The 138,535-nt window shown below is 48.6% G+C and overlaps 8 protein-coding genes and 1 long non-coding RNA gene across 19 annotated transcripts in view; 3 read left to right on the forward strand and 6 right to left on the reverse strand.

The window, feature by feature from the left end:
* Positions 1 to 1,089: 1,089 nt before the first annotated feature.
* On the reverse strand, positions 1,090 to 5,425 carry Castor1 (cytosolic arginine sensor for mTORC1 subunit 1). Of its 2 annotated transcripts, XM_076938216.1 has the most exons (10): positions 5,405 to 5,425; positions 5,113 to 5,263; positions 4,528 to 4,598; positions 3,193 to 3,377; positions 2,978 to 3,110; positions 2,671 to 2,794; positions 2,195 to 2,308; positions 1,947 to 2,029; positions 1,735 to 1,829; positions 1,363 to 1,591 (listed from the first exon to the last, which is right to left on the reverse strand). In XM_076938216.1, exons 2-10 carry the CDS (start codon positions 5,223 to 5,225, stop codon positions 1,514 to 1,516), a joined length of 996 nt encoding a protein of 331 aa, XP_076794331.1. In that variant the 5' UTR covers positions 5,226 to 5,263; positions 5,405 to 5,425; the 3' UTR covers positions 1,363 to 1,513. The 2 variants fall into 2 exon arrangements, with proteins under 2 accessions (XP_034364869.1, XP_076794331.1); XM_034508978.2 differs by lacking the exon at positions 5,405 to 5,425 and having other exon boundaries at positions 1,090 to 1,591; positions 5,113 to 5,355.
* Positions 5,426 to 8,120: 2,695 nt separating this feature from the next.
* Tbc1d10a (TBC1 domain family member 10A) lies at positions 8,121 to 36,576 on the reverse strand. The gene is made up of 9 exons (XM_034508977.1): positions 36,291 to 36,576; positions 17,714 to 17,813; positions 13,630 to 13,737; positions 11,399 to 11,505; positions 10,748 to 10,862; positions 10,601 to 10,666; positions 9,898 to 10,087; positions 9,664 to 9,818; positions 8,121 to 8,926 (listed from the first exon to the last, which is right to left on the reverse strand). Exons 1-9 carry the CDS (start codon positions 36,497 to 36,499, stop codon positions 8,474 to 8,476), a joined length of 1,503 nt encoding a protein of 500 aa, XP_034364868.1. The 5' UTR covers positions 36,500 to 36,576; the 3' UTR covers positions 8,121 to 8,473.
* Positions 36,577 to 42,511: 5,935 nt separating this feature from the next.
* On the reverse strand, positions 42,512 to 63,453 carry Sf3a1 (splicing factor 3a subunit 1). The gene is made up of 16 exons (XM_034508849.2): positions 63,225 to 63,453; positions 62,595 to 62,716; positions 57,108 to 57,315; positions 55,715 to 55,972; positions 52,236 to 52,310; positions 50,246 to 50,396; positions 49,241 to 49,428; positions 48,264 to 48,381; positions 47,813 to 47,998; positions 46,993 to 47,114; positions 46,653 to 46,898; positions 45,907 to 46,114; positions 45,330 to 45,484; positions 44,273 to 44,374; positions 44,092 to 44,163; positions 42,512 to 43,087 (listed from the first exon to the last, which is right to left on the reverse strand). The coding sequence occupies exons 1-16, from the start codon at positions 63,285 to 63,287 to the stop codon at positions 42,986 to 42,988; spliced, it is 2,376 nt and encodes a 791-aa protein (XP_034364740.1). The 5' UTR covers positions 63,288 to 63,453; the 3' UTR covers positions 42,512 to 42,985.
* Positions 63,454 to 63,465: 12 nt separating this feature from the next.
* On the forward strand, positions 63,466 to 82,302 carry Ccdc157 (coiled-coil domain containing 157). 4 transcript variants are annotated; one of them, XM_034508850.1, is made up of 12 exons: positions 63,466 to 63,612; positions 70,141 to 70,288; positions 71,301 to 71,559; positions 73,192 to 73,363; positions 74,279 to 74,924; positions 75,588 to 75,665; positions 76,004 to 76,194; positions 76,700 to 76,876; positions 77,006 to 77,174; positions 78,810 to 78,949; positions 79,346 to 79,434; positions 79,526 to 82,302. In XM_034508850.1, exons 3-12 carry the CDS (start codon positions 71,312 to 71,314, stop codon positions 79,770 to 79,772), a joined length of 2,157 nt encoding a protein of 718 aa, XP_034364741.1. In that variant the 5' UTR covers positions 63,466 to 63,612; positions 70,141 to 70,288; positions 71,301 to 71,311; the 3' UTR covers positions 79,773 to 82,302. The 4 variants fall into 4 exon arrangements, with proteins under 4 accessions (XP_034364741.1, XP_034364742.1, XP_034364743.1 ...); XM_034508851.2 differs by having other exon boundaries at positions 63,476 to 63,612; positions 71,378 to 71,559; positions 79,526 to 79,920; XM_034508852.2 differs by lacking the exon at positions 63,466 to 63,612 and having other exon boundaries at positions 70,155 to 70,288; positions 74,279 to 74,456; positions 79,526 to 79,920.
* Positions 82,249 to 88,322, reverse strand: Rnf215 (ring finger protein 215). 5 transcript variants are annotated; one of them, XM_034508855.2, is made up of 9 exons: positions 87,930 to 88,316; positions 87,545 to 87,688; positions 86,906 to 86,977; positions 86,742 to 86,827; positions 86,166 to 86,322; positions 83,576 to 83,695; positions 83,358 to 83,501; positions 83,038 to 83,140; positions 82,249 to 82,951 (listed from the first exon to the last, which is right to left on the reverse strand). In XM_034508855.2, the coding sequence occupies exons 1-9, from the start codon at positions 88,218 to 88,220 to the stop codon at positions 82,929 to 82,931; spliced, it is 1,140 nt and encodes a 379-aa protein (XP_034364746.1). In that variant the 5' UTR covers positions 88,221 to 88,316; the 3' UTR covers positions 82,249 to 82,928. The 5 variants fall into 5 exon arrangements, with proteins under 5 accessions (XP_034364746.1, XP_076794333.1, XP_076794335.1 ...); XM_076938218.1 differs by lacking the exon at positions 83,038 to 83,140 and having other exon boundaries at positions 82,699 to 82,951; positions 87,930 to 88,318; XM_034508854.2 differs by having other exon boundaries at positions 82,854 to 83,140; positions 87,930 to 88,322.
* Positions 88,323 to 101,409: 13,087 nt separating this feature from the next.
* On the forward strand, positions 101,410 to 121,823 carry Sec14l2 (SEC14 like lipid binding 2). 2 transcript variants are annotated; one of them, XM_034509184.2, is made up of 12 exons: positions 101,410 to 101,571; positions 103,642 to 103,717; positions 108,363 to 108,406; positions 108,802 to 108,861; positions 109,104 to 109,292; positions 110,926 to 111,021; positions 111,138 to 111,198; positions 111,564 to 111,647; positions 114,936 to 115,042; positions 115,121 to 115,260; positions 115,375 to 115,544; positions 120,350 to 121,823. In XM_034509184.2, the coding sequence occupies exons 1-12, from the start codon at positions 101,518 to 101,520 to the stop codon at positions 120,478 to 120,480; spliced, it is 1,212 nt and encodes a 403-aa protein (XP_034365075.1). In that variant the 5' UTR covers positions 101,410 to 101,517; the 3' UTR covers positions 120,481 to 121,823. The 2 variants fall into 2 exon arrangements, with proteins under 2 accessions (XP_034365075.1, XP_076794336.1); XM_076938221.1 differs by lacking the exon at positions 103,642 to 103,717 and having other exon boundaries at positions 101,420 to 101,571.
* Positions 107,512 to 113,511, reverse strand: LOC143443065 (uncharacterized). The gene is made up of 2 exons (XR_013111777.1): positions 112,589 to 113,511; positions 107,512 to 109,872 (listed from the first exon to the last, which is right to left on the reverse strand). It is a non-coding gene; the product is annotated as an uncharacterized LOC143443065 (long non-coding RNA).
* A 1,617-nt stretch (positions 121,824 to 123,440) lies between the features above and the next one.
* Mtfp1 (mitochondrial fission process 1) lies at positions 123,441 to 127,197 on the forward strand. The gene is made up of 4 exons (XM_034508787.2): positions 123,441 to 123,630; positions 124,321 to 124,448; positions 124,801 to 125,033; positions 126,362 to 127,197. Exons 1-4 carry the CDS (start codon positions 123,564 to 123,566, stop codon positions 126,432 to 126,434), a joined length of 501 nt encoding a protein of 166 aa, XP_034364678.1. The 5' UTR covers positions 123,441 to 123,563; the 3' UTR covers positions 126,435 to 127,197.
* An 8,842-nt stretch (positions 127,198 to 136,039) lies between these two features.
* The window catches only part of Sec14l3 (SEC14 like lipid binding 3), a 13,630-nt gene continuing 11,134 nt past the window's right edge, over positions 136,040 to 138,535 (reverse strand). For both annotated transcript variants that reach the window (XM_034508806.2, XM_076938222.1), the window contains one exon: positions 136,040 to 138,535. This exon is cut by the window's right edge and continues 29 nt beyond it. In XM_034508806.2, coding sequence (XP_034364697.1) covers positions 138,443 to 138,535 — 93 coding nt within the window. In that variant the 3' untranslated portion in view covers positions 136,040 to 138,442.

Here is a 138,535-nt window from a genome sequence, read left to right on the forward strand (position 1 = left end):
CCTCCCCTATAGAGGCAGGCACTGAGGTCAGACTTGCGGCAGACAAGCTCATCTCCCGTTCCTGCCTCCTTCCCCGGGCAGCCCTGAAGGGCCTGGCCCACTCCCAGTGCAGGCTGCCCACCCTCAAGCCTGAGCTTATGCTAGTCCCCATTACAGGAGAGAGGACTTCTCCATCCTACTCCTAACCACAGACAAACTCCAAAGAAATGGACTTTGTTCTTCCTCCCAGGGTCCCAGAAGGAATTGATTCCTGCACACGGGGAAACTGAGGCTGAAGAAAAGGACCGAGCCAAGGCCTCTCACCTCTCACTCACCATGCCGGGCTGTGCTCTAGGCTCATCTGATCTGCAACCTGAGGCTGTAGCCTTGGGGGTCCCCAGAGCCAGGCAGGCATACTGCCAGAAGCCTGTCTGTGTGGTGGCTTTTCTAGGGAGTCGCTATGACCTGGGTACACAGAAGTCACACCCTTCTTCCCGTCCTGAACATGGGTGGGTCTGAACTGAAGGTACCTGATAACCTCCCAGGGCATGTGTGGGGCCCTGGCCCCTGCAATGGAGCTCTGGTCTTACTGAGTAGGAGGCCCCATGACAGAAAAATCCAGGCCCAGATGTGCCCAGGCATATATCAGTAGAGGACAAGGAGGGTTCCAGGGTCCCGAACTGACCACATAGCCATGCACCTCAGCAGCAAAAGCCTGGCCACCATCCCAAGTGTCATAAACTTCCCTACAAGAGGGACATAAGAATTCAAGCAAGGCCCATAGGAATGCAGACAGTAACCTTGGAGAAAGGTGCTTTGAGACCTCCTGGATAGGTTCTCCAGTCTCCAGCCAGGTAAGAACAGGGGAATTTCTTCCATTGTCCAGAATGCTCTAGGTCATTCTGTAAGTAACTAAGAACTGAGAGAGCTCCACTTCAGAGACGAGCAGCCTTGGGTGGGAACCACATGACTTAGTCACAAATGTGCTGGAGGCTCCGGTTCCTCATTTGTCACATACATACATACTGCTTGAAAAGAAAAGGAGCGGGGACAAGTCTGGGAGAGCCCGAGACCTGACACTGGCTGTCACTCAGAACCAGAGAGCACAGCTCCGCAAGTCTTTTATTTATTTAAACAGTCAGGAAAATAAAAGTGAGATGTGATTCTTCCTTTGGAGCCCCGAGAAGGAAGCGCACCATTGGAACTCAGACGGCCAAGAAGGCAACCCAGGCTGGAGGTCAGAACCTGGCCCAGGGGACTGGAGCCTTAGCCAGGTGAGAGGCAGCTCGAACCGCAGGCAGGCACTGCGCATCACTGAGGTCACATAGAGAGTGTTGGGTTGGGGGTCTAAGCCCCAAGCACCGAGGTGTCTTCCATGGGCAGATATGTCCATGAGTTCCAGCTCCATGACGCTTACATATAGACAGCAGAACCCTTGGCGAGATCAGGGGCTCATTCTGAAGCTTCAGGATATAGCTCAGAAAAGTCTCTGAAAGCCCCGGGGGGTAAGGGAATGCTGGGAGTCTGGTGTTCCCTAGGGATCTTTGGAAGCCAGGCCTTCTTGCCTTCGCTGGAGAATATCAATGACACAGCCGATCTCGCCTTCAGGAACCTGGAGGGAATGCATAGCATGAAACACCATGGTGACTCTGGCCAGGGATGCCCAGCTCCCTAAACCAGCTGTGATGTCGCCCTTCCCCCACCACTGGGACCTCAATGTGCTTGCTGGAACCTCCACCCCAGCCCCGTCCTCACCAGTGCATGGTCAAAGTTGAAAGTGCTGATGTAATATGCAGAGATGTCAACAGCCGCCAGGGGACCCGCTATCTGGGCCACAATCCCGCATTCATCTGAGGGTTGGAGACACAGGGGGCTTACCTTAGATGCTGGGAAGACCTGAAGAGTTGTCCTTCTCCCCCTTCTACCCCCTCCCCTCCTCTCCCCTCCAGGGAGTGAGTGGTCCTCACCGAAGCCTAGGGGCTGTCCCCCGATGCGCACCATCCTCCATAGCTCCCCAGAAGAACTGGTCAGCAGGAGGTCACTGGGGAACCTGAGCAAGCAGGTGGGTGATGGGAAGGGCACCCCACGCACCCCTATTTGCCCTGATCCCTAGGGCATGTCCTGCTACCCTCAGAACCCAGCACCCCTCCTCCACCTTCCCTGAGGCTGGCTGAGGGTCTATGGTCTATGGATAATTAAGGAAGGAGTTACATACTTTTTCTGGGTCTCTGCATCCATGACAATGGAGATGTAACCCTCAATGAGGGAGAAAGCGAAGAACGGAATGGAAGTTGACTCAGAATCACCTGAGGCTGCCTCTTTGGGGACACTGAAGAGGGATGACAGGGTTAGGGGCTCTGTCAGGCACATGGCCCTCTCCACTTCCTAACAAGCAGACCACGAAGGAGAGGCTGGAAGGCCCTTGAATCTCTACTTCATTGTGAGAGACCCCTGATTTCCTGAGGGATGAGCCCTAACTACCAGAGACAGTTAGGGCTCTGCTTGTGCAGAAGGCTGGATGGGGCATCTATGGCTGGGAAGTAGTTCTGCTGACACCTCTGGCTGAGAACTAACTGTCTGTCAGGAACCTTAAGGCACTGAGCAGGACACAGAACGACAGAAGGGATGAGACAAAGGTCAGAGGGCAGGAAACACTAGTGGGAGGCAGAGATGAAGTGCATGCATGGCCACCTGTGTGAGTAGAAAAGGACATCAATGAGGGTGGTGGCGACAGCCGGCAGTGTCTCAGGGTCCAGTGTGAGGACACAAAAGCGGTTCTGCGGGCTCTGAATGGGATGCACGGTGGGACTGGGCCCTGCTCAGGATACAGACAACAAAGTGAAAAGGTTATCTTGAACTGGGGCGACCCCTGGTGGCAGGACAGGGCAGGGCTACTCCATCTCATATATTGAGAGTGTTTTGCACCCTTTTAAAAGAGGAGCCCCCCCCTGTAGGAAGAGGTCCCATTTAAATCTGGGTGTTGGCGGGCAGACCTCACCATGCTGGGTTTGGGGAAAGCCATTGCTGGAATCGTCCTCAGTAACAGGCACAGGCTCCCCGCCTACTTCGCGGTAGATTTGGAACTCCTGGGCCAGTGTGTGGATCACCACAGACAGGTCCTGCTCCCGTACCTGGGTCGAGGCAAATGACACATATTAATGTAACACCAGGCATCTCTGCTTATGCCCTGCATCAGCACCTGCCCCAACCCACCAGGATGAAGTCTGTCTGGTATGTGGACAACATCAGAACAGACACATGATGCTCAGCCAGCGGGGCAATCACAGACCGGGCGATCTTGGTTACTCCGGCAGCCTGCACCACCGAGCCGCTGTGAGATACGTTCATCACCAGCCACGTGGCCTCGGCCACTTGCAGGAACTCGGATGGGGGTAGCTCTGTGGGCAGGAGGTACATGTCTGGTTAGTCAGCTCCTCTCTGCTTCTCAGTTTCTCTGTCTAAACCTTGTCCAGTTCTGAGGTAGATCATCGGATCTGTTTCCTGACAGACTTGCAGCTCGAGGCTGTTCCCTGTCATTTCTGCCTCAGTGTGCGTCATGCAGGCGTTCTCAGTGAGCACAGCTGCTCCAAACCCAGAGCCACATTCAAGGCCCAGATTTCTTTCACTATTTTGCTGTGTGATCTGGGACGAGTGTGTTTTGAGGGGGTGGGGGTTGATTGTTTGTTTGCTTTGAGACAGAGTCTTACAATGTAGATTAAGCTGGGATTTAACTCAAACGGAACCTATCGCTACAACCTTCTATGTGCTGAGATAACAAACACTGTTTAACACAGTCTCAGTTTCCTATCTGCAAAATGGACAGTCCTCAGGACTTTTTGGCTTAATCGGCTTCAAAGCACCACCAGAGGGCGCCTGGTGATCAGCTGATGGGCAAGCTCTCTTGCAGACAGGAGATTTCCCTACAGAACAGGGAATCTAAGTCCTTTGGGAGGGAGGCTCAGCCAAACTCTAGGTGGCTAGCTTGAGACTCCAGGCCTTAGAGGATGGGCCAAGCAGGCAGAAATGGGAGCCAGAAGTCAGTTCCCGGGTCTCAGTTCTGAACAGGGACAAGGGCCAGGATAGCTGTTGTTCGGCCAGACACAGCCAGGAGGCCCCAGGACCCTGCTCTGGGCTTGCTGCCTGCTCCTGCATTCCTTCCCTAACCCTCAGACTCCTAGACTTCCCAGGCCAGTAAGGGAGGAGTTGGCTTTCACTGGGGAGACAAGCCTAAGAAGAAATAATGTCCAGGGGTAAAACAGCTGCAGGAGCCCCCTAATTCTCCCCTAAAACTGTGAGACACCACCACCACCACCTATGCTGGCCTGGGACTCATATCCAGCTCCTTGTGGACTTTAACTTTATAAAACTCTCACAAATACTGTTAAACTGTCACGACTACATCCTACACAAGAGAGAACAGTACTTAAGTGAGTGATTGGATATTTGAACCCAGACCTGTATTCCTTTGAGGTCTAAGCTCTCTGGGAAGCTGGATCCCTAAACCTAGTACGAATACAGGTTAGAGGCGAGCAAGGAGCTAGTTCCCACCTTTAAAGCCCTCCTCATCCACCATGAGTGTGTAGTCTTCCGGAGTCTCAGTCAGGCTGAAGAACTTGCACCTAGTAGGGAGGGAAGGAGTGGGAAGACTTTCAGCCTAGAGTGAATGGGATGGAGACAGCAAATGAACTTTGTTTCAGCAGCACCAAGGGACCCCCGCCAGGAGCCTTCCGGACCGCACTCAGGACTCAATTTCTTCCCTGGATCAATGAGTCTAGGTCCCATATTTGGGATCTCTCCTCCATTCCACACCCTAGAGGTGTCGAGCTTTGGGCTCCCCTGGACAACTCTCAAACTTAACGTGAGGCGTCTGGGAAGGGGCTACCGCCTGGTAGGAACACATGCCCCCACCACACTGCCCACTCCAGGCAGTTTGCACCTTGACAAGCCCGAGGAGGGGGGCCCTTCGGGCCGGATAGGCGGCGTCCCAGAAAGGGTAGGCCCAGGCCGGATGGTGGCCAGAGTGGCCAGCGTCCCCACCCGGTACCAGCTTCTTCGCAGGGACTCTAGTCCTCCGCCCCTGGCCCAGAGGAGCCTCCACCCGCCCGACTTGCGCTCGCGAACCCAGGTGCGCACCGGCTGCGACGGGGCAGGAAGAGCAGCTTGATGAGCGGGTGGGTGTAGAGCCAGAGGCCGGGACGGGCGAGGCTCAGTACTCGCACCCGGTGCTCTAGGATGTGAAGTTCCATCGCAGATCCCGCAGCCCCGGCCTCGCCGCCAGCTAGACCTAGGCAGGAGGCAATGCGGTGACTCCCGGCTTAAAGAAGCACCGCCCGCTACGGGCCCGCCCAGCCAGGGATCCACTCTTTGGAGGCCACGCCCCACAGCCACTGTGAAGTGGCCACGCCTCCTCCTGAGCCCTGCCTACCCGGCGCTGCGGGCTGCCTTCGAACTCTGCCAAAGCCAGCTCCACTCTTCTAACCTCAGCCTGAGGAACACGGCCTGCCCTCACCCATCTGTGGCCTCCAGGACACGCCCCGGACGCGCCCTTTCCGCTGGACACCCGCTGTGTTGGGGTTGGGAACGTGCTGGGAGCTCCGGGTCCCCTGTCTATCCTCCTTGGCTCGCACGTGGGCTTTATGGTTAAAGCCTTTTAAGTTTAAGATTCGGAGCCTGGCGGTGGTAGTGCGTATCTTTAATCCCAACTAGGGAGGCAGAGGCAGGCGGATCTCTGTGAGTTCGAGACCAGCCTGGTCTATAGAGTGAGTTTCAGGACGCCAGAACTACACAGAAATACCCTGTCTGGACACCCGCCCCCACCCCACAAAAAAAAAAAAAAAAAGGCGCAGGAGGGCTCGAAGCTGGGCTGGAGCTATGTTGGGGCCGGAGCAGTCCACAAAACACCTGAGTGGAGAGATTAGGCTGGAGACACGTGGTACAGCTGGGTGAAGCCTTATCTTCCTTTTAATCCCGGGGACTAGGGGGTGGGGTGGGCAGGGACTGCAGAGCTGACAAGGCTGGTAGGGACTAAATGATGTGTTTATGAAAAGATAAAAGAGAGGGAGGCTATATTCTATGGAGGTGTAGTCAGGTATGGGGGAAGGGGGTGCCTCATCAGGCCCTTGCTGAGGCATCCCTTCCCCCTGAGGGCCGAGCCACGCGATGACAGTATAGTGTAGTTTATTCAGGGCATGGGGAGGGGAGTTAAGAGGGTAGTAGAGGCAGAGAAAGGCAGAGAGAGGGAGGAGAGGAGAAGCCGGAAGAAAGGCAGAGAGAGGAGGAGGGGAGTAGATGCCGGCCATGAGCATGGGGAGAGGGGGAGGGGGGAGGGGGGAGGGAAGCAAGAGCAAGAGAAAGCAAGAGAGCGAGGAGGGGGCAAGCAGCCCCTTTTACAGTGGGTCAGGCCTACCTGGCTGTTGCCAGGTAACTGTGGGGCTGAGCTTAGACAGAACGCTAACACTATAGATCCCTAAGAATGGGCTGCCCAAGGTTAGTATTGATAATGCTGCATCCCTACCTTGTAGTTGTTTCGACCCGCTCAAACCTGGTCTGTGTGGCCCAGATTTTAGTCAACCAACTTCCGAAGTAGAATTCGCCCCACTAAGGGGAGGCACAGAAAAAGGGTCCTCCTCGTCTGTCTGAGCAGCATACTGTAGACTCTGAATCTTATTCCAGGGAAACAACCTGCAAGTATCTGAGGTGAGAATGCCCAGGGCCCAGACACTGAGGGGGCAGGCCATAGTATTTGAGGTTCTCTGGGTATTCAAGAGACTTGAGCCCTGTTGAAGTTTTCTTAAAGCGTGTCATCATTAGCAGAACTCAACTGGCCTGAGCACATCTACCTTAGCTACAGCTCCAAGAAGGCCCCCAAGCACTGGCAGACACCCCAGGTATGATCAAGTGTCTAAAAGTTTAAGAAAACCCCAAGGCTGAGCAGGAATGAGCAAGCACAGGTTGATTTCATGGCAGGACAGGGCATGCTCCGAAGAGCCCTTGTTTGGCCCAGGCGCTCAGCTTCAGGTTGGAGGCTTTGAACAAGGTAGTTTAAAGTAGGCCCTGGGTGTGATCAAGACCCAGCAGGCCCATGCAGGACTTCATGCTCTGGACCCTGCATCACAGGCAGACGGAAGCTGGGCTCAGTCCTGTTCCTGGCTTTGCTAGCTCCAGATGACTCTCATGGAACAGTGTGCAGCTGCCACATCCTGGCCTGTCCCCTGGAGAACTGAGGGGGTGGGGGGGTGCTTTTCAAAGGCGGAGTTCATCTCAACTAGGCAAGTGTGGACAGACTGGGCAACCATAGGGGTGAGAGGCAGGCGGCAGAGAGTGAGCAAGCTGTCCAGAGCCTCTGATAACCATTTGCCTCGCCGGCCTCAGTATCTTCAACTGTACCAGAACAACGTTCTAGGCCCAGGCAATGCTGGGAAGCTCCCTGTGAGTCTGTCTCTCCCTCCCTGTACCCTGCTATGGTCTGGCCCAGCTTGGTCTCAGGCCAGGAACAACCACTATTGTTTGACTAGAAAAGCTGCTTCCTCAGCAGAAGGGGGGGCCTCTCCCAGGGACACCCTGTTCTCGTCACTGCATTATCAGGTTGTCACTGAGCACCTGCCTGCCCCTCCATGGTGGTCTGCTCACTTGGGTGAGGGGCTTGGGGTGCAAATGTGGCTTTTGGAGAAGGGCATGGAACTCCTCTTATGTCAGGCACCAGCCCAGCCTGGCATGTGGACCAAGTAAGCAAACGGAAAGTAGCATTTTATCAAGGAGGCCAACTTATCCACTCACCCGTCTGCCTCTGGCGGAGGCCTGTGCCAGGCCTGTGTCTCCCTATTCCCTGCTATGGTCAGCATCTAGGTCTGGCCTTGGAAGAGGAACAGCTTTAGACTACCTCTTCAGGATCCCAGTAAAGAACCAGGGACCAAGGCCTTAGGGACTATTTCCTGCTCTGCCCCAGTGGTGGGCTTCAGCCCTGGATTGACTCATTTGCATCAGAAGGTAGACATGGAAGAAAGACAGGTTGAGAGAGAAGAGCCAGGAACAGCAGCTGGCTCTGGACTTTGTCTCCTGTATGTGTTTCAGAGGGGCTCCTGCTGAGCTGGGGGTCCAGGATGGAGGCTGATATCCCTTTGGGTCCCTAGCTACACACCAGCTCTATACACAAGCCTGTTTATTTCCGTACAAAACCATATTTCTATTTTACACAAAGAGTACCCCACCGCTTCCCCGCATGTCAGCACCCTATCCTTGAGGAACATCCCCCAGAAGGATGGGGCTGAGACCCAACCCCTTCGGCCGTAGCTTCTGCCTGTGCTGGCCGGACCAGCTCAACTCAAGAGAAATAAATAAGGAGGCTCAGGCAGAATCTGGACTGGACCAGCCAGATTCTATCCCAGCCCAATGGCCAAGCAGTTGGCTCCTCAGGTGCAGAGGACCGGGAGTGTTGTCAGTCTTTGAACCGTGTAAGATGTGAGAAGACCCCACCTGGAGGCCTGAGCTCCTGGGGTTACAAGTAGGTGTCCTCACTCTCCTGGGAGGTCAGGCTCTCCTGGGAATGGTGGTAGGCTAAGTTCTGAGGAGTGGAGTCCTGGGGGACTGGGTCCTTTGGGGGCACATCCTGAGGAGGACATGCATCTCCTGAAGCAGTTACCACTGTGGCTTGACTGAGGCCTGGGGACTTGTCCAGTTGCCCACTGGTCTTTGTCCGCTTCTGCTCCTTCTGGACCTGCTTGTGTGGCTTAGCCTTGGAGCTGAGGAGGGTTGCATCTGGGGGTAGGCGGATGGATGGTGAAGGTTGCAGGGCAGGTCGGGGACCAGGCTCTGCATCCAGGATGGCCTTGGCACCATGCATCCTGGGCGGAGAGCGGCACTCCAGCTCACCACGGGTCTCTTGCCAGCGCCGCAGCTGGATGAGGTGCTCCCGCTCAATCTGGCGCTCTGTCACAGGCAACTCTATCACCTTCGGGGCAACAAGGAACATGTGAGCACCAAAAGAATGGCCTTTCCTGCCCACCAGCACCCCTTAACTGTCTGCTAAAGACTGATTCCAGGGAGGATATAATTGTGGTCTGAGTGCCAAACGTGACAGCCACAGTCTCAGGACAGACAGCTACCTACAACCACACACCCTCTCTCCTTATGTCTAGGACAGAAGGAAGGGCAGGCTGACATGGGCAACCCCACTCTCAGCCAGTATATCACCTGATGACTAGGGCAACCTGGCTCCAATACCAGCCCTATCACTTTTCAGCTGGTGACAAAGGGAAGTCACTTTGAAATTTTGCCTTTATAAGCCTCCACTTCCTCAAGTGTAAAATGGGGTCAGTGCTGGAAGTGGGTACAGATGACCTTGTATGTCTGCCCCTGCAATGTGCACTTGCATGAGCCTGGCCATGGTACCCCCCAGAAGCTGGCCATGTATCTCTCTCTTCATTTGTAGCCTCTGAAAACTAAGTATCCAAAAAGAAAAATGAGGGGGCTGTAGATCACAGCTCTTCTCTATTCCCAAAGTGGAGTGGACTAGCTGAGGAAGACACTGCAAAGTGCCTCTGTGCCCGACCCTCTTCGTCTAGCAAAAGGATGAGGTCCCTCCACCCTGACCAACCAACCCTTGGGGCAGGGCAATATAAGGCTTCTTCCAAAGTCAACTGCCAGCTCCCCTTCCCTCCCTAACAAGTGGGAGACGTGGGTCCACACCTCCTGAACCAGGAAGGCTTCCTGCATGATCTTGGGGCTGAGGCTCCGCAGCTGCTCGATGGTTTCATACTGGCCCTGGCAGGCTTTGAGCTTCTCTGGGGAGCCTAGGGCATGCTTCAGCAATACCAGTCCCACACGGAAGATGATCTTGACTCCTGTATGGGGGCAGGTGATGAGTCCAAGGAGGCTCTTGGGCTTCTTTTGCACCCCCCACAATCCAGCATGGTCTGGTACCTTCACAGAAGAACATGTCCCAAACTCGCAGCACAGAGCTCCAGGGAAGCGTGCGGGCAAAAGCACACATGAACCACTCTGTCATGTACAGCAGGGGGTCGATCTTCTGGCGGCTAAGGTGCTTGTGAGCCACAGGGGACACCTTCTGTAGCAGTGAGAAGAGGATCTCGCCATCCAGCTGGATTGCCTCCTGAAGAGACATCAAGGCCACAGAGCCATGACCATAGCCCCCTATGAGATCCTAGTACTGGGTCAACATTGAGTGACTCATCAGTAGCTATTGCCTATAGAGAACTGAAGACAGATGAACAGACCAGACACAGATGGTCCCTCAGGAAGAGTGAAACGAGTTCTTGGACATAGAATGGGGAACGGGACAATTGGGCTGAGTGTCCCCGCATACCGCAGGAATAACAACTACTGACTGTCAAGGTCAAGGAAAGCTCTAAGCATGAGGTGAAGGCTGAGGGAAAGGCATTCTGGGGGACAGAATGGAGCTTCAAACAAGCTCTTAAGCCTATGCCAGAGTTAAGGAGGGATGGAGAAGGAGCCCTGAGACACAGACAGAGGTGAGCGTGGAACTGGTACCTGAGTGACCTCGGTCAGGGACTTTAGCCTGAAGTGGCTATGAGTGAAGTGAGAGGCCTTGGCGCAGCCACAGAAGGCACGAGCCTGGAGCATCTCAGGCTATGGAGGAACTCACCAGTTTCTCGCTGTAGTAGCCAGGCAGGTACTTTTCACAGACTTGTACCAGACACCAGAAGGCTTGCTGTGGATGAAAGAGACATGAGCCCTTGAGGCTGGGACCAGGTCCCAATGCCCACCCAACTGGCCGCCCAGGTCCCAGTACCTCAGCAGGCATGTGCATGAGCAGCACGGCAGCAATGGGTGCCTGGGCCTGGCAGTAGCCCTCCTCAGGGCGGTACAGCGTGTAGGCCTTCAGCACACGGAACAGGTCCTGCTGGCTATGAAGAGGACAAGCAGGATAGGAAGGCAGGAGTTGACTACTGCCCATCACCTCCTTTGTACTCCAATGAACATCTACAGACCTGCCTCAGAACCTGCCCTTCCCAGAAAAGGATGTGCTTGTGGTCACCAATGGGTCAGTCTCCGACCTGTGACCCAATGACAGGATTCAAACAGAAAGCAAGAACCAGGGCTGGATGCCAGATAGACACAGACTGAGGAGGGGCTAGAGAGTGCCACCCTGCTGGGTCTGTCTATCCTTGCCCAATACATCACTTTGCTCCTGTCCCTGTCTACCAACCTCATTTACCCCTTTTCCTACATCAAGAAGGCCTGACCAGGAAAATTCTAACAATCTAGAGAATCATGCAAGCAGCCGCAAGAGTCAAAAGTGGGTCAGCATACCACTGGAGCACAGAAGGTAAAGGGTAACGGTAGAGTTTTGGGCACACGCAGCCAAGCTCACTGTGCCTTTCCTGACAGCCGAAGAGACAGCTTAGAGCCACCTTCCAGCCCACATACTTAGCCTACTTACCCATGGCCTCCTCGGGACACAAACATCTCATGGAAGGGGAACTGCCGGTGCAGGTCACGCTCAATCACATCTAGCCACTTGGGGTCCCCAGGAGACATGTCCAGCTCCTGAAAGTAAGGGCATAATGTCAGGAAGCAGTGAAGAGTACCCTTGGTAGGAGATAACTGTCTCAGGGGTCAGATTAGACACCAATGGCATCCAATCTCATCACAGAACCAGGCCTTCCTGAAGACAGGTAAGAAAGCCCACAAGAGGCAAGAATGGCAGAGCTGTGGGAAGCCTGAGGGGCTCCTAGTTCCTGGAAGAGTCTCAGGAGCAAGCATCAACCCCAGCTGTGGCCAGAGTCACAGGAGTCAGGATTCAGTTTATCTAGGGATAATGTCTTTTCCTTCAGACAGAAGGCTTCTTCTCAACAAGAGCTACAGGTGTCATCACTGCTTGGAGTCAGATGCAGAACTGGGTATGCAACACATATGGGACTTGCTGGTCTCTTCTCTACCCTAAAACAGATCCTGTCATCATATCCTGTTCAGAGACAAGAGAACTAAAGGGTTAAATGAAAGTCTTTTACCCAAGGCCTCCTGACTAGAAAAATGGTGGAGCAAGGACTTGAGAGCAGATGTGAATCAGAGCCACCGAGCCCAGCTGCTCTGCTGCCTGCATCCTGTGTTGCAGGTGTCACCTGTTCAGGAAGGGAGTGTGACATCTGTCAGGCGTTAAGTGCTTGTCTAGGTACTAGGGTTTATAGGTACCAGACATCTCAGGGGTGGCAAGTTCCTCTCTGGACACTATTCTACACACATACAAAGCTCTGTGCTTCTGTCATGGCGGTGGTGGCACAAGCCTTTAATCCCAGAACTTAGAAAACAGGGTCTCTGAGTTCAAGGTCAACCTGGACTACAGAGTGAGTTCCAGGACAGCCTCTACACAGAGAAACCCTGTCTCGGAAAATAAAAAACAAACAACCCCCCCCCCCCCCCCAAAAAAAAAAACCCAACCACTCCTCCCACACAAAACAAAGTTCTGTGTTTCCTTGTGCTGAGGATACATTCCTTGACAGTACCCCCAGTAGGCCAGCCACTCATAGCCTTCACTCTCACGTCTGAGCCCTCCGGACTCTGGGTGGAGCCCCCATCCCTGAACTGCCAACTCTGACCAGGATGAAGTCCGTTGGAATACGAGAGACAGAGCTACTAGGAGGAAGATTCTAGAGTCAAGAAGTTGCTCTTGTGGGACCTGACCTTGGTGTTGTGTGGAAACATCCAATCACCCTGATTCACAGTTATCTCTAGCCAAGTGTTGCCACCCACCCAGGCTCTCTCCCCAGGCCCAAGTGCTGCCAACAAATAGCTTGAGCCTCTCCAGGTCAGCAGTGTAAACTCAGACTGCCCTGCTCTGCTCCTGCACAGTCTTCACAGAGAACAGGTTATTCACTGAAGTACGAAGAATATCAACAATGCCCTGGTGGCTGGCAGCTCGATCTCATTCCCTAACATGAGTCTCAACAGCCTGGGAGAAGCCCTGATGCCTGGGGCCAAGTCTGGCAGGTAAACTGGGACAACCCCAGGGAAGCCAACTGCTTTCATGGTATCCTCCAGGGGAATAGGCTTAGCAGTTCAGCTTAGTGAATTGAAGAATACTGTACCATGCTAGCCATGGGGAGGTAGATAGGGATCTGGATACAGAAGACATGGTCTCTTACCACTGATTAACTGGCTTCTGACCTCCAAGTAGCCATGAAGACCACCTAGTAGATAATGTCTAGTTAGGCTTAGAGGCAGGAGACAGAGTACAAGATGGGGGCCAAGAAATGTGAAGGCTTTTGTGGTCCTATCATGCAGCCCAACTAATGGCTACAGCACACATTCAACCAGGAAAGTGGTTGAGGGTCACTTCCTGATGACCAAGAGCTGTGTAGAAATGCACTGTGCTAACATGAAAGCAAACCTGACTAACGGTTGAGAGAAAGGGCTAGAATACGGTGGCAGAGCCGTAATGAAGTCTATCCTACGGGGGCCTGCTAAGGGTAGAGACTTCGGTGAACAACAGCTTCCAGGAGCATGGTCCAGACTGGGACAATGTAGTTCTTGAGCAGTCAGGCCTATGAGTAGAGATCCTGTCAACTGACCATCTTACTGAGGTCTAGGATACTACACAGGGGATCCACTGCCAGGGGAAGATGCTCAATCCAGAGATACAACAGGCAGGTGAAGAAATGAAGGAAAACTCACGTCAAATTTTCCAGGGTTCTGCTGAAGTTTCACCTTGCCTCCTGACAGGTACTGCCAAGCCCGTCCCCGCAGAGAAGGTGGAATGCCCTTCTGGCATCGAAGACGAATCTGAAAGTCAAAAGAACAGCTGTACCCATGCACCCACCCTGGCAACTCCTCTGCACAGGCCTGGTGGGCCTTCGGTGGGCCTTCAGTGAGCCTACCCACAAAAGCACAAAGGGAAGAACTGAGAGCTTTCTGCCCTGCATGGCAGAGCCCATGGAGGGGATGGGGACTGCAATTAGACATGCTGCCACCAGGTGATGGCAGAGTGCATATTCTCTAATGACAATGCAGGTATTCCTAAGGTAGGCCACAGAATTCTGGACCCCAGAACTATAGCCAACCCTTAGTATGCATGGGAGATGGGTTCTGGGATCCTTGCAGACACCAAACTTTCCTCAAATCCCTCATACAAAGAAGCCAGGTATGATGGTGTATGCTGTCAGATTTCAAAGATACCAGGACAGATGGCTAACTGTGATGCTATTAGCCATCAAAGCAAATGCAGGCCCCAGGCTCAGTCAGTGCCTATGGCTCCCTCAGCTCTTCTCATCACACTTCGTACCTTAAACTTCTCCAACCCAAGGGCTTTGCTGCTTCCCTTCCCCCAGCTTATCTTCCCTATAGAACCTACCACTCCACCACAAATTCTGTTGCTCCTCTGCTCTGCTTTTCCTCCCTGGTCCCCTCTCTTGCCCCCCCCCCCCCCCTTCTCTTTCCCTCTCGCTCCTACCGCCTTCGTTGTCCAGTTCAGTCTGTTGGCCATGTTCAATCTCCTTCCTTCTCTCCCCACTCTGTACTGTTCCAGACGCTCCTGGCTATACTGTCCCTTGTATCAACAATAAAAACCTTCTCCTCAGCCATACCTTGGAGTGGCCACACATTATTATTTACATGCCTTGAATCCTAACACTCAGGAGGCAAATAGAGGCTAGGCTGGAACTTGCTGTGTAGTATAGGCTGGCCTTGAACTCACAGAGATCCACAGAGTACAGGCATGTGCCATCATGGGCAGCCTACTACCGTGTCTTTTAAGAAGTCACAAAACTGTTTAAGGGAACAGAGATATTAAAGAGGCAGAGAGAGGAGAGGAGAGGAAAGGGGTACAGGTGGGAATATGCTCAATGTACAATCTATACTTCTATGAAAACTTGAAAAAATAAAAAAATAAAGAACAGAACATTTTCCTCAGAATACTCATCACACAATCCGAAACCCTACCACTTCCACTGTGCCACACAGGCTGGAGATGCAGCTCTGGGTACTTCCTACCTCACTGGTCCCCAGAGCCTGATCAGGGGAAGGAGTGGGCTTCTCCTGGGAGTGATCCTAAAGCAAGTTCTCAGGGCAGCAGCCTGGCCTGAGATCAAAGAGACAGTACTTGTGGCATGAGAGCAGCTGGTGTAGGTTTGAATCCCACACTGACCTTGAGTCGGCCACTTCTCACCTGCGTTAGGATCTGAATGACAGTGCATATTCCTCTTGAATGTGTAATGAAGCTTGAAGTGTGGGGCTTTTTCTCCACATCATCCCAGGAAGATACTTGGCACAGAAAGGCCAAGGGCTTCAGCTGCTACCTAACTTCTCCTCAACTGGAAAGCCCCTCAAATAGTCCCACTTGAAGAGGGGCACAAAGGACCTTCCTGATAACCAACATAGGCAAGAGAGAACTTTCCAGAGCTTGGGAAGGAGACAGGCAGCAGGCTGTAGAATGCAGTCAGTATGGAAGAGCAGCTGGCTATTCACAAGAGCCAAGTTGGGCTTCTGACTGCTTGAAAACAGGGAGAGAAGAGACCAGAAGAGACCAGCACCAGACACTGAGGACAAATTCCTATTGCTGTAAAACAAAGGTCATCTTAAGGAAGCCACTTTGGGCAGGCTTTGACAGTGGGACATAGGACAGCCCAGAGGCGCAGGTCCTACAACATCTTACACTTGGGCAAGGTGAGAATAACATCCTTCTAGCCCATTACACATGTGTGCTGCAGGACAGTCATGGAGCACATTTAGCCTGCTCTGATACCCTCATAGATGCCAGAGCCAGGGCAGAGGATGGAGAGTCAAGAGGACAGCTAGCCTTTCTTAGACTCCTAGTCTTTTGCACAAAGGTGCTAGAGATGGTTATCAGCTGGCCTTAGGGAGGACAGGCAGAATGAGTTAGGATAACACATGAGGAAGTGCTGCCAGAATATTCCAAAAATTATCCTATAGCAAACTTAAGGAGGCCACTGGTGACAGCTAAGTGAAGCCACACCTTTGCCTGCTGAAGTCTGGGAAGGCAGATCCCTGATTCCCTGCAGGCCCTCATTTCTGTCCTGAGAACAATTGGGAGGTGGAAGAAGACACCCTCCTAACCAGGACTATGGATAAGTCCAGGAGAAATGTTGGGTCTGAGCCTACTTCCCAAAGCAGTTATTATCCTTCCTGTGTCATGACTTCCTGTACTGGAAGAAGCTATATTTCCAAAGCCAAGCAGGAGTTAGCAGGGGAGAGCCAATGTGGCTACAGCTGAGGCGGCAGCCTTGGTCTGGGTCTCCAAGTACAGTGAATTAAAACATGTCTTTGAAAGGCCTCTAGGCAAAGGCCGCCCTTGGCCTCTACCCACAGTCAAAGGGAAAAGGAAGGCTGCTGAATGCTCTATGGCAGGCACTCCCCACAGCTACAAGAGACGCAGAGCCAGCTACAGCCCAGGGTAAGAATGGGAGGAAAGACAAGGCAGGCAAGACCCCAAAGTTAACCAGGGAATGACTGGAGAATAAGTGTCCTAAAAATACTGATTTTGCCAGGTATGGTGGTGCATGACTATACTCTTAGCACTAGGGAGGCAGACAAATTACAGTGAGTTGGAAACCAGCCTGATCTACAGAGCAACATACACACACACACACACACACACACACACACACACACACGTAAGAAGGCACTCCGTGGGGAGAAAAGAGAGAGAGAATGGAGAAAGAAGAGAGAGGAGAGAAAGAGAGGGGGAGATTCTCTCCTTACCCATGCTAAGCACATATTCTATAACTAAACTTCACCCGGAATCCTACACAGAACAGCAAGAAAGAGCTCAAGCCTGGGTGAACTTCTCCCCCTTGGCAGTCTGTGAAGCACTTCCTGTTACCACTTGTAAGAATCCTCATAAAAGGTTTATTACTCCCCCTAGACTAATGCCTCTGTGTCTGAAAAGGGGAAGACATCTCATCCTAAGTTACATAGCTCACAAGTGAAGACTGTGTGAGATGAGCCACACTCACTCCAGACTTTCAGCCCTAGGCAGAACCAGATGGGGTAATGGGCTAACTTTGTTGACTATAATATGCAGAGACTGTGGCCATGAGTGGCCAGGCAGGGATTAAGTGCCACAAAGGGCCCCCAAGAACACCCACAAAGCTTCAGATTGGTGGGTGAGTGTGGGGTTCCCATAGGATGAGCAAGCCAGTACCTAAGAACATTCGAACTAGACAGGGAATGGGTATTCTCACTTTTATAAAACTACTTGTAAATTGTAGGATTGTTTTTCTTTCTTTCCACTCTGCCCAGGAGACAAGTAGAAAATCACCAACTTGTCTAGGTGGTGAAGAAGGCCCTTCCTGTGGTGGTCAATAGTGTAGACACTAAAGTTAACTGTCTGCCTTCAAATCTTAGGCCACTGGTAAAGCAAGAGTGTCACTAGAACCCACTTCATTGGATTGTTAACCAGATTACTGTAGTCGAGATATGAACCGTCTCACATATTAGCTGCACTAACATTAGGAGGCTCTTCAGCTCTTCTGGAAGGGGTAAAGCAAAGTTACCTATGAGGGCTGTTAGTTTAACTCTAGGACAAAGTTCTATGTGGCTCTTCTCTGAAGTCATGTGCCAGGTACAAACCTTCCTAGAGTCATCCTAGAGTCAGCTTCTGCTGCTCACTTGACCAATGGCAGACCCCTTCAGCAGCCTGACAGTTGGAGAAGCCCCTAGATTGCTGCAGTGAAATTCATCCCATTCCTTCTCCTCCTAGTCTGTTAACTGCCAGCCTCAGGCCCAAGGCCAGGCCTCTTACCTTTTTGTGCTTCTTGGCCATCCATTTGTCCCAGTTGTTGAGCATGTCCAGCCACTTGGACTCCCTTTGCCTCAGCACCTCCAGGGGAACTTCCTCCAGCCTATGGATCAGAAGGCGGGGCATCAGATGTGTCAAGAGAAGCAAAGACCTTCCCTGGCTTTGGCCCCAGCCACCAACCTGGCCAGCCCTACAGCCCAATGCCTGTGTCTGTATACCTCCTTCAAGTCTGCAGACTCACAGTGCCCTACTGCAAATGAGCAGTGTGCCACAAAAGTCACAGGCCAGATACAACAGGGGCAAGGCTGAGTGTGTGCCTCTGCACTAAAGTCAAGCATTCCTGTCTTGGTCCTGCCTTAGTAAATAAGCCTCTTCCAGGGGGCCAGCACACTAGGCGTAAAGCTGGATGCAAAAACTAGTTAAACAAATACAGAAATAACACGCTCCCTTCTTCACCTGAGCCAAGCTGGTTACTCAGACTTTCCCCAATTACACCCTTGCTCTTTCCCATCGCTCAACCTCTCTACTCAGGCCAATTCCTTGGCTGGAATGCTCCCCGAGTCGTCTCCACATGCTAAAGTCATACAGACACTTCAAAGTCCCTTCAAATGTCACCTTCTGACTGAGCAGCTGTGTCACTCTGAACAGGCTAAGAAGACTCTCGTTCCCTTGTGGAATTGACATTTGATGGGTACCGAGACTCAGCCCAGGCTGATCAGCACCAATGAAGGCAGAGGTGGGCTGGGAGGAATCCCTGTCTTCAGTAGAGAGCACAATCACCTCACTCCTCAGTGAAGCTTCCGAAGGGAGTACCTGAGGATCCCCAAGTTCACACAACTCTCAAAGGCAGAGAAGAGAAGGTGACGGACATGCAGGCATTCTACATATGCTTTCTTATCCGGCCTACAGAGTGATGGCAAAGCAGACAGCCATACAACACAAATGTGCATGTGCAGCTCTCACACACAGTTTCCTTAAATGTATTTTAAACTATTAGATTATTAAATTCTTTCATTTGTTTATTTCTTTGTTGTGCTTTTGTGAATTTGTTTGTTTTGTTTCTTCAAGTAAGAAAGTACTTGGTCTGGTGAGATGTAGCTCAGTGGTAGAGTACTTGTCTAAATTGCCAGGCTGTGTTCAATTCTCAGTACCACCAGAAAAAAGAAAGAAAAGTAGTATTTTGTAAACTGGACATAATGTCAGCTCTTTGGAGGTAGAGGCAGGAGTTTAAGGATAGCCTGGGAAAGATGACATCCTGTAAAATAAATAAATAAATAAATAAATAAATAAATAAATAAATAATATGAAATAGGCTGGAAAGATAGTTCAGTGGTTGTTAAGAGCACCAGTTGCTCTTCCAGAGGACCAGGGTTCAATTCCTAGCACCCACATGGCAGCTCATAACTGTGTGTAGTTCCAGTTCCAGGGGATCAGACACCTCATATAGACATGCATGCAGGTAAAACACCAATGCACATAAAATAAAAAATAAGTAAATCATTACAAAAAAATTAAAATACTTGACAGTATTAAGAAGGGATGGTATGAAAGAGCAAGGAGTAAAAAGTAAAGTGAGTAAGTAGAACAAATTAAATTTTAAAAAAGGAAAGGATTGATTATACGTGACAGACTCAGAGAAAGGCTCAGAGAGGCGAGAATCCCACTTGGAGTCAAACAAAATCAGTAAGGAACCTGGGACTCAATTCCAAGCCAGATCCTATATAGCCTAAAGATGACATCCAGCCCAATATGACTTTCCTGAAAGGGACACAGAGCGGGAGGCACTTGAGGCAGCTCCAGGGAGCTCTCAGGAACAGGAATGGTGGAGCTGGGCCTGGCCCAGGGTTGGAGTTTCTGATTCTCTCTGCCGGAAGGAAACATGTCGCTGTGACTGTTACTGGTTGCAAGAACAGAGGGAGGGGCCCTGGCAGAGCTGAGGCCTCCAGGACACAAAGAGGCAAATCCTCTTGTTTAGTGCACTTTATCTGGGGAACTGAGCCTGAACTCAGCCTTGGAATAGAACAGTTGAGAAGGAACTTGCCCTGGATAATAAACTGCCCCTCAACACAAGGACACAAGTCACTGTGCTCCAAGCTGCTATCTCTCACCATCGAGAGGCAGAACCAAGGCACAAAGACACTTTATTTCTTTCTCTGTTTGATATAAAAAAGCAGTGCTCAATCCTCGAGGTCAAGTAATTTACAAAAGGATATAAGTGTCCAGGCAACCCCCAAATACCCAAGAAGTAGAGATCAAAGGACCCTACACCCCCAGCCATGATGACATATATACCAAAACTGTATTCACTTATACAACAAGTCAAGGATGAGCCTTCTAGTTAACTAGCAGAGGGTAGGGTGCCCACATGAGTCAACAGGAAGTTTTAGCAGTTCTGAAGGTGATACCATCTGATTGAGCCCTTTGTGCAGATAACAAACTAAAGCTCAGTGAAGATGAGCCTTACAGCTGAAATTGCTAGCTGCCAAAGACTCCTCCTCACATGATTAAATCCCAGCCTGTATGACACCTCAACCTTGGGGTCTGGTTTCGTTGGTAAAATATGACTGTTGGCCTCAGAGATACTTATTCTTTCAAGTGCAATCAGAGAGGAACATGCTGAGAGTTCTTTCAACTGATGCCAGCTGATAGCTTTGGCAGTTTCAAAGCCCAGTGTCAAACATCAAACCAGAATTCAAATGGGGTAGAAAACAAAGGGTTATGTTTCCTAGATTCTAAGACAGCACTGATTCTAGGCTTTACCAACAATGAGGCAGGATCTCAGAAAGCCAAACAACTGCTATTCTCTCAATGTGTATATTAATCAGAAGATATGTTTTAGATTTAAAATCTTAAACTGGGAAATTTTTGAGGAAAAACACTAATTTAAATAAATGGCTTCTCTTCCAACAGAAGAACTTAGTCTGGATGTTGGCAGGGCAGAAACAGACACAGTCCCTAGCACTCGGGACATTCTCTAACTATAAGTTATCTAACTATAAGGTATCTCTTAGATAGAAGGTTAAAGGGCCCTTCAGTAGACTTAGTCAGGATCCCTGAAAGTATCTGTTCTGGATGAAGGAATTCTACAACAAGGAAGTGTTGTGGAGACTAGAGAGATAGCTCAGCAGTTTAGAGCACTGGTTGCTCTTCCAGAAAACCTATGTTTGGTTCCCAGCATCCACATGACAGCTACCAGCTGTTTACAATTCCAGTTCTAGAGGATCCGATGGTCTCTTCTGGCCTCCATGGGCACTGGTGCATAGACATACATGGAGGCAAAACACCCATACACAGTAAATAAAAATAAAATCTAAACCCAAGACAAAACCAAGACAAACCAACAGCAAAGCCACCAAGTCACCCTCTCCCCCTTCCTTGCTGTGTTTTTGTTTTTTATCGGTGGACAGGCTACACTGTGAACTGATTCTGAAGGGATGCCAAGTAAGAGCTGTGTGGTGAAGCTGGGAGGATGGGAGCTCTTCAAACAGCATGTTGGTGTGAAGCCCTAGGTGGCTTTCCCCTGGTAGTACGGAATATACTACCCGAGACAGGAGCACACTCACTTTCCAGAAACCCCTCTTTCCTGAGGTGTCCAGAGGGGAGCTTCTCTTTATCCAAAGAGCCTACTAAAAATCTTTAGGGCCAGCCCTTATTGAAACAGCACCAGGGCTAGTACTTTACCTCAGGGGCCGCCAGCACTGAACAGCTTTTACTGCTAAACATTCTTTCCTATGCTTGGACAAAAAATTTCTGTTATCTTCTCCCTGTAATTTCAACACTGCCTTCTGGTGCTACACAATGCTTAGGCCCTCTTATACCAGGTGTACACATGCTTATCTCCTGTCACCCATCCACCCTAGTCTGGAGTGTGCTTTCTTTTCTCTGCTCTCAGCCACAGCAGTCTTTCAAGGTCTTCTATACTATCAAAACCACAATAATAGCCGGACGGTGGTGGTACACGCCTTTAATCCCAGCACTTGGGAGGCAGAGGCAGGCGGATTTCTGAGTTCGAGGCCAGCCTGGTCTAGAGAGTGAGTTCCAGGACAGCCAGGGCTACAGAGAAACCCTGTCTAAAAAAAACAAAAAAAAAAAAAAAAAAAAAGAAAGAAAAGAAAAAAAAAACCAAAACAAACACCCAATAATAGCAATATCAACAGCAGTAGTCAGCATTTATACACCACTTACCAGTTAGCTAATTTTCTTTCTCTTACACATGTGTATCACATGTACATTTCCTTAATAACCCTCAGGACAATATTATTATCCCCATTAGTAAAGTTAAGAATGGTGCAGAAGAGCATAGCTGTAAGAAGCAAGCTGAGACTACACCCAGGGCTGTCTGACTCCATGGTCATATTCTTGACCTTATGCTACAGTCCTAGCCCTCAAGAAGCTAAACTCACGGAATCCTCACAGCGTCCCCATCTGTATACCCGAATGCCATTTATTGTCCTCCAACTTTCAGACCTTCACCCTGACCTAGAACACTGTTTTTCAAACATTGAACTGAGACCTATAGTAAGATCCACATTTTATATATACTTTGTATACATACAAATTACTGAAATGTTTTTTTGAAATGAATTGTCCTTAAATGTATAAATATGAACTCTGATTTTTCAAATCAATTTCATATAGGTTTTTTTAAATTAGATAAGGTAGGCATAGTGGCATACATTCCAGCAGTTGAGAGGCTGAACAGGAGGAATGCCATGAATGAGGCTAGCCTGGACTACCCACTGAGACTCATGCAAACAAAAAAGCTAATTATAGGACAGTGAGATAGTTCAGTGGGTGAAGGTACTTGCCTCCAAACTTGACAACCAGAGTTCAATCCCTGAGGTCTACATGTCAGGCTCCTCTAAATGTTCCTTTGACCTCTAAACACATGTACACACAGAGAGACTAAATAAGTATAAAGAAGAAAATTTAAAGTTACGCGTAATTCTTTGAAACTGATTGATTCCGATACTAAGCATGAATGGATGAAGACATAAATCTGAATGAGTGTTCACTACACTACGGGCTTGTTCATACTGATTAGCACTATCCATCCTGACTCAATCAGTCTTGAGCTTCAGGACGGACTCTATTCATGGCTTTCTCTATGATTCCATTACTTTCATGTGTATTATACTCAGGCATACAAGGCACTTCTACCTATAGTAATTTTCTTTGTCTTTCTAATGCCCAATGAAAAGGAGTGCTCATAGATTAACTGTAATCTCCATTTGCTCAATAAAGAGTGTTGACTAGATCAGAGAGGTTCAGGCAAAGTCGAGCTAGAAACTAAGTGGCTGAACCAGAGCTTCTCTCTGCCACATAACTCAAGCATTGTCTCTTCCTCCCTGCAGGAGTCTGTGGGGAAACTAGACCTTTTTCTAGATGTTGTTGCATGCCTTTAACTGGGTCCTAGCCCATAGAGAGTCTAACTCCCATCCTGTGTTCTCACAGCTGTAGTGAATAGTCTGCCTGTGTGTCACACAGCTCAGCAAGGCCAATAGGATGGACAGGCACTGCTGGCACGCCCATCTGCAGTTGGAGATGGTATGCCTAGGCAATGTGCTGTTTGTCACTAACTCTACCTCCTGAGGAGGGAGCTCAGAGAAGACAAAGGTGGTAACTGACAGGTTACCACATGCCAGGCTCCTAGACTACCAGAGCTGTGCTGAGCCATTCTGTGGCCCAAAGTGGCAGGGACACTTCATGCACTATCAACAATCTTTCCCAAAATTCAGAAGCTAGAAGCTTCCAAAAGCTCAGAGGGACAAGCCCAGTTCCTAAGGTTCCTGAAAGTTTCTCTTCCCTGCCTTTTTAGACTTCTACTCTCAACACCTTGACTTGGCAAACTCAGTAAGGATACTGCACATGCCCAGGACCCTTTCATCCTTTGTGGACGATATCCTTGGTCCCCCTCCTACAAGCTTCACTCAGTGAACCTGAAGCAAGCACTCTTCCTAAAGTCACAGACCACAGGACTGATGCTTTTCATCTCACTTGCCAGGGATACTAAATGGAACATGGAAGAAAATAAAGAGTGAGAACCCACCCCCACCCCGAGACCAGTTGACTAGGAATGCACTTTGGTTCCTCCATTAGCTGGAAACCATGAGCTGGTGCTTTCCCCCAACCTGCTGACTTCTGGGTTTAAACCCTGGGCCTTGTGTATGATGTAAAAAAGCACTCCTCATCACCGAGGTGCGTCCCCAACTCTACTTCATCTTTAGTGCAACCACAATACCCACTGTGTATTACACAGGACTACAAAGAGGAGAAAACACATACTGTGGACAGTCAGAAATGGCAGCTAGTTCACAACTTATATCACACTCATTTCCTCAAGGTCACTCTCATTTTACCTGGGAAGTCACAGAGGTCCAAGAGATGATGTCATTTACTTACTCTATGACACATAAAGTATAATTCCTAGCTTCTATCACTTCTTTTCACAGCTGTGTGAAGCAGAGACAGGCCTCTCCCCTCTCTAAGCTTCCAGTTTCCCATCTGTAACACGGTGGCTATGTTGCCTGCCCTGGGAGCAACTGTAAAGATGACATGTTGCAAGAATGACCGTGTAGTGACTTGGCCAAGCCACTACAGGGCAAACACTTCCCTAGGAAAGCAGTTCTTATTACCTCTATTCAGCATGGTTTAGTAATCTGCCCATATTAGATATCCTGGAAGTGGAGGCTGCCACTCAAGACACTGACCTGTCTATAGATATAAAGTGTCCATACATAACACAAACTCTGTCCTTCCCCCTACTCTTCTCTAAAGTTGAGAAAGACAGAAAGAAGTATATGACAACAGCTTTCACAGCTGGATAAAGACAAAGTCACCAGAGGAGGTCCAACCAAAGTGTGGAATATTAGGAATATGCAGAGAAAGTATGGTTAATCATTGAGTCCAGAGACAGTGAAGAAAGGGGAATTGGGAAGATAAATGAGGATAAAGACACTGGCCTGCTCTATACATTGGGTAACAACTTCTAGAATTCATTACTGTAAAAGATAGTCAGTAATGCACATCTGTAAAAGTACACATACTTTTACAGTTAGTTTCTAAGAAAGGAAACTAGAATATGGGAGAAGGTAGGTTAGAATATGCAAATGGATGCTAGTCAGGCTGAATAGACCACACAGTTAAGAATACCCTCTCCAACCAGGCGGTAGTGGCAAGGGACTTTTATCTCAGCACTCAGGAGACAGAGGCAGGTAGATCTATGTGAGTTCAAGGCCAGACTAGACTACAGAGCTAGTTCTAGGGTCTATACAGAGAAACCCTGTCTCTAAAAACAAACAAACAAACAAACAAACAAACAAGAAACCTTTCCAGACAGTTGGAGAGGTCTGGTGCCCAGAGGGTAAGTGACTTGCCCAAGGACATGCTGTGAGTGGTAGGGAATGGGTGATGTCTGTAGTAATCAGTGCTGGCCACTCTGCCTTGGAGCTGTCAGTGGCTGCTGTGTGAGAGAGTCTGGCTTGCTTCACTCTCCCTAGCTCCCAGTGGAGGCAAATTCTGGGCCTGCCTCTCTTTCCCATGAGGCATTTACTGGCTCTGCTCCTTCTGGCTCTGGGTCAGTGAACAATGGTAAACAGGTTCTCTCCACCCTTCACTGGCCTTGGCATCCTGGGCTTCTGCCCAGCACTCCATTCTGCTCAGCTCCACCCTGTTGTCTTGCAGACTCCAAAAATCAAGGAATCCCTCTTCTTCTGGTCACTGAACTGAGAAAGGATGCAGATAGCAGAATCCCCCAGGGCAGCTCTCCTTGACAACTATAAGAAGTTGTGGAGACTTTTCTTAGCAGAAGATATCATTTCCCTAAACCTAACTCTAACCAGGCAGAGTGGTGCTTGAAATTTTCTGCCTGTAACTGGCTGGATACCTGGGTCACAATCTCCCTTGTAGATGCCCAGAGTCCACTCTGATCTATATGAGACTCTCCAAGCCGTCCTTACCAAACTGTTAACCCTTACTGATAGATCTCACCTAACTGTCCTGACTCACTGTGTCCACAGGTCCCTCCTTGCTGGAACTTCTTCATGGCTCCCTACTGTCCCCCCTCTCTCCAAAAGAAATTATAGGCCCTGGCTCTCTAACCCCCCTGTCCCTTTCATTCCTGGTTTTACTTCTAGGTGTCCCCTCCCTGAGCCACTCCTCTCAGCCTCCCTCCATTTTCTACTGGCTCCCCATTCACCACTGAAAACCTCATGCAAAACTGCCTTTCATCTGTCCATAGCCTCTAACTGCTTCAGGGACAGCACAATCAACCCAGTGCATTCTATAAACAGATCTCCACAGCCTTACTATAAAGATTAATAAAATACAGCCCCTGCCCTTGAGAAAGCCAAAGTTTCAGAGAGGTAGCTGGGTGGATAAATAATTCACAGGCACACATCAAGCGCTAGCACAGAGCTTGTGAAAGGTTCGAGGAATCTGCAAGAAATCCTCAGGGTAGAGATGAAGATGTTTGGGGAGCTGACTTTTAAACTGGGGTTTGAAGGCTGACAGGAAGTGGCTAGGCTGAGATAGGTGGAAAGAACATAGCAGGCAAAAGGCCCAGTATGTGCAAGTGCAAGTTATAGGAAGGGCATGGCTTGTGTGAAGAATGTGAGCAGTCCAGCAGAGCAGGTCCGGCCTCCCCACCTGACCTCTGCTCTGCTGAGGCAGCATTCCTTGAGGAGGTATGCTCCTCCAGAGCCCCAGCAGGCCATTCTTAGCAGTGTCTCAGGTTAAGAACATTTCCTAGTACCTGCTTGGCACCTGGTCAACACACAGTAACTGATTTGTGTTGTGACCTCAGGCCTGAGTTCTCAGCAGCAAGCTGGGAAGATTGATCTCTGCTTGAGACCAGACAGATAACACAGTAGGAACTGAACGCTCCCTCTGCAGCCTAACAGCAGCTCTACTTTGTGCAGGCTGAGCTCAGATCTGCTTCAAGTGGCCTTTTACAACATTACAGCTCTCCTATTCAATTAACTGAATGTCCGAGATAACGCTTCCCAGGCACTTGCTAAGCACCAGCCACTGCTCAGCATCCAATTGATATCATTTCATTTAACCCTGGTAACAAAGCCCATGAGAGTCATTCTCCAATTACTAACCCCGCTTGGCAGATGAGAAAACTCAGATTTTCAGCAATCTGAATTTCATAATTGCTGCCTAAGGTTTATGGCAAGCAAGCCCTGGCAGGTGAGGCTAGAACCTCTGCTCTTCTCTGACTATGCCACCCAACTTCAGCACTCAGTGTTGTCTAATCAGCTGGATGCACACAAGCTTCGATCCTAGGAAACTAGAGAGTTCAATCAACTCCAACCCACAAGCAGTGTGACACTTTGCAAGTCACTTTAGCAATCTGGGATTTGGCTTCAGATGATGTAAAGCAGGGATGATACTGATAAGCACATTTCACAGAAATAAGTGAGAAGAGGCGAGGGATAGCCTGGGCCACATGCGAGCTCCTCTGTAAAATGGCATTATGACAGCAAAGGTAAGAGAAAGAAAGGGTCACCTAGGAAGTACCACCGGTAAGCCAGGACAAAGGATCACAAGGCAGAGAAGGAGAGTGCAGATGGTAATTATGAGGCAAACTGAGACGCTTCCTCAGGTGACTACTACTACCTAGAAGGGTACAAGACCAGCCAGCCCTGTGGCCACACACTGGCCCTGAAATTCTCAGGCAACTTCCACTCTTACTTCTGCTTTTTCTTCACAGGCCATAGAAAAAAAAAGAACAGTCCCAGAGTCAGGGTTGTCAGAGGGTCTTGATGCAAATGACTCAATAAGGAACTAATGGGGGAATTCCCAACCTGCTCTGGTAGGTCAGGGAGCTCCTGACCTCAGGCTGAGTGGAACTGATCTTCTGCCTTAGCCCTAAGACCATGGGGTGCTTGAGCAGAGCGCACAAGGGAAGCTGAATCTTCATGTCTACATACTGTCTTATTTCTTTACAATTGTACTAGAAGCCCATGAGAGAGGGAAAGAGGGGGAGAGAGCTGGGTCTGTTTTATGTATGTGTGTACCTCAAGACAGCCTCACTATGCAGACCAGGCTGGCTTCAAATGCACAGAGATCTGCCTGGCTCTTAAAGGTGACACATGCCTTTAATCCCAGCACTTGGGAAGCAGAGGCAGATGGATCTCTGAGTTACAAAGGCTACCCTGGTCTACAGAGTAAGTTCCAGGATAGTCAGCGCTACACTGAGAAACCCTGTCTTGAAAACCCAAAAATAAATTTTAAAAAAATGTGTTAAAGTGTGAAAGCCATCCATGGTGTACCAAGGACACAGAGCCCTTCCACTGTGACAGATAATGTACTGGATGCTCTTTAGACGTCCTCCTCCTAACACCTCCCTTTCCAATGCCACCAATGTCCTATTGAAGGACTCACAGGAGCCACATGCTGCAAAGTGTCAGAAGGAGGACTGGAAGCTAAGTTTGCTAATGTCTTAAACTTGGGCTCTCCCAGACCCACATCCAGGTTGCCCTTCCCTGTAAGTTAAGACAGAGAGGAAAAAGAAAAAATAGCACCTTCCAGAGGGCAGAGTAGAAAGACTGCTCTGTACATACAGTGCCCAGGGCCTAGATGCACTGAGAAAGAGTAAGAGCTCCCAGAACCTAGGCTCCTTCCCTGAACCCTTCGCACTCGGCTGTTCCTGTCTCATCTCAGGATACATGTAAGGGAATGTGTGCAGACAAGGGACAAGAGCTGCACTCTTCCTTGTAACAACTCAGCTACCAAAACAACAGAGGAGACCTATTAGGAAAAGTAAACATTTGGGGTTGGGCTGAAGTCCTAACTGACAGGAAGAGGGAAGAGAGGCCACAAAGTGACCAGCTTTAGTATCGTGAAAAATCGGGACCCCAGATAGCAGGCCTAGCTCCATCCCTTGCTCAATCAGTCTCCCCGTCTATACACAAAGCCAAATAACTCTTAGTCCATCAATTTCCCATTATTCCTGTAACTCCTACCAGAGACTAAAATGATAAAGACCAGTGTAGTGATACAGGCCTTTGATCCCAGCACTCAGAAGACAGAATCAGACAGAACTCCCTGATCTCAAAGCCATCCTGGTCTACATAGGTGTTCCAGGACAGCCTTGGATACATAGTAAGACACTATTTCAAAAATAAATAAATACCCAGGAAGTAGCACCAACATGCTGTTCAAACATGGCCTGAACGTCACTGACACTGAGACATGGGACCCATCCCTAGTCAAAGAACCACAAACAACTAAGGGATGCTCAAGAGTGGGATAGTCTTTCGCAGGGAAGAGCTCACTTACTGGTTAGCCAATACCAAATGGTGAGCCCAGAAAAACAGACATATGAATAGCACTATACTGACTGCAGGTCAACACACACACACACATACACACACATACACACACACACACACACACACACACACACACACAAATGACAATTTGAACAAGGGTTGGGGTATGTGTGATGGTTTGAAGGGAGAAAAGAGAAAATAATATAATTCTACTATAATCTCAAAAGCTAAAAGCTTTTTTAAAAATAGATTTAAAAAGATACATTTGATCTAAAAAAAGAAGATAAAACATCCTTCAATCTGATCACATTTCCACATATATGAAAACCACTGGTCCTGTGCACAAAGGACCATCTCATACAAGAGGGACAAAATATGCTGAAAGCACTGGCTTCTGCAGAAGGTGCCACAATAACTCCTTGTATTGGGCTACCTACAAAAACAGTTTTCCAAGGTCATTCCTCAGAATGTTTGAGATGGATGAGCTCTACTTTCTCTGCAGGGAAACTGAGGCTTAGAAAGACCAAGCAGCCTTCTCAAGGTCATGCAGCCACTTAGTAACTCAGGGAGGCCCAGGACTCGGGTCTTTTGATCCCTGCTCAGAAGCCTTTGTTTGTACTGTATTCTTAATCCAGTTATCTTGTTTGAGCCTCACAATCCTTTGTACACAGCTGCACCTGTAACTAGTCTAATGTATGACTTCCCTGTTAGGCTGTAAGTCATTTGAAAGAAAGATTGGTTTCTATACAGAAGCTGACACAGGGCTACACATACAGTAATTGCTGGGAACTATTGCTGTGACTGACTGAGGGGACTTACTTAAGCCATGAACCACAAGAGTCAATTGGGAGGCTGGTACCAGCATCCTCACACCCCTGTGCTTAGTTAAGAGTACTCTCTCCATATTGGACCCTAAAGCCATGTTTCCAGCCAGAATCTCTAATCTTTAAAACTTGGTGTGCCCCTAAAGTTTGCTTCTCATAGATACAGAACTCACCTGTCCCAGCCAAGAAACCAGGTAGAAGAAATCCATTAAATCAAACTGGCCTTGGTTGTCATCTGCCTCCCCTTCATCAGTTTATGCTACTCTGAAAGCCCCAAATCCCCTGTCCCAGCTACTGTACTACCCTAAGGGAGGATTCTTCTGTCCTCAGGCTCACTCCCAGCCTCTTGGAGAGGAGCCTGGCTCTCCTTGCAGCTTTTCTTACCATTCAATTTGTTTACCAGGCAGCAACCACAGAGCTCAGTGTTACTCACCATCTTGCCTCCCCCAGTCAGGTCAGCCAACTCTCTCTCCTGCTGGAAAGATACAAAGAGCCCCTTATGTGCCCTGGGCATTCCAGCCAAGCTATGCACCTTGGGGATATGACACAGCTACGTCAGCAGCAGCCCACTGCAAGGATCTAGGTAGGCCTTGTAAGAGGCCTTCCCACAGCTCACTCACAGGGCTAGCCACAATCAAGCTCTAATGACTTGCCAGACTTTGCCTCCCATTGGCTATAGGTTTCTTCCAGTCCCCGCAGAGGTCTTTTGGACTATCTTGGATTCTCACTACAATCTATCATCTGAGCACTAACTCCTCTTTCTGCCATCTTCAACAACTAACCCCTCTAAAACACAGGAGGACTCAGGCTGGCATTCAAGGCTGACTGTCTGTCTAGTCTTTTTTCCCAGCCTACCCTTGCTTCCATCCTGCCTGCCACCTCTGCTCTTAGCACATTAGACTTCTCTAACAGCTGGCTTTTTGGTGGAATGTTGCACATAAGTCCTTCTCTGTTCAATGAAAAGACCTTGCTTGTCACTTCTGAGTGCTGAGATCAAATGGCACTTCTTCATAGGCTCCTGTAGGCAAGGCTGCTGCTTCCTCTTGTTGACTCTAAAAGCAGCTGCACACCTCAATTACAGCCTTTATCACTCAACATTGCAAAGATTTGTTTAGGGTTCTGTCTTCCAACCAGTCTGAACTCCTTGAGGACAGCAAGACAGAGAGGTCTTGTTCAGCTCGTCCCAATCATAGCATCTGGCAGAGTAGGTACTCAAAAGGGGGTCTGGGAAATAAGCTCACTGCATAAGTGGCTAAGCTAGCAAAATGAAGCCTTTGGCTGCCTCCCCGGGCTGCTGCACTGGCTGACTACCTCACCCCTAAGCAGAAGTGGAGAGCTAATCTGTGCTGGCCTCTCAAGAGCCAGACAGAGAATGGAGCAGGTTAGGGTCAGGGTAGGAAAAGTGGAGAAAAGAAAGATGAAAGAGAAACCCGAGTTTTGACAGCTGCTCTAAAACCCTGGGTGAGGGAGAATCTAAACAGGACTGCTGGTTTACAGTGGGGCAGCCAAGACAACTTCCTTCCTTCTAGGAGCCTCCACAGAACCTACCTGGGAGGAAAAATCTACCTGGCTGCTTCAGGATTTATCAGGTGATAAATGTGGCGTACACTGTTCTGAGATCTTTAGGAGCTTGGGTTCAGAATGGAGACTGGGACCCCTCCAAGGAGAGAGAGGTTTGTCTGAATTACGGTTCTCTCTTGCCTACAGGGTAGGGCTCACTATAACTTGAGATGGAAAGTAGATCACTTCTCTAACTACTCCAGTCTTTCTGAAGGGAAGAATATTCATTGAGCACCTACTCTGTCCCAGGTTCTTTTTACACATCAGTTCATTTAAACCTCACAGAAAGCCCCAAAGGTCAGTATTAGTATAACCTTTTCATGGGTGAGACACTGGAGTTCAGAGTCAGAGGCAGCATGTTCAAGGTCATACAGACAGGCAGGCTCGGAGGTTGTAGGAGGGGACTACCACCCGATGAAGACAGACTGGGTGACTGAGCTCAGTCAGGTATTGTTGTCCCCCATCCCCAGGTCATGTTTCAGGCCAGATGCTGGGAAGACAAAACATCAAGCAGGCTCCACCGCTTATCTCTTTCCCACAGCTTAGGGTTTCTAGCAAGTGGACACACAGGCACCTTCCCAGGACAGCAGCTGGTGAGCTGGTTCCTCCTTTACCAAGTTAGATCTTGTCTGAGGCTCCAGAACAGGGCCATCAAACTGGATTTTCCTTAGAGGCCAAGAAAAGGAAATGGAAAGAAACAAATGGGAGGGCTCATAGTCTAGAGTCAAAGACCTGGGCCCCACATATACAGCTATATTCTTCCAAACGGACTAGCTAGAGATGCTCATTGCCAGCCCCATGTTCTCCTGGGACCTGTCAGAGCCCAAGAGAAGTGGGTAGTCTGAGCTTACGAAGTAAAAAAGGCGGTGGTGGCACAGCAGCAAACAGGCAGGCTCTGGCTTGCCAGGAGGGCCCTGGCCCCACCTCAACAAAAACTGGCATAGACCAACCTGTAAAGATGCCAATTAAGCCAGTTCTATGACTTTCCAAGTCACTAGGCTGACATACTGGTTAGGAGTAGAGGGAACTAGGGAGTTAAAGAAGACAACATGCTGTTCCAGATGTTTCTCCCTGAGCTCAGCTCAAATCATTTGCTCCCCTAACAGGAAGCCAATGCCCACAGGATCCCAAAGAGCATAACTTCTGACTCATCTGGCCTACATACTGAGCAGATTGAGGCTGGGTGGGAAGGAAGCTCCAGCCTTAGGCTAGCACTGATAATCACATGGAAAAAGGAGAGGAAGGTTATTAGGAATTTACCTCTCCAGCTACCAGGGATTTAGCTTAGGTCCTTTTCGGCTCCTGACCAACTTTCAGCTGCAGAAAGATCATCAGACAGGTTGCTCCCCTCCTACCCTTCTCTGCTCAGAACACCTGGTCTTCTTGGGGTTTCACTGCCCAGCTAAGTTGTGGGCCAACCCAGAACTAATGCTGTCAGGGCCTCTGTGTGTGCCTGTGCCACCCACAGGGTCATTCATGGGCTAGCTGCTTTCTTGCCTTTGGCTAGTGCTCAAGAGCAGACAGGGAACACTTCAGTCCCACTAAAGGTTCCCTATTGAGTAGGCTGAAAAGCAAGATGAAAAAGTGAAAGAGCATAGGGAACTCTGGGCTCAACCCCCAGCTTTTCCTCACAGACTTCTGTAGGACAGGGCCATCGCTAAGTCCAATTTCAGTTCTCTGACTCAGAATAAGCCTGGCTGGTCCAGCCCTAAGCTAATCAGACTAATGACAAAGTGCTCTTATCCTTCTGGCCATTGCTGTTAGCTTCCTACACTGCTGAGGATGTATGAAGTGCTGAGGAAGCAAGGGAAGGTGACGGCAGGCAGACTCTGTTAGTTACCTTTACTTTACCTGTCTGCCAAGCAATCTCCTGCTGCGGGCAAAGGGCCACAAGGATGGAGGGTGAAGCTGGTCCTGAGTTGGGATTCTGACATCCTGCATCCCAGCTCTAGCTCTGTGCTATGTGATCTTATGTATGTAACATGCTATGTGATCTTATGCATGTAACATACTATGTGATCTTATGTATGTAACATACTATGTGATCTTATGTATGTAACATGCTATGTGATCTTATGTATGTAACATGCTATGTGATCTTATGTATGTAACATGCTATGTGATCTTATGCATGTAACATACTATGTGATCTTATGTATGTAACATACTATGTGATCTTATGTATGTAACATGCTATGTGATCTTATGTATGTAACATGCTATGTGATCTTATGTATGTAACATGCTATGTGATCTTATGTATGTAACATGCTATGAGATCTTATGTATGTAACATGCTATGTGATCTTATGTATGTAACATACTATGTGATCTTATGTATGTAACATGCTATGTGATCTTAAGCACGTTTTTGCTTCTCTGGCCTCTGTTTATCTTCTATATAAAGGCTATGCTAGTCAATCTCTTAAGATCTGTTCCAGCTTAGCACACGAATTTATGATATACTTTAGGTCAGTATGCAACAGATACCAGAGTGAGGAAGTGTCTGTTTTCTTTCCTATTCCCACAGACCTTAACAACCACCAAAACTGACCTGTGCTGCGACAACCTTTGGCCCAGGATGTCTGAAATGGACCTTTACTCTGGAGACAGAGTCTCCGGATGAATTCTGCAGGCCGTTTGTGCTAATGTTTCACTTCTCTGGGATAGCACATGCACTCCCAGCCCTCAACCACGAGACTAGGTTCAGGGCGGTCACCCTGAAACTTCCCACAACTTCCCCTCTTATGGCCTTGGGCAGGGACTTAATTTTGGCTTTTTTAGAGCCACAGTATAAACTAAACAAGGAAGATCCAAGCTCTCCGATATCAGAGATTTTGCTAACAGACAAGCTGAGGATATGAGGCAGGGAAACAAAAGCAGACCTGGGCTCTCACTTCAGACTTGGCCTAATAGACACCAGAGGTGTAGATGACATCCACGGGGCCGTATACTAAGTTTGCGGTTGGAAGGTGGAAAAGATGGATATCTGGCTGAGACTTGGGGATGAGAGCCAAAGGGAGGTGCTCCCATTGGGCGTCTCTTCCCACAAATACCAGAGGACGCCCTAATTTTTCTCTTTATTTCTCAGACCCTTAGAAGAAAGAAAGAAAACAATTTCTTGGGCTATTACCTGTGCCAGGCATGGTGCAGGATGTTTTCATACATCTGGTTTTCATTTTCCTCAGCAGTAATGGATATACACATTACTTTTTCCCTTGACTAAACAGGCTAGGGACTCAAGAGCTACCCAAGGTCACACAGCTAGCAAGTGGGATCCCTAAATCTGGCCTTTTCTCACTCTATCCTGAAATCTGGGTAAATGTCCACTAACCATGGAAGAGTTCTCATGCTTTAGAATTTACTAGCAAATCTCAGCTGTTACTTCCAAGACCCCACAAATAAAACCAAGAATTCCTTTCCCACCCCTTCAAGACCTCACCCTTCCCGGGCCCCTGATCCCTGATGACCATGCCCCAATTGAACCAGCCTAAACCCTTTCTAGGTTTTCACGAGCTCATACAGGGTGAAGGCAGAGAATGAGAGCTTCTCCTAGTTCTCAATTGGACTAGGCTTAGTCTAATGTGAGCAAGTGAGGAAAGGCTGGAAGAGACTGACCCAGTGGGCGGGAGGAAACTCCATCTAGGTCAGAGGCCTGGATTTGAAATTTTCTCCTTCTAAGGAGGAGGAGGCCTGGTGACTCTTGGGGAGGGAGGGTGATATTATGGAAGTGACATTTATATGGGACAGCCTTATGGAGTGGGTTCTTAAGATAGTCAAGCACTCCTGTAAGTCACAAGAACAGCTGGGGACACCTTGGGCAGTCCCAATCAATCAGAGGAGAGGGAGGATATATTCTGGAGTAGGGCTCCCTTGGTGACTGTGAGGCTCTGTCTCTATAAACTGGGAGGTACACTATGAAAGGGAGGCTTGTCAGTTCTGGGTATGGCACTAGTCTCCTATCACAAGACAACTGGAATGTAAGCGGGCTCCATCTTCCTGAGGGGGCCACCATTCTGCTGTGTAGTAATCTATAGTCCAACATGCTCAGCTTGGAGGGAAGGTGCTACTCCACTGTCTCTCAGCTTTCTCTAATGGAGAGCAGGGTGCCTGAGTGCTCAAGGGTGAGGTACTCCATGAGTCCCCCACCCCCTCCTACTCCAGTCCTAGATCTGGATTTGGGGAGGAAGTACATATACACAACAGCCTGGGAGTCTACTGACTGGCATGATGAAGCTGACAGTGAGTCCTAGAGTTGAGGCTCTGTCACCCTATCAACTACTAAGAAGAAAGGGTGTCTGCCCACCTGTTGCCTGTGACAATGGACAAAGCTGCCTTTCAGCAGAGGGTGTGATGAGGAGAGACAGACACTCTCTGACCTTTCCATGATAAAAAGAAACTGTGGGTGACAGGATGGGACTCTCTGGGAAGGAGCTGGCCAGTGTGTCAATCCTTCTGAGATCTATGTGTCTGGATGTAAGGGTTAGTGTGACCTGGATTGGGGTGGGGCCGGCTCGGAGTCCTGAGGTCTAAGATTTCCTGGGGTGGAGATACTGAGGTGGTGAGACAGGGATTCTGTGGGGTAAGGGGAGATGGAGAATAGCTGTGGGCTAAGTATGGGGCAGACATCTGTGCGCATGTCAGGGGGTGGCAAAGCCTTAAGGCCAGAGTGACCTGGTGAGCTATGAGCTGGAGATGGGAAACCCCCATCGGGAAGGCACTGGGTCCTCCTTGGATGGTACGGATCAGTCAGTTTGGGGGAGACCCAGAGGGAGGGGGTGGCCTTTCTGTCCGTAGATAGGAAGTAGACTGCCGCTTGCGGCGGGTCTGTGGGGATGGGAGAGTGAAGACACGTTGGTGGGTCAGGCCCACGTCTGTGCTGGTCCCGCGCCCGGCCCAGACCCCAGAACTACTCACGCGCCCTCAGCGCCCTGCGAACCCACGATGAAGCCAAACTTGTCGATGCGGCGCTCGGCGAAGCCGTTGGCCTCCGAGTCCGAGCCGAGCGAGCTCAGCTCATCGGCGGTGGCGGCGTCGGGGCCCTGGGCCAGACTCTCCCGGGTCCCAGACAGGCTCCCGCCCGCTGCGGGCGCGCGCGGCCCATTCTCTTTGCTGCTTTTCGCCATATCGGCCGCGCCCGCCACCAGAGCGCCAGCGGCCACCTCAGCCGCCTTAGCCTCCCGGCCTCCGCCGACGCTGCCGACGCCCCGCCCACGCACCGCGCCCATTGGCTGCCCCAAAGCTGGGGGCGGATACCCAGGGAGCTCCCACCACGCGCCCAATGGGTGCAGAGGGTCCCGGGCCCCGCCCCTCCTCCAGCCTGGCGCCAAGTGGACCGACGTGAAGGGGAGGGACAACCGTCACCAGGGCCCCGCCTTCCCTGGCTGCCAATCACAAAAACTCACCTGGACTAGCTCGTCTGGCTTTTCCGGGTTGGCCCGGAGCTGGTGTGTCACCTGCTGCCGCGCTCTGACAGAAGGTCCAGGGCTTCTCTGGAGGTCCTACCGGTCTCTGCCTCCATGAGAAACAGGGTCGTAGGTAAGGCTGCTTCGCCGGTTCATTTTAAAGAACAGTGATTAGACGCAAGTGGGCTTAGGAATCTGAACCACCTTGCTGCTCTGCTTAGGGGCATGTAAATTAGCTCATGGGAGACCCTATAAGAATAATACAGACCTAAGCTCTACTTTTTTCTTCCTAACACCTTTTTTGGTGAGGGTTGATTGGTATTGTTTTTCTTTGAGATAGTGTCTCTAAAGTGGCTTTGAGCTTGCTATGTAGCCCAGGGCCCTTCCCGGCTCCCAAGTGCTGGGATTACAGATGTGGGCTACCATGCCGGACTCCCCAGTGGTTTTATTGAGATAAGATTAGCATATAACAAATTCCATCTATTTAAAGTGTATACTTCCTAAGTTTGAATCCCATCACCCCATCGACCACCTACCTATACATGCACAAATAAATAAAAATTTAAAATAAATTAGGCATAATAATAGATATGTCTGCACTCAGTAGGCTAAAACAGTTTACAAGTTCTGGACTGACTGGGCTACAGATAAAAACCCTATCTCAAAAAAAAAAAAAGTATAATACCATGGTTCTTTAGTATCCTTACATAGTTGTGCAAACATTGCATCCAATTTTAGAACATTTTTATCCCCCAAAGAAACTCCTATCCAGTAAAGGTTGTTTCCAGTCCTCCTCACTGTCTCTGGTAACTATAATTCTTTGTACCTATAGATTTGCTTCTTAGACATTTCAATATCTATGATTATCAATGATTGTGTGTCCAGTTTTTTGTTTGTTTGTTTAAGACAGGGTCTTGTCTTGCTTGTGATATGGGCTGGCCTTAAGCTTTCTTTTTGCTTTCAAGATATATCTGCATTGCATACTTATTAGTGCTTTATTCTTTTTATGGCTGAATTATATTCCTTTGTATGGACATACCACACTTATACACTATTCATCGGTGAAAGTCATTTGACTATTTCTTTTTCTTTTTCCTCTATTTGACCTGATACATTATTTTCATTTTTCTTAGGTAGAATTTCCTAGGAGGGGAATTTCTGTGTTTTAATAACTTTTGTTAACCTTTAAAAAAATGTGTGTGCAGAAGTAAGAGACATTTTTCAGGAGTCATTTCTTATATGGAAATATATATAGATCCTGGGTATCAAACTCAGGTCACAAGGCTTGGCAGCAAGGACCTTTACCTGCTGAGCCTTCATGGTGGCCCATTTAACCTTTTGAGCAACTGGCAAATTGCTTTCCAAACTGGTTGTGCCATCTCTTGTAATCTTGTAGTAATTTTATACATGCCCTATTTTACAGGTAGGTAAATCGAGGTTCTATAAAATCAAGTCAGTTGTCTTAGATCCCAGGTTAGTTTTTAGCAGTCCGAGGACCTCGGCTCTCACACAATACTTGGATTAGAATTGGGCCAATTACACTCCTATGCACTCAATCCCAGCATACAACTTTCAGTCCTAACATTTGTCAGCTCTTAGAGTGGTTCCTCATTCATCTGGTTTTATATAGTTTACCAGTGTCATTTGACTCTCCCTAGATAACTAAGTGGGAAAGACAGCCTACCAAGTCTGAAACAAACTCCAAGAAAGGGATTTAGCTCAGAGTGACTCACCAGCCATTTCCTTGATGCCACATAGCCTGACATTGTTGAAGATCTGCAGTTTACATTCCAATTGCTTCTGGTTTTCTATACAAAGAGCAACAGCAGACGTAGGAGCAAGCACAGGCCATTTTGCTCTTAAAACGCTATCCGGGAGGACATTCCTCCTTCTCATAGCTGAACACAGATCCCAGGAGGCACAGAGTGCCTATTCCAGGGATGCAGAGAAGAACTAGATAGAACAAGTGGATAGTGTAGTAACCATGTTTAACCACACCATCTTGGTCCTAAGGTTCTATCTCCCAAACATGTTTCAGCCCTCTAAGGGCAAATATACAGATTGTACTTTTTTTTTTGCTGTTGTGGTTACATACTTGACAAAAGCAATTAGGGAGCGAGGTTCATTTATCTTGGCTCATAGTCTGAGGGTCCAGTCACCAAAAGTGGGTAGTTCTACTTGTTCTCTCTTGAGAGAAGTCTCCATTTTGTAATCCCTGGGATACAAGACATGTGCCACCAGCTCCTTTTTTCCTGCACCACAGCCCATGGAATGGTTCCGCAACCCATCACCCGGTGGGTCTTTCTCTTCAGTTCAACCTTTCTGGAATGAACCTCACAGAAGTAACTCCAAATCCATTCCAAATTGACAGTGTAAATTAAATACCACACAGATACCCAGAAATCTCAGGGAAGCATAAACCATCTTTCAGAAACAGAAGAGACTGAAGTTGATGACCATGGGGCAAATCTGAGGCCTCCCCCCATCCCTTTTTTTTTTCCCCCTGAACCAGGGCCTGTTACTTGGGCTGCCCCTCCAACTCCTGGGCTCAAACAATTGCCCTGCCTAATCATATCCAAGTAGTTGGAACCAGCATGCCTGGCTTCTTTTAGACTAGTTCATCAGTAGAATAAAATACTAGAAAAAAATGAAACCTTTAATTATTTTGAGATTTTAGTGTGACATGTCCTTAAGCATTTGATACATGGTAATTCCCAGTAAACAGTGGGCACAAGTAATAGTATTCATAATTTTCAAGTTCATGATTGTCTTGTTCCCCACCATAGCCTACAGCTGTAGCAGTGAACAGCTTAAACCACGGCACATGGGTAGTTTCACTAAATTACTATGTGTTCTTGTGTAACATTATTGAAAACATAGGGATGTCAGTTATTTGGTGAGAAAGTATGCTTTGCTTCTTAAGCCTTGAGAACAAGAAAGGCACATTTAGTGTGTGTCAGGGTGGAAGTGTGTGCCCAGGTGCATATGGGTGCATGTGAAAAGCCGAATGTTAATGGAAAGTGTCTCCCTTAATCACACTTCACCTTATTTTCTGAAATAGTCTCTCAATGAACTCAGCAATTTAGTTGAGTGGTGAGCCAGCCAGCTTCCAGGATCCTTGTGTCTCTGGCTCACACATATGGTGTGATTCCCAGTTTTGTATGGTGTAGGGACCCTAACTCAAGTTCTCATACTTATTTGGTAAGAACTCTCACAACTGAAGCATCGCTCTACCTCTCAATGTTAATTTCTTTAAACTGCAGGGCACTTCCAACGTTTTTTTTCTTATTTCTATGTATATGTCTGTGTATATTATGTGTGCACAGGTGCACTCGGGCCAGCTTGTTATAGGCAGTTGTGACCCACCTGACATGGATGCTGGGAACTGAACTAAGGTCCTCTTACAGAGCAGCAATCAGCACAGGAGCTGATCATGATATGGCTGTTGTACCCATGAACCCATAGCACCAGGCCTACAGGAAACTGGACCTACTATCATGGACTGGGGGGTGGCATTGGGATAATCATAAAGCCTCACCTTCCCTGAGGACTTACAGGCAGGTAATAGTTGCTGGGTAGAGGAAGGAATATCCTCTAGTGGTGTTGCCCTTGATCACACAACCCCAGTTAGATTCAGTGGGCCACACACACCACACAGACACAAACATGAGGAAACTTGTTGGAAAGAAGTGTTTGCTGGGAGAAGGAAAGGATGAGGATAATGGAGGGCATATGACCAAAGTAATTTATAGATAATACATTATCATATTTTTAATAATTTTTTACAAAAATTTTAAAACTTAAATCTAGATAAGGACTTTTTAAGCTACAAGGTTGTAGGACATGCAGTGCTAGAAAACAATCTTGGTCTGTGGCCACCAAAGGTCACAGGCTCTGTGGTCAATGGGCTTCCAAGTGAATGTGAGCCAGGACAGGCATTCATTCAGGAATTCTGGGAACTGTTAACTCCAGACTGTGGATCAAAGGGCCCATTCACTTGCATTCTACCCAGTCGCATTCCTGGTCTCATGTCATTGCCTCAGCCACAGAACCACTGTGGGCTTTGCCAGTCAGTCTGCAGAGGCATATGCCCTGACACAATGCCATGTCCCTAATAACAAAAAGGAGTTCTTGGGTATGGGATTCTCTGAGGATTCCTGATGTCCCTCCCACACACAGCACCCCCCCCCCTTTCTAGAAATTCCTCCAGGGGATTTCTGGTGCTGCCCAATTAGTGTCTAGCAGTGAGCTTGTTTCAGGCCCCTAAACCTGAAAAACACACCAACAAACCAGATTTTGCACTAGTCCCTAGGCAAACTTCTGGCAACCAGGTGAGAGGCAAATGTCACACAGGGTACAGACTAGCATGACATCAATGATGTTACATGTGAGGGCCTAGAAATGTGTAATGGAGCCAAGTGACTGGTGTAGAGGAGCTGCCTAAGCCAGGGCTGGGAGGAAAAGGTGGAGTAGATTGAGGACTAGAAAATTGCTTCTGTGATCCTGAGTGTGTTCTTTTCCTGAGACCACAAAAGAAAAGGTACTGGGAACTCTCAAAAGCTTTCAGCATGTGTAATCCTCAAAACAGAAATCAGCTTTGTTTACAGCTCATCAACAAGCTCTCACCTCTCACCCCCCCCACACACACACACTCTGGACACTCTGGATACACACAGCAGCACCTATGCCTCTGCAAGAGCATAATTCCAAAAATAGTAACCTACATCAGGACCTCAGTTAGTGACCAAGAGTAAGGCACATGTTTTGGACTTACTCTTCATCTTTGAGCCATGGGATGGTGGGCATGTGACTTGCCCTTAGTACCTTAAACAAGAATAATCACACGAGGACTACACAAGTGTCTGAACAGGAAGCAGTGTCAAGCCTGCTGGCCCACACCTTTCATTCCAGCACTTGGGAGGCAGAAGCAGGCTGACTTCTCTGTATATTCAAAACCAGCCTAGTCTATATAGCAAGTTCCAGGGGAGCTATTTCAAAACCAAAGAAAACAACAACAACAAAAACCAACCCAAACACAACACAGTAGTAGTAAACTAGATACAAGGCCCTTAGGTCAGGACGTGGATTTGGCACAATTAAACCACACACATCGTAAAGAACAGCCTTTGCCCACCCTGGAGCAAACCACTAAAACTGCTATGCCCATCAAGTGATGGGTGATCTGAGGCATGAAAAAAGCTACTGGTCCTTGTTCTATGGCTACTACATGGTGGAGGGTACCAAGCTTTAGAAATATAAAACGTGTATAGCTCTATAGAGCTATGCTGTGGTAAACATGTGGAAGATCAGAAGACAGTCATGGGTTTGCCCTTGCCTTCCACCCGGCTTTACAGGTCTTCTTCACGGGCGGCTTAGGCTCAGTCTTGTCTCCTAGTGCACAGGGGTAGCAGTGGCTTATTCTAGTGGCTTTTACATCAATTCTTGCACCTTCAGCACTTTACTCACCAAGCCACCTCCCCAGCCCATAATGCTTTTTAGAAGAAATACTTGAAAGACACGATGGCAGCAAAAATGTATAGTGACCCCAAGCTCACCAACACCGTGCAGTGGCCACAGTTGTGTTAAGGGACAGACCCATTTGTCTCCCTCTTAATCGATTTGAAAATTCCTTTGTCCCTGGGACAGTTGTTGTGCACTATCTATTCCTGACATAGGTAAGAATGGCAGAGCTTTCTAAGCTAGTCTGTGGATGACAAGGACAAACTGCTTCCATGAGGGCCCAAGAGGTGTTTGGTTTTTAATTTTAAAAAAAGAAAGAAAGAAATTTAACACGGTATCTCACACAGCCCAGGCTGGCCTCAAGCTGTACAGCCAAGGTGAATTTGAACATTCAGTTCTTCTGCCCGCACCTCCCAAGTCCCAGGATCACAGGCATGCATGTACCATGCCTGGCTTCAAGAGGTTTATTAGAGACCAAAGAATAATACAAAATGATGAATGGTAGTAACCATATTCTATTAGCCAAGCATCACTTGATATTATGAAACTGTCCTGTGGGACAATCCTGGGTTTTTAATTCCTAATGGGCTTCCTTGAAGGACCCCCCAATCCAGAATTGAAACAAGATATTCAGACTGGCTTGGAGGGAAACAAATGCCCAGGCTGTGCCTGAGGTCCCAGGGAAACTCCTGGAATTGGTGGTGGAAGAAGGTACAATGGCAGGAGTCCAATTGCAGGTATCTCTTGCTACTTCTTCCTGCCGCCTCTCTCCTTGAGGGCCAAGTGGATGACAGCACCACTGGCCATGTTGTAGTAAGCCAGGGAGTTGGAATCCTTGATGAAGATGCCCTGGAAGACAAATGTCTTGGTTTTTTGTTTGTTTGTTTGTTTTTGTTTTTGTTTTGTTTTGTTTTGTTTTGTGAGACAGGGTTTCTCTGTGTAGTCCAGGCTGTCCTGGAACTCACTATGTAGACTAGGCTGGCCTCGAACTCAGAAATCCACCTGCCTCTGCCTCCCAAGTGCTGGGATTAAAGGCATGCGCCACCATCGCCCAGCCAGACAAATGTATTAATGTATGCCACCTGTCTTTGACCACATGCAGTCTCACATAACTAAGCTTGTGTGAATATTCTAGGCTTCTCCAATATGGAGGCTTAAGGGAAGGTCAGGAGATCAGTGAAGTATGGAACTTTGGCTTCTTCTAGAACACCTTTTTTTCCTCCCTCCGTCCATCCCTCTCTCCCAACAGATGCAAAGTAAGGGACTTTGTCAACATGTAGTTTAGTTTTCAACTTTCCAAGATGCTAGCCATGACCAACTATAAGGCACAGCCGACTTCTCAGGTCAAAAGGCCTTTAGTGGTTACCTTATTCAACACCCTATTTTACAGAGGAAGAGAAGAGGCCCCAGAAAACCTGAAGAAGCCTTTGCATCTATATCTTAGACAACCAGGCTGTCTAAGATCACATCACTGGCTGGGCAGTGGTGGCGCACCCCTTTAATCTCAGCACTTGGGAGGCAGAGGCAGGCAGATTTCTAAGTTCGAGGCCAGCCTGGTCTAGAGTGAGTTCCAGGACAGCCAGGGCTACACAGAGAAACACCCTCTCAAAAAAACAAACAAAAGAGCACATCACTGGGCTGGTCTCCATCCACATACTGAGACAAAGGTTTTTAGACCCTGAATTTGACTGTGCTGTCAGAATCCAGAACTATCAGATTCATCTGCCGCAGCATTCTAGCTGTATCATTTCTAGGATGGCTATATCCAGGTCTCTTTCCATCCTACTTTGTACTTTTTCAGGGATGGTAAAGGAGTTGGAACCTCAGGGGCAGGACAAGCTACCCATGCTTACTTCATACTGTAGTTTCTGTTTCCCTGCAGGCATGCCCGTGGCTTCATGAATCTTCACTTTGATGACAGAGACCTGTGGGATCAAAGAAAGTCCATTCATTCCCTTGTTGACCATCTGGAAAAAGCTGACCCAACCCACTGACACCCAAGCACCTGTACCAATTGGAGGTGGCAAAACATACCTGGTCTGTGAGTGGGAGAGTGAAGACCAGCCCCTGACCATTCAGCTTCCATTCCGTCTTATCCTGCATGTTGGGTACCTGCACTTTGATGGACACTGGACCCTGCAAATGCAGTGCTCATTATGCCTGGAAAAGCTCAAGCCAATCAGGAGCTATGCTCTGCTAACAGTGGCTCATACAAACAATGACTCCTGCCCCTCTTGCCCATTACTGCTGATGCCAGGTGTGACAACACATAAGGCTTCATTTCTTCTCTTTTATTTTTCTAGACAGGCTTAAAGGAAGCGGTCAGGGCTAGCCTAGGCTGGCCTCAAACCTCCTGTCTCTAGAGTTCTGAGACTGTAAGTGTATATTATACTGTTTCATTCCTGTTCCTTAAATAGACCCATTGTGCTTTCCAGTGAATTCTGCAATCTCAAGAACCAGTAGGGTAAGTATGGTCTGAGTACTGGGTTCAAACTCAGCAGACAAGACACCTGAGCTCAACGCTACATGCTTGTATGAAACAGACTGCTGGGACCATGAAGAAAACTGTCTGAACCTTTGGTAAGTGCTCAAGGAATTAACAGACATTAGTCTTGGAAAAATAAAATTCTGTCAAATTTACGGGCCAAAATCTCTTGGGAGCTGGGACTGTTACTGCCTTCTCACCGAAGCCTAACAGCTTTGTCAGAGACCACCAGTGCCACTGCAGGATCCTTGTTCCAGAATGCCAGCAGAATCCTACCCTAACGGGCACCTTCTCAGAGACAGGGGAGATCTGAATTTAAGAACTGTGCCGAGACTTCCTACAGCTGGTTTAGTGATCCTGTCACTTCAGTAGTGTGATAATGTGTCAGCACCTGCAACTCCATAAAATTCCACACTACCAGAACTACCACTAGCACCTTCTCATCTCCCAGCTATTAACTTCCCATTACAAACATACCCAGAAGTTTCTCATGGCTGACTGACATCCCAGAGACTAACAGTATGGGACTGGAACATAACTGGGGCTTGGGTAACCCATGCTGCTGCCAACTACTACAGGGCACAGGCAGCATTCTGGGTCACAGACCTTGTTCCTGCGCAGGAACTCTTCCTCAGGCATGAGGCTGTCCTCAGTCTTTAGTTTCTTGGATGGAGGCTCATCTTCCATAGGAGGTGGGGGGTGTACGGGAGGCATTGGAGCTGGGGCTGGGACTGGAGCCACAGGTGGGGCAGGCACAAAGGCTACAAAGACACAGTACAGTCGCCCAATGAGTACAAAAGAGGTGAAGAGGCGCAAGAGGCAGGACTGGGGAGATTTTGCTGGGTGATTTCAAGGCTTTACTCCTTAGAGGTGTGAAGTGCCATGCCTTGATGAGTCTGTCACTCAGCACATTCACTGGCAGGAGCCTTGGGAGGCTGCCTGGAGAGGCAGGGCAAGGTCAGCCAGTTATGTCAGGCTTTTGGGCCTGTCAAGGACCTGACCACTAAATGTAGACACACTAACTATGCCATCTCAGTCTCTTGTCTCTCATAAGAAATATGGCTCCTAGTTCCCAGTTGAGATTTCCTTTGGGATGGATACTCAGTGGGAATACCTGTCATTAAGACCAACCACAGCTTTGTGGACTAACCCATGAGATGAGAAAGCAACACTACAGACCGACCTGTTGGCACAATCATGGGAGGTGGGCGGGGTGCCATGATGGGAGGTGCTGCAGGAGGCATAGGTACCACGTTGATCCTGGGTGCATGGATGATGGGTGGCATAGGGGCGATCACTGAGCCTGGGGGCAGCCGGACCACAGATGCCATGGGTGGCCGAGGCATGACAGGTACTGCAGATACAACAGTGGTACGAACTGGAGGTGGCATCTGAGGGTGGGAGGAGACACACAAGTCACAGGAAGCCAAGGCTCAGCTTCAGGGACACACCAACTGGCCACTTATGATAGAGATTGGACAACCTGGACTGCTTATCACTGAGATTGAAGTTTCACCTCAGGCCCATGATAGAAACTTGATGTTACAGGTTAATACTCTTTCTACTTGGGACTTAGTGGTTCAGATTCAACCAGCAATTCACGGCAGACAGTACCATTAGAGAGGCTAACTTTGCCCTCATTTCCTGAATAGACCATCAGTTCTCAAAAACCTATTAAGCCCACAGCCCTTCTCTGCCTCAAATCTGCTTCCCCCATTTGCCACTCAGCTCACTCCCTAATCCAAATCTCCTCTGAAGTGGAAGATGAGGTTAGAAGTTTCCACTTTCAACTTGATTCTTCTTTCAAACACTGCCCACTATAGCATGCGGGCCCTACTGTAAAATAGGTGCCCTTCCCACAAGAGAGCATCATCCCACCGTAAGGACCAAGGTTTAAAACATTCGGTCACAGGGTGGCCTCTGACTCACCGCAGGTGGCCGGGGCACTGATGTGATGGGAGGTGCTGAGCTGGGGATATTGGTGGCTGAAGATGGAGGCGGTGGCTGCTGAGGGATTTCATTGGGCTTGCTAGGGCCAATCTTCTCCTTAGTGTCATCTTCTGGCACCAAGCCCTTGGCCTTATGGATGGCCTCAATCTGCTCCTGGAGGGTGATGTTGGCCTGGGCAGCCTGCTGGGTCCGGGCCATGCTGCCTGAATGGCCATCCCAAGTCACCTGCATGGGAAAGCAAAGACATAGCTTGTCATGAACCAACCCACATGTGGCAGACAGAGGGCAGGGAAGACATTAGGATTCACTGGAATTGCACCTTTTCCTCTGGCTTCTGGATCTCCTCTTCACCAATCTTCTTACCAATGGCTGTCTCTTCTACCCCAAAGATGTCAGTACGTCGCTCAGCCAACTGCTTTAAGCTGCTCTCAATATCCAGACCTGTACACAACAAAATGGCAAGAAAGGGAAACTAAGCAAAGTGCCCTTCTGACAAGTCAGCAGCTTTCTAAGAATGTACAGTAGAGACTGGATCCACAGCACAGGCTATGGGCCCCAACATGTCACTCATCCTCTGGGTCTGGGGAGGGTTGCCAGAGTAGCTTTAAGCCTAAAGACATGGTGCTTGTCCAACTTCTATCAACAGGACCAGAGACCAAGTCCCTAGCCCTAGGCAGCACACCCACCTCCCACCCCACAAAGGCAAGGTCACTTATTTAGTCCTGGCTGTTCTGGAATTCTCTATGCAGACCAGGCTGGCCTCGAACTTAAAGAGATCCACCTGCCTCTGCCTCCAGAGTACTGGGTTTAAAGGTGCACACCATCTCATCCAGCCCTATCCTACTTGGCAGTAAGATTAATTAGCGAGTGTCACTCAAGGAGAGAGAATTTAATCACAAGTTCAAAAGAACAAAGGAGTAAGTAAGTATTCCTATTGTCAGATCTTGTTATTGGATACCAGCAGACAAGTGACATCCCTGCCACCAGTGCCAGATTTTGAAGGATTCCTCTACAGTGCCCTGGAAAATACATGTATCTTTTGCAATACCATAGGCTACACCTACCTCCCAAACTCTCACTGACCTTACCCATGCTGTGTCCGCATAAAGCAAGCTATGGGCTGGGAACCGCCATCTCACCTGGTGCGTAAACCTCATCATCACTCTGCTTCTCTCGGATGGAGCGGTCCCGCTGCTCCAGCCAGCGGGGGTCAAGAAGCCCAATGCGCATGTGTTCTTGCATTTTGCTGGCAGGAATCTTCTCCCCAGTGATGGGGGATACAAGATACTCATCAGGAGCGGGAGCTGGAGGAAGGGGCTTGGAAGCTAGAAGAGAGAGATGTCTAAGTGAGAATACTAGATGGTAGCTGGGTTAACACAGTGGTGTAGTCAGACACCATTCACTGGAAACATCTACTCGCTGCCACTCTAATACCAGGAACCCGAAACTGAAGATGACTACACTTTCCCACCATGAGGCCTGTAGCATACAGGTCACCTCATGCTCTCCTAAGAAACAGCCAATCTGAAAACACACAAGACCATTCAGGACTTTCTTTAATATCACAAAGACTGGGAGGTAGGACCTTACCTTTGGGATCATAGTCCTTTCGCACAATGACTTGGTCTGGTGTCGGGGGCAGAGGTGGAGGCATGGGTGTCTCTGGGGGTGGAGGCACTTTCTGTCCTTCTTCTTCATCATCTGAACCCTAAAAAGCAAAGCAATGTCACAACTCAGGAGATAAAAGGCCACTTCCCCAAAGCTCAAAATCATGGCAACTCTCAGGGTGGCAAGGAGCCTTAGTCCCTGCCAGGCAATCCATGTGCTGAGTCTCTTGGGGCAGCTAAGGTCAGGCGGCAGCAGGCCAAGCTGCTTCCTCACAACATGAATGGGAACATCCGAGGCCATGGTGCTAACACTCCTCCCAGGCATTTCCAGCAGCTGGCACCAGGCAGTCCCAAGAGGCCAAGCGCACTTCACATCCAGGGGAGAAATACAGGAGCCAAGTCAGCGCTCAATGGTAGCTGCTCCCAGAGCAATGCTGGGAGAAGGAGGAAAAGTCAATTCCCACAGACACTGGGGCCCTTTCTTCTCAAAGCTGTACACAAATTCTTTCAGAGTGGGGAGAGCAGTTTGGCTCAGGATTCTGTGCCCATTGGCGGGTCAAGCTGGAAGAGGTTAGAAATATCTGAAAGGATGTGTAGGCTACGTTTAGACAAGCTTGGAAACTAGTGATCTTGTAGGTCCAAGTACTAGAAAGGCATCAAAGCACAGGGTGATGATTCCCTAGTAGGGCTGGTGGAGGACGACTGGGGACCAGGGACGCTGAGCCAAAGGGAAGGCCATAAACTATACAAGGCTGGCAAAGCTTTCAGATGCTTCCCATGACCCAATCTTTGTTTCTGAGCTAGAAACAAGTAATATGCTGCCTGGGCTTAAACATTTGTGAGGTTTCTCCCGAGCTCACAACCTTTTGAGTCTGAAAAAGAATAGAACCTTGTACTAGGAGAACACCCAACTTCCTTGGTTCCAGAAAAAGGTCAAGTTAAAACTACCTAGGAATTTACCTCATCCATGTCCTGTACTTGAGTATCTTGGTCCAGCTGGGAAGGAGTCTCCTCAGCCTTTTCTTGATCTTCTTCATCTGACTCAACCTCCATCTCCACTTCCTCGCTTTCCCCAAACTTCTCATAGCGCTCTTGAATGAGGATCCGAGCTCCCAGTTCCTCCGGAGTTGTTGGGGGTGGAAAGTTTCCTAAAAGGGTGAGAAGTATTCAGAGAAAAGCTGTGTTGCAAGCAACAGCTTTGCATCTGACACTTGGAGGGTTAAGACAAGTGGATTTTCTGTAAGTTTGTAGGCAGCCTGGTTTATACAGCAAGTTCTAAGCCAGCCAGGGCTACATAGAGACTCTGTGTGATGGCTATTCTTGGTTATCAACTTGACTACATCTGGAATTATCTAAAACCCAAGCAGCTGGACCTGTGAGGGATTTTAGGTGGAAAGACACATCCTAATCTGGGCCATGCCTTCTAGTGACGGCCTATGTGAAAGGACATGGAAGGAAGCTTGTGTTTCTCACCTGCTTGCTCACACTCTTGGAAAGTCTGCGTATCCTGCTGCTAAAGCATTCTTTCCCTAGTTAAGTTTCCAATGAAGACCGGCTGAGACATCCAGCCTCCTGGAATTTCTGTCACTAGATCATGGCCTCTGATGCTCTTTTTATATACACGGATTCATTCTAATGAGTTCTGTTCCTCTAGGAAACACTAACATGAGCTGTCTCAGGACAAAAACAAAACAAAGTAAGAGAAGAAAAAAAGAAAAGGTCATCCTTATTCTGTCTGTGAGCTCCCCAGAGGCTGCAGAACTGTCTGATTTCATTAGCTACAGAGGATATCAGAGCCTAACATAGTAATTAGCTGTTGAATTACATTTAACTTGGGCAAATGAAACCATCTGAAATAGAGAGCAACAAATACTAATCAAGTCCTGTGCCTAATTCTGCTGCTCCCTGGGACCATGAGGGTTCCTGGCCCCCACCTGGAGGCACTCACTCTCTTGCCAGACCAACCTTGCTCATTGGGTTGAAAATCCACTGTCTCCACCACCACAAAATCATGCCAGTCGATCTGAGCATAAGCTACTCGCTCCTTCTCTTTCTCCTCTTCTTCCTTCTTCCTCTCACGTTCCTGAAATTTGGCCCATTCTACTCGGTAACAAACCTATGGAGATAGGAAATAGCAATTACAATGACGCTTCATGACATCTTTCAGACGGAGCTGTACCTATGTTCACAAGGGGAACTTCCACCAGAGTTAGAAAAGAATTCTGTGCTCACAGCAGCCAACTTTCTTGCAGTAAAAATGCAGGAAAACCTAGTAACTGGTACTGTAAAGCTCGTCACAGGTTAGTGGCTGCTGTAAGTGGCTGCATATCATAGGCCCTGGGGGAACCAATCACATCCCCCCACACCCTTTATTTTTTTCTGAGGTGATCATGTTGTTACAGTGTTCAAAGTTTATATCATGATTAGTTCTCAGCAGAGAAACTTCTTACACTCTGCAGCAGTCAATGCAGACTCATGCTGGAGAAAAATGAGAGTGGTATGTTCAGTACAACAGGACATTCATAGTACCCCTTCCTAGGCACAGTGAACATTTGTAGAAGAGAGAATAACAGAGTGTAAGAACCAGAAGACGGGAGATGTGCAGAAAAGTCAGCTTCTGGACACAACACAGCTACTGCACTCAAACTCACTGCAGCTGCAGTTACCTGCACAGCCCTGGACCCACCAGCACGTAATCAAAACTGGAAGAGAGGCATCCCTCCTTGAGGGACTGCTGGTGGCTTAGGTTAAGGGTGTCATTTTCTTCAGTGGTGTAATCCCTGATAAACTGGCCGCACTCCAGTAAATGTCTCATCCCACGTTCTTGTAAACAACTCCACTCAACTCAGTAGGTCACCCTCCCACCCCAAGATGACATGAAAGTTGGAGCAGAGTAGAGGATGCAGGGAAAATGAAAGAAAATAAAGAGGGAGGGGCAAAGACATCTAAAAATCACATTTACATGTATGAAACTGAAAAAGGCTTTTGGAGGTGTGGGGAAGGCTTTGTTTTTTGAGAAAGAATCTCATGCTGTAGCTCTGAGTGGCCTGGAACTTGTGAACTTGTGGTTGGATTAGAGGTGAAACACTATATCTGGTAAACATTTGAAAAATTTAAAAAGAAAACCTGGCATCTTCAAAAGCAGCCCTAATCTGAGAGTCTAAGAAACAGCTGTCTCAGTTAAAACCAAGCAGTACCAATATGCCTGCTTATCTGTGAAAACCTGGTAACTTAAAAATGGAATCCATCACCCAGGGGTCTGCTTAGGGAGATAGTTTTCTGCCCAGAGTAGGAAAGAGACACTAGCTAAAGCTTCTGGAGAGAACAAAGCGGACTTGGCCTTTGTAGACACCACAGGCTTTTCTTCTCAGCAGCCCAGGCCTAGGTTCAGGCTGACCATTCCTCACCTGAGATGCTTTGGTGTTTGTTTTTAGAGATGTTTCTAATTTTGGAATATCTACATAGACATAATAAGTTAGATATCCCAGGGATACAACCCATGTCTAAACCTGAACACCATTACATACAATCTGTACATACTGTACTTGATCTCATGCACATGGCCTGAAGGTTAATTTTTTTTTTTTTTTGGTTTTTCGAGACAGGGTTTCTCTGTATAGCCCGGGCTGTTCTGGAACTCAGAAATCCGCCTGCCTCTGCCTCCCAAGTGCTGGGATTAAAGGCATGCGCCACCACCGCCCGGCGAAGGATAATTTTATATGACACTGGTGTACCTCCATTTTGGAAATGACCCATCATATGAGGTCAGATGTGAAATTTTGAATTTCTGGTGTCATGTAGGTGCTCACAAAGCTTCAGATTCTGGAGTGTTAAAATTTTCAGATTAGGGAAAGTCAACTTGAACTACCTCAAAAATGGTTTCCAAACAAAAACAAAGCCCACACAAAAAGAACTCATTGCATTAGTTCCTGGAAATAGGAAATCCTGTGTTTACCTGGTCCAAAACTTCTCGGGGATTTTCAGCCTCTTTCTTGAGCTTTGCAAATAAGCCTTTGGGTGGAATCAAGATCTGAAAGAGGATTAGAGCAACTGTCAATGTATCACACACAGTCTAAGACAAAGAGGCAGGCAGCCTTGCCAGGCCCATCAAAGGACACAAGAGATGGATCCCAGCTCCATTTGTGGGGTTTTGGGCAAGTTACTTAACAACTAGAATGTGCTTTTCCTTCTCCAAATGTTGATGCTACCACTTAGGAAAGCACCTTTTGAGAAAGCCGTTTCCAGGAAAGTACTTAAGCCATAGGCAGGTTTCCTAGAACATGCTGTTATAGTTGCTTAGGTGACACTGATGTCCACCTATCATTTTGAAAATGAAAGGCCCTCCTCTGCTATCCAGTTCAGGACTGCAGCTACATCTTCCCTTTCTACCCAGCATTTCCAGACCCTTTACCTAGAGTATCTATCGCCATCCGACAGACTCTTACCTGTATTCTCCTACCTACTAAGAATCTCCATCAAAACAGATTCCTGTCTTCTCACTACTAGAACCACAAATAATGTCTAACGTGCATTTCCTGAGGAACGGAACCCTGACTGCCTTTATTCTAAAAGCTCTTCCAATCCTCCCAGCAATATCTGCTTCTACTCACAAAGCAACACAATTTGACCTTGCCCCTCCTTGGAACCCCACCCCTAGACTCCATCTGGTCGAACAGCTTTCCCCAGTGTCTTCAAGTTATGAGTCAATGCCAATATCCGCAGTTAGAGGAAGAAACAAAAAGTAACAAAATAGAGATCTGAGAACTTCTAACTATGGAAACAGTTCAAATTGAACCTAGGCCATACTAAGAATTGATACTGCAGGCTAAAGAGATAGCCGCAGCTAAGAGTTGTGCCTCTTCTTCAGAAGACTGACTGTGTTTGATTCTCAGCACGCACATGGCGGCTCACAAACATCTGTAACTACAGTCCCAAGGGATCTGACAGTCTCTTTTCACGTCCATGGCCCCACACACAAGTGGTGCAGAACCACTCATACACATAAAATAAAAATAAACAAAACAAAATGTAAAAATGCACAACCCCCTGAGACTGCATACTTACAGAATCCTTGGGCTCTGGGTTTCAGTCACCGATCTACTGCTCTACTAGATTCTAGATTTGGTCATTTTCTAAAGACACACTTTTAAATATTTCCCACTTTATTCTTCAGAGCGAGTCCTTTCAACTTAGATCTCTTAACATTGTTTCTAAATATTAACAATAGATGTAGACCATTCCACTAAAAAAAAACAAAAAACAAAACAAACAAACAAAAAAAAAACAAAACAAAAAAACAAGGAAAATGTGCCACTGGTAGCCTATACCAGGTGAATAGCCTTTGTAACATCTTAAAAATTTTATTGTTAAGACAAAGTCCCTCTAAGAGCTCAGGCTGGCCTCGAGCTCCTAGTAATCCTCATGTCTCAATCTTCATAGAACTTGGATTAGAAGTGTTAGCTACTATATCCAGCTCTCTGATTAATTTTAAATATTAGATTACTCTATCAGATTTTTTAAAAGACAGTTTTAGTCTACAGGCAAGGCTGTCCTAGAACTTACTATGCAGCACAGACTAGCCTTGAACTCAGTGATCCTCCCTCCTCATCAGTGCTGGGATTTCAGCATTCAGGAGGTAGAGGCAGGCAGGCAGACCTCTGTGAGTTCAAGGTCAGCCTGGTCTACACAGTGAGTTTCAAATGAAACCACACTACATGAGGAGACCCAGTCTTTTGACAAATAAATAAACAACAACAACAACAAAGAGTGCTAGGACTAAAGGTGTGCACCACCATGCCTGGCTTGCTGTGTTGATTCATGACTGCAGCAGTGCAAACTAGGGTTAAGAGTGTAAAAAAAAAAAGTGCCAGTGTCTGTTTGACTCCAGCCAGTATAACTGAGAATACTGGCTGCCTTACACATTATCAGGGCCCTTTGGGAAGATGCTGCACGCGTGTCTTCAATGTTAGTAAACTCATACTGAACTCTTCCTCATGTAAGTTATTCCACAGGATAAAGATAACAAAGACTTGGGTCTCTGGAACACTGCTTACAAGCTTGAGACCACAGCAATCATGAATGACCACACTTCATCCCTTTTTGGTCTTTTTTCGAGAGAACAGTGCTGAATCCAGTGCCTTATGCATGCTAGAGAAGTGCTCTACCACTGGGGAATAACTAGAGCCCCATGAAATCATCTTTCTTAGCCTGTTTCTGCTTGTGAAAGTTGTAAAACGCCACTTTAAAAGTTCTTTCTGTAAGGATTAAATTAGGTAACAGGAAGCAACTGTTAAGAGCTTGCTTCTCTGGCCATGTAGCAGACAAGTGGCAATGCACAGATACCTAAAAGCAGATAGTGCTACCTAGTCTTGTCACACAACAGATGGCCACCTAATAACAGCAGTTTATAAACATGTCTCTTTAATACCAAGAAGTATTTAAAGAGATAACAGTACAAGCTGGATGTGGGGACCCATGCCTTTGATCCCATAGACTAAAAGGATCTCTGAATTTGAGGCCAGATTGGCTTACATAATGAGTTCAAGAGTCAGTCAGGGTTGGGGTTACTCAGTGAGATACTATCTTAAGAAAGAAAGAAAGAAAGAAAGAAAGAAAGAAAGAAAGAAAGAAAGAAAGAAAGAAAGAGAGAGAGAAAAGAGAGAGAGAGAGAGAGAGAGAGAGAAAGAAAAAGAGGGGGAAGGAAAGGGGGGGGAGAGAGGAGGGAAGAAGAGAGGGAGGGAGGGCAAACAAACAATAGAAATCAAGACTTAAGGCACACTTTTAATCCCAGCACTCAAGAGGCAGAGTCAGGTGGTTCTCCGAGTTTTGAGGCCAGCCTAGTCTACAAAACTAGTCCAGGATAGCCAGAGCTGTTACACAAAGAAAATCCTGTCTCAAACAAAACAAACAAGAAGATTTAGAGCCAATGAGATGGCTCATAGGGTAAAAGCACTTGCTCTGCAAGCCTGATGTCCCAAGTCTGATCTTCAATGGAAGGAGAGAACTGAAAGCTGTTTTCTGATGCCAAGCGTGCTCCATGGCAAGGCACAAAAGCACCTACATACTCGCACATTCTCTCTCTCTCTCATACACATAAATATATAAAATCTTTTTAAATCATCAAGACTTGCCGGGCGGTGGTGGCGCACGCCTTTAATCCCAGCGCTTGGGAGGCAGAGGCAGGCGGATTTCTGAGTTCGAGGCCAGCCTGGTCTACAGAGTGAGTTCCAGGACAGCCAGGGCTACACAGAGAAACCCTGTCTCGAAAAACCAAAAAAAAAAAAAAAAAAAAAAAAAAAAAAATCAAGACTTTACATTAACCTGGGATTCACATTTCCCCAGATGTCTCACAAAGCAAACATCCTTGTTGACAGAGAGTGGATGCTGCATTCCCAGTGATGAGATACTATACTATCCCATTCCCAAAACCAGCACCTTGGTATACTGCTCCACCAGCTTTGTGAAGTAGTTGAAGAGGCTGTGCTGGGGTCGGAGAAAGTCAAACTGGTAGTTGCGCTGCTCTTTCTGCATCAGCTGGGTCAGAAACTGGCGCCCATTCCTGGCCACAAACTGAGCTGTCAGCTTCACTACATCCAGGTCGAAGGCTGAGATGGAAGGAGGATCAGCAATAAACTCAAACTCAGGAGGGGGCTCCTTCGGTACTATGGTCTCTTGGATCACCTGGGCTTGGACCTAAGACAGAGAGTGCAGAACAAGAACAGAACAGGAGTAAACCAACTCTGAAGCAGAATAGCCACAGACTCTACTGTTTTATTAATTGTGAGCATCACTGTAACTTGCTATAAGACTGGCATCAGTGTCTCACCCAACTGTGCCTCAAACCCCTAATCTGCTTCAAGTGAGACAGTCTACATTTCTGCCCCAGTCCTGACATCAAAGGCTTAAAGACATAGCAAATATATATAGGAAATCAGATGTAAAATTTGACTTAAGAGGCTGGAAATACAGTAAGGTCCCTGTGTGTGTAGTGATTCCCACTGCAAAAAAAAAAAAAATGCATCAATGACTTCCAAGAGAAGCAGAAGAGAAAACAGGCACTGTGAGTACTTTGTGTGCATGAGAAACCACAACAGCCTGAGGCCCTACAAACAGCAGTTGTTTTTGTTTTGTTTTTTTCTGGTTTTTCGAGACAGGGTTTCTCTATATAGCCCTGGCTGTCCTGGAATTCACTCTGTAGACCAGGCTGGCCTCGAACTCAGAAATCCGCCTGCCTCTGCCTCCCAAGCGCTGGGATTAAAGGGGTGCGCCACCACTGCCCAGCACAAGCAGCAGTTGTAACACAAGTCTTCAAACATGACTTCAACTTTTATTTCTCATGGCCAAATAAAAGGTTGCCTTTTCCATAAAAGTCTGAGAAAGGTGCAAAATGATGAGACCAGGCCAGTTGTACCCAGCAGACAAAATGCCCTGGTCCTCTCTGTCTTCACTGACACTCTTGCCTGTTAGCACTCCTGGGCCCCAGCACCAACCAGGTATTGGGGCAGCCCCAACAGAAGGGAAGGAAGGGTACAAGGCTCACCGCCTCCTTCAGCTCAGCTGGGCCAAAAGGTTGCTCATTCACTACAATTAGCCCTCACTCCTTGGATCAATAAATCATAAGCCTTGGTTAAACAGTTGTTCTGTTGGGCTCTTCATGATCTGAGCCTGGAGGACAGAGCTTCACCAACCAGTGTTCTGGAAGCTGAAGGTAACTCCCCCCCTCCCCCCCCCCCCCCCCCCGCGATTGTGGACAGCAGAGATAATTACACCCACCCACTGCCTGTCCTTACTTCCTCCCTAACCCATGAAGAGGGGCTGGGCTCCAAACCTTCTGGGGCAGCTGTTGCTGTGTGGCTTGCTGCTGCTGCTGCATAACCTTGGGGATGGCAGCTGAGGGTTCCTGAGCCTTCCCCTCCTTGAACTCGCTGACCTTATGGCGGTAGTAGGCATGGTAAGGGTCATTGGGATTTAAGAAATTGAACTTGGGGTTGTTGATCTCATTCTGTCGAATCCTAGCTTCAAACTCAGGCCCATTTCTGTAAAAAATTAAAATGCGCTAAACAACACACCAAAGAAAGAGTCCCACCACAACCTCTGTGACTACTCAGACCCAAATCTCCTTCTATTTCAACATCTGTGCCACCACCCACCCACCAAACCAGTCCATCCCTCAAGAAAGCAGAACTGCTCCTCCAGCATCTAGGAATCAGTCAGTGCCATCACACTGTGGGCCTGACTGCTTCCACCACAGCCGTTCCTTAGCTCTCTGGCACTTCTGTAATACCCACAAGTGAGCAATCTCTTAGTTCTTGTAATTAAACATTTACTCTTTGGCTGAGCATGTGGCCTAACTGTAGAGCATGTATCTAAGGTCCCTGGATTTGGTACCAAGCTCCATAAAAACAAAAAAAGAAAAAAACCTCAAACAGCTAGTATTAATGCCTTGCCCAAATACTGCCTAAAGTAACTTCATTTATTACTGGGAGGCTAATGAGGACAAAATTGATCTGCAAGATTTATATCTTCTGTACATATACTGGATAAGGCCATGGTGTGGTGGCTTGAGTGGGTAAAGGTTCTTGCTGACAAGATGGACACTCTGAGTTTGATCTCCTGGCTCCACTTGGTAAAAGGGCGAACTGACTCTCACCAAATTATACTCTGATCCATGTGTATGTGTGTTTCTGTCATGCACACATATGAATACATACCCACATTAAAGAAATGCCATCCTCCAGGATAATGAAAAAAATGTTTGGAGAATCCTGATTTTTAGAACAGATATAACTTAAGAGGCCATAGTTTTTTCTTTTGTTTGTTGAGATACGGTCTCACAAGTCCAGGCTAAGGATTGGCCCTGAACTCCTGATTTGCCTGCCTTTACTTCTAGGTGCAGTTAAGTGTGCCACCAAACCTAGTTTTAAGTATCACACTTACATATACATTTGTGTCAGCTAAAAGGCACACAAATCTTAAAAAGACACAAGATACAGACACCTTCAAGTTTCTTGTTCACTATTTAGTCTCAAATACAGTAAGATTCCAAAATGTTCATTGCTTTGATTTTCCCACATGTCAAATGTGGCTAATATCACTTTTCCTCTGTATCTTCAAGTACTGAAAAGATTTACTTAAGTAGTATTTAAGGAGACGTTCAAGACTTTCTGAATACAATGGCCTGCAAACACAGAGGGCAGTTACTACTGTGTAGCTCAAAAGGTGTAGTTCCACCAACAATGGAGATGACTGGCCTATCAGGAGATGCCCATGGGGCTTTCCAATTCTCTGACCAAAAGCCTGCATTCAGAGGTGCCCCAAATATACCAAGCCAAGGCTCCAGGAACTAGTGCCAGACAAGCCACCCTTTCTCCAGACTTTCACACACAGGGTTCTGTCAATTAAACAGAGCAGAAAACAAGATGCAGGCAACTTTATGGTTAAGATTAGCCATCACAACAGATCTGTGCACAGACTGTGGAAGGCTTAGCATCTAGCAAATTCTGGTCACACCCTGAAATGTGACTAATATCATGAGGTCTCAATTTGACTGTGCACTAGTCGAACTAGAACCTCATGCTTTGGAAAGAAGCATTTTCCTACCTCCCTATGTAATGCAAACCATACACAAGCAGGATGGATACAGATTTGGGTCCTACACCACGCCTGCAAAATGCCCACAGAGAGTACTGGCTTCTAGAAAAGTAGGTCTGGTTGTCTCTTGCAGTACTGCCTCCTAAGCCATGGTCTCTACACATCAGGGAACACTTAAGAAGATATGAGAAGGCAGATGTACTTATTCCAAGAAATTCCAGTGCTCTCAATTGGCTTACTGTTAATTTTAGAATTAGATCCTCCAACACAAGAAACAGATCTCAGCGGAAGAGCCTAACTGTAACTCAGCCCAGCTGGCAGGGCTTTTTGAAGGTAATTTCCAATTTAGCTTTTCGACAGGAAAATGCAGGAATGAGAAGACCCATCTACAGAGAAAAAGCTCCTTTTACTCAGTCAGACTTGGCTGCAGATAGATACCCACTGCCTGCCTCCTGAGTATGTAGCCTAGCAGAGCAGAGACCTGAATACCAGCTCTCTCAGACCAACACTTTGACCTGTCCCTGCACTGTAAAGCATGCAAAAGCAAGTTCCGAGTTTATTTACAATTTCTGAGGGGGTAGGGGAGAAAATGTATGTGTGTGTGCTCACATGGAGACCAGAGGCCAACAGTGAGTAGCCTCCTCTATCATTTTCATTCTTATTCTTTGATACAGGGTCTTGCACTGAACCTGAAGCTCACCATTAAGGTTATGGTTAGGCAGGCTGGCCACCAGCAAGCCCCAAGGAGTGGCCTACCTTTACTCATCAGGGCTGAGGATGGACAGAGAGACAGAAACACACAGACACACACACCAAGCTTTTTTTGCAATTGCTGGAGATGCAAGCTCAAGTCTTACTGCTTGTGTTGCAAACATTTCCACTGAGCCATCTCAAGTTCAGATTTTAGAATTCCTACAAAAATGATCACCATGAATAAAAACCCATCTGGAAACATGGTGAGATTTTTTACACTACTAGAAATAGAACTCATATCCTATACATAGAGACATACACTCAATCACTAAGCTACACAATCAACTCGCATTTTTTATTTGTTTTTTTTTAGCCTTGATTGATATAAAACTCACAAGACCAAGCTGGCCTTGAACTCACAGACATCCACCTGCCTCTGCCTCACATATTATGGGACTTGAAGGTATGTGTGTGCCAGGACTAGCTACAATCCACTTCATTTTTCTTTTCTAAAAAAAGAAAGAAAAAGCAAATTGACTCTGTGTATGCCTGTGTGTATGTTAAAGGGCATGCATGTAGGCATTCAGACTCTGTGTATGCCTGTGTGCATGTTAGAGAGCATGCGTGTAGGTACTCAGACTCTGTAGCTGTGATTTGCCTGACATGGGTCCTGGGAGCCAAACTCAAGTCCTGTGTAGAAGCAGAAAGTGGTCTTAACTTCTGAGGCACTGCTCCTATTTCCTTCATTAAAATAAAGCCCACCATGTAGCCAGGCTAGTCTCTAGCTTCCAATATTCCATTCTAGCAAGATTACTGGTATGCATCAATATGCCCAGTAACAAGTATTTATTTTTTTAAGAGGATGTGGTCAGTTTTGTTTTTGGGGTTTTTTGGTTTTTTTTTGTTTTTTTTTTTTTTTGGCTGTGGCAGCAGAGGATGACACAATTATCAGAAAGCTACTTGGGAAACTGCCTGAGATGTTTCTAAGTGCATACTTGTGTGCACCCATACCCATGAAGGCCAGAGGATGATGTCTACTGTTTTCCTCAATCATTCCCCGCCTTATTTAGACTTATCTACGTATTTATTTTAGATAGGGTTCATGCATCCCAGCTCTCCTGAAATGTTGTGTAGACCAGGGTGGCCCAAAACACAGATCAACCTGCTCCTACCTTCAGAGCACATGAATACACTGGCCCCACCTTAGTTTTTGAGGCAAAGGACAAAGCTCTCTCATTGAATATGAAGCACAGCAATCTACTGGATTGCACCATGAGGGAAACCAAAAATTAGGAAATTTTTACAATTTAGCATGCCAAGAAAATCAAGACCTAATAGTACATGTGTTGACATTACCATATCTAAAAAAGGATGCCAAGGACAGAAGGAAACAGCTAATGGTAACAATTCCTGGAGCCAGTGAGCTCCAGGAATCTGTCAGTCTCTATTCCCCCTTACTGAGGTTACCAGATGTAGCCACTGTTCAATCTTGCTTTAACATGGGCATCCATGGGATATATATCATGGGATCCAAACTCAAGCTCTTGTACTCTCGTGACAAGCCCTTAACTGAACTGAACTGTCTCCCCAACAACCTCTGAAGCTTTCAATGCTTTCTTAGCTACCACTGTTTCACATAGAGTTTCTTCTAAAGAAACCACCTAAGAGGGAAAGACAATGTTCAAACTCCTCTTACAGCTTCACTGACCAAGTGGAAACACTGGAAACAGTCTCAAAAGAAAACACATAGCCTGAACACTCTGCACCCTCTCCATAGAAAGAATGCACCATGAGGGAAACTAAAAAGTAATTAGGAAATTTTTACAATTTAGCATGCCAAGAAAATCAAGACCTAATAGTACATGTGTTGATATTACCACATCTAAAAAAGGATGCCAAGGACAGAAGGAAACAGCTAACAGTGACAACAGCTGGCAGGAGTTGTCCTCACAGTAAGATTGCACTTATTCCTTATGTAACAGCCTTTCCCCAATTATTAGCCTCACAGGAGAAAGTAGGGAAGGCATCAAGGTTACTATGAAATACTAGCCAATCACAGGTAACACTCAATGAGCTTTCTTAGGGCATCTTTAAGTGAAAACCCAAGTTAATTAAAGCCCATAAAGTGTATGAACTCTCATGGAGTGGAGGAGTGGACACTGTACAATACACCAATCAGAATCTTTTTTAATCCTTCACTTTATTAGGAAGTTAGGAATAAAACATCATTAAATGATTCAAGGTGGTAAAGATACTCCCTAAATGGAGTGACAATGTGTGGGTCATGGACAGCACATGCTCCACAAACAGTTCAGGGCCAAGCAGCACTGCCATGTAAGAAGCAGTCTGGTTCAAGAAAAGCTGGAAATCCAGACTGATTGTGAAATCACCTCCTTTTTAAGTGTGGTAATAGGATTTTTCTTTTTTAAGGATTTAAGGACAAACCAAACATCTGCAGACTGGATACTGATGCCGGCTGCCAAAAGAGTACTCTGTAAAGCCCTAAATCAGGAGATGTGTTGACCGTTCGCTGAGAGTCAAATGGCCCTTAGAAGATTCCATCTAAGCTTGGATGCAGAAGTATGTGGGATGAGGAGGCTGAGAGAAATCCTGAGCAATTTTCACCTTGCCTGGGAAGATAGCTAACATGTTTAACAGCTGGCTCTTGATTCATCATTTGAGGATCTGTGGAAAGTAGTCCTTTCACAATGAGAATAATCAACTTTTCTTCTTCTTTCTTCAGGCCAGCAGCTCAAACACACAGCATACACATATCACCAGTCACAAAGAAGCTACTAGGAATTTCCTCAGGCTTGATTTGGAAGCAGAAATTCCTGGTGACTATATAGCTAGGTATGGCTTTCACTGTGATTACTGTTGTGGTATATCAATAATACCAGTCCTATCTATCTCCCACCTCACTGCTCTACTGCGGCAGAGCCTCTAAAACACCCCATGATGCCCTTGTGCTGATTCAAAAGCACTTTATACTAAAAATTTCTTTGACCCACAATGCAGAAGCAGCTATTACCTGGCCACAAAACTGGCAGTCTTGTCGACGATATTCCTGACCTCTGGAGGAGGGTAAATAATCCCTACCACTGGCTTGGAAGGAGTGGAATCCTCCTTTGATGATGCTTCTTCTTCAACTGGCTGTGAAAACAGAAAAAGGAAGTAAGGTCTTCAAGTCCCTGGCTTGGATTGGGATATCATAAACACACCAGCCCTCGGCATTTCTCCATGATACTACTGACAGGAATGCCTGTCCTGCAGACTCTCTTGGGTTAGCATCTGAGGAAGCAGTTATAAACAAAACAATGCAAGTTTTCTTAGCCATATTGTATTTATACAGCCATTCCTAATCTAGGGAAAAGAATGGTTTTCTTGGCTCCCCTCTTTAGAATAGAGGCTTCGTGGTTCAAATAAGCCCCCCAGAGGAAGCCGAAACTGCAAATCCGCAGGCTAGTTTTGAAAAGTCCGGTTTAGGGAGTTCTTTTTGAGACCAGAAGGCAACGCAGCGCGCTGACTCCTGGGACTTGCAGTCCCTCCAAGTCCTTCAGGGTGGCCTGAGCGTCCAGCAGGAGTGCTACAGCGCCCGCGCGGGAGGGGAGGAACGAGGCCTACAGCAGGACTGCAGGCGGAGGAGCACGGGACACGGTACCTGTTTGGACTCAGTGGCTACTGGCGGCGGCGGGGGTACCGCCTGCACGGGTCCGGCCTGCATGATTGCGACGCTCAGGGCTGCCAGTCCGCCTCGGTGGCGACAACCGGTGCGACAAAAAGGTTAAGCACTCCACCCGGAGGTACCAACTCAATGGCAAGATGGCGGCGACCCAGAGAAAAGCCGCGGAGGCACTTCCGGCCCCGCCCCCTCACCGTGTCTCACTTCCAGCCCCGCCCTCGTGGACGGTGGCGCGGTACGCTGTTGCCATGGCAGCGGCCTGGGCGCCTAGCTTAGAGTTTCGAGGGGTCCCCGGAGCCGCAGGTGCTCTGGAGGAAGTTCTGTGAGCCAGCCAGACACAGAGCTGAGGCTGCGACGCCGGAGACAGGTAAGCCATTCTACATCATCTGCTGAACTCCCCTCCCGATTCTGGCTGGTTCCTCTGCCCCTCAGTCCCCTGTCTTCTTTCCTGTTCGGCCTGTCATTTTGAAGAATTCTCCTCTCATTAGACCCATTGCCATAGAATCCCACTTAACTACACCTTTAGCCCCAATTTTCGGTTCAGCACGACCTCCTTTAGATTCCTCCTTACAGAGCCCAGGACATGGTGCTAACACCTTTAATTCCAGGAGACAAAGCCAAGCAGATCAGAGTTCAGCACAAAGAAGCTGTATTCTAGATCTAGAGATAACCAACGTTGTACCTCATGCTGTAGTTGCACTTGGCAATGTATAAGAATTACCCAGCTATTACTTGTTTTGAAGGTATAAAGAGGTCATGAAGAGCACCTGAGGCTGGGCACTATGAGAGGCCATAGAAGGCCATTGGTGAAGGTGCAGCCTCAGTTGCAGTTGATAGCCCAAAACTGAAGGGGTCAAAGTAATTGAGGCTTGACACCATGAGGAGAGCCTGTGAGAGGCTGTTGGTGAAGCCTAGTTGCAGTTGAAGACCCCAGTGTACTAGAGATGCCAGTACCATGGGATGATAACCAGGAACAGCAGCAGCAGTGGAGTGGAGTCGAGCAGAGCCTAGAGTGCTACAGAGGGCAGAGCTGGAGAAGTGACACCAGCCCTTTGGAGGAGCCCAGAAGAATATGTGTGGATCCTAGACATTGGAATAAGAAGCTATAAAGTTGAAGTTGCCTTGGAGACCCCAAGATGTTAGAGATGCCAGAGCTGTGGGATACCTGCCGAGGAAAGCTGCTCACAGGGAGTGGAACCAGCCCAAGAGAATGAAGTCTGTTGCTGCTGAATGCCAGATCTGCCAACAGCAGTCAACAAGGATGAAAGGACTGAAGATCTCAAGGATGCTTTGACATTGGACGTGGAGACATGGACTTTGGAGTTTGCCCAGCTGGTTTTCTGTCTTGCTTTGGTCCAGTATTTTTGCGCTTATAAAGGATTACAGTTAAGAGACTGCTTGAATCTTAGACGTGACTTTGAACTTTAGACTTTTTTTTTTTTTTAACATTGTTGAGACTGCTATAGAGTATGGGGACTTTTGATGTTGGACTAAATGTATTTTGCATTATGTTGTTTCGGTATGGCCCCCATAGACTCATATGTTTGAACAAGCCTATGGGAGCCTGGGAGTGGAATGTGATGGTTTGTATATGCTTTGCCCAGGGAGTAGCACTACTAGGAGGTATGTGTGGCCTTGTTAGATTAGGTGTGCCATAGTGGGCATGGCTTTCATACCCTTCTTCTAGCTGCTTGGAAGCTAGTCTTTTGCTAGCTGCCTTTGGAAAAAGAAGTAGAACTCTAAGCTCCTCCAGCCTCATGCCTGCCTGGATGCTGCCATGCTCCTGCCTTGATGATAATGGACTGAACTCCCAACCTGTAGCCAGCCTCAATTAAATGTTGTCCTTATAAGAGTTGCCTTGGTCATGGTGTCTGTTCACAGCAGTAAAATCCTACCTGAGACAGTCAGAGACTGGAAATTGCCATGTAGGTGTATTTAGAGTTTCAAAACTCTTTTCTTAGTGGTGACTTTGTGTGCATACTGGCTGGGAAAGAAGCATGGACTTCGGATGTGGCATTAGTTGTTTGAGAGAGGGGGACTTGATGGTTGAATAGAGAGAAGGAAAGGCTCCTACCCTTCTTTGGGAATCAGAGAACATCAAATAACATTATTAGCTGCTGCCCCTTTCATGATAATGTTGGTTCCATTAGAGTCAGCACCTGTGTAGTCACAGGTGCACTAGAAATTACAGAGAAAGTCCATGTCATAAGCTCTCCCACTTGACACATACACTCTGTTTTTAAAGGAATTGATAGAAATTAACCTTGGATATTCTGTGTGCGCTCATGTTTCTGGTGCTGAAGATTGACCCAGGACTTCTTCATTCATTAAGCAAGTCCCTATTGTCAAGCCATAGTTTCTACTTAACTTTGAATATTCTTGATGTTTTGACCCAAAATCTCATGGGAACTGGTATCCAAGGTGGCCCCAGTAAACAGATCAATATTTTTTGGCGCTCGGAAGTTTAAAGTGCTTTGCCTCCTGAATGTGCTTCTCCCAGACTGGGATTTCTTGCTTGCTTGATTTCCTTCACGGCCTTCCCAGGATGTTTGCTTTCGCTCTTGCTCTCCCCATTGTCCTCACTTCATTCCTTGAGGACAAAGTCTCAAGGCTGCACTATCTCCCCAGAGGCAGTTGCTAAGCCAACACATGGGATATGAGTTAAGTGTGTTTGTTTAGATGTGAGTATTATTCCTTGTAGGGAAACTCAGATATAGTTAGTGTTCCTGAAGGATCTCTCTCCCTTCCTCCCCAGTTTCACTCTATAGCCCAGGCTGCCCTTGAACTCTCGTTCCTCCTGCCTTACCCTCCTAAGTGCTAGGATTGCAGGCTTGTGTCACCATTCCCTGCCTGACCCTAGCAGGTAGTAGATGTTCAATCTTATTGTTGATGAACACAAAGCCTTTACACTGTTCTTTAACCACCAGCCAGCCCCAAGTGGCTTTCAAATATTTGAAATAGGACCAGGTGTGGTGGCAAACTTGAATCCCAGCACTTAACAGGCAGACACAGTGGATCTCTGTGAGTTTGAGGCCAGCCTGGTTTATATAGTGAGTTACAGGACAGCCAGGACTATGTAGAGAAACACTGTTTCAAAACACCAAAAAAAAAAAAAAAAAAAAAATACACATTTAAAAAAAATACTTGCTGGGCGGTGGTGGCGCACACCTTTAATCCCAGCACTTGGGAGGTAGAGGCAGACGGATTTCTGAGTTCGAGGCTAGCCTGGTCTACAGAGTGAGTTCCAGGACAGCCAGAGCTACACAGAGAAACCCTGTCTCGAAAATCCAAAAAAAAAAAAAAAACTCTCTGGTACAAATTGAGGTGTACCATGAGGGTCAAATAAACACTTGACTTTGTGGCTTAATACATTTAAAGAAGAGGTTAAAGGACTGGGAGGTCCAGCTCAATAAGCACAGTGTTTACTTAGCAGGCACAAATCCTGAGTTCAGTCCCCAACATCTGTAGGATATGATGGTGCACACCTGTAATTAATTACAGCACGTGGGAAATACAGGCATAGGATTGGAACTTGAAAGTCTTGAAAGTCATCCTCCTCAAAGCCCAGGCCAGCCAAGAAGACTGGTGTTTTTGTTTTTGGTCTTTTGAAACAGGATTTCTCTGTTTGCAACTCACATTGTTAACCAGGCTGGCCTTGAACTAGCAAAGATCTACCTGCTTCAGCCTCCACCTCCTGAATGTTAGACCTAAAGTCATGGGCCATCATATGCACCACTTTAAAAAAAAAAAAAAAAAAAAGCCTGGCTGGAGAGAGAACTCAGCAGTTAAGAGCATATATTTCTATTTCAGACAGCCAAACCTGAGTTCAGTTCTGATCACTCGTGACAGGTGGCTGAGCTGCCTGTAACATCAGCTCTGCGGGATGGAACACCTGAGACTCTATGGTCACTCACAGACAACACACACATACATAAAAATAAATTAATTAAAAAATAAATTAATTAATTACAAAATGAATAGCTAGGCATAGTGACACATATCTTTAATCCCAGCACTTGGGAAGAAGAGGCAGGCAGATATTTATGAGTTCAAATTCAGCCTGGTCTATGTAGTGAGTTTCAGGCCAGCCAGAACTTCATAGTGAGAACCTGTCTCAAAAAATTAAAACATAATATATGAAAATATTAATTTCATGTTGAGTTTGTGTTGAAATAATATGTTTAGTAATTTATGCTAAATAAAATTAAAGTTCTTGGGTGGTGGGGGTAATGGGGTAAGGGAATAAAATCTGAAATGTAAATATAATATCCAATTAAAAATGTTTTAAATTAAAAAAAAAGAAATTAAAAAAAAAAGAAAAAAAATTAAAGTTCCTGCCAGGCAGTGGTGGCGAATGCCTTTAATCCCAGCACTTGGAAGGCAGAGGCAGGCGGATTTCTGAGTTCGAGGCCAGCTTGGACTTCAGAGTTCCATAACAGCCGAGGGCTATACAGAGAAACCCTGTCTCCAAAAACGAAACAAAACAAACAAAAAAGTTAAAATTCTTTTATAGTGAGTTTTTGGTTTTGTTTTTTTTAACAAAATCCTTCTGAAAAAAAAAACTTATTTATGCTAGTATGTGTGGGTGTTTTGCCAGCAGGCATGTCTGGCTACCACATGTGTACAGTGCCTGCAGAGATAAAACGGGGCATTACATTGTCTGGAACCAGAGTTACAGATAAATGGTTGTGGGTGCTGAGACCCAGCCTGGTCCTCCAAGAGGACCATCTCTCCAGCTTTCTTTTTATGCCTTTTGATGTGGTTCATGTGAGGGAAAGTAGTATTTTAACTTACTCATCACTGGTTCATGACTGAGAACCCAAAACTAATAAGACAAATATTCAAAAAAAAAAAAAAAAAAAAAAAAAGAAAGAAAGAAAAGAAAAGCAGGGCCAAGTGCACACATCTTTAATCTGGTCTATATGGCCATAGTGAGACCCTAGCTCAAGAAAAAATAAAAAAGACAGAAAAGCATAAAAACATATTTTACAATAGTTTTGCTTTGAGGGCTGAAAGATGCCTCAGAGGTTGCTGGTTGTCTTGCAGAGGACCCAGATTTAGTGCCTAGCACCTACATGTGGCTTATAACCACTGGCAACTCTAGTTCTAGAGGATCCACAGTCCTCATCTGACCTCATTAGGAACCAGAGATGCACATGCAGGCAAAGCCTTCATAAATATAACATATAATAACGAAAACATTTCAAATGCTTTGTCTTAGTTACTGTTTTACTGGTGTGAAGAGACACCATGACCAAGGCAGCTTACGGAAGGATGCATTTAATTGAAGGCAAGCGTACAGAGCCTGCAGATGACTCCATGATCATCATGGAGGCAGACAGGCAAGCAGGCAGAAAGCTGGAGCAGTAGCTGAGAGCTCACATCTGATCTGAAAGACGCGGCAGAGAGAGATGGAGACGAGGCCTTGTGAAACCTCAAAGCCCACCCCCAATGACACACCTTCTCCAACAAGGCCACACCTCCTAATCCTTCCCAAACAGTTCCACTAACTGGGAACCAAACATATGGGCCTATAGGGACCATTCTCATTCAGACTATCACATTCTTTAAAATACATTAATTAATTAAAAATAAATAGTTTTTTATGTTTTGGAGCTTTCAGAAAGAAATACCCCCAAAACATCAGGAAATCTTTGTATTTTTATGGGCAGCCATTCAAAATAATATAATTGGAAGATAAAGTCTATATTCTAACAGTAATACAGAAGGGAAACTTAGGACATCTCTTCTTGTTGCCTAAAGGAGGAAAGATTGATTTTAGCTCTCTGGTTCAGAGACTTAAGTCCCCCGTTGACTCTGGGCTGGTGGTGAGATGGCAGGAGCATGTGGAGGAGGAGCTCTTCATCTGTTGGCAGACAGGAAGCAGAGAATAAAAGCAGAGGGAGGGCCAGGGCAAGGCCTAGCCTCCAGGGACACACTATGGTGACCTACTTCTTCCAACCAGGCCTCACCGTCTACTTTCTGCTACCTCCCAGAAATACCATGATATTTTGCATCTATGAACCTAAAAGTACATCAAAACCTTCAACATCAGTCACCTCCCCAAAGCTCACCAATGGGTAACCAAGCTACCAATTCAAAAGCCTGTGCAGGACAATTTACAAACCAAAATAGACTGTTCAGTTTTATCTTTTTAAAAACTATCTGTTTACTAATATAATATGTGTTCATTTGTGCATGTACACATGCGTGTGTGGCGGTCAGATGACAACTTTTATGCACTGATGCTCTCCTTGTCCCACAGGATGAGTTCCACAGATCAAACTCAGGTTGTAGCCTTGGTGGCAAGTGTTTTCCCTGCTGAGCCATCTCACTGACTCCAGGTTTTTTTTTCCTTCTCCTGTGATATTCCTTACCACTTAGATTTTCCAGAGGATGCTTACCATATGAGGTCTTCAGTGAAGAAGGGAGGGCTGTCAGAGTTTCTGGTTTTACAGCCTTTTCAGGGGAGGAGAAGGGGGGACAGGAAAATAGCCTTGTGCTTCTGCTGTTTTCTCAGTTTCCAAGTTGCCATTCATTGTTATAGGTTTTGCTTGTTTGTTTGTTTGTGTTTGTCTTTTGGACACCACTGCTCTAGAAGCAGCATGGCCTAAGGATGGAAGAAAAGATGCTAGACTATAAATTCCTTCTGCCTGAGTGGCTTCTCTGGACTCACAACGTTCACCCTTCTATATAAAAGGGGCAGCTTTGGGGAAGGGGCAGCACTGACGCTTGCCCTCTCCGGATGGGCTGAAGGTGGTGTGCTTCCCAGTCTTTTCCTCATCCCCTTCCTCTAACCTGGGGCAGCTCTTCTTTGTGCAGACGCTTCCACCCAATCGTCAAGGACACCTTCTTGACTGAGTCCTCATTCACTCTCTTGTGTATCCATTCCCAGGGATGGGAGGGCCGCTTGCGGCCAGCCCTGAACCAGGAAGCCAGGAGCCAGAAAGCCAGGCACCTGCATGAGTTCCGGGCCTCACAGTCTAGTCCAAAGGCTGGACATAGTCGGCCACTCCAGCTTCATGGGCAAACGTCTGTGAGAGGTAAGGGCAGAAGAAATCTGGGAACCCCCGAGTCTGCTGCAGACCAGCCTGGGTATCTCTGAGTTTCCTAGTACCTTTGGGCCCAGGCTAGTTCTCAAGTCTCAAACTTGGTGACCAGGTCATGTAGTAATGAGCTCAAAGGGCAGAGTGCACGTGCTCACTGCGGTGGGGTGGTAGTAGGCGTGAGGATGGATTCTAGCACTCCCTGTCATGCTGAAGCTGTGATATGTTTTGGCTGTGTCTACTGCCATGGCTCCTGACTTAGACTTGACTGGGATGGGATGAAGAAAACACAGACACAAAGCAAAGCTGAGGTTGGGAGAGAGAAACCACAGCATCCCAGATGCATAGTGTGTTTGTTAGATAAAGTCGAACAGGGAGGGAAGGTTATTGCATACAGCTGAACAAGGAGGCAGGATTACTATAGATAACAAGGAGGCACAGTTTTGGCGATGTAGCTGAATCAAGGAGACGGGTTAAGCTAATCTTGGTGGGCACAGTCTCTGAAAGTGGGGCAGTCTGTGGACTGTAACCAGCCAGCTATATTGAAACACAGCAGGGAGCAAGGAGAAAGTGGTAGTGGACAATTGTCTGATGCAGTGTCAACACTTATACTCGGTCCCTCAGGGAAGGCTTGCAATTCCCTCTGGGTCTGAGGCTCTGCGGTCCTTGATATTGCTGTGCTCATATCAGTAGCATACATTTATTCAGAACTGCACTCATTCAGGGCTTCCTCTCTACTCTGCAGGTAGGAGACTCATCCCTGGTCTCATACAACAAGGGAGGCCTGGGGCAAGCAAGTTCTGTAGAGGTAGGGTAGTTACAGGGCTGGGTTAGTGAAAGGGAGGCTGGCCAAGACATCCAGAGCCAGGTTCTAAGAGGCCGATCACTCAGGATTCCTTCCTAAGTTCAGAGGTAGATGTGGACACCTAGGCAGGACAGGGGTTTTATAAGATTCTCCTGGCAGTAGCCACACCACTTTGGCTGGCCATGGCTCCTCTCTCAACCCCAGGAGCTGTGGGGATGGCACACTTGCTAGGCAGCCAGGTTTGTATGGACAGCCTGCGCAAGGACCTCACCGACCTGCAGGGTACCATTGTGGATGTGTTCTCCCGTGCCGGACCTGTGCGCTTCCCCTCCTGGAAGTTTCCTGACCGTGTGGCCTGTGACCTTGACATGGTGGCCCTTCTGGAGCACTATGACCATGTGCCAGGTGACCCTGAGTTCACACAGTTGTCCCATGCTGTGCTGCTGGAGCTGGTCATTGACAGGTGAGGCCTGGACCAAACCTGGGCATCTAAAGATGTTGAAACCGAGTTTTACTGTGTTGTGCCGCCCTATCCTGTCTGCCTCAGGAAGTGTTTATCCTTATCCCCGCTCTACCTTCTGCTGTTGCTTCCCACAATACCAAACTCTGCCTGCTTTCGCCTCAGGTTTCTGTGGCTCAGGAACACTATAACTACTGCATAGCATTTTCATCCTAGGTTCTGGCATCTTGTAAGCTGTCTTCTCCCTGCATCACAAGGCCAGAAATGAGAGATGTCTTCCCCACTCCTGGCTCTGCTAGAAAGAAGCCAGTTACTTCCCTGTCACCCCACTATCTCTATGCTGTCACTTACGTTTCCTTGTGAGGACCACAACTGAGGCTTCTGGAACTCAAAACCTGTCCATGCTAGTAAAGCAGGAGGGGACCACTGGGCATTATAAATGTTGCAGGGTGATCTTCTTGGAGATAGAGAAGGCAGGGTAGTCCTGTAATGCCTGGAGGCACTCTGGTTATGAAAGCAGTGCCTGCACCCTCTACAGGGCTGCTGGATATGAGTGCAGAACACGTCCTCTCCCCAGGCTTGGCATTGTGCCACTGCTCATCTAGGCCTGCCTTGCTCTAGCAGAGCACCCCTCACCCACCAAGGCCCTGATCATTCACCCATTTCCTGTAAAAGGTGTCACTGACATCCCTCCCCAGCTGAGTTCTGCCTACTTCCGAGTTAGTACTAGCTTCCTTTGTGTATAAGTGACTCCTGTGTATAAAAGTAACTCCTGCCAGGGGCCACCGAATCTAAGCTCAGTCTGGGAACCCTAGAAGAAAGGCCATGGCCTCTATCCAACAGTGTGGCATTTTGAGATATATCAATGGTGGGCCCCTGGCTAAGGGTACATCTATCACAGCATCTCCCACCATAGGCTGTGGTCAGAGAACACAGACTGTTCCCAGTGTTGTTCACATGGCCCAGAGGTAGGAACCAGAGGCAGTGGGTACCTCCTCTCAGGGCCTCAGGGTTGGAATGCCACCCCTACTCCAACCCCTTACCTTCCAGGTGTTAAAAACATACAGTTCTGCCTTTAAGGTAAGTCTTGGCCATGAAATGTATGCTTTCCAGCACCTGTGTTCTCTAACATTTGTGCTTACTCTAAACTTGAACTTTGAGGTTAGCATAAAGAGACCTAGCTGTACTCACCCCAACTCTCAATTGTCACAAAGACTGCTAAGCATGAAGAAGGTGCCTCTGACTGGAACCAGGAAAATGTGTGCATGCCCTTGCCCTGCCCTGCTTGCCCCAGGACATTGGGGTGCTCTTCACTTTAGTTCTGTCATCTGTAAAGGAAGGCAGCTACCCACCTATAACTTTCCCACCTAGGCTGCATTTCCTCAGCTCCTTGCTCAACCTGGGAACCACACGACAGAAAGCACTGCCATCCAAGAAGCCACAGAGGGCGCCCTATGGGAAGTGGCCCTGGTTGAATCTGAAGTTGCCCCTGGGTTGAACATGAAGCTGATATGGACTCTCTCTCTAGGTTCTTAATGTCTAGGTCAATCCCCCAGAACTCAAAGCCCCCAGTTATATGAAGACTGTATTAGTACCAACCTTGGCCTTAGCCCACCCTAGCAATTCTGCCCACAGGCTCCTGCTGCTGCTTCAGAGTTGTGCCAGCTACGTGGAAAACCTCAGTTTGGAGCAGATGATGCCTCCTGCCCGGGCTGCAGGGCCATGCATGTCCGTGGGGCTTACAGTAAGGCGCTTCTGGAGCAACCTGCTTAGGCTGGGCATGCTCTACCAGCAGGCAGTTCCCCAGGTGGGTCATCCCGGCCCCGACTACGGGTGCCTTCACATACTGTTACAATTCTAGTTTCTTACCACACCACCTCATGTACCCCATCCTTTTCTGGTTCCCCACTGCCCACATGGAATATTCAAACTCTAGAATCTCCCATTCAAGGCCTGCTGGCTTTGCAGTTAAGAAAGCAGGCCTTGGGAGTCATGTCTAGTTTCCTGGATTTGCCATTTATGCAGGGAGATTTTAGAAAATGCCTAACCATTCTGAACCTCAGTGTGTTCATCTATGGGTTTTATATGAGCCAGGTTTGATATCAAGGTATCAAATCTCTCACAGTCACCCTGTGAGAAAGCACACATCACTGCTAGGCAGAGGAGCCTAGTACAGAGAGGTTAGAGTAGCATGAGAGCAAGCAAGAACCCACCAGCAATAGCTGTCACTGACACTGGCACCCAGTCCGTTCCCTGCATATTTAACCAGGAAAAGCCTAGTGTGGGAGCAGAGAGAGCAGAAAAGAGGCCAGACCGGGCTGGTGAGATGGCTCAGTGGTTAAGAGCACGGACTGCTCTTTCAGAGGTCCTGAGTTCAAATCCTAGCAACCACATGGTGGCTCACAACCATCTGTAATGAGATCTGATGCCCTCTTATGGGGTGTCTGAAGACAGCTACAGTGTTATATACATATATACATATAATAAATAAATAAATAAGAAATAAATATTAAAAAAAGAAAGAAAGAAAGAAAAGAGGCCAGACCTTGGTTGAGTCAGAGAGAAAAGGAGAAGGTTCTCTGAAGGTTCTCTGTGATTTATGCAAGTTTACTTAGATCTGCAGATCTAAGCATTGGGCAAGGCTGTCACCAATATCTCTAGGAGTTGGTTACCTCCCATGCCTATCTCTCTCACCTGCCTTCTTTTCTTTTCCTGACCCCAGAAAAGAGCAAACCAAGGGGAGATTTCCATCACCAAGCCCACAGCTAAGGGTGAACCAGCCAGGAGCCCTGAATGTATGACTGCCAAGTTTCTCAAGCCTCCCTCCCCGGTGCCAGGCTTGCCTTTGATCTGCCAAGGGCTGCAGAGCACCCCTGTCAGAGTCTCCCTGCGGAGCCCAGGTGGGACCTCTGAGAAAACTAAGAGTGTCCACTCCCAGACCATCGAGACAGCCTTGGTGCCCTGTGATGCTTGCACCAGTGTCCAGGGCAGCTTGTGGGAAGTGGGCAAGGTGGTTATCAGCCTATGTCAGAGCCAAAACTTGCCTTCATCATTGGGCCAGTTCCAGAAGTTGGTGCAGGACAGCCTGGGGCTTAAACCACTTCCAGCTGCCACCGTGGGCCACTGGGCAGCAGAGCAGAGCAAAGACCTGACTCGTCTCAATAAACATGTGGGGGCCCTCACCCAGCTTGTTGGGCCCCTCAGGGCCCAGCTGGAAGAGGCTGAGGGGCAGAAGGATGAACTGAGGAAGCAGGTGAGCAAGCTGGAGCAGACCCTGCAGCAGGAGCAAGGGGAGCGGCAGCAGCAGACAGAGGAGGCTGAGCGGACCCTGGCCAAGTGCGAGCATGACAGGCATCAGCTGCTCACAGGTCTACTCCCCAGAGGCCAGACACTGGCATGACCTTAAGATGACCATCCCTACTCCCATTCAGAGACCAGGCTTTGAGTCCCAATAGTCTGCATGGAAGAAACCCACGCTGGGGAATGGCTAGACGTTCCAGGACAGGAAGGCAGCAGGAAGGGTGTAGACATCCAGCTGGTGACATTGAGCAGCTGGAGCTCTTTCTCTTAGGGAATACTTCCTGCACCCTAGCCTCAGACTTGTCCCATCGGAAGGAGAGAGGGTTGGGGTGTTACTCTAACTTCACTGCAGGTGGTCACTCCCATGCCTACCCCCAGACCCCTGCCTTAGCAGAGCAGCCTCTTGGCTTTGGCAAAAGCTCTTAGGCAAAAGGAAGGCACTGGAGCCCATTGTGGCTAGCTGAGGGCTTAGGGCAAGAAGTCACTGTCATTTCTGAGTCTCACCATTATCACCATGGAGAGCACTGGGTCCAGAAAGCCATAGGTAAGGCAGCAACCAGCCTGTGGAGCATGTTAGGGCTCAAGGCCCCCTAGGATTACCCCAGGCCTCCCTTGACAACTCAAGCAGCCCCTGCATACTAGAGGGTTGCCTTCACTATACAGGCTACACTGGGCTTAAAGGCCATGGGCCCAAGTGATCCTCTGAAAGGCCTCTCTCTTGGCTGCTATAGAAACATGTGACCTAAAGACAAAGGTGGCCGTTCTAGAGGGAGACCTGAAGCAGCAGCAGAAGTCCATGCAGGCCATGGGTAAGAAGGCCCTTTCTGTGACCCCCATCCACATCTCCAACTCATTGTATAACCAGACGTACTTCTGTTTCCATTCCAAGCTTCTAGAGCAAAGAGAGTGGGAACCATAGGAGGGAGGGTCTCACTTTCTATGCTTTGAGGATGGTCCCAACTGGTGTCACAGTATCAGTGGGCAGAAAGTGCCTTCTGTATTCCAGAACCCCCTCATGGGGTTCTGACCTCTGTGTTGTGATCTAGGCTTCAGATCTGTGATGTGACCTCCCCTTAGTCCCAGTCAGAGGTGTTTTAGAGACTCCTACCCAGGGCTCCCTTTTGTTTCTGTTCATTTAATCCTACAGAGGCAAAGGCCCAGCAGCTGGAGGAGGAAGGTGAGCGGAGGGCAGCAGCTGAGAGGCAGGTGCAGCAGCTGGAGGAGCAAGTACAGCTGCTGGCAGGGCGGTTGGATGGGGCTAGCCAGCAGATCCGCTGGGCCAGCACAGAGTTGGACAAGGAGAAGGCCCGTGTCGACAGCATGGTCCGTCATCAGGAGGTGAGGCCTATGGTCCGGGCGTTGGGCTCCAGACTCTGCAGCCCTCTTATCTTTATTCCCTGCCACAATAGGAAGAGGTAGATATTCCTGTTGTTTCCCATTTTGTAAAGGGAGAAACTGAGCTTGGTGAGGTTAAAGAAGTTGCCCCAGGTCACATAGCTGGAACTTTATATTCAATAGGTGCCAGGGTATTGGGATTTCTGTGATACAGGCAGATGTGACACTGGAGACTTAATGAAAAGAGCCTTGTTTGAGTGGGAACTATATGACTAGAAAGAAGTTACTGCCTTCTAAACAGTGGGTCCTGGTCTTATCCTGGTCTTATCCCAATTGGGTGTGCATCTACTTGCTGCCTTCCTTCTGCACTTCAACATCTGTGTGCTGGTCTCTGCACCCAAACAGAGCACAGAAGGTTGTAGACACCACATGGTAGCCTCTTTAGTTCAAGGTGGCTAGTTTGGCCACAGGGTCCCTACATCTGCCCTGCCTGTCCATCCCTATTTAGTCCCTGCAGGCCAAGCAGAGGACTTTGCTACAGCAGCTGGACTGTCTGGACCAGGAGCGGGAAGAGCTGCGGGGAAGTCTGGATGAGGCTGAGGCCCAGCGGTCTGAGTTGGAGGAGCAGCTGCAGAGCGTCCAGAGCGATAGGGAACAGGGACAGTGCCAGCTACAGGCCCAGCAGGTGCAGTGGGGTAGGGTGAGGGAAGGCAGTCCTCACCTCTGAGGAGCGTCTAACCTTGTTGATGTCCCTGGGCCTTTTCTGTATTCCCAAGGGAGCTTAGAACCAGGTCTGAGCTTTTCTTTGCCCCAGGAACTGCTGCAGAGCCTGCAGCAGGAGAAACAGGACCTGGAACAGGTAACTACAGACCTGCAGCTGACCATCTCTGAGCTGCAACGGCAGCTGGAGGAGCTGAAGGAGCGGGAGCGACTGCTGGTGGCCTTCCCAGACCTGCACCGGCCAGAGGAGACCCAGATCCAAAGTAGGGGCTTAGGGATACTGCTGAGGGTAGGGTGGGACCTGTTTGGGCATGAAGCTTGCCTGGATGTGACAGGGGTTTGCTACTGTTCTCATCCTCAGCAAGAGATGGGGACAGGAGGTGAGCTGTGTGGCTCTAGAGCCACCATGAGCCACAAGGATTTCATCTGTTGCTCACCTCTCTGGAGCCGACATACAGAAATGAAGGGCAAAGTTAGTGCCCTTCTCTCCCTAGTGGACCCAGGCATAGGCCTGTCTTCCTTCAGCACATCATGCTCTGTGCACATGCCAGGCTTTGTACAACTCCCCAGATTTCCTTTCCTGCTGTCATATACCATGGGATCATTTTCAAGGATACAGTGCCAACTATCCAGTATCCTGGACCCCATGGTAAGGAGCACTGGGCACTTACACTGGCACAGGATCCTGTCATGTGATCTCTGTTCTCCTGCCAGCATTTCTAGAGTTCTAAGGCCCTGGGTTGCATGGATCCCTCCCTAGAGCTGTCAGGAGATCCAGTGTTGCTCAGCTGGTCACAGTGAGCAGTCTGCTGAGCGCTCCATGCAGGCTCCGGCTGCTGCCCGTAGCTGCCTCATGAGGTTGACCTGGACCCTCTTCTTTTAAAATTAAAAACCTTTTTGTACATTTACATTGTATGTGTTCACCTGCCACCGCAGGAGTGTGGTCAGAAGACAAACATGGAAGTTGATTTTCTCCTTTAGCCACATAGGTCCAAAGTGCTCAGGAACCAAGCTTGGTGGCAAACATCTTTCTTTAGCTGCTGATCCATCTCACCAGCCCTACAAATTGTTTTTTTAAAAAAATAATTTTTGTGTATGGATGTTTTGGGGGTATGCATGTACTGTGTTGGTGTCTGGTGGCTGAAGGCCAGAAGATAGGATAGGCCCTCTGGAACTGGAGTTATGAGCCACCCTGTGGGTACTGGGAATTAAATCCTGGTTCTTTGGAAGTGCTCTTAGGCACTGAGCTATCTCTCCAACCTGATACCCTTTTTATAAAAAGGAAATTGAGATCTAGCATGGGCAGCAACTTGCTTGAGTTTATTGAGCTGGATGCTTTCATTCACCCAGCACACATAGTGTAAGGTGTAAGGAAGCCCGGACATGACGGCCTCCTGTGATCCAAGACCCAGTAGTACCATTGCCAGGCCAAAGACAGGCCTCGAATAAGATCCATTCTGTTCCTTTTAAAAAAAAAAAAAAAAAAAAGATTTATTCATATATTTTATGTATATAAGTGCTCTGTCTGCATGTATGTCTACACACCAGTGGAGGATATCAGATCCCATGATAGATGGTTGTGAGCCACAATGATTGCTGGGAATTGAACTTAGGACGTTTGGAAGAGCAGCCAGGGCTCATAGCCACTGAGCCATCTCTTCAGCCCCAAGATCCACTGTTTTACTCAACATCCAAATCTGCAAATCTAGGACCCACTTAGCTTTCAGATTCTAAAATGTACTTCTCACCATCACAGCAGGTTGGCACCAGGGTGGGAAGAAAAGCCTGAGGAGGATGGGCTGGATGCCTGGGTGCTACCCCTCCACCCTCTGAGACCCTGTCCAATTGGATATAAGAGGCAGACTCAGTGAGGTGAGGCTCCAAACCTGTCTCTGCAGGCTCTAGCAATGTCACCTATGACATGGAGAGGCAAGTGCAAGCCAATGATATTCGTATCCAGGTTCTACAGGAGGAGAACAAACGGCTCCAGTCAACGTTGACCAAAATCCGAGAGGTGGCCCAGCAGGGAGGCCTCAAGGTGAACATTTGAAGGGCTTGGGTATTTTATTCGGAAAGAGTCCCTACCAGGCAGGATTTGAGATTGTGCCATGAGAGCCTACCTCATGACGTGGCTTTAGGCCACGCTTGAGAAATTACTTCCATATGTCACAAACTATGAGACTATGAAAGACTGAGCCTTCCAGCTCACTATCCCACTTCAGCCCTCATTAGTTTACTTCAAGAGTCAGTATATATTGCCTGCTCAAGGGTTTGCAGCTGAGGGTGGCCCTTGAGTGGCTTCCCAAGCCCTGTCTCTTAGTGAAGAGTACTTGTGGGTTTAGCTTAGGATTCTGCCTCCCTATCTACCTTATGGCACTCTATAGTGTAGGGAGGGATTCCTGGGTCCTTCTGTGCTGTGTTACCTTCTTTGCAGATGGTCCCACAGGGCCAGCTCTGGTCCCCTCCCTACAAGGGCATCCAGGGAGCAACACCCCCAGCCCAGGCCCAGAGTGCATTCTCAGGGTGAGTAAGGCTTTCCTTGAGGCTGGGCAGATAAGTCATAAGTGGTATGGTGCCTTTGATCACTGGGGATGTTGTTCCTGTCTTTCCTCAGACCCACAGGCAGACGGCAGTCTCCTGGCAGCAAGACAAGCAGTACAGGCAGGACCCATCCAGGCGGGCCGCGAACATCCCCCTCTCGGCAGCCCGGCAGCTTGCCCAGCAAGTCTTCTTTGGGGGATGGAACCCATTCAGGCACCTGCACCCAGAACCCCATAAGGGCCTTGGCCAGGCTGAGGAGAAAGCTTTCGCCAAACCGTCAGGCTGGTTCTCCATACCAGCCCCAGGAGCGGCACACGTAACCCACAGCAGGGGTAGGGCTGGAGGGCAGGTGGCTGGCAATCCCCCATGGAATAAAAGCCCCAGCCATCTGCCCACAGCGATCTTGGCCTCAGCGTGGCTAAGCTGGGGGAACAGACCTTCCCTTCTTGTTGGGTAAGGTCCTCTGTGATCCCACCATGCAGGTCGCTGGCCAATAGGACCCTGACACTGAGTTGGGAGCTTCCTATTTGCATCCTGATAGGCACTGTGGGAGGACCACATTGAGAGGCAAGTGTGCTTCACCTGAGCCAAGTGAAGCACAGCCTTGTGTCCCATAGAAAGGGCTGAGGGGTAACTCCGGATTCACTGCCCAGCACTCAGGGTAGGGCTTGGGGTGCGAGAACGCATCTGAAACAACGAGCTAGGCTTGGAACTTGCCCTCTGGTTCAGCAAGGTAGGCAGAGAAGTGTTGCTTTTGCCTTCTACCCAGGCTCTGCATCTGATACAGGACCAAAGGGCACCAAGGAGCTTGTTGTTCCTCTAGGAACTACTGAGACATCCTTCTTCAGTCCTAGAGGTCAGAGCCCTACCAAACCATTGGAGGAAAGTCCAGGCCTTTGGACACCTTAGCCAGCTGTGGTTTGATGAGAATTAGACTCTGGGGCTCACCCAGTACAGGATGACACAAGATGGAGCAAGGATGCTATCAGCCACACCATGCACACAGTGGTCATTTTTCTAAGCAAGCCACTAGCTTACCTTGAGCCACGTTGTTTGTGATGGATAGGCTCTAAATTTTTACTGAGGATTTCTCAGGACACACTCACCTAGTGTGAGTGGCATTATTGTATAGTAGGGTTGAGTGCCTAAGATTACAGTGAAGGATTAGTGGCCAGGTCTCCCAGTCTGCTTTTTTTGGAAGGGGTGTATTTCAAGACAGCACTTCTCTGCGTAGTCCTGGCTGTCCTAGAACTCCGTAGACCAGGCTGACCTTGAATTCACCAAGATCTACCTGCCTATGCCTCCCAAGTGCTGGGATTAAAGCTGTGTGCCACTACTGCTGGCCCAACTTTGCTTCTTAAGAGCCCAGGGTTCTGGGGAAGACTGGATACTCTAAGCCGCTCTACCAGGGGAGAGCCAGCTTTGGGCACAGCTCCCTGAGAGAGGCCTGGGAATGCTGAATATCCCAGGCCTCTGCTGAGTCAACATCCACTTATTAGCTCTCTCTTGTGCCAGTCAGTCAGATGTGACCCTTCTCATCTAGGTGACACATACCCTAGAGATACTGAAGCAGGAGGACTGAAAGTTTGAGGCTAGCCTATGCCATATAGCGAGGACCTAAGTCAGACAACAGATGGACAGGCATAGAATAGGAAACAACCAAACAAGTCCAGAAGTCCATCTATTTGACCAGGCTCTGCTCAGGGTGCTCAGAGAGGGAAATTAGGTATCACTCAGGACGTCTCCTTTAGATAGATAGCCCCAGGCAGGAGTCCTCTCACAAGCTCCTGGCTGTGATGAGCTCGATGTTTAGGCTTAGGCTGTGGGCCTGGGGTCCCCACCCCTTGCTGCTCTTGCCTGGCTTCTCATTCGTACCACCTATCTTCAAGAAGGCAGCAGACACGAGCATGGTATCACACCTTTAATCCCAGCACTCAGGCAGAGGCAGAGGCAGGAGTATCTTTAGGTTTGAGGCTAGCCTGGTCTACATAGCAAGCTCCAGAAGAGCCAGGGCCACATACAGACCCAGTCTTAAAAAGGAAAAAGAAAAGTGGGTATGCAGCAGAGAATGCACATCTCCTGCGTGGAGTCCCCTTCAGTCCCCGACCTCCTCCTGCTTCCCATGGGCTCATGCGCTGGCAGATGCTCGGCTCATTGTTACTGTTTAGTGTTGAGAACTGAATCCAGGCCCTCGTGTGTTCTAGGCAAGTGCTCTACCAGGTCTCCATGCTCCAGCCCTCGCCTCTCTCATTGAAGGTCACAGGGGCTAAAACTTGTTAGAGCCAATGTTCTAAAGACTATGCAAGGCATGTTCGTGAAGCCCAGGGGTGCCAGGCCTGAGGAATGTAAGAATTCTACCTGTTCCAGCAAAAGGATTTTTTTTTTTTTTTTGAAGAGTAGCCCAGGCTGACTTCAAACTCAGCCAAGGATCAAGGAGTTCATGACCCTCTGTTTTCCCTTCCCAGAGGCTACAGAACAAGGGGATTACAGGGACTGACTGCCCAGTAACCCAGTTTAGCCTTGAACTTTTTGTTTGGTTTTGTTATTTTGAGACAGGGTCTGTGTAGCCCTGGCTGTCCTGGAACTCGCTATGTAGACTAGGCTGGCCTTGAATTCACAGAGATCTGCCTGCCTCTGCCTCACCAGTGCTAGGATTAAAGGGATGCACTCCTGTGTCCAGCTGGTCTCGAACTCTTAATCCTCCTTTCTCCACCTCCAGGTTTCTGGATGATTGGCATATGCCACCACATACCCATCTTTTCCTTAGCCTCTTAAAACATCACACAGATTGATATCTTATGTTAAAATATATTCCATGTTTATTTTACTATTAAAACTTCCCTACTCAAACATTTGTTTTTGTGTTTTTGTTTTTTTCTTTTAATGATGCCCTTGGCAGATGCACCACATATATTCTGTGGCCTCAAGTATCCTGGCCAGTAACATTTAGCCCAACCAAGAAATACAGCACTCGATAGTTTCTAAGGCCTCTGATCCCAGCCAGACTGGAAGAGTCCAGCTGGACAGGCAGCAGGTAGTGAAGCAGGCTCACCTCAAATCATACCTTTGATTTGATCAGGCCATGGCCCGAAAGACAGGGTCATGCCAGTGGGTCCCATGGCCACACCTCTTTCCCCTCAATCTATCCCCCAATAAATAGTATAAAATTCAACACTGAAGCTTCAGAGTGCTGGGGACAGGTGTAATGGCCATATTTTCTTTCCCAGAGTTGTGGGAGCTGCCTATGAGGACAGACACAAATACCCCAGGTTTGCAGAGAAGGGCTCTAGTGGTATCTCCTTGCCTGCTGGGTCCTGGCTCTGTGTCTTCAGCCTGGAGCTGAGTCCCTCCTACCCACCATGGGCATGGTGGGACCTTTCCTTTGCCCGCAGGGCTAGCTGGTCTGTCCATCCCACTCTCCTGTGGTGTAGGCTGGGAAGGGTCCTTTCCGAAGTGTGGAATCTCCCCTGGGGCAGTTAGTCATCTGAGTAGTGGTTCCCTATAGGGAAAGGAAGGGCAGGGGGAGAGGTATCAGGTGGGGCTTAGGGAGCTAGCCCAGGATCCCATATGGCTCCTGGTGCTCACCCAGGACGTTGAACTTGCACAGTGGGCAGGTCTGTTGTAGCATCAGCCAGGGGTCCACGCAGTCTCGGTGGAACTCATGCTTACAGGGCAGTACCCGGAGCCACTACAGGGTGGGAGGAGGGGCACACGCTCTAGATGGGGCCTAGACCTGTGCCCTTCATTGGGACTGTGCAGAGAACTCCTAGGCCATCCCTGGGTATGCTTTTGGAAGCCATAATAAGGACTGGAAGAAGGTCCTGGTTGGAGACTTGAGGGTCTCTTGGGAGCAGGATTGGGGATGCCATAGGTTAGCTTGTGGCTGGTTGTGCCCAGGCACTAACCTGCTTGTTATAGAAGTAATCTAGACATACAGCACATGTCTCAGTCCCCGGCTCTGGAAGGCTGTGTGCTGCCCTGCTCAGCCGGCAGCGCCGGGTCTTGAGGGACGCTAGTCTCTGAATCACTCGGCGTTTGAACAAATCCTCCTGTGGGAAGAGGATGGCCACAGTCTTGCAGGCCCAAGGGCTGTGGGCGTGAGGGCTTCCAGTCTGGCTCCCACCTGGCCTCCAGGCTCCAGTTGGTTCTGTCTTGACGCCTGCCGCTGGGCCTGAACCACAAGACCTGTACACAGGAGCATGGCCACAAGCAAGATGGCGTTCCATAGCTGCTGCAGGGGCTTCTGGGGAGGGAAGGAGATGTCAGGGGCACTGGAGGATGCTCCACATGCTTCCTCTAGGAATACCCACCCCCAGAAACACTGAGGGCCTCTGTCTGTGCAGGCTCCTTGCTTTCTTTTCTGAAGTCTCCATCCCACTGGCCTATGCGCTCCTCTGGGTCTGCCCCAGCTCCATGGAGAGTCACATGTCTCCCTACTACCCTGCTACTCTGTCCCCAGCATAGATGTCCTCCTTGTCTGTTCTCAGTCCCTATATCCTCCGCTCACCTTCATCTAAGCTGATGCTCACATGTGAAGCCACAGAAAAAGCTGGCGGAGTGCTTCTGGCTATAGTCACTTTCTCGTCAATCAGCAGTGCGCAGCACTCCCCAACCCCAGAACATCACCAGCCATCTGACAGCCATGTCTGGTCTCCCTTGTCCCTTGCCTTGCCACACTTCCCCTATCTTGAAAATTGACTTTCCTTGTCCCTTTTCTTCACACCTTTGACCTACTGCTCCAGGAGCATCCCGATGCTCAGGGTGAGTGCTCCCCCTGCCCACCCGTCCTAATACCCATAGGCCATGGGCTCCCTTGCTGCTGTCCTGGGTAGTCCTCAAGACCCTTTAGTATGACATAGTCATACTGTAGACTCAGTCTTTGGGGAATGAAACTGAAGTGAAAGAAGAAGCAAGCCACAGGGGCTTTCCCATACAGGTACGCCATTTCACATAGAGTTTAGATGTGCTGTGGATAAAAATTCACTTCAAAGCTCCAGGATTTCCTAGTAGCTCTTTGTCACAGCATATAGGGTAGGATGTCCAAATGGTCCTATAAATCCTGGGACTGTTCTTCCTAACAAAGGTTCAACTCCCATCACAGCAGGGGAGAGGGGCTGAAATGACAAAAGAGCCACCATCCTAAACCAAGCTGTGAATGCAGCAAAACTAGCCCTTGCTTGGGGTAAAAGCATTGGGGGTATTAGAGGTGTCTGTAACTCAGCCTCTTTGCCCTCTAGTCACAGTGGAGTGGTGGCATCTATTCCAGGAAACTCTCTCTGAGGCCAAGGTTGGCTCAGGTTCTTTTTGCTGTGACCTGGAAGAAGAGTTTGTGCGTGCTGCCAGCTTGTGGGTCAGCCCTACAGAATGACCGTGTTTACCTACTTCTTGGCCAGAGTGCAGGCTAGAGCTACTGTGCAGTGTCCTGTGCTACAGTGTGGCAAGCCAATCAGTAGAGCATCTGAGCAGCCAGTAGGCAGAGCCTCTCTGAAGCCTGTGGTCTGGAGCCACTAGGGTGGAAGCCCCAGGTAAGGAGAGGACAGGCAGGGTCCCTCCATTAGGGCAGCCAGGATGTTGTTTAACACTGTTTCCTCATTCCAAGCTTAGGGCGATAGCTGGGCCTGGAGTCCATTGTTCACCAGGGCAGATACTAGAGATGCCTGGTCAGCTACCATTCAGACATCTCACCTGCCATGGCCATATAACATTGAATAGGCTACCCCCATCTCAGCCGGCAGTACCTTCACAGTTCCTCAGCTTTGTCCTCTGTCCATGCCAGCCTGGACTAAACTATACATTCTCACCCCCAGGCCATGGAGGCCCTTTCCCAGTCTGCTCCTCTCTCAGATATAACCTGTCCCCCTATCCGTCACCAAATACTTCCCTGCCCAGAGGTCTGTATAGTCCACCCCAGTGTGAGAGAGAGTGTGTGAGGAACACGAAAGCACTAGGCCTCAGGTGCTTCACCTAAAGTTTAGGAGCAGAGATTTTAACCTGTCTGACTTGAAACTGGCTCACATCACAAACTATTGGAATCTGTGCACTAGGAGAAGAGAGTATGTCTTCAACCTGTACAGACTGGGGTTCAAGAAATGCTGTGGACTGGACACCTTGAACCCCTGGAAGCCAAGCACTGGAAGATGTGGACCCAAAACATAGCCACGAGGACACAAAGTCACTCTCTCCAACATCCAGACAGGCTTGGGTCTCCTGGGCAGTGTGAAAGCCTGGCAAAGCCCAGCCACACTGGGCAGGCAGTGGGGCTATGAACAGAGGAGCAAACCCCCAAAGGAGAAAGGCAGGATGAGTGGCGAAAGGTCCACTAGCCAGCCAAGGGCTCGTGTGGACAGAAAAAAGGAATGAATACCAATCCCTGGCCAGGCCCAGAGGCAGGAAGTCAGGGTGCATACGGGAGCTGGAGAGTAATCCGTGCAGGTAGCAAAACAAGACTAGACATACAGTATGGTGGGGGCGACGTGGTCTACCAGAACACTTGCACGTGCATGGCCGTGGGTTCTATCCCCGAAGGAAAAAACTGGGGCAAGAACCAGAGCTGTGAAGGCCACTGAGCAGAGAACACGGCGGCATCAGTCGCTGCCACTGCCCACTACCCTAGGCCAAGTGTCATGGCACTGCTAATGATGTATTATTACATGACCTACTAAATCATCAGCCCTAAGGTATGCGGGGCTGTCCTAGGATCCACTGGGGCCTACCTGCTCCTGGGCCTGCGCGCCTCCCAGGCACACCAAATCCTGCCAGCCTCCGTAGCCATCCTTGGAGAGACCACAGGTAGTCCACAGTGTCAGCTTCCACTCGATGTTGGCTGAAAGGGACTCTCCACTGCTGATCTCAGCAGTAGCCTGGGTCCTCCTGAGAGGAGAATCATGGGTGGGGAGCAGACAGAAGGCCTTTGGGAAGGGAGGCCTATATTCATCTACCTGGCTTTGCAGTGGACACCCATGGATATTTTTGTCACAGGCCCTCTTGTTTGGCTCCCAGACTTTTCCTGGCCACTGTTTGCCCATGTTTTTACCCAGCCAGGCCAAGGAACAGCCTGTCAAACAGGCATCCAGCTTCCTCATGCTGGGCTAGTCCCCTCTGCCCACAGAGCAGCTCCTTTCCCAGACCCTGCCTCTCCTTCCCCTCCCCCATTTTCAACCTTAGACGGTAGTTTAAGGGCCAACAGGTAAGGGCCTTCTCCAGAGACAGCCTCCTCCCCTAGAGCCCACTGGAAAGCAAGAGACCCACAGTACTCAGGCATCAGACCACCCAGAACAAAGCAGACTCACTGCAGAAGTGCCTCCAGCAGTTTGGTGACGTTGGAGGAGTAATGGAGAACGATGACTGGCCTCAGCAGAAGCTGAGATATATCCAACTGCAGGAGACAGGCAGGGTCAGCAGGGTCGGTCCCCTGCCCCTCACCTGCTCACCCGCACAGGACAGGCCGGTTTACCTCTCGGACCACACTGTGGTTCAGGATGAGGAGAAGCAGGGCAGAGGCTCCCAGGAAGAGGGCTCGGCGCATCTGCAAGGGAAGACAGAAGGGGAGAGAGAGGCTGCACACCTGCCTTACCTGTGGCCCCAGCTCTCAGGAGCCTGACCTCTGGACAGACTAGCTGTAAGCTCCCTGACTTCAAGCCACAGCTAAAGGATGGTGACAAAGGCAACACGTGGTGGTTGTAGACCAAGGCAATATTTAATTATGAAACATAGATTACAACATTTTATAGATGTCAGCCTTCCCACTTTCCTATACCATAGTTACATAAGGAATAATCTTGATTTTAAGAGACTTGCACATTATCATGTGTGTGAGAGACTTATACTCCTTTCGCTCTGTAGGATCCAAAATCCTTGTCATTTGCCCTACTCCTGGCAAAGCAGCTCTTCACCCTTGCTGACTCCTGTCACCAGAACCACTCTTCCAGCAAATCGCTCCACCTCTCCATCACACTGCTCCCTACTGGTGTCTGCTGACCCACTCGGGCCCAGGGCTTCTCTGGAAGGCTCCTCATAGGCCACCTGTTACCCTGGCTCTAGCAGATGTTTTGAAACCTTCTCTTTCTCTCCTCCCCTCAAACACCCTTTGCACCTGCTGGACCAGAGCCTTGGGGTATGCCTTCTGGCTACTGCCTTGATTCTCCTGGTGGAACTGGGAGACCTGCTCTTTGCCCACGTAAGCCACTGCAATCCAGCCATCTGCGGGTATCTCTTGCTCAGCATCCACGATATCCATCTGTATAACAAGGAGCCAGGAAAAGAGGGAGGTAAGGGGAACGGCAGAGGCAGCCAGGGTCCTCCTCAAAGCACGCAAGGTCAGGATGTGGGAATGAGTGTGGAAGGGGCATGTGGATCTCAGGTTTGCGAACCCCTGAATGCTGGGAAGCAGCATTCTGGGCTGTCAAGGACTAGCATCGAGATGCAGACAGCGGCGTCTATCCGAGGGTCGTGGCAAGTTTAGGCAGGGCTGAACTCACCAGCAGCAGGCGGCCGCCCAGCAGAGGTTCCGGACCCGCTTCGGGACCGATCCTGACGCCCTCCAAAACCAGGGCGTCCTGCCGCGGCAGCTTCACATCCACCCGCACTGCGCGGGCTCCGCCCCGTCCCGCCCGGGCCTCCGGCTCGCTGCCGTCCGCCGCGGCTCCGGGTCCCATCAGGCCCAGCCACAGAGGCAGCAGGGGCAGCAGTAGCAACAGCGGCGACGGCGGCGATGGGGGAGGGGGCGGCGACGATGGCGACCTCAGCGCGGGGCGATCGGCAGAGCCCATGATCGGACCGGAGAGGTGGCGAGGCCGTAGTCTAAGGTCCGGGAGACCAAGAGAACCAAGAGAGGCAGGCCGCGCCGGACGGGGCGGGGCTCGGCACCGGGAGGGGCGGGGCCGCAGCCGGAGGGGGCGGTGCGCGGGGGGAAGGGAGGGTGAGTTAGGTGCTTGGTAGCGAGAGCGCCTCCTGGTGGCTCCTGAGAAACCTAATGTAGGAGGCTTGAGGAGCTGAGATGAATACCTTAGAGCAGAAGGCCCTGAGAACTCACCAGGTCAGTGGAGACAGGAGGTGTCGGGGTCTGGGCTGATTGACCTACGGTGTGGCCAAGGATATGTCCCATCCTCCTCTGGGTCAGCGTTTCTTCATGGGATCAAAGAGTAGGCAGCAAAGAATCAGAGATGAAAACCAGATGGGGAGATAGAAGCCAAGGTTTTAAGGGGGCAAGGAAAAGGGCTGGGCATACGAGACCGGACAGAACACGCAGAGCCATAGTGGAACGGAGAGCTGGACTATCTTCGTCTGTAAAATGGGCTTGATCTAAACCTGCACTATCTCACTTCTAACATGATCTCCAATGCTTAATGGAATGTCAAGGTTCCACAAGGTCCTAAAATTTGACCTTCAACCCAGAGGGTTGTGGTTGCTGGGAGCTGGCTCAGTCTGAAACCTGAGCCTTTTTCCAACTGTACCCTGATAAAAGGGCAAAGAGCGGATGAGCAGCAACACCGCCCCCCAACACACACTTTCTAATAAAATATTAAAGTCTACAGAAAATAGAAACCTGGTTAGCCACAAGTATGCAATGACCAAAATATTTCTAAAGAAGACAGCGATGTAGAGAAGAAGCTGGACCGGCCTGCAAACGGGGAATTAACATAAAACCAGCCAGCACATATATAAACTTGGTTGTCAGAGGAGGTATTGCACCTGGGGACCTGGGAGAAGGTGCTATGGCTCGTTCTTTGTTAAATCACTACCACAGGGAAAAGAAGTGAAATTGGATCCCTACTGCATCGTGCATAGAGAAAACCAATTCATGTAAATTAAAGACCCAAACATGACAAGTACAATTTTAACATTTTAATAAAGAACAAGATTTTGATGATTTCAAGTGCATGAGAGTTTCGTTTATTTATTTATTTATTTATTTATTTATTTATTTTTATGACAGAAAAACTACATGATGGACATGCCTATAATCCCAGCCCTTGGGAGGGTGAGGCAGGAGGATTATGAATTGGAGGCCAGACTGTTATACAGTGAGACCCCGTTTTTAAAAAATGTTAAATGGTGTGTGTAGCAACTAGAGAGATGGCTCGGTAATTAGAGCACTGGCTGTTCTTTCAGAAGATCTGGGTTTAATTCCCAGCACCTACATGGACTGCTAGTTCACAATTGCTTGTGATTACAGTCCCAGGGGATCTGTCGCCCTCTTGTGGCCTTCGTAGGCCACTGCATGTATATGGTACATTGCATGCCTGTGGAGCAGGCCAACATTCATAAGCGTAAAATAAAAATGAAAAAAAGTTCTTACATGTAAAATCATGTTGGTAGGATGTCTCAGTGGGTAAAGCCTGATGACATGAGAGTCTGCGTTCCATCCCTGGGACTCATATGATAGGAGAGACAACTCCTACAGTGTCCTTTGGCCTCCACCTATGAGTTGGCACTCCCACACTCACACTCATATTTTGACACACATTTCCACACATGTGCCATGATACTTGCGGTCCCCTTGCACGCAGAAATAGATGTAAAAATGTGCTGGATACTTTTATATCAACTTTTATATCAACTTGATACAAGCTCAAGAGAGGAGAGAGCCTCAGTTAAGAAAATGCCTCCAAGCCAGGCACTGGTAGCACATGCCCTTAATTCCAGCACTCGGGAGGCTGAGGCAGCTAGATCCCTGAGTTCAAGGCCAGCCTGCTTTACAGAGTAAGTTCCAGGGCATCCAGGACTGCGCAGAGAAACCTCATCTCTGTAGTGCAGAGGACGTAGTGCAGGCATGGGGACTGGCAACCACCTCTAAACACTGGTGTAAATATGGTAGCTACTGGGCTACAACCCTAGCCCCTGGAGCCCAAGACAGAAAACCCCTTAAGTTAGGTAGCTCAGGTCTAAGTAAAAGAGTTGCCTCAGGCTGGAGAGACGGCTCAGCGGTTAAGGGCACTGACTTCTTTTCCAGAGTTCCTGAGTACAATTCCCAGCAACCACATGGTGGCTCACAACCATCTGTAATGCAGTCCAATGCCCTCTTCTGGTGTGTCTGAAGAGAGCGATAGTGTACTCACATACATTAAAAAAAAACCAAAAACAAAAAACAATCCTCCCCCCCCCCAAAAAAAAAAAAAAAAAAAAAGAAAGAAAGAGAGTTGCTTCAGTGTGTGAGTGGAGATCTTAGGAAGACATGTAGACATCTTTCTATGACCTCTACACATATTCATGCACATATGTGTTCCCCAACATTCTCATGTACCTACATACATGAACAACAAGCCCTCCATGAGCATGCATGTAAATAAGTAAAGTGACAAAAACCTCAGCCCCAAACTGGAAGGAAATGTAAACAGATGACTTGTCCCCAGAATATATAACGCACAGAACAAGACACCATCACTGAGACTGGACGGGCAAGGGAACAAGAATGGTCTATAAATGTGAAAGTCTGCTGAGTGGTCTGATGTAACTCATAGATGGGGCCTGTGCTCAGCACGAGCCTCCGGATTCAGTCCTCAGTGATGCAGGAGGCGTTGAAAAACTAAAAGTAATTATTTATCTGGGGGGAAGTATTCAAGACAGGGTTTCTCTGTGTAGCCCTGACTGTCCTGGAACCTGCTAACAGTATGTGCCACGGCAACCTGGCAAAATTAATTAGTGAGCAAAAATCATACGACTTTTAAGTCCTGTGAGAGAGTAACTGGAGTCTGACAGTGTCAGGCACTGTGAGGGAAGCAGCGTTCCCACCCAGGCGAGGGCTTAGAACACAGACACTCCGCTGTGCTAGCAAGGTTCAGCGACATTAGAAAACTACTTTCACCAAGGAAAACCAGATATATACATTTTGTAGGTATTCTACTTTTAAGTATCTAGTTGAGAATAATGATTTTCCACACAGACAATTAATGCTATTTTTTAAAAAATCTTTAAAAAATGAGCCTAACAAACCCCAGGATGCTGGCGCATGCCTATATACTCAGCATTTTGTAGGTAAAACCAAGCAGATTGTGGGTTCAAGGCCAGCCTGAGCTACAGTGAGATACCATCTGTAAACAAGCAAATAAAGCTGGATGCTGTGGCAGGCGCATGTAATCCCAGACCCTTAGGAGGCTGAGGCAGGGGGACTGGTTGAACCCAGGAATCTAAGCTAGCATTGACAACAAGGCCTGTCTCAAATAAATAATTCAACCCCCAAACCCCTGGCCCCTAAGCCATACTTTAAGTCAGTATCCGTACCACTGGATATAGGTTTTTTTCTGTTCGTTGTAAAAGGTTTCCAGAGAGGTAATTCTCATGGATGGTTTTGGCTAAGAACCACCCCACTGTGATGTACAAAATGAGGTTGCACTGTGAAAGGCTGGACATAGCCCAGCTCTCTATAACTGGAGAAGAGATGAATAGTGTGGTCTTTAGATGTAGATTTAGGGTGTAATGCTGTAAGACTGTGAGTCTTACAGGATGATGAGTACAAAAGGCACCTTTTTGTTTGTTTGTTTGTTTGGTTTTGATTTTTTTGATATAGAGGTTTTCTGTGTAGCACTGGCTGTCCTGGTACTAGCTATGTAGACCAGGCTGGCTAAGACCTCACAGAGAGCCACCTTAAAAGGCTTCTTCTTCTCCTTCTCCTTCTCCTTCTCCTTCTCCTTCTCCTTCTCCTTCTCCTTCTCCTTCTCCTTCTCCTCCTCTTCCTCCTCCCTCTTCTTTCTTCTTCTTCTTTCTTCTTCTTCTTCTTCTTCTTCTTCTTCTTCTTCTTCTTCTTCTTCTTCTTCTTCTTCTTCTTCTTCTTCTTCTCCTTCTCCTTCTCCTTCTCCTTCTCCTTCTCCTTCTCCTTCTCCTTCTCCTTCTCCTTCTCCTTCTTCTTCTTCTTCCTAAAGGTTTATTTATTTATTTAATATATGTGAGTACACTGTGTTCAGACACACCAGAAGAGGGCATCAGATCTCATTCTCATTATGGATGGTTGTGAGCAACCATGTGGTTGCTGGGAATTGAACTTGGGACCTCTGGAAGAGCAGTCAATGCTCTTAACCACTGAGCCATCTCTCCAGCCCCTAAAAAAATCTTAAAGACCCACAGAGAGAGACAGTGAGCAATGGGAGAGAACTGTAGAATTGAGAGTCTATGTATAAATCATCCATATATCCATGGAGTTGATTTTCTGTTCTACATTTAAGGATTTATTTTTATTTTATGTATGTCTGTGTACCATGTCTATGCAGTACCAACAGAGGCCAGAAGAGGGCAATGGATCCCCTGGAACTGGAGTTACAGATATAACTGGCCAAGGGTGTGCTGGGAATTGAACCTGGGTCCTCTCGAAGAGCATCCAGCACTCTCATCCTCTGAACTGTCTCTTCAGGTTCACAGAACTAATTTTGAACAAGTCAAGATGGCAAGATCATTCAGTGGAAAATGGAACTACTTCACCAGCAACGTACAGGATGATAACATTAAGATCCTTACCTAACATCATAGTCAAAATGAATGCAAAATAGTTCCTCAGCAGAAATGTATGACAGTGCAGTCCCTCTGAAGACAGTTACTCAAACACTCTGTGACAGTTCCTTAAAAGCTGGAAAATGATACATGTTAGTGAAGGTGTGGGGAAACTTGAGTCTTTGTCCATGGCTGGCAAGTTCTCAAAAAGTTAAACATCTCCCACAGGCTGGAGAGATGGCTCAGTAGGTAACACAGTTGCTGTGCCAGCATAAGAACCTGAGTTCAGGCCCCTAGCACTCACATAAAAGCCAGCAACAGATGGGCTTCTGTAACCCTAGTATTAGTGGGTGAAGACAGGTGGACCAGAAGGACTCACTGGCCAGTCTAGCAAAAATACTGAGTTCCTAGCTCAATGAGAGACCTTGCCTCAAAAATTAAGGTGAAGAAGCAACTGAGGCATCCTGGGGGCTGGAATGAGAATGACCCCCGGGGGGCTTACATGGCTGAACACTTGATTCCCACTTGCCGGAACTGTTGGAGAAGTAATAGGAGGTGGAGGGTGTGTGTCACTGGGGGCAGGGTTTGAGGTTTCCAGAGCATCACACCAGCCCCACTGCAGTCTCTGCCTCCAACTTGCCACTTTGCTCTAGCAACGTGGACTGGGACGCTCTGAATCCTTAGCTCACTTAAACACGTTCTTTTATGAGTTACTTTGGTTATTGTGCTGCTTATTACAGCAATCAAGAGTAACCAAGACAGAGGGTAGTAGCATCAGGGAGTGGTCTTTGGCTATGAAGGGCCTGCCTGTGCTATTCTGGGGAAGAATGTAGAAGTCTTTGAAACTTTGGACTAGGAGAGAGGTTGAACTCTGTAAGTAGGGATTAATGGGCAATCCTAGTAGGAGCTTGAGAAACAGTAGTACCGAGAGCAATGGGAACTATGGTGGCCCATGACAGAGGGAACAATATTTCAACCGGGATAGAGACCATTCTTGTGATATTTTGGCAGACTTTAGCTATTTTTTCTGCCCTTGTCCTAAGACTTTGCCTGAGGCTAAACTGAAAAGCAATGGACTAAATTTGTTGGCAGAAGAGATTTCAAGACAGCCTAACATTGACTCTGTCGTGTGGTCAGTACTGATCACTTTTACGTAGGTCTACAATGAAAAAGAGCAAGCAAGACAAAATGTACAGCTTAAAGAGAAAAAGGGCACCAGGAAACTTAATGTTCGAGCCAAGGCTTGTGCTGAAAGAGGGAAGGAGATTAAGGCGAGGCCTGATCTGAAATGGAATGAAGGGAGGAGGACCTCGGGGCAAAACCTAAATTTTTTGCTCTTAAAAAAAATGGCAAATGAAAGTTGCTGCTAGCCAGGCAGTTGTGGCGCACACCTTAAACCCAGCACTTGGGAGGCAGAGGCAGGCGGATTTCTGAGTTCAAGGCCAGCCTGGTCTACAGAGCAAGTTCCAGGACAGCCAGGGCCACACAGAGAAACCCTGTCTTGAGAAACAAAACAAAACAAAACAAAACAAAACAAAAACAAACAAACAAAAAAGAAAGCTGCTGATAGTGAGAGTAAAGAGAGGGCAGGCTCCATCCCAAGTGCACAGCCAAGCTAGTCAGTGCTGTCCATGATGTTTCAGTATCATAAAGGAAACACAAGAGCGTGTGGAAAATTCCTCCATGCTTAAGGAGAGCTGCTGAGGCCAGGCAATGTGTGGCAGGTAAGTCCCTGCCTCGAAGACTCCGAGAGGCCATGCTGTGAAGCACAGAAGACCCCTAGATGTAAGAGGTGACTGAGCTGTGGGATACCTGCAAGGAGAGCCATAGACAGGGAGTGGAACCAGCCTGGGGTTGGCAAGAGATAGGGGGGATGTTGCAATCAGCAAAGCCAGAAGGGCAGAGCCGTCTAAGCCCTCTGATAACAGACATGGAGCCACAGAATTTGAAATTTTCCCTGCTAGGTTTTGGTCTCCCTTTGTTACAATATCTCCTCATTGTGCTCCCCTTCCACCTTCTTGGGATGACATTTTATATTCTCTGCCATTGTATTTTGGAAATATGTGATTTTAAGAAAGATATTATAAGGTGTAGGACTAAAAGACTCTGTTCAGTCTCTGAAGAGCCTTTGAACTCTGTACTTGAAAGTGCTGAGACTGAAAGGCTTCTGGACTTGGACTAAGTCCATTTTGCATTATGATATTCCCATAAGCCTATGGGGCCAAGGAGTGGAATGTGTGCTTTGAATGAGAATGGCCCCTTAGGCACATATATTTAGACGCTGGTTTCCCAACTAGAGGAACTGTTTAGGGAGGATTAGGAGGTGTGGCCTTGTTGATGGAGTGGACTGGAATGAGGCAGATCACCCATTCCCAGGAATGGACAAACAAGGTGCTCAACACGTTCAGTGTTTTTGCTAGAGTCAGGTCTGCAGCTCCAGGTTGCTTGACTTCTGGGACAGGACAAACATTTTCCCAGCTCATGCTTCCAAGCAAGCCATCTCTCCTTTGGCCAGCTTGTATGGATCTTGGATGAAATGATTTGGGCCTTTTCACCACACATGCTCTGATTGCAACCAGTTTGTTTCTGATTATACCAGGTTTCCTGACCCTGGCCTGAAAACAGAGGGGACCCTAGTTTCTATCTTTTCTTAAGTCCTAAAGCCATGGGGGGGATCCAGGGTGAGGCAAGAGACAGATATGTCCCCAGTGGCAGATGGGAGGACTGGTATCAATAATGGGAAACACAGTAAGGGCAGTGAGCCCCGCAAAACTCCCGTTATGATCGCACACTGAACTGTGAAATGAGTTCGTCCACCAGGTAATAGGCTGTGCAAATGCCACTGGGATAGGTGAGGCATGCTGTGAACTGTGGTGCTGGCAGCGGAGGAAGGGCAGGAAGTGCAAATTACGTGCAGGTTATATGCTCTAATAACCGGGAAGAGCCATGCAGCACGCTGCCACCAGGTGGCATCCTAGCCCCAGGGGAATGGTTGCCACCTTGGAACTCCTGGTTTGGCATGTTTTATACAGAAAGAGCCTCAAGGGAAGAAACGCCCAGATCATCGGATCAAATCCCAGGCCGAGGGACCTGAGATTCTGTGCGATAACAGGAGACATTCTGGTTCCAGAGTTGATGTTCGTTTTAGACGTTAGGGGTGGTACTTACAGAATTCAGAAGTCTCTTCACCTTGCAGAGACCCAAACCAACACGGGAGAATCATTGACGGTTCCTTGGGTGCTATCATAGCTCCCTCTACCTGCTTGGATGCCCAGATAGGGTCACACAGGCCAGGTGGAGAGTAGCAGCATGCAACGTCACACGTCACACGGCATGAGGAGGAAGGGACAGACCGCTCCTTCCCTCGCCATCCACCTGAGGTCCAGACACAGCATACAGCCATGGCCCTGCCCCACGTGGCTTCTACCTACCCTTGAGAGCAGAGAGCAAACCTAACCACATACACTGCCACATCATTCCAGACTACAGTTGAGCGCCACACGGAGAACAAAACAGAATGAGATAGGCATGGGGGTCAGGGGCAACCTCAGTCTCCAAACGGGCACAGGAAAGCCACTCCCAGATGGTGTGTGGGTAGCTGCCTACAGAAAGTCTGGGGCCGGAAACAGGAAGTGCGAGCGGACAAATGCTGCTGAATTTTCTAGGTTCTAGGTATTTTTTCCATAAACTAGTTTACTTAACCCCAGCGGGTGAGGTGGTGAGATTTTTCACACCGTTTTCTCAATAGGAACCTGAGGATGGTGACAGCTAACTTTGTTAGGTAACAGAACCAGGTGATCTGGTTCCAGAGTCTGTGGGCCACCATTCTGTTTCCCAAGTCCATGGTGTCGAGTGAACAGACCTGGTGCTGAGAGCTGGCCTTCATCTTGGATGCAAGGTAGAAACAGTAGTTTTGACACACATTCACTCGGGGAAGTCCCCAACCTCTTGCCAACTAGTGCCAGACTGAGGTAAGGCCTTAGGGACCCTTTCGGTCCTCTAGTCTCCTCTGAGGCAGTCCAGAGGCCCCAGATCCCTGCCCCCAGCCTCTCCCTTGGCAGCTAACTGGGCCACCTCATTCTAAAGGGATTTGATTCTCTGAGACAACCGGAGACTGGTGAGAAAGGACTTAGGGATTAGACAGTGATACCCTGGAAGGGACTTAATCAGAGGGGTTCAGGTGTGGGAAGTGGGGCTGGGAGAGGATTTGTATCTCTTGACAAAGCCAGGGCAGACTGCGGAACTGAGGAGGAAGTGGGGACCCAGGGGAGGAGAGGGATGGACTAAGTTCTCATTTTCTCTTAGCCTTCAAATAACCCATGATAACAACAACAGTAATAATAACGGTGCCTCGCCCTGTGCATTCACCACTTTCCCAGCTTGTCACTTGGAATTATCACAGTGGCCCCTGGGGGAAAGGCAGGGATTAGTTTTCACTCTCTGTGCAACTGGCACTCAGAGAAGAGAGCTAACCCGAGGCAGCTGCAGTCCCACAAGGCAGGGTTAGGAGGAGGGGACCTTCCTCCGGGGCTGCCCTGTGAGTTCAAGGGCTTTCCAGAAAGTTCCTATGGCCCTGGTGTGGTGGAAGTAGAGTGTTCCACAAATATTTGTTGAAGGGTTTAAAAGACCGGGCTGTGTTTCTGTCTCACATCCCAGTGCCAATCTTTGTACCACTTTGTCTGCCGTGGGCATCAGGAGATCTGAGGTCAGGGCACTAGGGGAGGGACTTTGATTCTGAGGCCAATGTTCTCCATTGGATGAAGAGGCCCTGGAGGCACAAGCAAGTGGCCATGAGGGGAACACGGTGCCCCCATTCTTGCTCTCACACCCATGCGTGCTGGTGCTGAATAGCCCCCATGACACATTAGTTCTGGGACACAGAAAAGGGCTGACACTTCCAGTCCAGAGCTCTTCCTGTGCCCAGAGCTGTTCACTAGAAGAATTTAAATCCCAGTGCCCTAATTCCTAAAATTAAAGCTCCCAAGCTCTTCTTTCAGTTGTCCGTACTTCCTCTGCCTCAGTTCCCAGCCAGGCACACTCAGAAACACACACACACACACACACACACACACACACACACACACACACTCAGAACCACACACACGTATGCTGCCAAAGCTTAAGTCCAGGCCCCCTTACCCTGGAGGTCAGGTCCTTCCTGTCAGTCCAGGTGACAGTCACAACAGAGAAGAGTCCTGGTGAAGGTCAGGAAAGGGCTTCTGGTCAGCAGAGGTCACATTTTGGTGGACAGATAAGAGAGAAGTTTCTGGAAACAACTTTGGGTCAGGGCATTGAGGGCCAAGCAAGAGCTGGCTGGAAGAAATAAGAATAACTGACAGGGGCAGAGGGGAGAAATGTGTTTGGGGAGCAACAGGGAACATCTCTGACCAATAAGGAAGTGTATGGAAAGGGGGTTTTGGCAGTTCAGGCCACAAGGGATGCTGGGAAGAGATGGAGTAGGCCTTGAAGCAAGACAATGCGATTGGGGTGATTTCTGAAGGATCATCAAGTGATGGTTCTTGAGTGGAGAGAAGCAATATGGCTTGCAGGGAGGGAGTATTGCAGGGCAGGGGGAAGGGAAGGGAGAAACGGTAAGGTAGGAGGGGAGAGCCTCAGTAACCAGCTTGGAGGAATTTACCAGACTGTTTAGGATTTATATGATCAGATTAACCACTGGCTTCCCAGTGGGCTGGACATGGCAAATCTCAGTAGAGGCAGTAAGCAGCCAGAGAACTGGAAAGGGGCAGACAGGAGGGAGAATTCTTTGCTTAGTCTTTTTCTTGGGTATCCACAGCTTTTGGGCTTGGGGAGAGACTTCAGGGACTAAGAGACTAAGTCCCTTGGGATAAACATGCCCCTTGTGACTTTTTGAGTGGCTCCTGCAGTCAGGTTTGTCTTGACTTCAGGTGCTCTCCTCACCTCAGCTTCTCCACACATCATGTGACTTCTTACCTTAGAGAACTGGCCAGCCCTTCTAAGAGAAGCCATCCGCATGGGTGTTTAAATTGTCGGGGCTGCACCACCAGAGGGGCTGTCCTACTAAGAACACACTGCCCCTGGGAGGCTACTAAAGCTCTCGAAGGCCTCACATCCAGTGAGGAAGGCGGCTCTGTCCTGTACCAAGCCAGAAGCTAAGTAGCCAGGGACACCTGCATTGCGTGGTAACTCTGCTGAGGTCAGGCTTAGGGACCTGCCAGCCACATGCTGCCCCTCAGCCCACCCTTGTTCAGATCTCTTAGGAGGAGGCCACACCAAGGGCACAACAGGGTCCTTTTCTATGCCAAGAACAGGCCTATTGCCACCTGACTTGACTCTGGGTGAGGGGAGACAGGTGGGACGTTCTGCTTCCCAAGACCTGGATTTGAGGCAGCTGAGGAGTCACCGCTACACTGATGCCCAGCAGGAAGGAGTAGGTTCAACTGATAGCTTCCCATTGCCCAGCCACTGGGCACCCTACATCTGTCATGCTATCAATGACTTTGGGCAAGCCCTGGCCTCTGTGAGCCTGTTCCCCACTCCCATCCCCACCTCTACCCACGCCGCTGTTGCTGTTAGGTGTCACATGAACTCTATGAGCTGGAGCTTACGTCATCTTCCTTCCAGGCCATTCCCAGCACAGAGCTTCACTTTGGAGCTCCTTCCCCATCCTCTCCTTCCTCTCTGCTTTCCCCTCCAATACGTGTCATTCTTTGAGCCCAGGCTGGCCTCCCTGCCCCAGTCCTGAGTGCTGTTACATATGTGTGCCACCACGCTCCATCCATGTTTACAGGAGCCTAGACTGGGGGATGCAGGGTTTGTGGGGCTTCTGATAATTGAAGCAAGGGCGTGTGTCCTGTGGGTCTCATGGCCTAGAAGCTTGGTCCTAAGGAAGGTCACACCAAGGGTTTAGGCACCACCCGCCTTGCCCCGACCAGCATGCTGCCTTCACACCTCTGACTGTAGCTATGCTTTGCACCTGTCGCCAGAACTTAGCTCAGGCTACTGTGTTGATAGAAGCTGAGGAGTTTCTTCCACTTCTCCCGCATCTTAAGGTGCAGGCTGAATTCTACTCTCTCCATGGGGCCTTCTGGGAGAGCAGCTTCTTTCCTTGTCATCCGAGGAGAGCATCATCCGTCTAAGCCCCCACTGTTTGAGTCTCCTTTTGACCATTTATCTTGCTCTTGTGTTCTCTTTAGTCTGTTTGGGGACCAAAAGGTGCTATCTGAATATTTCTGGGTTCTAGAACAATGCCTCCAGCCTGACATACGGTAGGAAGAAAAAAGTGGCCTCAGCCCCATGACCAGGTATTACCTCAAAAGTAAGATCAAAGTGGCAGGGGGCTCTAGAAGGAGAAGGCTATGAACATTATTGTGAGTCAGAAGCAGTAACTGGGGGCTGGGGAGGCAGTCTGATGGCATAGGCTGAACAAGAAGCTGCTAGGCTACAGCTGCCAGAGTCCACCCACTAGTCAAACTTGTCACTAGTGGGGAGCCCACAGGCCTTGGCCAGAGCTGGGAAGTAGATAAGCCACAGCAGGGCTGCTGTGGGCCCTGGCTTCCACTGTGGTTTCCTCTCTGTCTAGCCTACAGCTAAGATCAGGCTAGGCAGCCGGCAATGGACGATTGTGCAGGGCCGGCTAGGAGGTGGCCAGAAGCAGTCAAGCCTGGGAATTGTGTACATTAACTTCCGCTAGCCTCCTGCCCATAATCACCGCAGTTAGTGAAGGAACAATAATGCAGTGAGGCAAAGGGCCCTGTAGACACCCGTGGAACACGGGCCCTCAGACCTGAGCCTCCTCATTTCCACAGAGGAAACAGAGAATGCCAGCCGAGATGTGAGAGCTTTGGGCGTGGCTCCCGGAGAGTAGGGAAGTTAGGCCGCAGAGAACTGGGTCTTAGGTGGGGAAGCTGGTCTTCCTTTTCCCTCAGCTAGATGCCATGTTCTTCACCGTGCCTTTTCTGCAAGTAGAGGAAAAAGGTTTTCCAATCCCTTTGGTTTATTTGTTTGTATTCCGGGCTTGCCTCAAACCCAGTAAATAGCTAAGGGTGATCAGAACTTCTGATTCTCCAATGCTGGGATCACAGGTACGTGCAGGAATGTGCCACCACTACCATGCAGTGCTGGGAATCCGACTCAAGGTTGTGCATGCTAGGCAACCCTTCTGCCACCAACTGAGTGACATTAGCAACCCTGGGGGTCAACTCTCACCCCCAAGCAGAGCTTGTCGTAGTGACCATAAGCAGACAGCAGAGTGAACACCACAGCTCCTACGGAAAGGCGGAAAGACGCTTAAGGGGCATTCCTTCTTAGTGGGCACCAGAGAGCTGTCAACTTTTGGGGGTAAGGAAAGCGATGAGAACAGCCTGGTCCAGCCTTGTGGAGTCGCACCTTAAAAGACATCGTTAGCTAGAGCTTTCCAGCCTCCTCTTGGTTAGGATGAGGATCCAGACCCAAGTAGCTCCTCAGGTGTATGAGCAAGCATCCTGGCTCCAATCCAGGGCCTCTGCGCGCCTCGCCCCGCCCCTCGGGCTCCTTTAAGAGGCGGGTCTTGGCTGCCAGCCCCGGGGCCTCGGCCAAAGACTGGGACTTTACTCCAGCGGCTGCGGCGGCAAACCAGTCGGAGCTTCATCAGCTGCCGCAGGCGCCGCGCCCCGAGGCTGAGCCACGATGAGCGGCAGAGTCGGTGACTTGAGCCCCAAACAGGAGGAGGCACTGGCCAAGGTGAGCCTGCTCTTGGGCTGGCTGTGGCCCTCGTCCCTGGTTGCAAAGCGGCTGTGAGGGACGGTCCCCGGGTCCCCGTGGGCGAGCGACCGGTCGCCCCCGCTTGGCTAGTGCCCAGCGGACCGCTTCTCGTTCAGGGTGAGGACCTCGGGAAGTTTGGTCATCACGATCTCCAGCACCAGCAGCCCCGGAGGTGCCCTCTTGGGAAGAAGTGGTTGCTTGGAAGCCTCGGGAGGCAGCTGAGGGCACAAAGGCAACATTCATTCCCCGGGCTGGCAGGGACTGGTAGCAGGGCCGTGGGACAGGATCAGGGCTCCAGGTTTCCTCCCATTTCCGGGAGGTTTTCCTCTTGCGGAGCAGCGGCATATGGAAGGGTCCCAGATAGTTCCTTGGCAAACTCCCCATAGCCCTTGCGAGGCACCAAGTCACTGTGCGACCTTGGGCCAAGCCCTATCCTGTGTGCTCTTCGATGAAACTAGAAGAGTTGACTGTTGGGCACCTCTTGTGTGCGAAGTCTAAGATGGCCCGGGATTCACTAAGTTGGGATCCTTTCGGAGAGAAGAGCTCCCCTCGCTCTGGCAACCCAGACCCTTGCCTGGCAAGGGACTTAGTGATGCCACTCAAAAGGAAAGGACATGACTAGGCTTTGCCTTGGCACCCGGGCAGAGAGGGACTTATCTACTCCATTCAAGTTCAGGAGCTGGCCCTTCTGGCCAAAAGACTATCTGCTCAGTCGCACGGGATCGGAATTGATGGGGTCCAGCCCGTGTTCCCAGCTGTGCAGTTTCTTATTTATTCCAGAGTGTGGCAGCAGATGTGGTTCCTGTGTGCGACTTTCCCCCCATGCCTAGTTTGCTGCTGACCTGAAGGCTAAGTCTGTTGGACATAGGTTTGGTGGGGATTAAGTCAGGGGTGAGGTGAGATCCTTGGTGAAGGGTGGCTTCCTGCTTGCTGTTTAGATGACCATTGTCCTAACTTTGGGAGCTACTTTTGGGGGAGGGGAGGGTCTGATTAGACCTAGCTGACCTAAGGCAAAGGGCAGAAGTGGCCAGTCCTCATTGGTCCCCTCTGGAGGTGTCCTACAGGTCAGTAACCAGTTAAAGGTCTCTGCTGGGGTAGGAGGCTTAGGGAGGGCAGGAGGCTGCCTGTTTACTACTGGGTAGTGAGAGATTGGAGATAGGAGGACTGTCCTGGGTTACTGTCCACCTCACTTGGTGGCTTTCTTAGTACTTTTCCCTTTTGTGGCCACCTGCAGGGGCTGTCGCCTCCATCTTGATTGTCCATCCCCCCCCCCCCCCCCCCCGCTGCATTTGTAGTCTTCCAAACTCAGCTCCACCACCATGTTTGTTTGTTTGTTTGTTTTTCAAGACAGGGTTTCTCTGTGTAGTTCTGGCTGTCCTGGAATTCACTCTGCAGACCAGGCTGGCCTCGAACTCAGAAATCTGCCTGCCTCTGCCTCCCAAGTGCTGGGATTAAAGGCATGCACCACCACTGCCCGGCTCCACTACCATTTTTGAACGAAGTCGTTTGAGACTACAGTCTTCCTCCCCTCTGCTCCCCATCCCATTACCAAGGTGGCAGGAAGGCTGCAGAGGAAAGAGCCTGGGTTCTGGACTCGCATCTGTATCCAGATGTTGGAAGTGTTGCTGAGCCTCTTTGTCTTTCATCTCTCCGTCTGTAAAATGGGGACAGTGATACCTCTAGGGGCTCTGGGTGAGATGTAAGACACAGCGCCAAGACCAGTGCTGTGCACATAACAGGTGCTTGGAATACAGACAGCATGAGCCGAGTGCCTGCTATCTGTCACTGTTGGCTGGGCACACACCTACTTGCCCACCAGATTAACATGGAGGTGTGCTCATAAGTGAGGCAGGGCAGTACCCTGTTCCCTTTCCATGCCCTCCTTTCCTACCTAGCTCCCCTAGCAACACAGCCAATGCATGGCCTTAACTCAGCCAGTGTCTACAATAGTATGCAAAGGAGGGCTCTGGCAAAGGCCCCTAATGGAGGGGCGCTCTGGGCAGACCGAGCCCGGGGAATTCCCACTCACCCAGCTGTCTCTCCCTATAGTTTCGAGAAAATGTCCAGGACGTGCTGCCCACACTGCCCAATCCAGATGACTACTTTCTCCTTCGATGGCTCCGAGGTGAGGGAAGAGGGGCTGGGACAGGGGTGTGTTCTGGACAATAGAAGGATGCCCTCTGGAATCCCTGGCAAGCTGAGACAAAAAGATGGCTTGCAATCCCTCGCAAGCCTCAGCCCTTCTACAGGATACACACATGGAAGTTCAGACAGGTGAACTGCAGGCAGGATGAAGAAGCAAGCCTCTAGGTCTGGACTATCAGCATCCTTTTATCTACTCTGTAAGTCTGCTCTGAAGACACAAGGAAAGTTAAGGCCCAGAAAGGCGCCACTATGTGGAAAGTTGGAGGCAGAGCTGAGATTAGGACCAAGGGTCATGACCCTGTCAGCCTGAATGAAGGGACTGCGAATGGGGACCGAGGAGGGCACCCTCTCCCGCTCCACAGACCAGGGTCTTGAGTTCTAGTCTAGCCAAGTGACAGCTTGGCTGTGACACCCGGGCCAAGGTCACAGATCTCTAGGCTCCTCCTCTGAGAAGTGGATAAGACAGGGTGCCTAGCCTTTTTGAAAGACATGGCAGGACAAGGCCCGCACGTGGACCAGTAGGAACATGCTGCTAGTGTCAGCATCAGACTCAGCCCCACTCCGTGTACCTCATGTCGTCTTCCCTCCCCTTTCCTGTTATTCACGGCAGGGACAACCTTCCAGGCTCTTCTGACACACTTTCATTTTTCCTTATAAAAACTTTATTGGCAGACATAAAAATGAGGAAATTCTCCTGAGTTAGGCAAGCAGAGCTCCAGTTTGTAGGTAGAATTCTGTCATAAATGTGACAGAACAAGACCTGCCCTGTGGCATATTCACACATCTCTGGGCCCAGGAAGACTTGCAATAGACAAAAACATATAATTTTTGTTTCCAGAAATTTAATAAAGCTGGCGTATTCTTGAAGGCCTGCTAGCAACACCCCAGGACAGGTGCACCCAGGAGAGCCATGTGCGGCTCATAGGCCTCTGGAAGTGTCATCTGCCTACCCTTACCCCACCACCTATATGATCTGGCTCCTTTCCCAGTCCACCTAGAGAGGGTAGAGGGGTGGTGTGAGGGTGGCAATAAAGTCAGTCTATGCTGGAGGAAATTTCAGCCTAGCATTTGCTTGAAAGGGTAAGGCTAGAAGAAGGTGGGTGGAGAGAGTGGGAAGATAGTAGCCTCCTTAAAGGGCCAGCTCCAAGATAATCCAACCACAGAGCTGCTGCTGGGAGGCAGAGAAGTGAGAGAGAGCCATTGAATAGCTCTGCTGCTCAGGCCAGTGTGAGGTCTTAGCAGCTGGTTTCCTAGATACTGAACACTTGCTATCATTATCCTGGAATGGCATGAACCGTGTGTATAAGGCCTGGTAGTTTAGCCAGGGCCTATGTCTGGTACTAGCTATACCCTTGTAGGACGGGCATTCCCATTTTCCAGATGAGAAAACTTAGTCTCAGACGGCTCCTCCCAGTGAGCTGCTGGCTTCTGAAGGCAAGCCTCCCTTCCTAATCATTTTTGAGCTGCTGAGGATCAAACCCAGGGTCTGATGCATGCCAGGCAAGCATTTTTTTTTTTTTTTTTCATTCTTAGACATTTATTGGAAAGACTTTTTAAAAGAAGAGAATTGATTCTACTACATACCCATGAATACATACAAGTTTATTTTTAAAAATCAGAAATTAAGATCATGGCACTCTCCACAATAATATCTCAGTAGATTAAACAGGTGATTTGAGCCCTAGCCAGGTGTGTTGTTACATACCTATAGGCTGAGGCAAGAAGAATGGCCAGGCAGGCAAGCATTTTTATCTCTGAGTTACACCTCTGGTTTCAAAGGCTGCTTTATAGAGCAGAGGAAGTTTTTCCTCTGTAGTGTATTTGTGCCTCATATTTTCTGGGCAGCAGCTCTGGCTTACTCAGACTCTATTCCAAATTTAAATTGGAGTTTTTGTTGCCTTAAAAAAAAAAAAAAAAAAACGATTTTTGCAGGGCAGTGGTGGTGCAAACCTTTAATCCCAGCACTTGGGAGGCAGAGGCAGGTGGATTTCTGAGTTCGAGGGCAGCCTGGTCTACAGAGTGAGTTCCAGGACAGCCAGGACTACACAGAGAAACCCTGTCTCGAAAAACCAAAAAACCAAAACCAAAACCAAAACCAACCAACCAACCAACAACAAAAAACCCCAAACAACCAAACAAACAAAAACCTTGCTTTTGATCCCCCCTCACCTCATTAATTTTAAAGGAGACCTTTGCAGTGGAAAGTGGTAGAAGCTTTTCAGGTGGTTGTTGTTGTTGTTTTTTTTTTTTTTTTTTATTGCTGGCACTCTTCAAAGACACATGAATTTGCACTGCCTCTCTGGCTGGAAGTGAGATCTGGGTACCCACCCCAGCAAGGAAGGTCAGTGAGCAAGACAGAACAGAGGCAGTAGGAGCCCTGAGAAAGAGCACAGCATAGCTGAGTCTGCAGCTTACATGCCCATGGGATGGGCAAACCTGGCTGCTCCTGGGCCAGGCTATTGTTTAGTGCCCCCAAGCCAGGCTTTCAGGTGCTTGTGAACAGCTTGGTGGGAGCCTAGAAAGACCGGACTCAATAGACACGGTGGGGTGGGGTGGGGTGGGGAAGATCCTGAATGTTGGACCCTTGGCAGATAATTGTCAACTGGAGAAGTTCTCATAACATTCACTACTACTGGAGCCCTGTTGTCTAGGAAGGTAAGGGCTCTCCTCTCTAGAGGGGTGTCCTTTCTGTGAGAAACTCATTTCATGGTCTGTCTCTTCTGTTACAAAAGGACATGCAGTTCTAGCTTCTTAAGTGGTATGGTGAGGCATACACAGTATCTTGTCCGAGATAAAACACACAAGGTGGAGGAGCCAAGATACAGACCAACATTACATTTGTCCAGAAGCTGCCCTGGCTGCTGTTGGCACAGGAAGGGTGGTAGTGAGGAAATTCCTAAGCCCAGCTTGCCAGAGTGGCTGCTCAGATCTGCCAGAAGGGCTCTGGCACATGGTGGCTGTGGCCTGGCCAACCCTTTCTCATTTTCTCTTGTTTTTAAAAAGTATTTTAAGATGTGTAGTATGTATGTGTGGGGGGAGCACGGGGGAAGGACAGTGAGAGAGAGATTGGGGGTGTGGAGTGCATGCCACAATGCACATGTGGAGGGGAGTGGATAACTCTGTGTAGTTATCTTCTGTTACAGGAATTCTGGGGAACAAACTCAAGTTGTCAGGTTGCTGGGCATGCATAGTATGTTCCTCTATCCTTTGAACCATCTTACTGGCCCTTCCTTTCTCTCTCTCTCTCTCTCTCTCTCTCTCTCTCTCTCTCTCTCTCTCTCTCTCTCTAGACAGTGTTTCAATATGTAGCATGAATAAGCCTGAACTTCCTATGTAGTCCTGGCTGACTTCAAACCTGAGACCAAGCTGTCTCAGCCTACAAAGGCATCGCACCCAGGTTTGGTCAGACCTTTAGACATACCATCCTGACTCAGATAGAGGACTTCAAGAATGCAGAGTCAGGGAGCAATGATGAAGGTATTGTTGACAGCCCAAAGGGCAGCCTGTATGTTGGGGTTCCAGGGCTATCAGCAGATCTAGATGCCAATTAAATCCTTGGAGGATGTGCAGCCAGGAGGGACAGTTCATAGATCAGTCTCAGAAACTCTTCAAAGGGATGGAATGAAGGAGACTGTGGTGAAGAGATGGGAGACATGTTGAAGGCTCTGCCTCTCTATGGAGTGGGTGGAGGCTTAGCTGGAGCACAGGTGTGAAGGATTTGGGGTTTCAGTTGACTCTAAGCTCCATTTGAACGAAAGGCATGACTGCTGCCAAGAGAATTCTGAGGGTTTATTGGAGAAGGGGCAAACAACACCTGGGCTCAGCTTGTGAGGATCACCTGGGAGAGGCCCCCACCGGAAGGGCAACATCCAAAGGGAAGCCATTAGGATGGTCATGAAGCGGAGTGTGAGAAAAGGCTCTAAGGGCAGGCTGCACTGTGGGAGGGAAGGCCCTGGAGGACAGTTCAGAATTCATGTTTTGGGAGTCCTGTTGCATGATGGGGGAAGACAACTCTGTCTCTGGAGTAGACGGCAGAATACAACTGACTGGTACACGTGGCAACTCTGGCTATCACGAGTGGCCTCAGGGACAGTGAAATCTTGGGTTCAGATTTGAGGACAACTTGTTGAAGTGTGCCCAGGTGAACTGACTCAAGAACCCATGTCCTCTTGTAAGGAATGTGTGGGTCTTTTAGAGAAATGTCAGGATTAGCTGGAGGCATATCAACTCCCCTACCTTTCCAGGATGTTTGGCCAACTCTGGCCCCAGGTTCTCGGGCAGCTGTGTTCATCTTTGAACTGTGGGTCAATTTCTCAGGGCTCGATGCTATACTGTAGCAGAGATAAATTTTGTCCTTGTGGGGTATGGCCAATTGATAAAAGGATCCAGGGTTCACTTTCTCCGACCCTTCACCTGATTATCTGCCCAGATACTCTGACCCCACTCCCAACTGCCTTGAACTTGACCTGTCAAGTCCACCAACTCAGGGCTATGCTGTTTTACAAGCCCTCGGTGAAGGCTCTGAGCCAAAGCTGACAGTTGGCTGGGGGAAGCCACAGGGGGACTTGGCCCCAGCCTTAAGACATGCAGTCTGATACCCAACCCTGACCATGCTTTTGTTACAGCCCGAAGCTTTGACCTGCAGAAGTCCGAGGCCATGCTCCGGAAGGTGAGTGTCTACTGCTACCTCCCATCCTATAGTTCCTCCCACCCGACTCACGTCTTGCTTGGACTTCTGCCTACCCATCACCCACCCCATCATAGATTTTGGTTTGTGACCCAGCTATTAGCCAACAATTGTTGCTTTATCCCTGAGGGACAAAGTGCATTTCCTTCCCTGGAAATATCAGGCGTTCCTACTTCCGGACCACTCAACAATGACATTCTTGCTGAGATATCTGAAGAAACTGGGGCCTTCCTTTCTACTCCTGTTCAGTTCCTTCTAGGGGTCACCTGTGCTCTGGTGGCTGACCTAGTCCTTCCTATTCAGGACCCCACCCCCACCACACACCTCAGACTTCCTAATTCTTCCACCCCATGCTTCCTAAATCTGTGTATTTACAGCATGTGGAATTCCGGAAGCAAAAGGACATTGACAATATCATCAGCTGGCAGCCACCAGAGGTGAGAACAAATTATCCCCCTCCATTCCTGTGTAAGGATGCTCTAAGACTCACAGTCCATATCATGGTCTACTGGGTTGGGAGCCTCAGAGGACAGGCTGACAATGCCAAAGGAGTCCCTAAAGTTGTAAAATAGGCATTTTTGGCACCCAAGGGAGGGAGGTGGAGGAGAGACGAATGAACCCAGGAAAGGTGTGGTTGTTTTGGGCCAGCCCATCAGGTGTTTTTACTGTTTTTGGCCAGGTGATCCAACAGTATCTGTCAGGTGGCAGGTGTGGCTACGACCTGGACGGCTGCCCTGTCTGGTATGACATCATCGGCCCTCTGGATGCCAAGGGTCTGCTGTTCTCTGCCTCCAAGCAGGATCTGCTCAGGACCAAGATGAGAGATTGTGAGCTGCTTCTGCAGGAGTGTACCCAGCAGACCGCAAAGGTGGGTGGCCTGTGTGCCACGGAGAGTGACTGGATGGTGGCATTCACGGAGATGGATGGAAGCACAGCCTCAGGCTCTGAGTGTCATAAACCTGAAATCTCAAGGTTTTAGATGAACAAAATGTCACCAATCCATCTTTTTTCTTTTCTCTCTTGTGTCCTTCCTACCACCATTCCTTTGCCTGGAGACTGAACCCAGGGCGATGTATGTGTTAGGCAAGTGCTCTACTTCACCACTGAACCACACCTCCATCTTCTCATGCTTTCACTTTGCTAAGGAAAACTTAAAGCAACCATTGGTTATTGCCACAAAGTATAGGAGCGGAGTCCAGGGAAGACCTGGGAATAAAAGGCAGTCCTGCACCCTGAAGATGCTTGGCTTAATAAAACCTCACCAGGGCGAGGGCTGGAGCTCAGGTGGTCCAGTGCTCACAGCACACCCAGGGCTTCCCCATCCACCACAGCAAAAACCAACTTGCATTGCAGCAAGTTGAGTGGAACACACCTGCAATCCCATGATCCACGAGTCTGGGGCAAGAGGGTCTTGATTTTGAAGCTATCCTGGACTATATATCGAGACCCTAGACACAGCAAAAGAAAAGTATAAACTATAAATTATTACAGCTAGAGATGCCACTCAGCCACAGGCAGCTGGCCTCACACAGGCAGGGCCTAGGTTTAATTCTCAGCACAACAAAAAACCAAGAAGGACAAAGAATACCATCTCACTACACGGTTGGAAAACTTTTGTTTCTGTGAGGACAAAGTGAGATCTTGTTTTGGGGTGGGGGTACTTCTGGTGCAGATGAACCCAGAACCCCTGCTCCTCCAAGTGTACTTTCAAGAGATCAGGGCAACAATTCCCCTTGCTAAGACAAAGACCGAAGAGATGGTTCAGCTGGTAAGCAAACTTGCCAGCAAGCCTAAGAACCTATGGGGTGGAAGAGGAGAGCCAGCTTCCCCAAACTGTCTTCTGAGCTGCACACTGTGGCATGGACACACACACACACACACACACACACACAGAGAGAGAGAGAGAGAGAGAGAGAGAGAGAGAGAGAGAGAGAGAGAGAAATGTAATCTTTTAAAAAAGAAAGGAAGGCCTGCGGACCTAGATAGAGGTGTCCCTCACCTTTCTTCCCACCCTACCCTCCAGCCCCCACCCAGCAGTTGCAGATGTATTAAAGTATGGGGGCCTCTCAGCACTATTATTTGCCGAAGCTCACAAAGAGCCCTCTCAGTACAGAACCCCTGAGAGGCTGGGCACACAAAAGGGGTTCAACTTGATGCTTCCTTAGAGCTTAGACAGAATGAAGCATCTATGCTTGACTGAGAGGCCCTGGGGCTGCATGGGTGCTACCCAGGGAGCACACAGTAACTGACAGGAAGACAGAGACCCTCAGGAGAACCCAAAGGACAGAGGGGACCTCAGATGTGATCTTGATCCACCCAGTGTCCTTTTGCTAGAGGAGAACAGTTTGTCTAGGTCAATATTCCTTCCTAGGCGACATCTGCATATGAAAAGCCCTGGGGCCCAGCCCCCATCCACTGCTTGCTATGTGTGTACCTGAGCAGTCAGCATGAACCCCTGCAGGGTGGGGTGATGGCTTCCTCTCTCTGTCTGTTCCCTGTAGCTAGGGAAGAAGATAGAGACCATCACCATGATTTATGACTGTGAGGGACTCGGACTCAAACACCTCTGGAAACCAGCAGTGGAGGCCTATGGAGAGGTGAGAGGCAGGGTGTGGGGGCAGGAGGGACTGCTCAGCTAGGCTTACTCAGAGGGTGGAGGGCGCTGTGGCCTGCAGGCCTGAGCTACTGAAACTAGACCAATTCTGTCCCATAGTTTCTCACCATGTTTGAAGAAAATTATCCTGAAACACTGAAGCGTCTGTTTGTTGTTAAAGGTAAGTTGGGAAGTTCTGGTGATGAAGCCAAATGGGAAACAAGAGACTGAAACCATTTCTTGGGGGCAGACTGAGTGAACAGTGAGCCAAAGGAGGGGCTCAAGAAGCCTGACATTGACCTTAACCCGTACAGATGCTTTACAGTTCCCAGAACATTTGAACCACCAGGCCCAGTAAGGATTCAGGTTGGTGATGCCATAGAAGAGGGTGTCCAACCCTTGTACAGATTGAGAGCTAGACCTCAAAGATGCCTGGCTGAGCCTCACGCGTAGCTGCCCCATGGGCAGAGGTGGGTGGTAGATGATGCAGTCAGAGACGGAGTTAACCCTTATTCTCTGCTTCACATGCTCTTGTCTCTCTTCCAGCCCCCAAGCTGTTCCCTGTGGCCTATAACCTCATCAAGCCCTTCCTGAGTGAGGACACTCGGAAGAAGATCATGGTTCTGGGAGGTAAGTGGCCCAAACTCGGCGGAGGTGTGTGAACTGAGTTGGGTCTGGCTTTAGAGGTTTGGCCACAGCCTCTGGGGCTGTCTTCTGCTTAGGTGTAGTTGGGACACAGGGGCAAGTGGAGACAGTCTGTGCCTTCCTGTTTTCATAAGGACATTTTTTTTTTCCCTCACATACTCTAGAAGCAAGTCCTGGGCTCACCATGCAGTCAGATGAATGGAATTCTAGTGCTTATCCCTAAGGGGCTTAAGTTAGGGGAGAGAGGACTGCAGAGAAAAGGCTTTTTGAACAAACTAGAAAACACTAGAAAGAGCACTAAGAGGGTGCCATGGAGATCATTTTAGGACAAATACCTTTTCTGTGCCAGATCCAGGACGAGGTGTCAGGCTGCCAGGATTATTAAGACAGAGTCCCTTGGCTAGCTCTCAGGGAAGAGAGATACAAACATGCTTATGAAACTAGACCAATTCTGTCCCATAGTTTCTCACCATGTTTGAAGAAAATTATCCTGAAACACCGAAGCATCTGTTTGTTGTTAAAGGTAAGTTGGGAAGTTGTGGTGATGAAGCCAAACGGGAAACAAATTGGTCTAGTTTCAAATCAGCATGATGTGGTACACAGAAGAAAGAGGAAACCATGGCGTACAGTCACACCTAGGCACAATACCCATCCTGCCAGAGTTGAGAGGACAGCCATGGCCACCCAAGCTAATACAGCAACATGTGTAAGCTGGCCACATGAAACAAAGCAAAAAGAGGAACACCGAGTAAAGACTGCGAGGCAGGTGCAGCAAGAGACGAGGCTGGAGAGGGAGCCAGAGCCAGGCCACACGGATACCAGGACACCATGTTGAGAGGCTATAGCATGACTCCTTAGGCCCTGAGAACCAGAGAAGTGCTTGGCAGAGAGTACCACGGTCAGATTTTCAACTGGCTTGTACTTACCAACAAGGCCATGAAAGCCAGAGGCCGGTTCGCATGCCATGCTGTTGCCCATGCAAGAGATGGTGTAAACTAAGGCAGCGGCCTCAGGAAAAAAGGAGGAAAGACTGACTGGACTTACAACTTACCTAGGAAGCAAAACATCAGAATTCAAAGGGCTGCACAGAGGAGGTTAAAAGCATGAATGGGTAGTAATTTTCAGCCGGAGCGAACAACTCTCAGGATGAGTGTGGGCACACTGCGGCTGGCCGTGCAAGACCTGCCTATGCTGAGGATATAGGAGTCTGATGTGAACTCAGGGAATATCCAAGTTCAAGTGCAGGCAGAGTAAAAGGAGCCCACTGGGGAAAGTGGGAAGTCATTAGTGACTGGTGAAGAAGCAGGGATTGGATATGCAGAGAAGTGGGAAGAATGTGTGACTGCCCCCCACCCCCAACCAGCCAGGAGGACACACAGGAACTAGGGCCCCTGGCAGTAGGGAGTGAACTGAAGGGCTACAGGCTGGACTGGGCCAGGCTCTGAGCTGGGCTGGTAGTAGTAATAGAGGGTCTAAAGGGGTCTGCAAGGCTGCCTTTAAATAACGCACTGCAAGTAGCTGGTGTGGATTGCTTCTTGACCTTTGGACTAAGGTCAAGTGAGAGTGGCAACCTGGGACTGGGAAAGTGGTAAATATCTATGAACCCAGCACTTTGAAGGTTGAGAATCTCCAGTTCCAGGTCTTTCTGGGCTGTATTCTAAGTTCAAGGCTAACCTAGGTTTCATAGTGGGACCCTGTGTCAAAACAACAGTGTGGGCTGGATTGGCTCCACAGGTAAGCATATGCTTGTCACCCAAGGCTCATGACTTGAGTTTGATGTCAGATCCCACAGTGAAGAGACAGAACTCCCCAACACACACATGCACTGCACACACATATAATAGCAATAGCATTTTTTTTTTGCAAGAACAAAAATGCATTTATGATATCCCAGGACCAGGGAGGAGAAAGGCAGGTTGGAACTACATAGTAAATTCCAGGCCAGCCTAGGCTACAGAGACCCTGTTTCAAACAAAACGACGTTAGGATGTCTGCACCAAAGTGCTAGCTTTCCTCTAGATGGGAAGGCCTCTCCCTTAACCCAGCTCTCCTGCTCAGCTGGGAGAAGATAAAAAATCAGAGCAATAGGTTTTTATGGTTTCTGGTTTTACTGCTGCTACCACCCACCAAGTGCGTGAGGCGGTTTGGTTCCCTGGCAGCAGAGCTATGTAGGAGGTTCAGTCTGTTCTCATACCCACACTTCAAATTCTTTCAACCAAATGTGCCTTGGGCAGATTGGGAAGAAAGAAGATCCCCAACAGAGAGATAAAAGTTACTTCAGGGTGGTCACTGGAGTTTAGCAGTGCCAATGAAATCACCCCAAGGCCACAGATACCTGAGGGTGGGCAGACACAGGACTGTCGGTTCCCGTCATCTGTGCACAGGATGCTAGGCTAGTCCCTGGCCTGGAGCTGCTGGCTTATAGTCAACTGATAGTCTATACAGTTAGAGTGGTTTCTGGTATGAAGGTATTGTGCCAGACTGGTATTTCCTGAGAAAATGGTTCTCAGCATCGAGAGTTAACTCAAGAGTTAATAATTGCTCCAATCAGGAGAGGATTTGGTTAGAGTAACAACAAAAAGCAGCCAATCAGCCCAAAGCAACAGGAACACAAGTGAAGTGGGCGGGAAACAGACAAGCCCACTTAAGGGGCCACTCTGCAGTGAGGTGCTTACCCAGTAAGTCATGACTCAGCCCAGGAAATGTAGGAGAAGATGGGAGATCAGCGTCACTGGATGAGAACCCATGGATTCAAGACTTCTGGTCCCGCCGCACGCTCCTCTGCATGGAGGGGCCCCCATTTGGCTTTTATTTTATTTAATGTTTGTATCCTTTCCTGGAGAGGTAATATACTAATTTACAAAGCCCTCTCACATATCCTCAGTTCATTCTGCTACCCTCACAATCCTGCACAGCAGGCAGCTCAGAATGAAGTAGGTTCCCGAGGTTGAGATGGTCAGTTACCATAACAACAGCAGTCCCGGGTTTCTGCATCCTGGACCAGGCAGGGTTGTCTTCTGGTTAGTGGCTCTTCCTAACCCCATGAGCATGTATCACATGTTCATGTAGTGCTCCCCCTTCCCTGAGACATGGTCTCACTATAAAGCCAAGGCAGGCCTCAAACTACTGGTTCTCCTGCCTGCAAGTGTGCACCATGCCCAGCGTCTAATGCTCCCTTTTAGGGCAGGGCCTGCCTTTTCTGCCTCTTTGGGGCTGACCACCAGGTATGAAGTCTTGCCTAGTGATACCTTCTGTCCTTCTCTCTCCTGCCAGCAAACTGGAAGGAGGTTTTACTCAAACATATCAGCCCTGACCAGTTGCCTGTGGAGTATGGAGGCACCATGACCGACTCTGATGGGAACCCCAAGTGTAAATCCAAGGTATGGGCCAGCTGGATGTCAATGGGGAAGGTCTTAGCTCAGATGCGCACCCCAGCTCACCCTGTGCTCTGCTTCTAGATCAACTATGGGGGTGATATCCCCAAGCAGTATTATGTGAGAGACCAGGTGAAGCAACAGTATGAACATAGTGTGCAGATCTCCCGAGGCTCCTCCCACCAAGTGGAGTATGAGATTCTTTTCCCTGGTTGTGTCCTCAGGTAGGACTGGGTGCTTCTAGAGACCTGAGCTTTTGTAAATACCAGTTGATGGGCTAGGGTAGAAGAACCCAGTTGCCATGGACACACACACACACAGGTGGATGTCCTCTGCAGGTGGCAGTTTATGTCGGAGGGATCAGACGTGGGTTTTGGGATTTTCCTGAAGACCAAGATGGGGGAACGGCAGCGGGCAGGGGAGATGACGGAGGTGCTGCCTAACCAGAGATACAATTCCCACATGGTCCCTGAGGATGGGAGCCTCACCTGCAGTGAGCCAGGCATCTGTAAGTATCTGGGTCTTGGCACCGCTTGAGGCGCATTACCTTCCTGCTTATTACGCACCCCTTTCTCGGTGGACTGGTCACCTTACGGTGTTAGAACAGGAAGGGGGCACTCTATGGGGTCACCTATCCTGGCACATATCAGGAAAAGTAGAATTGGAAAGATGCAGTGACTTGCTTAAGGGGGCCCAGATAGTAGACAGCTGGCTGGCACTCTCCCCTAACATTCCCAAGTAAAGGTGAATCACTGTACCAGGTAAGTACAGAGGTTTAGAACATCTGCTTTGGGAGCTGGGCATGGTGGAGCACACCTACAATGCCAGCACTTAGGAGGATAAAGCAGGATTACAAGTTGAGGCCAGCCTGAGGTACACAGGCTTTTCCAAGGCTGACTAGGTCCGAGACAGTAGCCAGCCAGAAGCAGGAGACCCAGCATTGATTGTGTGGGTGGAGGGAATCTCCACAGGGCACAGCATGCCAAAAAAGGCCAGCCTTGAACTCTGAACACCACTCAGCTCCGGGTTGACCAAAAAGCAAGTCCAGGACATGAGAAGGCAGCTTACACATGACAAAAGCCCCCACAGAAGGTCATTTAGTATTGTCTTAAATCCCTTCGACCCAGAAGTTATAGTCCTGAAATATGTCCAACAGAAACCTTTACAGATATATAAAGCTAGAGGAGCCAAGAAGCTCCTAGCAGCTGATAGAGCCAGTGGACATGGCCACGAGAATGTTCACTATTACAACAGAGCACCATGGCATCATTGAAGAGAATACACTGACAGCTAAGATGTCAATTCATGTTAAGCAGGTAAACATGGAATGCTGCATGTGTGGTACATGTTCCCTGAGGTTGAGGGGAAAGAGTGTGTATACAGAGAGGAACTCTGAGAAACCTACACTAACTTAGGGCATTTACAGAGGGCTTTCTCTTTCCTCTATTTCTGTAAATATATTCTATAGTGTTATATAGTATAGTATGGTATATTAGTATACTAATTAGTATAGTATATATAATATGTTATTAGTATAGTAGTATAGAAATGTATGCCAGCTACATACAACAAGCCAGGCAAATTTCTAGTTTCCTTTCTGACAGAGTCAAGGGATGGAGAGTAGAAAAGCAACAGGCTAGGGCTTTACAATCAGATCTGAGCTGGACTTGCCCACTGACTATGTGTGTAGACTTGGGCAAATGACTTAGCCTTCTTAAGTCTGTTTCCTGATTGCTGCAACTGGGATCTTACAGAGATGCCAGCTCACATGTGATAAGATCTGTGAGGCTCTGGGCGTGATGCCAGAGATAGAGCATGCAACTCAGCACCTGTACCCATCAGTATTATTAGAGCAACGGAGAGAGCAGGACCATCCCCGGAGACTATGGGGAAAGATGGGAGAAGTCCTAGGCTCCATTGCTGAGGCAGCACCACAGGGGTATGTACACTAGCCCCGCAGAGACCAGCAGCCTGCAGTTCTGGGGCTCCCTATCTTCAGGTGCACTGTGCACAATCCTGAGGAGCAGGATTTGCTCACCTCTTTTAGAGAGCAGCCAGGTCTCAGGAGAATGTGTGCACTCTGTGGTACCAAGAGCAAGGCTTAGCACAGGCCAGACATTGTCATCTACAAAGGAGAAAGCTCATTATACACTCAAGGTTGACTTTTCTTTAAAAGATGAGGAAGCTGGAGGTTGGAGAGACTGCTCAGCAGAGAAGACCTCTTCCAGAGGTCCTGAGTTCAATTCCCAGCACCCACATGGTGGCTCACAACCATCTGTAATGGGATCTGATGCCCTCTTCTAATGTGCATGAGGACAGAACACTCATATATTAAAATAAATAAACCTTTAAGAGATGAAGAAGCTATGGTATAGATAGACAAGAGATGTTGTCGCTCACATTATGTTACTAGTATAAACACTAAGAGAGGATACCAGAGGCTCCTAGTCACAGAATGTCCAAGAGACAATTAAGACATTTATCCTGGATGTGACGAGAGTCTCAGATCAAGGAAGCACTTCCACAGAGGCTGTGGAGGAGCTGGCGAGCTCCAGCACAACTGCTTTTCTCTCATATCTAAAGGACAAACAGCTTTTCAATACAACCAGGATGGACTGAAAATCCTCAGTTTATTTTATTCCTTCCTGGATCTGTTCCCTACGAGAACACTTACCTGCCTGGGATCTGCTTATTTGCTGGAGGAGCAGAGTCAGGCCACAGCATGAAGTTCCCAGATGGAAAGGCAGCAAGGTAGGATCAGGTGTCATTTGGAGGCAGGGTCACTGAGACCATGGATTAGGTGAGCTTACCTGTGGGAGGGCAAAGCTGCTGACAGCCAGATAACCCTTGCAAAGTGGAGTATTGTCACCCCATAGAGAATTAAGCCTTAGAGCCTCTCTGGCTCATGTTTAGGTATATCAAACATTTGGATGGGTTTCACCTTTTCTTCCCAGTCACTTACTGAGAGCCTACTGTGTGGAATGCTCAACTAGGGATGGAAAGAGTGAAGAAAAGTCTGGGCTTTGATTGGGAGGCTACAGTGTGGTTAGGAAGATCTCAAACACTATAGGAAGGGGCCGGACAGCACCAGGGAGAAGAGGCCAGCTGGGCACCGATGCCTTCCTGCTTTCTGACAATGTCTAGCTTTGCCGCCAACTCTTCCAGAGTGCTTGGAACCAAGTACCTCTAAAGAATGGGCTTCGTTTCCCTTCACCATAACACAAAGGAGTGGGCTAGAACAGATTTCCTTCTGGGGTCCACGGACTCTCCAGAGAAGTGGTTCTGAATCTAAGAACCAACATTTCCTTCTTCAGATAGTGCCTACTCTCCCCACTGCTATTCTGAAATGAAACTCACAGATAATGTAACACACCTACATATAAGCTTAAAAATCAATACTCTTATCTGGAATATAAGGCAAACAAAAGGAAGCCAATGAGAATATAATAATTGTGAGGCAGCAAGGATTCAACCCAGAGCTCCCTGCATGCTGGGCAAGTGCTCTAACCTGAACCTTCGGGCCCCGGACCTGTAATTTAAACAATTTCCACTACATACATGGACGGGTAAGAGGATACCTTTGTCCTCCTTCCCTAAAGAACAGCATCTTTCCCTTTGGGACATTGCCCCTGATAACCTTAAGATGCTCAAAGGGGCTAATTACCCAACACATGTTGAGAAACCCTATACCTGAAGGCCTCCAGGGCCTCCAGGAGCCTCTGAGTACATGACTAGTGTCACAATGAGACATTCAGACGCTAGAGTGGCAGTGACGCTTGCCCCTTTTCTGCGCCTGCTATAAGGCCCTTGTTTTTGATGGCAAATATTTTGCTGAGCGAAGCACCTCAATGCTGGTCTAAGGAGATCAAAGTATGATAAACTTGGGTTGCCAAGGCTGTCATCGGGACCAAAAGGAAGGAGTATGAGATCTGCAGGACTTCTTGTAGAGATGAGGAAAAGGGATTAGGTAGGTGCTGTGTTGACTGCAGGCCTCATGCAGTTTATCCAGGGGTGAGAAAAGGGAAAGCCGCTGAGGAAGCCAGAGGGCGGCACAGAAGGGAGGCCCTGCTGCTTTTGTTCTGTGCTTAGCTGTCTTGAAGGGGCATTTGAGTGAAATGGAACAAGCTTGCAAAGAAACAGGCTAAGAGTAAAAGCAAGCCTGTTTAGTTGCCAAGGCTTAGAAGCCGTCTCTGCCAACTGAGGCCACCCTCTTCCCAGAGGAAACCACAGCTAATGGCCTTCTCACCTGCCAGCCTACTGAAGGGTGTCTGTCCCTTTAGAGACACATTTAGAACAAGGCTAGCAAGTACTTGCACAGACACATTCACCACAGGATGTAAGAAAACCTTCCCTTCAGTATCAGAGAGCCTAAGTATAGACAAAGGCCAACAAGTTTTTACACATAAATTAACAAAAATGCTACAAATTGTTCTGCATGTATCTTTGCCTCTGCATGTATCTTAGACATTCCCACCCAACACCCTTTCCTTTGTCTACATAGCCAGTCTGGACGAAAACAGTGTATATAGTCCAGGCTGGCCTTGAACTTCTGATCCTTGCTTCTTGTGTTGGGATTACAGGTGTACCAGCTAAACTCTTTCTTTTTATGTCAGAAAAGCATTCCATTATACGGATTACAACACAAATTCCTTGGGCAACTTTTTCCCGTGATGAACAGCCAGCCCATCCTTTTGTCATTATGGGCAGGCATGCAGTGAGCACCCCTGGCCCCACTAATCTTCTCAGAGGGTAAGCACCTGGTTCCTAAAGTCTGCAGAGAAGCAGGATGGACTGGGTTCTCAGGATCTACATCAGGCAGTACTATGGTTAGAAATGCAAACCAGAAGGAAAGCCCAACCCCACCATGGCTCACTGTGTGATATGAAACCCTTTGAGCTGACCTAAAGTCAGACTGTTGCACAACTTCAGTCATGGTGAGGAAGAATGTGATCACACACACAGACTACAAACCCATGCTTTCACACATAGTGTCCTCACAAGCACTGTGGCTGCTAACATTCTTCTGCCGGTGTAACGAAGCCATGACTTTGGCCTTGGAGACCTTTTTCTTCCAAGCTGTTACAGACGTGAGTCTCTATTGCTCATCTCACTAGGCCTATTCTGAGTCAAACGTTTTTTCACTTTCTGAGTACACTCAGCGAGACTGAGTTCCAGAAGACCAAGGACTACTACACCACTTTGGCCTCCGTCTCCTACCACACCACCTTGCTCAGTCAGTACAAACCTGCCCCACTCACCACCCCTCACCTCTTGGTGGGAACTGCCTGAATGCTTGGTTTTCTGCTTCCTCAGATGTCCTGCGGTTTGACAACACCTACAGCTTCATCCATGCCAAGAAAGTCAGTTTCACGGTGGAGGTCCTGCTTCCAGACAAAGCAGCAGAAGAGAAGATGAATCAGCAGGGGGCAGCCAACCCCAAATAACATCTCCCCCGCCCCCCTGCAGCAGGCCTGGCCCCCTCAATGTCTTCCCATCAGTTTCTTTATAGTCATTTTCTTACAATCTATTAGCCCAAAGAAACTGGGCTGGAGGGAAGACTTCAGACTGGGCAGAGCTCCCATTCAGAATAAGAGGATAAATAGCTAGAGGGGTCCTCATCATCAGAATACTAAGGGGTCTCCAGAGACCAGATGTAATAAGATGTCCACCCTGTGCCCCTTGCCAACTTCACCTGCCCAGGGACAGCTGAGGCAGGGAGGGGAAGGGTACACAGGATGGTGGCAGGGAAGAAATTAGAAAGAAGTGAAGAGATTGGGATGTCATAATCAGGGAAGCCCGCTACTGGGGAGAAACTTGCTCCTAAATGAACATGGGACAAACCTCCATGATTGTAATGATGGCTGCAAGGGAGCAGGCAGACAGACGTGATGGGTATCTGAAGCTCTTTGAAACTTTGTCATAAGCCTTGAATAGCTTGTCTTCCTCACCCATCCCCAATCCCAAATCTCAGGAGTGGCCCAGGTCAGCACTGGAAGGCTAACAGAGGGCCTCTCTCCCCTTGAGAACCTCACTAACTCCTGGGCTCCACTGGATGCCTGTTTAATTACTAATGGTTGCCAGTGCCCCAGAGCTGTGTGGGACTTTGGTATCTAGCCACTGTTCTCCAGGGAAGGAAACTCTCCACAAGCACAAGGGTAATTAATTTTGGGGTCATAGATAGGAAAGGGCCAAGGAGGCTGTGGGTGGGTCCCACGCCTCTCACTAAGCAAACCTCCACTTGAGCAACCCTACACAAAAATGACAAGTGGGGCTGAAACAGCACTGAGTGCATTTCCCAGTCTAGTCTCCCGCAGTGCCTGAGAACCAGTCTCCTGACAAGAGCAAGGGCTTGGCAGGCCCTTCTCGTGGAGGCGTGTTCCTCTTGCCTAGGGACGCACACAGGTAGCCAGGTTGGGAGGTTGCCCAGGAAGGTGGCCATAGGCTAGGCAAGCATTTGAGCCAGGGGAAAGGGAGGCCAGGCACAGGTGACCTTGCAATAGCAGCTCTTGAACCCACACAACTTGTGAGCCAGGTTATAGGCTGCCCAGAATTCGGGAAGGAGGACCCAAGCCCTTGCGGGGATCCCCCTTTTCTTCGGAATGAGGCCTCGGCCCAGCCTTCGAACTCGTTTCACAAAGCAGACGGAGCTCTGGGCAGGTGCAGGGCTTAGCAACCAGAGAAGCTACCCAGGATCTAGTCACATATCTCAGGAGCATATCCTGGCCTTGGTTTACAATGCTGTTAGGTACATTAACCAATGAATAAAGAAATCAATTTTCCAAGCAAAGAGCAGAATTCATTGTCCATCGCCGGCTTCCTAGCGGTCTCTTACACTAGACCCAAACTTCTCAGACGCCAAGTGGCAGGCTAAAATCACACACACACACACAGAGGCATTCTGTTCCTTTTCTCTCGCGACACACGGACACACGCACGCACACCTAGACAGAGGGGGTCTGTTCCTCTCCTCTCGCGACAACGTTCTCCGAAGTCCTAACAAGTTGCCTCCCGATTGGCTCAGCCGGTGAGTGTCCTCCGCCATCTTTGTTCATGGCACTCGGATGCTCCCGTGAGGCTTCACGGTGAGGGCGGAGGCCCCGCCCCATTCGGCGGTTCAAGACGTGTTGGGAGGTTCTTCCGCGCTGACCGGCAGGGCGGGCGTGAATTGCGTCTGTAACGGGTACTACCCGGGAGGGAGGCAGAGGATTAGCATCACGTGGCTTTAGGGACCGTCTCCGAATTCCGCTCCTGCACTACGGGTGTTTCAGGTCCTGCAGACAGATCTACCTTCCCCACCCGCGCCTGGCCCTGGCCCCGCTGTCCCACGAGTTTTAAGAGGACACAGGCTGAAAATGGTGGCTTCCATAGGGAGTCCGTATATACCTATCGGATCTAAAAAAGCTAAAAGAGCTATGCAGAAATCTTGTTCTTATCTAGCTGGAAATTTTTGTACTGTGTAGCCCGGGTCAGGCCCGAAACTCCCTGTGTAGACAGGCTGGTCTCGAACGCACATAATGCCTGTTTCTGCCTCCTAAATTCTGAGATTAAAGCATGCAACACCATGCCTGGCTTATAAAAAGACTTAAGACCATATTTATTTGTATCTATCTGTATGTCTCTATGAGTGAATGTATAGGTGTATGTGCGTGTGTGTGTGTGTGTGTGTGTGTGTGTGTGTGTGTTTGGGAGTGCGGGGGTGTGCTGCCTGTGGAAGCCAGAAGTGTCACATTCCCTCGAGGTGGAGTTACAGGTATCTGTGAGATGTAGATGATGGGACTGGAACTCGAGTCCTCTGGTAGAGCTGTAAGCGCTCTTAACCACTGCGCCATCTCTCCAGTCTCATCCACTTTATTTTACAGACCTGGGCACTGGGACTGGGGGAGGAGGTGATTTACATCTACTAGGCGGCCCAAGTAGGATTTGTCTCCAGGGACCGTAGCATTGACCCCCTGAAATCCCAGGGAATTGATTCAGAGCGCTTCTCTCCCTTGTAATAACTCCCCAACTCCCTTCTCCCTTTTAACAGTTGCATGAGTCAAGAGAGTGACTGTCTTCTTTGTGTCTCTACGTCCCTACTGTAAAATAGGACCCGACGCTAGTGCAAGTGCTTAAAGAAGCAAACCTGAGTCTACCGAATACATAATTACTGTTATAATTAATTAGTCCTTGTGGCTGTCTAAGGCAGTGAATGCTGGAACTGAGGCTCAGAGAAATACACTTTTCCTAGAAGTCTCACGCCTAAGAAGATACATCCTTCAATTGGAACTATGACTTGTTTAACTCCAAAATCATGTCTGGAAGAGTTCTGCGTTAACTGCTCAGAGAAAACACAACCGTCTATCTACAAAACCGAAGCCTAGGAGAGGGGCTTGGGTGTATAAGGCAATTTTCAGACACTCCCTGCAGTGGCGATAGCCCGACCTGTCCTTCAGCCTCGCACTACTGGCGGGTTCTTGCCAAGTGCTAGTGGAGACAGAGTTGTAGTGAGCTTCTAATTTGCAGTGACTCCAACCGTGCCGGGGAAGTCATGTCGGAGCAGCAGCGGCAGGGCGCCGAGCGCGATCTCTACCGGGACACGTGGGTGCGCTACCTGGGTGAGCGTGGGAGTGACATACGCAGAGACCCCACCACTCCGGGGGCGGGGGGGACCAAAAAAACCAGTGGTCCTGGGTTGCCAATCTGGAGTCTGAAAGGGGACTTAGTTATTATTCGGCTTGGGCTGGAGACAGGGCTCAGGAGGAGGCGAGGGACTTGTCCAAGGTCACACAACACTGTGGGTCCAGCTCTGTCCATGGGACTCTTCTGGAGGCACAAACCGAGTGCATGGGTTGCCCTCTGCCATGACCGTGCACTAGCCATGGGGTCAGTGGACTCCTAGAGCAGCCTGCCTTTCCCTGGCTCTTTGTAAGCTTTAATTTTCTATTCTGAAAAAGGGCTGAAGGCGAGACACTCTTGTCGGGTGCGGATTGTAAGATCAGGCTGAGGTAAGGCCTTGAAAGACCTGGCACTTGATTGATACATGTCAGTGAAGTCCACGTTCAGTTATTCGCTGGCCTCCAGTCGCCTCCCTGGTGCAGATCCCCAGAACCACGGCTGGGGACTTTGATCAATGAGCCACGAATTCATTGTTGGTGTCAGTCCACAGGCCTAGAAACCAAAAGGTAAAGTCACTTGACTGAGGTCACCTGCCTCACTGTAGTTTAGCAGGTTAGGGTTAGAAGCCGCGCTCTGTGTAGCGCCCCCTTGTGGAACAGGCCAGAAAATTAAATACCTTTTTCTTCCAGGCTATGCCAATGAGGTGGGGGAGGCTTTCCGCTCCCTGGTTCCTGCAGCTGTGGTGTGGTTGAGCTATGGCGTGTCCAGCTCCTATGTCCTGGCCGATGCCATAGACAAAGGCAAGAAGGCAGGAGAGGTGAGTGTTAGTTAACCCTTCCCAACCCACCCTAGTGTGAGTGGGTGTGCAGCCTTGTATGTGGACAGTCCTATCCCTGTTATCGTCTCATAGTGCAGTCCATAAGCCAATCCAATTTATAGGACCGTTGATCCCCACTCGACCAAACCACATGGGTTGGCGGTGACAGTTGGTACCTCTCCTGGGTGTGGGCAAATCATCCCAATCGTGAATGTAGTACAGCCCAGAGTCTTCCTTCCTCCTGCCCTGCTACCTCCTCTTACTCTTCTTCCTCCCTGGTCCACCTTCATGCTTCTGTCTATAGGTTTTCTACCTCTGCCCCGGCTGGGTTAAATGTCTTTGTACCTTCCAGGTGCCAAGCCCTGAAGCAGGCCGCAGCACCAGAGTGGCCCTGGCTGTGGTAGACACCTTTGTGTGGCAGTCTCTGGCCTCTGTGGTCATCCCAGGCTTCACCATCAACCGTCTGTGTGCTGCCTCTCTCTATGTCTTGGGTACTATGACCCGCTGGCCCCCGACTGTTCGCAAATGGACCACCACCACACTTGGGCTGCTGGCCATCCCTGTCATCGTCCACCCCATTGACAGGTAGGTGCCTTTCTAGTCTCAGGGACCAGTCACTCTGCAGGTAGAGTTAGGCTGTGAGCTGTGGGCACAGGACTGGGGCAGCAGAGGCAGGGTTGAAGTAGAGAGGCCATCTGTGCTCTTGTCATGGAGCAGCAGAGCGGCGGAAAAGGAAGCAGAATGCCTTATAGGTACTGGACAAAGGTCATGTAAGTTCACAGAAAGACCAGTGATGCGGAACAGCCAGAGGTAGCCAGGAGCAGGGGCCCTGGGGTGCTGGATGGAGGGAGCAGATAGCGGTACGAGTCAAACTCAGTTTGCTAGGTAAATACAAAATAAAAGTCTTGGGGTGTTTTCGGCATGGCTGAATCCGGGCGTCGGAGCGCGCGGCTGCCACACAGCCTCCTTCGGCTCCTCTCTCCATCCCGTCCTGGTGGGTTTCACTCTCCCGCCATGTCCCAGTGACTCACAGTGTCCTGTCCCTCCCAACATCCTAGGCCCCATCAAAACTTCTCCATAGTGACAGCAAAAATCCCAAGGAAGATTTTTATTGGTTCATTCAGATGAGGGGCTTATGTCTGAGCCATTGTTCTTCTGATTAGCCAACCCTGTGTCGTGCACTTGCTCTTAGCACTAGAGGTAGGACCAGGCTGGTGAGAATGCTCAGTGGATATGAGCACTGCCTCCTCTTCCAGAGGTCCCGAGTTCACTTCTCACCAATGACATGGTGGCTCACAACCATCTGTAATGGGGTCTGATGCCCTCTTCTTACATGTAGGTGTACATGCAGATAGAGCATGCATATGCATTAAAAATACAACAATGTTTTGTTTTGTTTCTTTGAGATATGATTCTCTGTATAGCCCTGGCTATTCTTGAACTCAGAGATTCACCTGCCTCTGCCTTCCAAGTGCTGGGATTAAAGGTGTGCACCACCACTTCCCAGTTACAGAAATAAATTTAAAAAAAAAATCGAGAGAGAGAGAGAGAGAGAGAGAGAGAGAGAGAGAGAGAGAGCGAGCGCTAGAGGTAGAATATCAATTAAAGTACAAGGCGGGTCTCACTGGTGGTGGGGGTGGGGTGGAGGAAGCATAACTCACCCTGAGCCTCATGGTGAGTCCTTTACCCACTGTGCCTCAGTTTCTCCAGCTGTAGAAAGAAAAGGAAGATGGCTGTTATTCTTGGGGGGTGGGGGAAGGGTTAAACGTGATTTCCCTAAGGAGCCCAAGTGGGGGGAGAATGGTAAAATGGGTCTTGACATGGTTACTGTTGGTACCCTGTATGGAGGAGTCTCTCCCTGTAGTTTGTGTGTTTCCTTGGCTACCTGCTCACCAGGCCTTCTCTCTCTGTAGGTCAGTGGACTTCCTCCTGGACTCTAGCCTGCGCAAGCTGTACCCATCAGTTGAGAAGCCCAGCACCCCCTGACCCTGCTCTGAGTCTTGCCTGGGGTTTGCCCACTCACATCAAAGAACGTGGATACGTTGACTGTTTGGGGTCCATGGCACTGCCATCTGAGTGGGTTCAAATTGATGGGAGCTTGGAGATGAAGGCCCTGGAGCATAGTGGCTGTAGCGACACCCAGGGGTGGGACCCAACCCTGTCTGCATCAGTGGCCTTGGTTGTGCTGAGTGGGAATGAACTCTGGCTGGGCCTGTCTTTTGAAGTCCTTTTTTAAAAAGTATTTATTTTATGTGTATAGGTGTTTTACTTGCATGTATGTATGTATGTATGTATGTGCACCACCCTTTGAGGTTAAAGAGGTGATTAGACACCCCTGAAACTGAAGTTGGGGATAGTTGTGAGCCACCATGTGGGTGCTGAGAACTGAATCTGGTTCCTCTGTAGGAGCAGCCAGTGCTCTAACCACTAAGTACCTCTTAGCCTCCAGGTCTATCTTCTGATGGAAAAGCTGTATCCTCCCATGGAGGATAAGGATATTAAGTCCCAGGGAGGGCAGGGAATACTCCTGAGATCACATGACAAGCAAGGACCAGGCTTCCAGCTATTCTAAGTCACTTTGTGCTAATGTGGCTGAGTGACTTAGGGAAAGACACAGAGGTACAGCATTTGGGACTCAGGGCAGAGTCTCTGGCCAGCCCATCCCTGCTGCAGGGACTGCTGGGGTCTGGTTTAGAGGCAGGACAATCACAAACCAAGTGCTAGGCCAATAAAACTTTCAAAAATGGCATCTTCTTTTCTTCTTTTTTTCCAAGGGATAAGCAGGGTTATGACCACAGCATGGCGCTCCTTCTAGAACAGGTAAACTGAGGGAGAAGTAGGCTGGTCTCCTAGCTCTGCAGGAAGGGCTGTAGGGAGAACAAGAGAGGGGCTCAAGCCTTTTCAAGAGCAATATCAGATCCAAGGAAAAGAAAAAGGAAAAAAAAGTCTGAAATGAAGGTTAAGGTAGAGAGAACTGGGAGGTGCTTTGTGCTGTGGGTGGGGTGGGGTCTTAGAGTTTCATTGCTGTGAAGAGACCCTATGACTAAGGCAACTCTTATAAAGGACATTTAATTGGGGTTGGCTCACAGTTTCAGAGATTCAGTCTATTTTCATAGCAGGAAGCGTAGCAGCATGCAGGCAGACATGGTGCTGGAGAAGGAACGGAGAGTTCTACACCTTGATCCAAAGGCAGCCAGAGACTGACTCTTCCACAAAGGATGGAGCCTGAGCATAGGAGGAAACCTCCAAAGCCCAACCCCACAGTGACACACTTCCCCCAACAGGGTCACACCTCCTAACGGTACCACTCCCTTGTGGGCCAAGTGTATTCAAACCACCACATGTCATATTGTCCAAGATGTCTCTCGAGCTGTGGCAGGGAGTCTGAACTGGATTCTAGACCTTGTAAGAAGTGATTGGAAAATCTTGAAGAAATACGGAGGAGGGGGAACGGTTATCCGCTATCCGCGGCAAGTGATATGCAAACTAGTACAGCCATTATGGAAGTCAGTATGAAGTTTCCTCAAAAAGTTAAGACCCAGGGAACCCTGTGTCCTCACGCAGAGACATCTGTCTTCACTGCTGCTCTATTCACATAGCTGGGAGATGGAGCCGGCCACCCACAGAGGAGTGGAGAATGAAGATGTGGTGCATAGTGGAGTTTGTTTGTCTATTAACAAGGAGATGATAATTCAAGGAAATGGATGGACGCCAGAGCGTGTCTGAGTCTTACTTGTAACTGTTTACTCTGTGAGGCCTCTGCTAGGTCATTTGCCTTCTCTGATCCTTAGGATCTAGATCTGGAAAGGAGACTCATGCCATCTACCCTCCTCCTGGGCTAGCAGGGGGGCCAGAGCAGTACGTTGCTGGTCAGTGTTTAACCACTGACTGCCTTAGGATAGGAAGACTCTATTGTCTATTTCCATGGTGAAAACGTACCCATCCTGTCGTCTTTGACACTATCCAAGTAAAGCCCTTAACACAGCTGGGGAAGTCATGTGACATAGCTGACTGGCAGAAGCCATTCCTTTCAAGGATGCCTCAAACCACAGATGCCAGTAGACCCTCTATACCGTGTCTTACACCCAGCGTGTACCCAGCATGGATGATGGCTTCCCCATGGCTATATAGATGAAGCCACCTCCCTAGTCCTTCCTTACCTAGCTATGTCTAGCCATTCTCTGAGGCCACATGCCATTAGAACAGGCCTGCATAGACCTGGCTGAGAGGAGTGGCTGGACACTGTCCTATGAAGAACAGTCAAGTCGACAAACCCCAGATGTGGCTATCTTTTGTGAGTGGACACAGCTGAACTCATGAGGATGGTGGCAGTTTGGCTCTGAGGAGAGTCCTGTGGGACCAACTACAATGGCAATAATAAGCTAGAACAATGGTAACTGCATTTTATAGTAAGAACTATGCAAGACGCACAAACTGCTTGTCTTGGGGATTTTCCACTTAATACTTAGACTGCAATTTATTACAGTAGCTGGTGCCTAGAAAGGAGGACCAACAGTGAGGCTGCTGACAATAGGTGTGCACAGTATCCATAGGGATGAGGAGATGGCTCAGGGGCTAAAAGCACGTGGAGTCCTGGAGGTCCTACAGGTTGTCCTGGGATTCATCAGTGATCCTTAACATTGTACCATGGAAGAAAGGGTGTGTCAGCCAAGGGTAATGGCTTCACGCTGTTAGTAAATAATAGAGAAAAATTACAAACAACTTGAGGACTGGTCATGAGACAGAAACCTCTAGCCAGGGCTGGTGGTGCATTCCTTTATCTGAGAACTTGGGAGGCAGAGTTGAGACAGGTGGATCTCTGTGAACTCAGGTCCAACCTGATCTATACAGAATCCAGGTTAGCTAGGGCTACGTAATGAGATCCCATCTCAAACAAAAACGAAACAAAACAGCAAACAAACGAATCTCTAGAGTTCTCCTAACCTCCGCTTCTCCAGATTGGTGCAACTGGTGACAATCTCAGGACCACCTGTCATGGCATCAACGTTTGATAGAAGAGAACGGCCCACAGGAATGGCCTTGCTGGGTTTGAGGATTGCTCAACACTTCCAATGAGCTTTGGGTCAGCTCTTGGCTGGAGTCTGCCTGGGCCCCTTTGTGAAGCCTGAGCATCCAGTCGCCCACTGTCCTTGACCTGTTTCCTTCTGACACCTCATTTCTGGGATAGATGACAACAGCTAATGGAGATGTGTATTTGAATCTTAGCATTGCCCCCTCTACTTGCAGCTGAGGAACTCTGACCTTCAGTGGCTTCTAGAAACCTCTGGATACAGCTGTTGATGAGGTAGGTCTGTCCCTCCCTGGCCTCTTGGCTGGAGGACATGGCTTTCTAGTGTCCTGAGGGAAAGGGCCCAGGGAGGTTGCTCCTGCATCAAGGGATGTCCGCTGTGATCATCTTGGCCTCTAGTACCCATGTTGATGGCCATCTCCCCCCACAAGCCCTGCCTCCGAAGGTCACTGCTTACCCTGACCTTTCAGACTCTGCTTCTCAGAGCTGAGCATCTCTGCCCAATCACATCCACCACGATGCCCCGCCTTCCTCCAGGTTCTCAGTGACGGGTGCAGATCAACCACAACCTAAAACTTCGGAAACCATGAAAACCAATCCTCCCTCCCTCAGGTTATGACAGGTGTTTTTGTCATCATGATAGAGGTTGACATAGCTGTTTGACAGCTCATTAATTCCTGAAAATCCAGCAGCTGGCTCTGGCTCCAGTTCCTACCAGCCAGCTCTGCTCCACAGGTAAGAGGCTGGGCAAATAGATCTCAGATGGGCTGCCTCGTTCTTTTTCAAAAACAACCTCTGCCCTAGTGGTTCAGTGAACCCTCCACCAGGGACAAAGGGACTCAACTGTTCCTAGAAGCCACGGGTTTAGGGGACAGCCCCACAGCATGGTCTGAGTCCACACAGCAGACACAGGCTTTGCTACACACAGGGATGTCCCTGTGTTGAGGGCCTCGCTTCCACAGTCAAGACTTAGAAGGACTGAGTGATCAAGCATCACCATTGCAAAACTCTGTGGGTGTTAAGGGCTCCTCAAACTCCACTGTTTTACCCACAGTAGCTGATGATGTAAATGTCACCATGAGCAGACTCTGTCATCAGTGTCAAGTGAACTGTGGAGGCTTTCTAGTGTAAGAGACCAGGACAGTTAAAGTTTGGAGAGACAGAAAGTATAACCGTCCGGACAGGGAGGAGCCTGGCTGATATAGCGTAGGTGGGAGGTGGTCATGTGTATCCATATGTCTCACATCTGCAGATTCAACCCACCACAGATGAAGAGTATTTGAAAAGCAAATGGCATGCATACAGACATCTTGCCACAATTCTGTAATTCCCACAGTTTAAGAACATTTATGCATACTGGGCAGTGGAGGCACATACCTTCAATCCCAGCACTTGGGAGGCAGAGGCAGGCAATCTCCTGGTTCAAGGCCGGCCTGGTCTACAGAGTGAGTTCCAGGAACAGCCAGGGCTACCCAGAGAAACCCTGTCTCAAAGGCCACCCCCCTCACCAAAGGGCATTTCTGCAGCATTTGCTTTGTACCCAGTGTGACCAGTAACCAAGAGATGTGTGGCCGTGTGGCCAGAAGGTCTTGTCATGCCTGGATTAGTTGCTTCTCCATTGGTCACAACACCTGACAGAAACAACTTAAGGGGGAAAGGTTTACTTGGCTCGTGGTTCCAGGGTGGCAGGTTAGACTATCATGGCAGAAGAGGCTGTGGGAGCATGAGAGACCCATCATACCCTGGTGGATTAAAAGGCAGAGAGAATATGGGGTGGAAAGCAGAGCTCAGGCAAAGCTTTCAAAGACTGGTCCCAGCCAGGCCCCACCTCCTAATGGTACCAACATAGGACGGTAGAACAAACATTCAAACATGAACCTATGGGGGACACTTCAGATTCAAACCATCACAATGCCACTTTATGTAAGGGACTTGAGTGTCCTCAATGTCATAGTGATGGCATTGTCCTGAAGCCAATCCTCTGTGGATACCAAGGTGGCACTACTGCCTTTCATACTGTGTGACCTAAAGTCTCAGTTTCTTTATCTGTGAAGTGGGCCTGCTTGTGGCTGCTGCAGAGGACTTTAGGGAAGAGTTAAACCAAACAATAGATGCTCCAGGCAGACAGCAAAGACCAGTGTTTGACAACATAGAGGGCAGTACTTGTTATTCTCCTTGAGTGTAAGAAGGTCAAAGAGTTACATGTCTCCCAAACTCTTGGGTTTAAAAACTTGAGCCAGGCATAGTGGCTAAAACCTTTAGTCCCAGCACTTTGGAGGCAGAGGCAGGCAGATCTCTGAATTCAAGGCCAGTCTGGTCTATAGACCAAAAAGAAGGAGAAAATAAATTACAATAAATTATAGTCAGCTTGTCTTGGCTTCCAGAGCCCCTCTGCTGCCTCACCAGCAGTCACGGAACCCACAAAAGGCTCCACTAATCCATGGGTAGAGATTGCTTCCCCATAATGAGTTTGCCTCTTTGGTAGACCCTAGATTGTGAGGACCCAACCCAGGGTCAGCCACACCCGACTTGTGGCTTTAGGCAGAGTAGAAAAGAGAAGCTAAGGTCTGCCTCAGACCCTGCTCCCACCTCTCAGCACTTTTGAGGCATTTGCTGCCAGATGGGCTAGGGAGTCACCTAATAGTCCAGAATATGCCATATGGTAAACAAGCCGGCCCCTCATCCCGGGAGCTGGTAAGAGCTCGGTGACCACGCTTTCTCCACAAAAGTCTTAAGTATTCCTCATAGCAGGACTCCCATTTGATTCAGGAGAGCCCCTTTGGGCTCTTTGAGGCTCACATGGAATATCCTAGAAGGTTCCTCTCCCAAAGGAATTGGTACAGCAGACGAGTGTAAGATCCACACCAAAAGAGGCCAGCAGGGACTATGATGGACCGCAGGCATCTTCAGGAAAGAGTCACAGGCAGGAAGCTACATTAAGTAGGGATGGCCAGTCCCCAGGCCTTGTGGTTTTTATCCTAAAACAAACAGCCTGGCAGTTAGGTCCCCAGGCAAGTCCTGGGTAGTTTTTAGGAAACACTCAAAATAGCCACTAGGGGGCAGTATGTCCTAACATGTGCTTGTCAGTCGGTCAAACTGGTCATGGTGACCAGTCTCTTAGTGAACTTCTCCTGAGTTGCAATTGCTAGCACAAGCTCACAAAGCCATCTGTGTGCCACCATTCGGCCAGTGGCACTCTTTGGTCAGAGCAGAACTGACCCCCACAGGCTGTGTGACTTTGGACAAATCATTTAATGCTCTGAGCCTTTGTTACCTCAGTGTGGAATTCTTAATTATCTGAAGCAACTAAAATGATTACAGGAGAATGGCTGGAAAACCATTCATCTGGGTGGGGCCTCCACCACCATTTTCTCACTATCATAACAAAAGACGTATACTTTTAAAAGATTGGGTTGTCCCACCTGATAGTTAATCCAGATGTAAGATTTGCCAATCTTAGCATCATTGAGGGATTCCACCCATAAGGATTTTCTGAGCCACGCATCTCAGGCCTGTAATCCCACTACTTGAGAGGTTGAGGGGGGAGAAATGTGAGTTTGAGGTCCAGCCTGGGCTGCATAGCAAGACCTTGTCCTCCTCTGTCCCTTAATGAAATAGTTTATTTGGAGGAAATGTTTGTGTGATCTCAGAAGTGTGTGTGTATGTGTGTGTGTGTGTGAGAGAGAGAGAGAGAGAGAGACAGAGAGAGACAGAGACAGAGAGAGAGAGAGAGAGACCATACACTCACAAATGTGAAGGAAGTCCCTTTTTCTCAACATGTGGGTCACAACTTCTTTGGGGGTCAAATGACCCTTAAACAGGGATCACCCAAGACCACGGGAAAACACACATATTACAATTCAAAATAGTAGCAAATTCATAATTATGAAGTAGCAATGAAAATAATTTTCACCTCAACATGAGGAACTGTATTAAAGGTTCGCAGCATTAGGAAGGCTGAGAAGCTCTGTTCCACAGAGACATGTGCCCTCCCTCTGGCTGTCAGGCTATTAAAACAATGGTTCCAAAGGATTCCGAATTTCCTTAGGAATCTCAAGCTGGGGGAGGAAAAGGCTGAAGCCTGGAGTAGTCAGAGGATGGACTCCATAAGCTGTGTGTCTTTGGACAAGTCACCTAACCTCCCTGAGTCTTGGTTCCCAAGTCTAGTTCTATCCGTGAGTACAAAATGACTTCAGACACTGAGTGTTGGGCCAATGACTTGTTGCTCAGTGGTAGGGGAGAGGTTGAGGTGAGAAGCTATGAGGTGCCCCAGGCTCTGCTGGGAAGTTTCTTCTTGTCCAAGCCCTGCCTATTTCTGGTAGATCTTAGAAATGTGCCCAGAATGTTGCATGGAATATAGTTGTGTAGCCTAGACTGGCCTGGAACTGCCTATGTAGCCAAAGATGACCTTGAACTCTTGAGTTTTCCTGTCCCCACCTTCCAAATGGCAGGTGGCAGATATATGCCACCACGACCAGCTCCTAGCAATTCTTCAATAGATTTACAATGAAGATTTCGATCTCTCTAGAGGTCTGTCCCTGCTGTCACTTCATGTGGCTCTTGTGTTCTCTTGCACTAAGTGTTAGGAGACAGACATGACCCCTGACCCCTTGGTGTTGTCTCTATGTCAATGGGTTCTTAAGGAAGGAAGAAGAAACAGGAACTTGGATTTCTTTCACACCTGCATGGCACAGTCCCAGCTTTCTGGTAGTGAGTCCCTCTGTCAGCTGCAGAGAGGCGAGCCTAACAAAGACATACCAACACCACCACTCACAGTTTCCTAGGCTCCCAGTGTGCAAAGAGCCCATACTCTGTCCTCTGACTCTCTGGCCTCAGTGGGCACGGGGCGGGGGTCCCCCCTCTCCAGCTCTGTATCTGGCGCTCAGCCATTTTCTTCCAAGGTTCTTATAACATGACTTGCCCAAAATGCGGGTGCTGCCACTCTGTGTTCCTCAGGCCTATTTATTTCTTATTTCTTCCACTCTTCCTCCCTAATTATTTTTATCCTTCCCATTTATTTTAAAAATACTTCATTTTTATTTTCTGAGTACATGGGTGCAGTTCTGATAGAGGCCAGAAGAGGGAGCCGAAGTACTGAGTCTGAGCTGGCAAACAAGCTCAGGTCTCTACATCAGGAAATGCTTTAGACCCCTGAACCATCTCTCCAGCCCCTCCCACCCGCTTCTCTCCCTCATTCTTCATTATAGACTTGCTTTATAGACGAAGCACAGGGTGATGTAGGGAGAGGGATGTTTGAAAAAGTAATATGGAAAAGAAAAGCTCCATGAAAGCTACTGTTTGTAAACTTCCTAAAAAATGTGTATTTAAAAGGTTTTATTAGCATTACCTTACACAGAATGTTCCTCCCAGAAGCCATAGATAATCAAACAAAAGTCCCAGTGCCAGAAGAAGTGGGATACCTTTTGTCCTGGTGTTGGTGTGGGGCCCACAGACCCCCAAAACAGTAAGATGATTGCCATCACTCTTGATTACCCAGACCTTACTGGAATAGGCAGAACCCCACTGCTGAAGACACCAGACATCTTGATCACAGGACACAGAGAAATCAACCTGGTAGTGATCCAAAAACATCCTCCCCGATGGTCAGATTCCATAGTGCCAGGAGGTGCTATGTAGGCCAATGGCACAGAAAAGCCATCAACAATCTTACCCAGATGTGTATGGTGTGAGCTACAGTAATGGCCAGCCTGGGAAGATATGCCCACAGTGCAATAATGACATGGATGATATTGGAGTAACCAACACATTCTAGTTGGAATAAAGTCTATTCTGCAGGAGGCAGCTCACATCTGGTGCTGTAAACCTGGCCAAGAATCCGTGACTGGAAAGCTCATAGAACCAACTGCTTTTTTTTTTTTTTTTTTTTTTTTTTTTTTTTTTTGCTAAAGGAATGTGGTATCACAGTGCCTTCTAAGTTTTTAACCTTATGCCCAGATGCAACTCTCACCCTCAACGGAGAATCATCTATACTCAGCACATAATGGTGAATACAGACTCACGACTGACCAGAGTGCAGAGAATAAGTAACCACGGAGTACTCAGCCCCAAATGGTACATCCCTGTCACTCCCTGCACAAGGGAACAGAAAATTTGTTAGGAGTCAGAGGCTAGGGAGTCTTCTGGGTATGGCGGGACTAATGCACTCAATCTCACAGTAGCTGTGGCTGCCAGCACACCATCAATCACACAATACTCCAGTATGTAAAGGGAAGGGATTCATGAGGCCTGCCACTGAGCCGGAGAGCTATTAGCAGTCAGTGGCCTCTGGAAGGAAGAGTTTATCTTCTTCGACAGTGTGGCCCATGGCAGGCTGCCCATGCTACAGTGGCTGGAGCCCCATATCTGTGAGCATTGAGCATCTGGGCAGCTCTGATTGGACTCAGTGGGTTATAAAAACAAAAGAAGACATGGAGTTGAGGAGATGTGTATGTGGGGGATTCCAGGAGGCGTTGGAATGGGAGAAGGGGGGTGACTCTGACCTAAAAACATTGTGTTCACATGTGGAATTACTAAGGAACTGGTAAACAGTTTTGAAAAGATATGGGATGTTCAGTTAAACTTTAATGTCAGGTAATGAGTACATTTTAAGTACCATCCAATATCACACAGAGTCTTTCAAAGATGGACAGCTTTCTCTTTCCCATCTTTCTTCTCTTTTGTGATTCCAGTTACTTTCCCCTCCCCTGCCTGTTCAGAAAGGAGGAGGCAGTCTTACCCTGTTTGGAACATCACACAAGAACCTGGAGGTCATAAAGTGAGGAGGGCGCCTTGGCTCTGGTCCAGTTCTACCACCCACTGACTGAAGAAAATGAGGCCAGTGCTGTTGGGAGTTCAGTTTCTGTCCTGGCTAGACACAAGCTAGAGTCATCAGAGAGGAAGGAGCCTCAGTTCAGAAAATGCCTTCATAAGATCTGGCTGTAGGGCATTTTCTTAATTAGTGATCACTGGGAAAGCCCCAGTTCATTGTGGGTGGTGCCATCCCTAGTATGGTGGTCCTGGGTTCTATTAAAAAAACAAAACAAACAAACAAACAAACAAAAAAACCAAATAGGCTGAGCAAGCCACGAGGAGCAAGCCAGTAAGCGGCATCCCTCCATGGCCTCTGCATCAGCTCCTGCCTCCAGCATCCTGCCCTGTGTGAACTCTTGTCCTTACCACTTTTGATGATGAACAGTTGCTTTTGGTCATGGTGTTTCATCACAGCAATGGAAACCCTAAGATGACCCCTATATATAAGATTGGCATAAGAGCCTGTACCCTGAAGTGTAGGCATAGGTCTGTGCATGACCCTGCTCCCTGTCACAGAATGCTGTTAGCTCGGTGAGTGTCAGGCTTTGCACTCAGCTCTTAATTTGTTCCCATGGTGCATCTCATGGAAACGGCAGAGCCCTTGGGTTCTGGCCTCCCTTCATTCTCTGGACTAATTCATCATCTCTTGGCAAGAGTTGTGTCAGAAGACGGGACTCAAGCCAGTGTCTGTGCACCCAGCATGGGTCAGGAAATTGAGAAAAAAAATGGAACCCTGGCATTGTCCCAGTTCCCCAAGGGCATGGTGATCATCCTTGCATCTGTGTGAGCAGAGGACAGATCACTGGGCATCAGACTACAAGTCCTTCCAGCCCTCTGTGAGGCTTCTTGGACAACCTCCTCACACGTCGTGGGTTTTCATTAGCTGGACTGCTCAATTTGGGGGATTATCTCTTCCATTTACAAAAAGGGATTAGAGGGATGGGGATACCCAGTAACTCTACTTAAAGATGCAGGACAATCAAAACTTTCCTTATTGTCTTGTCAGAGCAGGATCTTATGAGGGGGCATCATAGAGCAATTTAGAGCAATGCCTTCTGACTAAATAAAGAATAAAAGCCTCAGGTCCTAGATCTGCTGCTTAAGACTGTATGACACTGAGTGGCTAATTTAGCCTCTCTGAGCTTGGTTTCTTCATTCATAAAGTGGCTCTGATAAGGTGTATTATAGGTGGTGTGAGGATGGCATGAGCCTACCTTGTAAAACTCTTGGAACAGTGACAATCCTCAGCAAACAACAGCTATTATTGTTATTGTTGTTGTTGTTTTGCCCAGCAGCATTGAAAGTAGGTACTGACATTCTTTGCTTTGGGAGAAACTCTTTGTTTAGATTTATTTATGTGCTCTGTCTGCATGTACACCTGCATGCCAGAAGAGGGCGTCAGACCCCATCACAGATGTTTATGAGCCACCATGTGGAATTGAACTTAGGACCTCTAGAAGATTAGCCAGGGCCATCTCTCTAGCCCTGGAAAAATTCTTTTAATGTCTTAAAGTATGGGCTGTGAGTTTAAAAGGAAGGAGGTAATTATGAGAATAATGTGCCCCTGGCTCAGGCAAAGTCAGAAGCGAGTGCCTCCTGCCAGAGGTGTGGAGTTTTTCCTTTCCCAAAAGGAAACCACTGTCAGATCCGATGGCCTGGGTCTTGAGCAAGTGTGGATCTGTCCAGGGTGCTGAAATCTGCTGTTTGGCCTCTTAATCACTTCTGTGAGTCCTGTGCTTCCTACCTTCTGGTCCTCTGTTTAACTTACAGAAATACACTAAGCATCTACTATATAGTGAATAGAAATAAAGGTGATTCAGACGATCTCCAACTCAAGCTACTCACAGCCCACAGGGACTCAAATACAAACGTCTCAGGAGAGATGAGGTCAAGTAGAGTCATTTCCCTATTCTCGGGCCCCAGTGACACCCATCTCCTGCCTTTCCCTCATGCTTCTTTCTCTTTTGCAATCTTTATACCCTCCAACCTTTCATAATTTTAAAATTTGATTACAGTAGATAAATCTTCTCTGGGCAATCTCTTCCTCTGCTCACTGGCGTCACAGAGTAAGCCTGACTAATGATCAGATTTAGGAATGAAAGGAGAGACGAGAGAAAACAGAAAGTTGGGGTCTCTGAGAAGTAGGGGAATCCACCTAGACAGGGGTGAGCTCCTCGTCATACTTCTGCATGCCCTCGTCTGGGAGAAGCACTTCAACCGTGAAGCTGACCTTCTTGGTATGGACGAA

This window comes from Arvicanthis niloticus, chromosome 7 (assembly GCF_011762505.2).
Source record: "Arvicanthis niloticus isolate mArvNil1 chromosome 7, mArvNil1.pat.X, whole genome shotgun sequence".
Classification (NCBI taxonomy): domain Eukaryota; kingdom Metazoa; phylum Chordata; class Mammalia; order Rodentia; family Muridae; genus Arvicanthis; species Arvicanthis niloticus.

Excerpts from the sequence above, each read along its gene's own strand:
- Castor1 (XM_034508978.2), bottom strand. The coding sequence starts at position 5,225 with ATGGAACTTCACATCCTAGAGCACCGGGTGCGAGTACTGAGCCTCGCC. Across the intron at positions 3,378-4,527 it reads GGATGAGGAGGGCTTTAAAG|AGCTACCCCCATCCGAGTTC; the intron begins GTGGGAACTAGC and ends TCCTGCCCACAG. Across the intron at positions 2,030-2,194 it reads GATGCAGAGACCCAGAAAAA|GTTCCCCAGTGACCTCCTGC; the intron begins GTATGTAACTCC and ends CTGCTTGCTCAG.
- Tbc1d10a (XM_034508977.1), bottom strand. The coding sequence starts at position 36,499 with ATGGCGAAAAGCAGCAAAGAGAATGGGCCGCGCGCGCCCGCAGCGGGC. Across the intron at positions 10,667-10,747 it reads TCATGCACATGCCTGCTGAG|CAAGCCTTCTGGTGTCTGGT; the intron begins GTACTGGGACCT and ends TTTCATCCACAG. Across the intron at positions 8,927-9,663 it reads AAGCCTTCCTGGTTCAGGAG|GTGATAGAGTTGCCTGTGAC; the intron begins GTGTGGACCCAC and ends GTTGCCCCGAAG.
- Sf3a1 (XM_034508849.2), bottom strand. The coding sequence starts at position 63,287 with ATGCAGGCCGGACCCGTGCAGGCGGTACCCCCGCCGCCGCCAGTAGCC. Across the intron at positions 50,397-52,235 it reads CCCGAGAAGTTTTGGACCAG|GTTTGTTACCGAGTAGAATG; the intron begins GTAAACACAGGA and ends CTATCTCCATAG. Across the intron at positions 49,429-50,245 it reads TTTTCAACCCAATGAGCAAG|GAAACTTTCCACCCCCAACA; the intron begins GTTGGTCTGGCA and ends TCACCCTTTTAG.
- Ccdc157 (XM_034508850.1), top strand. The coding sequence starts at position 71,312 with ATGGCACACTTGCTAGGCAGCCAGGTTTGTATGGACAGCCTGCGCAAG. Across the intron at positions 76,877-77,005 it reads GCCAGCTACAGGCCCAGCAG|GAACTGCTGCAGAGCCTGCA; the intron begins GTGCAGTGGGGT and ends TCTTTGCCCCAG. Across the intron at positions 78,950-79,345 it reads CCCAGCAGGGAGGCCTCAAG|ATGGTCCCACAGGGCCAGCT; the intron begins GTGAACATTTGA and ends CCTTCTTTGCAG.
- Rnf215 (XM_034508854.2), bottom strand. The coding sequence starts at position 88,220 with ATGGGCTCTGCCGATCGCCCCGCGCTGAGGTCGCCATCGTCGCCGCCC. Across the intron at positions 83,502-83,575 it reads AACTGGAGCCTGGAGGCCAG|GAGGATTTGTTCAAACGCCG; the intron begins GTGGGAGCCAGA and ends CTCTTCCCACAG. Across the intron at positions 83,141-83,357 it reads ATTACTTCTATAACAAGCAG|TGGCTCCGGGTACTGCCCTG; the intron begins GTTAGTGCCTGG and ends CCCACCCTGTAG.
- Sec14l2 (XM_034509184.2), top strand. The coding sequence starts at position 101,518 with ATGAGCGGCAGAGTCGGTGACTTGAGCCCCAAACAGGAGGAGGCACTG. Across the intron at positions 111,648-114,935 it reads GAAGATCATGGTTCTGGGAG|CAAACTGGAAGGAGGTTTTA; the intron begins GTAAGTGGCCCA and ends CTCTCCTGCCAG. Across the intron at positions 115,043-115,120 it reads ACCCCAAGTGTAAATCCAAG|ATCAACTATGGGGGTGATAT; the intron begins GTATGGGCCAGC and ends CTCTGCTTCTAG.
- Mtfp1 (XM_034508787.2), top strand. The coding sequence starts at position 123,564 with ATGTCGGAGCAGCAGCGGCAGGGCGCCGAGCGCGATCTCTACCGGGAC. Across the intron at positions 123,631-124,320 it reads CACGTGGGTGCGCTACCTGG|GCTATGCCAATGAGGTGGGG; the intron begins GTGAGCGTGGGA and ends TTTTTCTTCCAG. Across the intron at positions 125,034-126,361 it reads ATCGTCCACCCCATTGACAG|GTCAGTGGACTTCCTCCTGG; the intron begins GTAGGTGCCTTT and ends CTCTCTCTGTAG.